Source organism: Mya arenaria, chromosome 15 (assembly GCF_026914265.1).
Source record: "Mya arenaria isolate MELC-2E11 chromosome 15, ASM2691426v1".
NCBI classification, from domain to species: domain Eukaryota; kingdom Metazoa; phylum Mollusca; class Bivalvia; order Myida; family Myidae; genus Mya; species Mya arenaria.
Genome location: NC_069136.1, coordinates 21,301,525 through 21,445,703, shown reverse-complemented (window position 1 = coordinate 21,445,703; position 144,179 = coordinate 21,301,525). Strand labels below are relative to the sequence as shown.

At 36.6% G+C, this 144,179-nt stretch overlaps 10 protein-coding genes and 1 long non-coding RNA gene across 11 annotated transcripts; 10 read left to right on the top strand and 1 right to left on the bottom strand.

Moving 5' to 3' along the window:
- Positions 1-1,720: 1,720 nt before the first annotated feature.
- On the top strand, positions 1,721-7,614 carry LOC128219192 (calcium-activated chloride channel regulator 4A-like). Its single transcript, XM_052927005.1, has 5 exons — positions 1,721-1,847; positions 3,996-4,142; positions 4,686-4,812; positions 5,481-5,598; positions 7,389-7,614. Exons 3-5 carry the CDS (start codon positions 4,701-4,703, stop codon positions 7,612-7,614), a joined length of 456 nt encoding a protein of 151 aa, XP_052782965.1. The 5' UTR covers positions 1,721-1,847; positions 3,996-4,142; positions 4,686-4,700.
- Positions 7,615-7,840: 226 nt separating this feature from the next.
- On the top strand, positions 7,841-9,010 carry LOC128219674 (uncharacterized). The gene is made up of 3 exons (XR_008258619.1): positions 7,841-7,957; positions 8,322-8,434; positions 8,895-9,010. It is a non-coding gene; the product is annotated as an uncharacterized LOC128219674 (long non-coding RNA).
- Positions 9,011-9,305: 295 nt separating this feature from the next.
- On the top strand, positions 9,306-16,551 carry LOC128219672 (uncharacterized). Its single transcript, XM_052927566.1, has 10 exons — positions 9,306-9,956; positions 10,543-10,635; positions 10,861-10,962; positions 11,277-11,384; positions 12,024-12,107; positions 12,636-12,729; positions 13,046-13,370; positions 13,681-14,203; positions 14,807-14,993; positions 15,396-16,551. Exons 1-10 carry the CDS (start codon positions 9,579-9,581, stop codon positions 16,115-16,117), a joined length of 2,616 nt encoding a protein of 871 aa, XP_052783526.1. The 5' UTR covers positions 9,306-9,578; the 3' UTR covers positions 16,118-16,551.
- Positions 16,552-17,487: 936 nt separating this feature from the next.
- LOC128219673 (P2X purinoceptor 7-like) lies at positions 17,488-18,915 on the bottom strand. The gene is made up of 3 exons (XM_052927569.1): positions 18,649-18,915; positions 18,049-18,279; positions 17,488-17,838 (listed from the first exon to the last, which is right to left on the bottom strand). The coding sequence occupies exons 1-3, from the start codon at positions 18,843-18,845 to the stop codon at positions 17,688-17,690; spliced, it is 579 nt and encodes a 192-aa protein (XP_052783529.1). The 5' UTR covers positions 18,846-18,915; the 3' UTR covers positions 17,488-17,687.
- A 1,266-nt stretch (positions 18,916-20,181) lies between these two features.
- On the top strand, positions 20,182-28,499 carry LOC128219671 (calcium-activated chloride channel regulator 4A-like). Its single transcript, XM_052927565.1, has 8 exons — positions 20,182-20,190; positions 21,180-21,389; positions 21,783-22,008; positions 22,265-22,408; positions 22,696-22,902; positions 23,433-23,681; positions 23,828-24,040; positions 27,914-28,499. Exons 2-8 carry the CDS (start codon positions 21,180-21,182, stop codon positions 28,024-28,026), a joined length of 1,362 nt encoding a protein of 453 aa, XP_052783525.1. The 5' UTR covers positions 20,182-20,190; the 3' UTR covers positions 28,027-28,499.
- Positions 28,500-33,956: 5,457 nt separating this feature from the next.
- Positions 33,957-42,286, top strand: LOC128219191 (calcium-activated chloride channel regulator 1-like). The gene is made up of 10 exons (XM_052927004.1): positions 33,957-34,094; positions 36,212-36,358; positions 36,838-36,964; positions 37,619-37,736; positions 39,515-39,686; positions 39,954-40,092; positions 40,476-40,588; positions 41,034-41,160; positions 41,558-41,667; positions 42,064-42,286. Exons 1-10 carry the CDS (start codon positions 33,957-33,959, stop codon positions 42,145-42,147), a joined length of 1,275 nt encoding a protein of 424 aa, XP_052782964.1. The 3' UTR covers positions 42,148-42,286.
- Positions 42,287-60,657: 18,371 nt separating this feature from the next.
- On the top strand, positions 60,658-64,733 carry LOC128219670 (calcium-activated chloride channel regulator 2-like). The gene is made up of 5 exons (XM_052927564.1): positions 60,658-60,828; positions 62,896-63,042; positions 63,418-63,544; positions 64,107-64,224; positions 64,449-64,733. Exons 1-5 carry the CDS (start codon positions 60,691-60,693, stop codon positions 64,474-64,476), a joined length of 558 nt encoding a protein of 185 aa, XP_052783524.1. The 5' UTR covers positions 60,658-60,690; the 3' UTR covers positions 64,477-64,733.
- Positions 64,540-75,720, top strand: LOC128219667 (calcium-activated chloride channel regulator 1-like). The gene is made up of 12 exons (XM_052927562.1): positions 64,540-64,552; positions 64,780-64,892; positions 65,703-65,829; positions 66,550-66,659; positions 67,050-67,349; positions 68,339-68,548; positions 68,942-69,167; positions 69,424-69,567; positions 69,855-70,061; positions 70,592-70,840; positions 70,987-71,199; positions 75,337-75,720. The coding sequence occupies exons 1-12, from the start codon at positions 64,540-64,542 to the stop codon at positions 75,447-75,449; spliced, it is 2,025 nt and encodes a 674-aa protein (XP_052783522.1). The 3' UTR covers positions 75,450-75,720.
- A 5,119-nt stretch (positions 75,721-80,839) lies between these two features.
- LOC128219664 (calcium-activated chloride channel regulator 1-like) lies at positions 80,840-98,132 on the top strand. The gene is made up of 17 exons (XM_052927558.1): positions 80,840-81,102; positions 83,248-83,394; positions 83,956-84,082; positions 84,765-84,882; positions 87,208-87,379; positions 87,651-87,789; positions 88,173-88,285; positions 88,736-88,862; positions 89,266-89,375; positions 89,774-90,073; positions 91,077-91,286; positions 91,687-91,912; positions 92,156-92,299; positions 92,578-92,784; positions 93,316-93,564; positions 93,711-93,923; positions 97,601-98,132. The coding sequence occupies exons 1-17, from the start codon at positions 80,965-80,967 to the stop codon at positions 97,711-97,713; spliced, it is 2,853 nt and encodes a 950-aa protein (XP_052783518.1). The 5' UTR covers positions 80,840-80,964; the 3' UTR covers positions 97,714-98,132.
- A 7,820-nt stretch (positions 98,133-105,952) lies between these two features.
- LOC128219666 (calcium-activated chloride channel regulator 1-like) lies at positions 105,953-134,538 on the top strand. Its single transcript, XM_052927561.1, has 16 exons — positions 105,953-105,981; positions 106,552-106,678; positions 107,361-107,478; positions 108,662-108,833; positions 109,105-109,243; positions 109,627-109,739; positions 110,199-110,325; positions 110,729-110,838; positions 111,236-111,535; positions 112,578-112,787; positions 127,796-128,021; positions 128,278-128,421; positions 128,713-128,919; positions 129,439-129,687; positions 129,823-130,035; positions 133,319-134,538. The coding sequence occupies exons 4-16, from the start codon at positions 108,810-108,812 to the stop codon at positions 133,429-133,431; spliced, it is 2,175 nt and encodes a 724-aa protein (XP_052783521.1). The 5' UTR covers positions 105,953-105,981; positions 106,552-106,678; positions 107,361-107,478; positions 108,662-108,809; the 3' UTR covers positions 133,432-134,538.
- Positions 134,539-137,640: 3,102 nt separating this feature from the next.
- LOC128219668 (uncharacterized) lies at positions 137,641-139,089 on the top strand. The gene has a single exon (XM_052927563.1). The coding sequence runs from the start codon at positions 137,855-137,857 to the stop codon at positions 138,677-138,679; it is 825 nt and encodes a 274-aa protein (XP_052783523.1). The 5' UTR covers positions 137,641-137,854; the 3' UTR covers positions 138,680-139,089.
- The last annotated feature ends 5,090 nt before the right edge of the window (positions 139,090-144,179 follow it).

Below are 144,179 nucleotides of genomic sequence, written 5' to 3'. Positions count from 1 at the left end.
GGGGTAATAATTAAAGCACGACCCCTAAATATCCAGTCAGTTGTATTGAATTTATTCTTGATTTTTAAGGATTTGCTGGGGAAAATATAATCTTGCATTTTATCATGTTTTCTTCGAGCCATTAACATTCAACACAACATTGATTATTCAGTTTCTGTTGACACATTCATTGAAGTAACACTTTCTGTTTTTAACATATAATAATACTAATATGATTTAAAAAAAAAACACGACTGGTATTTACACAATAAATTGATAAAATAAGTAATTTCCTAATAAACTTAAATCAGGTAAATGGCTAAATATATGTAATGAATACCGGTTCAGGAATAAACAACATGATTACACTCTGGAGTGAATACATTTTACAGTAGCCAAACAGATTGTTGTTGTTGATTTCCCCATTTATATTACACACTACCTTCCCAATTGTCTATATTGTCGTATGGAGAACGATAACTTCGAAGAAAAAGTCAGCTATTTTTGAGCGAATGCAGAGTATGACTTCTATATATTTCCATAAAATGCATAATCTTACCTCCATCTTAAGTCAATCAAAATTATGAGTGTTGGGGTGGGGTCTTTTTAAGAATGGTATAACATATGACCGAACACATTTTATAAGGTTGATTGTTTTTTGTCACGAAAAAAACCCCGAAACTATCTTTAACATGTTCATTTATTAAATGAATAATAACCAAACAACTTGCATGACTATAGAATATAATTACGATTAGTAATTTCCCCTGAATAATAGGGAAGGTAGATGGGAATTCATATTTTATGTTTAATGGAATAGTCATACTTAAACACGCCTCTTATTAATTAATTTAATCATCTGAAATTCGTATGTATGATTTCTTTTTCATAAACGTGACATTTTATGTAAAACTGGTTTATCGATCATAAACTATTCAAATTAAATTAAATTGCCATTTTAAAGGCGCATCATGTATATTAAACTTACCATACACATGCATCATTTAAGTGCAAGAGGTTATATCAACTTTCGTTACCGGGAAATCCGCCGCGGTGGCTGCTCTTCAAGGCGGCTCAAAGACCTCGCAAAGAAAGATAGGACCTATAGACGTTATATTACTCTTACCGATTTCAATATAGGCTATAACGGAATATGTTGCTACTCGGAAACGTTTTGAATCATTTTTTTTTCTGAATTCTAAAACCCCACTGCAGGATTTTCTAATTCACTATGCTTGGGTACTGAGAAATCATTTTCATTTGGTTTCTGATTGATATTCCAAACTTACTGTTGTTTTTTTGGAGCATGGACATAGCAATTTCACTCAGAGAGAATTTCATTCAAAAAAGTATTTTTCGTATTATTTTGGCTTTGAAAATATGAAATATACGTTTACTGGGCCCAATGGAGAACATTTCCCTGGCTGGGATCGGACGACATTAAATGCATGGCGGACACATATGCCACTAGACTTCATCCTTAAATAAGGAGTAATATAACACTCAAGTTAAAGTCAGATTAGAGCGCACCCACATTTCACCATCAAGAACATCTGAGTCAGATGTCTGTTTGACAAATAATCATGTATTGTTCGTATTTGCATTAAATACTGATCTTCCGGCATTAATAAGAAGCGAAGAGTATTTTGTGATATTATACCCATATTTTTTCCGCTCAAGGTAAATGTGACTGCCCTTTACAATCATTTTAGAAAGAATATCGCTTCATCATGCGCGTTTTGTTTGCTTTGGCTTTCTTCATAGGGGTTTGTTATGGTGTTACATTAAAAGACAATAGATATGAAGGGATATACGTCGCTGTTCATGATCTTGTGACCGAAGATCAAAGCTTAATCGACAGAATAAAGGTAATCTTGAGTTTATTATCACTAATTTACTAACATATCAAAATATTGTTTTCAAAAGGTGGAAGACGTACTTTGTATAAGATTATAAATTGATGTTTTTCTTAGTTCGTTGTATCAACGTACCATGGGACATAGATGCTAGATAGTTATGTTGTCTAGTATATTTCGTGTTTCTTTAATTTCTTTAAGTTCGGTCGTTCGTCCCCTTCAAATTAAATAATCATTTTGACACACACTCACTCCTTATTATGCAGTGGTGTTGCATGTGCAAGTGTGCATAATGCTTTAATCGTATTTTCAAACTAGATCCGGTTGATAATCGAACAAACAGTGTGGTTGTTTGAATGTTTTGGAATCCAATACACTAGCCAGCCTCACAGTATTAATTACTTAAAGTGACACTTTTATTCAAAATCAATACATACACATGTATAACAAACATAAATTTTGAATGACAAATCTTGAACAACTTACTAAATAATGCATTTATGGAAAATATTAATACTGATATCAAGATTGTAACAGTGTATTAAATAGCTGAAACCAAAATAAATAAATTAAATGATTGGTGAACGCTTAAATATTTAAAGTTATCTACTATAGTCTCATGAGGTAGAAATACCGTGTTTTCTGCACAATAACTTCGAATTCAACTCGGAATTCTTTATAAGAACCATTGCTTTCGACATGCATAAATGTTTTCTAGTACATGTATATTTAAACAATTGTATCTATTGGGCTAAATCTTTTTAGGAGTAATAGTGCATCTTTAAGTAAACTATGAACGTAACTTGTTAGGAAGTTAGGCTTGTTTAATTCTACATTTTGTTTTCCTGATTTTATTGGTGGCAAAAATCAATACGACAAGACTATGGAATGTTAAGAATGCATAATACATTGGGTACTTCTTACATTGAATTAAATATATCTATACAGATTAAAGACTATTCTACTAGTACTATTTGGACGTTAGTCAAACTTTTGAATGAAGTCTTAATATATTATAACACATTGGGTCACAGAAGGTAACATCTTTTAATAAAAATAATTGATGTGGTGCAATACTGATCTATTTATTATAAAAAATGGCATGGATTTTCTTTGTTAATCAATGCCTGTATACCAGTTCGTAAATGCGTTTTTATATTCGATGTTTGTAAACTTTAATCGGAAGTTGTTTTATTTGCATTTATTGTAACTCGTATGATTGTATACGTTTGTGTCTCGTGTTCATTGTCGTCTGGGCCTTGTGCCTTTTAACATAATTTGTTATTGAATTTTTCACTACTGGGCTTGTCCCTGTATTCTTTATTGTAATATTGGAAATTAATTTAAGTCACTTTTTTCACTATTCTAACTAATACTGTTATTCTAAAAACCACACGACAATGTTGATCGGATTGTCTGGAACATATTTACAAAAACACATAATCTTATTCTCTGAAGACATTCCGAAAAATGCAAAAGGAATTTCAAGAAATATCCGACATATACTTCCTTTGTAAAATGTGCTAAGCTCGCTATGTTACCAAAATAGCATAGCTCTAAATATGAATGTTCTTGTCCCATATACTGATGCTTTCATTTTCTCATGAGCGGAGTTCTTTGAATACAAAACTTATTAACTTGGAAACTGATTACAGGAATAAATATTGCATTGGATATTTGTTAAAATAAAGTTTCGACATCAAAACTACATAAAAATAAAATTTTGAAACCTTTAAATCTTTAAGTATTGGACTTTGTTAAGCTGTTTTGGTTTAAATTTAAACGAATCATTTACTTTTTTTGTAAACAACCCAACTTACTTTAAATAAGCTGTCGGATACATGTTCGTCACAAATGACACATTTCAATGAAATGTTAATAGATCTCATCCTGCACTGATAAAAAAGAATCAACACTTGACCTCATCCGTATCTATACAATGAGTACTGGGTCCAAGCATGCATTTGTAAACCTTACAGATGAATAAAACATGACATCACCTATTAAGGTCTGGCTTTTGATCACTAACAAACCTCTATACAGATCAAAACCGAACATTGAGCAAAACCATTATAAAGATATGTCCTCAATCAACCGTCGCATACTTTTTGCAATATTGCTCGTAGAGTCGTAAGTGGTCTAACATTTTCAATTTTCTAGGATATCTTTACTGCCGCATCACGATTGCTGTTTAGGGCTACGGAACAGCGCGTGTATTTTGGTGAAATCAACATCGTCGTTCCAAGATCCTGGACACCACAGAGAGACGCCCAGCCAGTCCAACAGTCCGAGCGCGGATACTTCAAGGTAACAACACACGGATAAGCACGTTTAGTAACAATGTCTTTCAGATCAGTTCCTTGTCATAAAAAGTAAAACGCATGAAGGATGCAGTTTTGTAGGTTTGTGTTATCATCAGCTGTTTAAAAAAGTGCAACACCAAAGTCCATATTACTAGTGTAAATATTCCATATCTGGTAATTTCTAAATCAGAACTGAAAAAATAAATGGTTACGGTATCTAGTTTTTGTGACAAACTGTTTTTTATGACAAAAACAACGGAAAGTCCATGGAATATAAAGTCAAGTTAAAAGAACAACAACGTGATGATGATGATGATGATGATGATGATGATGATGATGATCACGGCGACGATGATGATGATGATGATGATGATGATGAGACATTCACAGGTTTTTTTTCACGTTGTTTTTAAGATCATATTCCTGGTACAATGCATTTAATAATGGTAGTCCATATGATGAGACATGCAGATGACTACCTCGATGACTTTCGGCAAGACTTGTTTTACAATTCATCCGCATCGGTTTCAAATTAGTTTCATTGCAGGTAGAAGACGGACAAATGATAACCCCGAGGACATTTGGCAATGATATTTGTGGACAAGGAGGAACGTACACTTATCTCCCCTTGTCATTCGTCAAGAACACATCCAGGACTGATTTTGAAAAACACGGTAAGACACTACGAGGGGGCTGGATTGGAATGAAACTGAAATATTCCATGTGAATTTTAATTGCAATGAAAAATTCGTACACAATCATTTTAGCGCAAATACTCCTTCTCTGTCAACCAGGACGTGAAAAATGTCAACACGATTTTTTTCTTTTATTTTCGCCCTTCGCGTTGTCGCATTTTCAAAGGAGTTCAATTTTTGGAATTGTACCATCACTACTGATATCATTTAAAGCTGCATTGTGCATGAAACACCTTTTAAAAGGACGGATGGCATAGAAAATATGAAACAAGGAAAGGCGATAAAATAATAAAATTATTATTTGACACTATTGTGTGCCAAAACAGACTTTATAAGATTTTCTCAAAGTAGTAAATAAATAACAAAAGCGATAAGAAAGGTATTTCATTATATAATTGCTAGTGGAAAAACGAGACGAGTGCATATAAAAACATTAAAGAAAACATTGTCATTATTATATTACTAATGAAAGGAAAATTGTACGTACATGTTTTTTTAATGTTTGTGTCTTACCTTGGGTGAAATGATATGCATTATTCTTTACATCGGGAAAGTTGTTTTTCATGATTTTTGAAAGAGCGTCGGTTTTTATCCCGAAAGGTCTAATTGAATCTTTGGCTTAATCATGTTGAAACTACTTTTCACAGAGAACGTTCTCGTTCATGAATGGGCACAGCTACGGTGGGGCGTGTTTCCGGAATATGGTACCGATGCGGAAGCCAAAGGGCATTTCTACCAAGCTGGAGGGAAGTGGAAACCCACACGGTAAAAGGAGTAGTATATGAATCTTAACTGATTCTAATCGTAAGTCGATGAAATGTGAATGAAGTCATTGTGGGATTCAACTTTAGATGTATGTATTATGATTATCAATATTTATTTCCACTTCAGCTGCAGGCCGTGTCGAATTCTGTACTGAATGTAAGTCTTGCTCATGTTGTGATACTAAGTAATTTCCATTTCAGCTGCAGTGAGAACGTCCAAGGCCGAGTGGGGTTCTGTACTAACAGTAAGGCTAGCCCATAGTGTGATACTAACTAGTTTCCATTTCAGCTGCAGTGAGAACGTCCAAGGCCGAGTGGGATTCTGTACTAACAGTAAGGCTAGCCCATGGTGTGATACTAACTAGTTTCCATTTCAGCTGCAATGAGAACGTCCAAGGCCACGTGGGGTTCTTTACTAACAATAAGGCTAGCCCATTGTGTGATACTAACTAGTTTCTATTTCAGCTGCAGTGAGAACGTACAAGGCCGGTGGGGTTCTGTACTGGTTGTAAGTCTTGTCCATGGTGTGATACTACCTCGTTTCCATTTCAGCTGCAGTGCGAACGTCCAAGGCCGAGTGGGGTTCTGTACTAACAGTAAGGCTAGCCCATGGTGTGATACTAACTAGTTTCCATTTCTGCTGCAGTGAGAACGTCCAAGGCCACGTGGGGTTCTGTACTGACTTTAAAGGTAGCCCGTGGTGTGATAATACCTTGTGTTCATTTCAGCTGCAGTGAGAACATCCAAGGCCGAGTGGGGTTCTGTACTAACAATAAGGCTAGCCCGTGGTGTGATACTTACTAGTGTTTATTTCAGCTGCAGTGAGAACATCCAAGGCTGAGTCGTGTTCTGTACTAACAATAAGGCTAGTCCATGGTGTGATACTACCGTAAATGACTGGGTATAAGACGATAGGGGGTATTAGACGCAGGGAAAAAATATGTGAAAAATCCGAGAAAAAAACTTTTAATCTATGTTTTTGGTTAAAAGACGCATAGAAAAAATGTCAAAATCGTCCGGCATTTTCAGCCACCATGTTTGTTGACAGTGACAATTTTTTTTTACTTAGTGTTCATTTCAGCTGCAGTGAGAATATCCAAGGCCGAGTCGTGTTCTGTACTAACCATAAGGCTAGCGCATGGTGTGATACTAACTAGTGTTCATTTCAGCTGCAGTGAGAACATCCAAGGCCGAGTGGGGCTCTGTACTGAGAGTAAGGCTAGCCCATGGTGTGATACTAACTAGTTTCCATTTCAGCTGCAGTGAGAACGTCGAAGGCCACGCGGGGTTCTGTACTAACTGTAAGGCTAGCCCATGGTGTGATACTACCTCGTTTCCATTTCAGCTGCAGTGCGAACGTCCAAGGCCGAGTGGGGTTCAATACTGGCTGTAAGACTTGTCCATGGTGTGATACTGACTAGTTTCCATTTCAGCTGCAGTGCGAACGTCCAAGGCCGAGTGGGGTTCTATACTGCCTGTAAGTCTTGTCCATGGTGTGATACTAACTAGTTTCCATTTCAGCTGCAGTGCGAACGTCCAAGGCCGAGTGGAGTTCTGTACTGGCTGTAAGTCTTGTCCATGGTGTGATACTAACAACGTTCCAGTTTGTGTTTGCATCTACACTGACTGTAAGGCTTGCCCGTGGTGTGATATTAAACCCATTTACGCTTCACCTTTATCGAAAACTTTCAAGGCCGTTGGTTGTTCCTGACTGCAATCAAGATTATGGTGGAATACAAATGACATTCCAGTATCCTAGGGCGCATTGACACCAATTTATTTCCACTTCAGCTGCAGTGAGAACGTTCAAGGTCGTGTGGGGTTCGGTACTAATTGTAAGGCTAGTTCGTGGTGTGATACAAATGATTCAACACGACGTATCCACCCCGGTTGTCGATTCTGTCCTGATCTTACACAATCGGTAGCAGTGGCGTCCATTATGGACAACCAATTCGTGGACCTAGTATGTTATAGAGCTGTTCAGGAGTGTATTGTTGCATACAAATATTTTTGTTAAATATTGCTACCTGGCTTCATTATGCTTTTGTTGGATACTAAAGCAGTCTAGCTCATTGTTATAGTCACTTATAAATATGTACTATAAGCGGAATGTGAACAATGGGTCCAACATTTTATTTATATTTTTATGGTTTTGTAATAGTAAAGTGTTGTTTTGTAATATTGTAATTTGGGCTCGATGCCATTTACTTTCTAACCTGTTTCTGACCTGTTTTGTGACGACAGCGAAGGTACACCTGCAGCGAAAAGACACAACAGACTTGCAACAAACAAGCAGAACCTGTACTGAGACCATAAGAGCGTGTGGGCTGTCATGAGGGAACATTTTGATTTTACTGGAGGTATATCACAATTTACTGATTGAAAGTCACTTCGAGGGTAATTCATGCGATCTTGAATATCCTAGTCCAAATGGTAATTTTCATAAGCCCGTTATGGAGTTCTCTGTCGATTATACTTATTTTGTGTTTTAATTGTAAACAATGTAAGGTAAAAGTAAGGAAAGTAAGGTTGAGAAATAAAACAAACGATACATACAACGTCGTGTACAATAGGGCAAATGGTGTCGAGCTTGCAATATCAACTTGCATCAATGGAATTAACAATGTCGTTTCAAAGCAATGTGAATTTTGCATTATAAACTCCACATTTTCTTTGCAGAAAATACAAGAGTAGTGTTTAAATTGTTCTTCGTTTTAATTGTAGTCCACAGTGAACGTCTCCCCGAAGACACCGACACAACACCAGTATACACCATTTTATAAGAGGCAAAGAGCAGAAAGGTGTTTGTCCTGGATAAATCAGGCAGCATGGAATAGGTATGAGGTCTTTATTAAATTCCTGTTGTAAAACATATTTATTTTTTTGCACGAGTATATGGGTACAGAGGGGACGTTAGAAAGAGGGGTAGATTATAACATTGGGGTTTTGAATTTTTGACGGACCAGGTCAGACCGCAGTCAGAGCAACATATCTAGCTGGTTTAACCTGTTAAGATTTATATACACCAAACATTTCCCATACCAGTGATTTTGGCAAATCGCTCTACACCAGGAGCAGGTTAAAGATAACATAATATATTTTTATCAATATCCCCAGGGTGTGTCCTCTGTCCCGCCTGACGGGATAGAACAGTTTAAAAGGTGTATGCCACTTTTTAGTAGCACTACATTTTCTAACAACTGACTAACTAATAAGAATAAATCACTAAATGGCAGTCGATTTGAGACTCGCGCTGTATGTGGCCACTGCCAAAAATGGGTATATCTTTTGATACAGGACACACCAATGAGGATAGTACGCTTGCATGAAACTGGAAAATACATACTCGAGAATGAAGAGGAGATTTGTGCCGATAGCTACCTCGGAATCGTGTGGTTTAATGAAAGCGCATTAGTCAAGAAAGGTGAAGTGCATGTTTTCTGTTTCGTTGTTATGGTTTTGAACATGTACGATTTCACGCAATCTGATCATAATGAATCACCCTTATTTTTTATATGATGATCAACGTGAACACTTTTTGTAACGAGATATTCCGCAGATTGGATCATTATATCAAGTTTCCCAACCTTTGAACTGTTTTGCACTACAATTCTTTTGACCGGTGATGAAAGACTGTTGACAAAAGATCATATCGCAGATTTTCATATTTCCATTCAAAATTTAAAGGTACTATGCAGTGACTATGTCAACACCGTTGATTTGGCTTAAGATATGTCTATTTATAACGTCTGAACTGAAAATTCCGAACTTTTGCGAATATTTACGATGTAGTAGCCGACTAATCATATTCGCATATTGTACTTTTCCGATATTGTCCATCATCGGGAAAGTCCGGTTTCTCATTCGTAAATTTTCGTCGTGACGTCAGAGTCGTTACTCGTCTCCGCCATATTGTTTATTTACATTGAAAAGAACGACACGGATGTTAGTTTAAGTGTGGAATATTAATTAGTGTAAACAATGGGACGGTCTCGGTGTTGTGTTGGGGGATGTAGCAATGTGCCAGGAAATGGAATTAGTCTGCACACATTTCCCAAAGAAGAGAAACTCCGGAAACAATGGATTCGTTCAATTCAGATGACTGGGTCTGAGTGTTCAAGGGCCGGATGGCAAGGTCCCTCGAAAAACGGTTCCGCAAATGCACAGCTTGTGTGTTCTGAGCATTTTGAGTTGACAATGTTCACGATGACTACCAGAACTAAATGGAGTCTCGGTCTAGCCTATAGAACTGCTTTAATAGACGAAGCTATCCCCACATTATTTGGCGACAAAGTTAGGAAAAGCAACCTTGACCAAGTCCAAGCAAGACCGGTAGTGCGCAAACGAGAAGTGAGGAGGGTATGTTGCACATTTTAATATGTTAACAGGTTTATTTGACTTAATCAGTCAACATTTCAATTTAGCCCTTCAACTTGGATGGTTAGTATTTGTAAATAGACCTGAGCAGAACACTCTTTTTAAAATGTATACAAATTAGTGCATACTGAATGTATGTGCAAAACATGTATGTCAGGACTTATTTGTAATATTTTTTTTTATATAAATGAATCATGAATAGACATACATTCATGAAAAAGCAAGATCTGACTGTACGATATGAAAACGGGTTATACTGCTACCGTTTGATTTAATCTGTATCTTCCAGAGGCTCTGTAAATAAAGGATGATGAACGCATTGTGTTTATTTTGCTCATGTTTTTAGGCATATTATAAGATTAAAATAGTTGTAAAGTTGCAAGTATGGTTCATAATTTGTCTTTCATTTACTGGATTATATTGCGGATATATAAAAAAAACTTATGGTATAGAAGTATTAGTGAAAGAACCTTGAAGATGCTTTATAAATGTTTTGACTTTTAACATCTCAAGTTTGAGTAAAGGGTTATTGTATATATATACCTATAAAAAATCGCTTCCCCTTCAGATACTGAGTGACTACAACCAGAAAGGCCAAGTTGATAAATCAACTGCTGTAACGTATACAGATGCTGTTCCAGATTTATCTCCTGTTAATCTAGTATGTATTTATATTAGTATTCATTTGTAGGATGTTTAAAATTTCAATGGATTTTCTAGAGTTGTTTGGGATTTTTCCCTCTTAAATCATATACACCCACCATGAAATCAAATTGCAGTTTCATTTATGGAAATGAAGTGTACATGTGTGTAATTGTTTCCTTAAAAACTATTTGTATTGAGTATATATTATCAATACTAATGGGCACTTTGTTCCTTTCATTAGGGTGACATGACCGCCAACCCTCCATCCACTGAGTTTCCAGTTGACGCAGTTGAATTAGACATGGACATGGAGTTGGACAACAGTAAAAGAACTGTCATGCAGGTAATATTTATTCAAACACTTATGTGATGATCATTTAAAGGCACTTGTCTTTAAAAAGGAAGGATTATAGGGTCAATTACTGATATTTACAGTGGTCGAAATTAGCACAAGCCAGCAAGGCCTGCACTGTTAAAATGCTTTCTGGGCTTGCTCAAAGTCTGAGTTTTATACAGCAGAGCTTGTTCAAAGATGTAATGCCAAGCAGTGATATGTGAATTCGGGCTTGTGCATCCAAAAGCCTTATTTCGATGACTGTATTTAGTGTGCAATAAATATTTTGATATCATTTTCAACTATCAATGTTTTTTATGTAGAGCGCTGAAATACCACCTCCCGTTGACCAGTCTTCAACAGTAGCCTCAGCCCTTAACCTTCAACAAGACCTAGAAACTCACAGTACTGATGCTAAGATCCAGTCAAAGGTACATATAGAAAATCGTTGATTTGAAACAAAGACACCAATAAAAACAAACCTAATTATTATCAATTCGAGATGCTGATTGTAAAGGGACTATACACCAGATTGGTAAAGAATCTTAGCACAAAGTCAATAATTTGGTACAATGTTTTACCCTTAGATAACACAACTGTAAAAAAAAATGGACCATAATGCAAATAAAAAATCGAGGTAGAGACTGGTTTCGGACTGGTGTGGCCAAAATTGCAGTCCAGTGTCATATCCACTGTGCTACCAAGGCTTACCATGAACAATTGAATATCTGAGCTATATACTGAATTTGGTAATATCACGTGATAACATTGGCTAATCAATCATGCATAAGAATGAACTATGTGATGCATTGTACACATTGATACCATGTCTAAGTCAGTGTTCAACAAGTTTTCTTCTTTTTTTTGCTATTTCATCATACTGTGTATATCTCCATTAAAGAGAATGTCCTCATTGTTATGTTATGTTCCAGTGTATAGTAAAGCAGCTTTGGCAATTACTTTTTAAAGAAGTAAACACCTTTATTTGTAAGTTGTACATATTAAAGGTATTCATATATGTTCATGTGAACATTTATTGTGACTGTTGGCATTACTATGTATTATTTCAGAAATCTTGTGATGATTCCCTGAAAAGGAACATGGGTAAACTCAAACATACAGAGATGAGATCAATGAATACCAGCAATAAGAAGGTAATGAATAATTTGATTATTGTTATCATTTTCTTTCGGTTTTAGCTTATGAGTTTATATGGAGGGTGTTACACAATATATATGTTTTAGTAGCACCCCTACACTTTCATGAAGACCAGCTTGTGAACTACGATGTCTTTTTGTAATTGTTGAAAGCTAACAGATAATAAAATATTTCCTATACATATGTTTCGCTTGCATTTAAAACTTGTTATATGATTTCAAATACAAACAAATGTCTTGATCTTGTATTTTAAGCAATTTAGCCATATTTCTAAAAAAATATAATTAAGGTTTTCATAGTAGTTAGAAGGTGCCATTCTAACCAAGATTTTAGTGCCATGTGCCTTTTCCGCAGCACCCTGCCCTTTTAAAACTTGAAATTACCAGAAGCACAGCTGACATGAAGCCATGCTATGTTACAATTATAGAAGATAAAGTCCAAATAATGCATATTATTCCAGATAAGCTACAAAAACTATCTGACTAAGACAGTCTACAATTTTTAACATGTCTTGTATTTTTCAGGCCTCATGTGCATGTCCAAAGTGTTGTGTAACAACTGCTGTCCGGGGTACCCAAGTGAATCGCAGGCCACCGCCAATTAAGCGAAAAACTAAAGGTAATTCTACTTGTGTAATAAAATCCATATTATGCAGCTGTCAAATTGCTGGAGGTTGAAAATCTGACTGCTTAAAAGTTTCATTTCAAAGTGCAGAAAGGTTTGTTACATTGATCAAGCTTTTATTTCTAATTTGGGATCAAAAGCTGGTTGTGTTCCACAAGTATAATTTCTTCTTACCTGACATTATTTTGTAAGAATTTGTTAGGTTTTCCAGATCAAATTTCACTTTAGTGATGGCATATTATGCAATTATGAATAAAGCAATTGGACTCAACATATATATATTTACACATTTATCTATTCTTCAATTCAGGGACAGAGACTGTGATGGAACACCACATCACATACTCCACCTCAAGTACCCAGTACTGTGACAGTGACATTGCTGATGAAAAGAGCCTGACACCTGCCTGTTCTGAGGTCCCTCCTGCTCCACACCTTCTGGCTTTTCCATTACCAGCCCCAGTCCTCGCCTCAACTCCTGCACGGAAGAAGGGCAGGGTTGTTGTTGAATCAACACTCAACAAATCCTTCATGTCCACATCATCCTGGGGATATACTGATGATGAAGCCATAGATCCGGACTATGAAACAGAAGCCTCAGTGTACAGTGACTCAGAAGATGATAACCCAAGGCAGTAAGTTATGCCTTCATAAATAAACCTGTTAAGTCTTTGTCATATATAACTTCAGTATTAAAGCGCATCTTTATCATTATGCTATATCATTCCCACCAAAATATTAAGCCAATGTGAGTAGTCAAATATGTTGTAAATTATCCACATAGTGCTACTTGAATTGATTCAAATTACTTCCTTAATCACTGGTGCATTCAATTTTTTAGCATTTCTTGATTCCTCATTTGTCTGCAATTGACAATTTATAAAAGCATAATGTATGCTGTCAGAACTGAAGATTAATTGACATAAGAACATTCATCTTTTTCAGGGCAGATGTACATAAGCAGAGGAAGTTTCTTGTTTTTGAAGACAATCTTTTAGAACTGTTCAACAGATGTGAAATGTGCCATCTCCCTACCAAAGGCAAAGTCTGCAATGTCCAGGGATCAGCTATGGCCATCAAACAAGTTTGTGAATGTGGACACACCAGGCGATGGGAGTCACAGCCCAAAGTTAGAGGTGTTCCTGCTGGGAACATTCTTCTTAGTGCTGGCATTTTGTTCTCAGGATGTTCACCTTCGAAAGTGCTGCGAATTTTTGATTTTATTAATGTATTAAGTATTAGTCTTTCAACTTTCTTTAGTCATCAAAGAACTGTATTGTGGCCAGCAATTGAGAGAGTGTGGACAAAGTGTAATGACCAACTGATAAGTGTCCTTCTAGACCGCGAAGAAGAGCTTGTGGTTGCTGGAGATGGACGTTCTGACAGCCCGGGACACTCTGCAAAGTTTGGTGTATACTCCATGATTGATATGCACACCGGGAGAGTAGTAGCCATTGAACTTGTGCAGGTTTGTTAATATTAATAAACTTTTCAAGATATTCAGCCATTTTAAGTCAAGCAACATTGGCTATCAAATGAGTGGTTATTATTGCATCATGTGTCTCTCCAAATGTTTGAAGTTATCTGCTTGGGGACATTGCCATGTATTTTGGGTCTGAAGCAAGATATAACATGACATAATAGTTGATCATACGATGCCTTCTGTTGTGTGTAAGACCAATGCATGAATGCCAAAGGTTGATGTCAAACAGAATTGGGGATATTTTAGAATAACTAGTAATTTTGTTGACTTTTCAAGAGATGTATTCATTATTCTTGAGTAAGATTGACAAAATATTGCATATGATTTGGCAAGAACAAAAACATTCTGTAACTTGATAACATAATAGTGAAGGCTGGTGCACTAGTCCTAGTTTCTCAAATAAGATGATGGTAAATAAACATACAACTTATTACCTTTTTGCCTAGTTTACATGAGAATATATTGAATTAAAGTCCAGGGTGTTTATGTAAAAAATGTCTTCACTGGTTTAACAGTTACATTGTATGAATATTGATACCACGGTGATTTAGCAACATGATAATTAATTATTTCTGCTATCTTTTTCAGTCCAATGAAGTGAAGTCAAGCTACCATATGGAGTTGGAGGGCCTTAAGAGAGCAACTGACAGTTTACGCAGATGTGGCCTGTCCCTTGCAGAAATCATTACAGACAGGCATCTGCAAATACAAAAGTGGATTAGAGAGAATTTACCTGGGACTGTCCATTCCTTTGATGTGTGGCATATTGGAAAAGGTAACACATATTTTGTTCAGCTGTGGAAACATACATGTATTACCGTATCTAGGGTTAAATCATAATGATTGACCTAGATTGTCAGTCTATAAGTCTCATGAATGCTATAATAGCATGTTGGAAAGCCCACCTACTTCTGACAAGTGCTAAAGATGAGCAATTGTTATTGTTCATTATCAGACAAAGTGTGGTTAATTTCAACCAAATTTTGCTTAAACAGTCACAATGGGGAACCAAAGGATCTCATTTCAAAACATTGTTCATTTCATAAAGAAGACTTTATTCTTTAGTGATCATTTCAAAACCAACATGTGATAAAAAACTTAAACCCAACATTTGGCTTATGATACTTTCCAAAAGTTTCATTTAGTACATATTTCACATACTCTTACTATGTTTCAGCTGTGAAAAAGAAGCTCCTTGCACTGTCCAAGGAAAAAGACTGCAACATAGTCTGCAAGTGGATGAAGAGTATCACCAATCACCTTTATTGGTCAGCCGCATCATCCCAGGGAGAGGAGGGCTCCATGATTGCAGCAAAGTGGACATCAGTGGTCAACCATGTTCAAGACATTCACACTGGACATGGTGACCTCTACCAGCAGTGCACCCATGGTCCCCTTGAACCCCGAGAATGGTTAAAAAAGGGCTCAAAGGCAGCTGCCAAAATGGAAGACATTCTGCTAAACAAGAGACTGTGCAAGGACATCAAAAAGCTGTCCACAGGATTTCAAACGTCAACACTGGAATCATTTCACAGTGTAATCAATCACTTTGCACCAAAAATGACAGCATATTCCTTCCACGGACAAATGTGTCGCCAATACTTGGCGGCCCTACATTTCAATGAAAATGTGCAAAGAGGTAAAAAAATATCAAAAAATGGAAAGTTCAACCTGAAGATAGTATTTCCAAAATATAAGGATGACTTTTCAGTCAAGTTTGTGAATGATGAAATGACCTTTGGTTATGTAAAGGAACTTCTTGACATGTGTATAGAAATATGTGGTGAAAAAAACAAACTGTCAACCCCAGCCCCACCTCCCCTCACATCAGGGAAAAGAAAGCCAACCAAGGTTGAGGTAACAAGGTGTTTAGGAAAAAACAAAAGGTTGAAATATTAGTGTAGGGGAAATAAGAAAAAACATAGATTGTGACTGTTTGAATATATCCCAAGATTTGTCAACAATTTGGCATTTTCCTTTTTTAACACTACATGTATAACCTGTATCTTAATTGAATATCATTTCCTGTAATGGTGGTTGTTTCTGTATATATGCATGTATAATCTAATGAATCTTTGTGACAGTGGAATGTTTTTTTTGTATTATACTTTCACTAAAGTTTTGAATATTGTTACTTAAAAATAACTTTATAGTATCTGTGTAATATTAGCAATACCTTTTTTTTTCTTATCCAGCCTCTTGATCAGGTTTCAAAAGTTTAGATTGATTGTTTTCCTTTGTTAAGTGCATGTTTGCCATTCTAGTCCTTGTTTTCTGTTAATTCAATGCCAGAGAATTGTTGTACATATCATTTGGTGCTTTTAATGTTTGAAATAACAATCATCCTTAATATAAATTACAAACCTAAACCCATACCACATCTTATTTTTCTTTTAGTCCCCTACCTGTTTCATCGGACGGGGCTCAAGGTTTACCCTCAGTCCGCCCACAAAAATCTCAGTCAGGCAATAACTCAAAAAGTATTAAAGGTCAATGATCTTAGTAAGTGGAGAGGCAATATGCATGTTAGTTTAATTTTTTTGTCAGACAAAGTTATGGCCCTTGATTTTAAAACTATAGCCAATTTGAACCTGTGATAGGGAAAAAAAGAATCAAAGCCAAGTTAAATGAAACATATGTGGAAAGAGGGCAGTGTGTAGATAATACACATTTGTTTATTTTTTTCTTCAGGTAAATGTATGCCGAGTTATGGCCCTTGACTTGAAATATAAAAATATAGCTGTTGATGGAAAAATTATCGGTCCTTGGAATACTAAAAGAGTTCTCTAGCTAAGTTGATGAAACTTGGTATGTGGATAGATAGTAATATGAAGATTATGCACGTTAGTTTATTTTTTCATCAGAGCGAGTTATTGCCCTTGACATTAAAGATATAGCCAATATGTTCCTGTGATAATTCAAGAAGTATCAAAGCTAGTTCATGAAACTCAGTTTATGGATAGTGGGCAATATGTCAAATTAGACAAAGTGATCAGTCGATTTTACAGCTAAAACTGTTGCATTGCGATGGATAAAGTTTAATGTAGTTGCCATTATGTCCCTATCACATGGGCTGGGGCGACTCAAACAACTTTGAATTATTTGAAGGATATATGTTAAAGTGCTCTTCTTCAAATTACTTCCACTAGTAAATAATTTGTCAGACAGACCCTTTAATTGTTGTCATTACAAGCTTTACTCATTTAACTAAGGAGTGACCAAAACATGACAACATGGAACAAATGCTTCATGCATATATGATGGATATTGAATATTGGCATGGCCTTGCACTAAGGAATCATTTTCGTAGTTCAAACAAATGCAAAAGTAATCCAACCTGTCAAACATTTTATTTCAATTGATTCATCACAAAAAACACAAAACACTTGTGGTAAAATATTGGAATAGTAAAATTGAAATCTGACACATAAGTAGCAAACAATATGTCGCAAACATCTGTCATGACTGCCTATGAGTCCTGAAATCCCTCATACTGCTGTGATGGAAACTGCGCCCTAATCCTTTGAACTGCACATGATGGAAGTACAACACGCACCTCTCTTCCCAAATATCCCCAACACCATCTGACAAACTGGCGATATGCCACATATCTCTGTTGCCTGCAAAATAAGATGTCAAACCAATGTGAAATTATACAAGTAACTCCCAATTATAGGGGGTTAATTTTTATATGCGGTTATAATATTGATGATATTAAAACAAAATGAAGTTCTAAGAATATCATGTGATAGCATTCTAGTGACTGACAGAATGTAAATAAACTTTGAACCACATGCATTGATTATTTCTTTTATACAACTAAGACTTACTCATTATCTTCCTGTTGCGGCACTCCATACTGCTGTCTGTACTGGTAGTATGCAGTCTCTAGCACATAGCGGTCCAGGCAAACAGTGCCAAACCCGGGGTGGTCTGTTATACATTCAATGTCATGGCCTTCTTCATTGAACACATCCAGTTTGAAGTTTGTTTGTTCAACATCACGGCAGCATACCGATTCCCGCTCTGTATGCATAGCAATACAGCTATTGCATCTGCACCTAAAACAATTAAATCATCAAATAAACTACAAAATTACTATAATCAAGTTCTTTTGCTGGATATGGGAGTATAAATGATAATCTAGATTAGAAATTTGATGTACAAAATAATTTATAAACCAAGCAATAGTTATGAAAATATTATAGTACAGATAGTCACGTTCATGTATTTTCAGACATTTCAGTTTTGACAAATGTTGAATTACACGACATTCTTAATTGTCACATGAATTACAAAATATAAAAACAGTGACACTGAATGACTTAAAACCAAACTTGTATTCAAATTGAATTTGCATTTTAACATTTTTGGGTATCGATTCCGCATAGATAAAGAAGTTCAAATTAAGTTTAGTAACTTTAGGTTACCAGTTCGTGTTGCCAATTCGATTTCCATCATCTCCGTCGTGAAGATCTAGACGATTAATGTCGTCTTCAATTAAATCATCCCTATTTAATGGTTCAAACTGATATGGAACAATGTTATTTTCAGCGTCATACGAGCTAGTATCCGAAAAATCAATCGATTCATCTCCGTCAGTTGTGTAATTCTCGCTGTCAGACATTTTGGATTCACGACTGTGACGTCACAGTCTGATCATCGACTTCGCACTTTTCCGGAAATATTTCCGTCATTTTCCGTACAGGTATGAAATGTAGCGTAATATACCGTCCGGAAACAGGTAAAATGATCGTAAATTTTCGTAAGAAAATTACCAATCAAAATATGATGCCGAATAGAACCTATACCGAAAAGTTTAAAATAAGGCTGCATAGTACCTTTAATGTTTTATGGCTTAAACCGTTACTAACAGTTTAAGAAAAATGAAGAAAATATCATTTTTGGAGAGAAAACATCTGCGATCTGATCTTTCGTCATCAGTCTTTTATCACTGGTTTGCAGATAATTACGCAAAAAAACTGCTCGTTCCAAGACCAAAAAAATAAATAAGTTGTCAAAACGTTCAATATCAAAGAGCTGAACACATAAAAGCACAATTTGAATTGCCTACTGCCTACTCTTATTCCCACTAGGAATAAACACATACTATTTAAAATTGAATTGATTGCTGAAAATATTAAAAACAAATACCGCCATTATTCTACAGCTATGACTAAGGTCGACAGTGAAGCCACGAGGGCTGCTCTAGTAGATGCTCTTCCAACGATTCCCGCTGGCGGGACATGTATCGGATGTGGACTGAAGCTTGCTATAGATGTAAGAGTTCATTCTCTCAATGTTGATTTGTCTGTTAAATTATTAAAAGCATTCTTGCTTTTATATGAAAATAGAGGTTCTAAAAGAAATATTTTATCAGAACATTATTATTATATGTATAATTATGAAATAAGTTTGTCAGAAAGAGACCAAGGACGTGATGAATTACATAAGCAATATATATATGGTTTCTTTTAAGAATTGAAAAAGTGCTTGAGGTAAAAAAGGGTTTTCCTATTATTGGTTATACAATTATAAGATGGAGGTTCTATACTGAAAAGAAGGAAGTAATGTTAAGTGTAAAGAAAACTAATGTGACAACCTTAAGTTAGTTAAGGTGCTAATATAAACACAACATTACAGACCATCACTTACCCATAGTTTTTCTTCAGGAAATCATAAAGACCTTTCCCACGTCCTCAAAACATTCTGAGATTATTCTTATGTCTGATGGCGAAGAGACGACGAACAATTTAACAATAACAGAGCAAGCAAACAGAGCGAAAGATCTTGGTATACTCATACACACAGTTGCTATCTCAAACCAGTCTTCTGTACGACTCGCCGACGTTGCGAAAATTACTGGCGGGAAAAGTCTTTTTCTGGAGATTGGAGGAAATATTACGTTTGTTTCTGTCTTATCCAAAGCATTGTCGAACAGTATGATCGGGGGCTTATGTAAATCGGAGGAGGTATGATATCTGTTAAAAATTGGTAAATAGAGAAGTTGCGAAAACCACATACTAGTATTCTAGTATATGCGAATGACGAAATCCTGCTTCTGCTCGCTCTCTCATTCTTGGATACCTAACTTCTCTTTCGCCTATGTATAGTTGCCACCTTCGAAAGGGAATAGTGATGTAGGGGTGTGTATGTGTGTGGGAAAGTGCCTGTGGATTCCGAGAATTTTTGTCTAGAGCGTAACTTGAAAAGTTTAAGTTTTTATGGTGCAGCATGTTTTTAGTTATTACCTTTATTAATTTTCATACCTATTTTTGTTCGGGGCAGATCTTAAAATGCCCTTAAGGTATTAATTCAAATTTTATATACAGATAGAAGTGCAGTGCACAGGAACCATCATTCTGAATGCAGTTTTTAAAATGATCTTTGTTTATGTTCATAGTTATTTATTTTTGTCCGGAGCATAACGTGAAATCGTTGAGGAGTTTACCTCAAACTGCATTTACATATCAGAAAGATTTCATTAGGAGAAGTGCAATGCATTAGAACTAGCACTCTGGGTGCTGTATTCTTTTAGTAATTGTCCATTGTTAAAGTGGTATCCTTTGTGGTAGGGTGAAGGTGATACAGTTTATTGACGCTTTTTTGATACTACCATAAACAAATTTCCTCTTGTCTTTGTATGAGTCATTCTAAAAATGTGTATTGCATGCAGACATGGTTATCGCAGTAAAATAAAGTTAGTCCACATGTACACGCACCCGTACCTAAAGCCATTTTGAGCAACACTTATATTGTTGAAAAAATGATCTAAACGCTCGTTTTCTGTTTATACGAAAGGAATGAAGCACTTAACACTTATTTACAATTTAAGATTTAAACATCAATGTTATATACATATAAATTATGACAAATTCTACAATGTGACGCATACATTGCAAGGGGTACGGACTCGTGCTGCAATGGTTTGTTTTAGGTTTAAAATCATTGTGTCTTGTAGATGAGATCAGGGACGTTAAGGAATAGCAGCGTGTTGAATTTTAATTTCACTATCGATGGTGGGATGGGTTTAAACACAACAGTTGTCATATTTCCAAGCAACCCTGGCCTACACTTTGACTTTGAAATAAGAGGAGAGGAGGGCTTACTTGAGAAAAGTTTAAATATAAGTGAGACACCGATTATGGCACGGTTGACTGGAAAATTAACAGTAAGTTCAACTTTCTATAATGCGTTTATTGACTTTTTTTCCATACAAAGTAATATTATCGTTGTTCTTGTTTCAGGTGAGGACTATTTCATAAGTATTTACAATACCAAATGTGATGCATGTCAACTGTTTTTATTGTTTGAATTTCTGATAGCTTAAGTAACGGCATTAATTTCTAGGCTTTCGCTTAACTTCAGAGGTTTTGCTACTAATGATACGTACATGTTTACAATATTTTGAAAAGAAATAAGGTTAAGACTAAGTTCCATGACGAAACGTTAAGGAACAGGACGAGGCGAAAGTCTGCATTAAAGTTACACATAGTTTCAACGAAATAATATTGTTAATTCATCCCAAGAGCCGTCGTTATGTGTCTTTACCATATATTTTCAGAAAGGGACATATTTTGTTGTTGTTAAAACCAAGCCTGATACAGCTATAAATTGGGAGTACGATGTGAAATCTAAATCAAAGGATAACCATCAAGTTACCGTAACGACCCGTTTCTCCGACGACGTGGTTTATACGGACGTATTGAAGGGGAATGCTCCTGTTTTGAATGCAAACGTCGTCGCCACGTCTGGATCATGTTTTGTAATTTTACGGGACAATGGAAAAGGTTACAATTCTAAGCATTTTACCTGTTTAAAATGTACAAAATACGACTTCAACAATGTCCTTAAATGGCGCCAGGTCCTATGAATAAATTCTTTAACGTTGAAACAATAAATGCATCTGATAGCAATAGTAAGAGACTAATGACTTATGACCACTGCCTGTAGCACATGCTTAAGTGGTTTATTATTGTGAAGAATCTTTTATTCGTCCTAATGGTTCATTTGAACCACAAATGATATAGCTTCTAACTTATTTAGGTAAAGACATTACAGCAGGCGACGGAACTTATACAGGACAGTTTACATGTCCCAAAGAAGGCCGGAGTGAAACCCGCGTCACTGTGAAGGCAAATTCAATCATTATTGTGACTGGCATTGTCGGAGCCGCAACGTTAAACCCAGGTAATTACTCAACTCACTTATAAACAGGTTATACAAACGGCACATTGACTTGGTTGTACTTTGTGTTCCAATCGTAAAATGTCATATGTTGAATTGTAGTGTGAGTCTTTTACGTTCAAAAAGTATTGCTATGCGGACAGTTATGCCCTTTAATCTCAACATGAATAGGCCTCCTTTAATAGATTTTTCAGTTCCGACGCTATCCGAAATTGTGTTGTATTCATGTTATCCAATTGTAAATTAAACGTACTATGATTATGTTTCAACCAGTGAAACTTATTATTCAGACGCGTTTGAAGAAATCGTTATTGAGGAAAGGTTTGAAAGGTTTTCACTTGTTGAGGATGCCAATTTATCTCCAACAACAATAGGGGATACTACTTCCCCGGGAAAGATTACTGATCTCAGAATAGAAGATGTGGAAACGAATGGAAACACCCGACATTTTACAATACGCTGGACAGCAACAGGTGACGACAGATACACTGGCCAAGGTACCATGCTTGTATATTTTTGTAAGATAATCAAAACGCCCACGTTAAGAACGACCAATCTTGATCATTTTGTTGTTAAAATACTTAGTTAAACAAAATTTTATTTTGTGTGAATCGTGCATAGCATTTAGGATAGAAAATCAGACACAGAAACTGCAATACATGCATTAGATCATGACAAAACTAGTGTACCCAATACCTACACGGTATGTTTGTTAATGGTATGATATTTGGCATGCTCACCTTATTTACCCTAGTTACAACAGCAGGTAATATTAACATGTTCAATTATACTATAATGCTGTAACAATACGCACCATGGCCTTTTCCCCTCGTATTCCAAGTGGTAACATGAACGCATTTATAGGCTCTCATTGACATAACACATGAATAAGTGTTGCCACTGAATACTTTATTTGAGGTTAATTTAAATCATTTCTACTTAACATAATTTCTTTTAATTAATGAAAGTGTAAAACGAGTATTAAAATCACAATGAAGTTGGATAATTAGTTACCTTTTTATTTCAGCAACAACTTATCAATTCCGCTATGCAAACGACTTAGACAGTTTGTTAAATAATTTTGGAAATGCGCAAGCTCTGGACATTGGTCAACAAAACCTTTACCCTAGAGACTCAGGCGAAGACGAGACTGTCGATATTTCTATAACAGCTGAAAAAGAATTTAACGAGACAGCCTTTTTGGGCATTAGAGCTTTGGATGAGGTTGGAAATGAGGGACCTATGTCTAATATTGTGTCAATAGTAATAGCAAATGGTAAGTATGACGGTAAGATAAAGTACAATTATGTCGTAATTTATGTACGTAAGGAAGTTATAGAAACTGACCAAACCTGGCATCAGATGACATAAATGTTTCCAAAGCGCAATAGTTTTAGACAATCGCCTTTTTTCCTTTCACAGGATTTAACATTTCCTTCAACGGAAGAACAAATCATACGTACATTGCTCCTCCGCCTATCATAGATGATGATAAAACCATCGTGGGTTTAATTATTGGTGTTGTGATCGGAACAGCAGTGCCGGTTATCATCCTCATTGCAGCATGCGTCGTTATAAATCTAAGAAGGCATAAACTAAATAACCCACACTCCACCCGAGATCCACGAAAGGAAGGTTTGTGCACACATTTTTACAAGTATTTTTGCTTACGAACACGCTTTTGAGAGGCACAAGGTAAACAATGACCCTGTCGTGAGGCACAAGGTTAAATCATGCCCCGTTTGAAGGCACAAGTTTAACAAAGAGCCTGTTGTGAGGCAAAATGTTAACGAATACCCTGTTGAGAGATACAAGGTGAACGATGACCCTGTTGAGAGACACAAGGTTAAAGATGACCCTGTTGAGAGGCACAAGGTTAACAAAGACCCTGTTGAGAGGGACAAGGTTAACAAAGACCGTGTTGTGAGGCACAAGGTTAACGAATACCCTGTTGAGAGGCACAGGGTTAACAAAGACCCTGTTGTGAGGCACAATGTTAACTAAGACCCTGTTGAGAGGCACAAGGTTAACGATGACCCTGATGTGATGTACAAGGTTAACGATGACCCCGTTGTGAGGTACAAGGTTAACGAATACCCTGTTGATAGGCACAAGGTTAACGATGACTCTGTTGTTGAGGTACAAGGTTAACGAAGACCCTTTGAGAGGCATAAGGTTAACGAAGACCCTGTTGAGAGGCACAAGGTTAACGATGACCCTGATTTTGAGGTCCAAGGTTAACGAAGACCCTGTTGAGAGGTACAAGGTTAACGAATACCCTGTTGAGAGGCACAAGGTTAACGATGACCCTGTTTTTGAGGTACAAGGTTAACGAAGACCCTGTTGAGAGGCACAAGGTTAACGATGAACCTGTTGAGAGGCACAAGTTTAACGCAGATCATGTTGAGAGGCACAAGGTTAAAGATGACCCTGTTGTGAGGAATAAGGTTAACGCAGACCCTGTTGAGAGGCTCAAGGTTAACGATGACCCTGTTGTGAAGTACAAGGTTAACGATGACCCTGTGTAAAGGCACAATGATAACGAAGAACCTATTGTTTGGCACGAGGTCAATGATGACCCTGTTGAGAGTAACAATGTTAACGATGACCCTGTTGAGAGTCACCAGATTAACGAAGACCCTGTTGAGCGGCAGAAGGTTAACGAAGACCCTGTTGATAAACACAAGGTTAACGTTGACCCTGTTGTGAGGTTCAAGGTAAATCATGACCCTGTTGTAAGGCACAAGTTTAACGAAGACCATTTTGAGGGGCTCAAGGTTAACGAAGACCCTGTTGAGGGGCACAAGGTTAACGCAGACCCTGTTGAATGGTCCAAGGTTAAATAAGACCCTGTTGAGAATTCCAAGGTTAAAACAGACCCTGTAAAATGGCACAAGGTAAAATATGACCCTCTTGAGAGGCACAAGGTTAACAAATTAAACTTGAGATACCCAAGGTTAACAAAGACCCTGTTGTTAGGCACAAGGTTAACGAAGACCCTGTTGAGATGCACAGGATTAAAAAAGACTCTGTCGAAAAGCACAAGGTTAAAACATACAAGGTAAACGGTAACCCGGTTGAGATCCACAAGGTTAACAAAGTACTGTTGAGAGACACAAGGTTAACAAAGTGCTTTTGAGAGGCACAAGGTTAAAACAGACCCTGTTGAGAGGTACTAGATAAACGATGACTCTGTTGAGATGCACAAGGTTAACAAAGTTCTATTGAGAGACACACGGTTAACGATGACCCTGTTGAGAGGCACACGGTTAACGATGACCCTGTTGAGAGGCACACGGTTAACGATGACCCTGTTAAGAGGCACAAGGTTAACGATGACCCTGTTGAGATGCATACGGTTAACGATGACCCTGTTGAGATGCACACGGTTAACGATGACCCTGTTGACAGGCCCAAGATTAACACAGACCCAGTTAAGAGGCACAAGGTTAAAACAGACATTGTTAAGATGAACAAGGTAAACGATAACCCTGTTGAGATGAACAAGGTTAACAAAGTACTAATGAGAAGCTCAAGGTTAACACAGACCCAGTTGAGAGACACAAGGTTAAAACAGACCCTGTAAAGATGAACAAGGTAATCGATAACCCTGTTGAGATGAACAAGGTTAACCATGACCCTGTTGTGAGGCACAAGGTAAACGATGAACCTGTTGTGAGGCACAAGGTAAACGATGACCCTGTTATGATGCACAAGGTAAACGATGACCCTGTTGTGAGGCACAAGGTTAACGAAGACCCTGTTGAACAGCATTTGGTTAACCATGACCTTGTTAAGATGAACAAGGTAAACTATAACCCTGTTGAGATGAACAAGGTTAGCCATGACCCTGCTGTGAGGCACAAGGTAAACGATGACCCGGTTGTGATGCACAACGTTAACGAAGACCGTTTTGAGCGGCATAAGGTTAACCATGACCCTGTTAAGATGAACAAGGTAAACGATAACCTGGTTGATGCATAAATCTAACAAAGTATTGTTGAGAAAAAAGGTCAACAAAGTACTGTTGAGAGTCCCAAGGTTAAAACAGACCCTATTGTGAGGCACAAGGTTAACTAAACACTTTTGAGACGCACATGGTTAATACAGACCCTGTTTAGAGGTACAAGGTAAACGATGACCATGTTGTGAGGCACGATGTTAACAAAGACCGTGTTGAGATGTTAATTAAGACGTTAACAAAGACCCGGTTGTGATGCACTTGGTTAACAAAGACCCTGTTGTGAGGATAAGGTTAACAAAGTCCTTGTTGTGAGGCACAAGGTAAACAAAGTACACTTGAGAGACCCAAAGTTAACAAAGACCCTATTGTGAGGCACAAGGTTGACTAAAACCCTTTTGAGACGCACAAGGTTAACAAAGATCCTGTTAAGAGGTGCAAGGTAAACGATGACCCTGTTGTGAGGCACAATGTTAACAAAGACCGTGTTGAGATGTTAATTAAGACGTTAACAAAGACCCTGTTGTGATGCACTTTGTTAACAAAGAACCTGTTGTGAAGCACAAGGTTAACAAAGTCCCTGTTGTGAGGCACAAGGTTAACAAAGACCTTGTTGAGATGCACAATGTTAACAAAGATCCTGTTGAGAGGCACAATGTTAACAAAGACCGTGTTAAGATGTTAATTAAGATGTTAACAAAGACCCTGTCGTAATGCACTTAGTTAACGATGACATTGTTGTGAGGCACAATGTTAACAAAGACCGTGTTGAGATGTTAATTAAGATGTTAACAAAGACCCTGTCGTGATGCACTTAGTTAACGATGACCTTGTTGTGAGGCACAAGTTTTACAAAGACTCTGTGAGGCAAAATGTTAACCAAGACCCCGTTGAGATGTACACTGTTAACAAAGACCCTGTTGAGATGTATACTGTTAACAAAGACCCTGTTGTGAGGCAAAAGGTTAATAAAATACCGGTTGAGAGGCACAATGCTAACAAAGACCCTTTTTGCGATGCACGATCTTTAAAAGGCCCTGTCGAGATGCACAAGGTTAACAAAGACCCTATTGTGAGGCACAAGGTTAATATAATCCCGGTTGAGAAACACAAGGTTAACAAAGACCCTGTTGAGAGATACAAGGTTAACCAAGACACTGCTATAAATCACAAGGTTAACGAAAACCCGGTTGAGGGACACAAGGATAACAAAGTACTGTTGACAGGCACAAGGTAACCAAAGGCCCTGTTGAGAGGCACAAGGTAAACGATGACCCTGTTGATATGCACAAGGTTAATCCAGACCCTCTTGAGATTAATATTTATATTAAAGCACTTTGTTGCTAATGAATACCGACGTTTAATTGAATGTCGTGTATATCAACTTTCTTGCAATTAAATTGTACTAAGTAATATTGTGTTGAATTGGAATATTTTGTTCTGCAAAAATGCTAAATTGAATAGTTATACATCGATATATTGATTAGAATCGTGGCGCTATGCTTAATTGAAAGTTCGTTTTGTTATGTTACATGTACTGTTTTCAGAAACCGGCGACAATCCGTCATTCTCTGAAGGCAATCGAGCATATAACCATCAAACACAAACAGCATACGTCTACAAGGGATACGGAAGTCATGGTCAAATGGTCGTTTATTAACGTCTTTTGAATTGTCATAAACTTTAGTATTATCATTTTGGTTGTAAGATATGAAGCGTTATGAACAATCTGTAGAATCTGATTACGTTTCGATACTACGGATTTCTTTATTCTTTCTCATAATACAGAATAATATATGTTTATGTTTTATTGACATGTTTCTGATATTCGCATGTTTACATTACATACATATTGAAAAGTTAACATGTTTTAACCATAATATTTGATTGAAATAAAAGCATGTTGTGTGCTTACAAGAAAATTGAGTTTCGGATATTGTACACGCTCAAAATACAAGCGCGAGGACACACGAAATAGAATTTGAAACAAATGAACCTTATCTAACGTTGGAGTGGACCAATATTAAAGGATACAATGACAAAAAAATGCAAAAGCATATACGGAATGGGAAGAAAGATGGTTTTCACAACCACAATGAGCTGTTTTTTACTTTTGGATTAAAGTTAAACCAAACATGTTCGACCTTCCTTAGATCTTCCTCAATATTCTTCTGCATTAAAAACAATTAGTTGGTTATGTTCGTATGTCCAAGTTTCTAGAAACACACTGTCAATAATAGGATAATATATTGTGAAAACACAGCGGAAGTGGCTGCGGGTTGCAGAAAGAGAATCGCACATTCCTTGTACTAGTCAGAAATAAATGTCTGTTTTGTCTATATGCCTGTCTATCTTATTCAGCAGCAAAACAAAAATACTAGAATTCCGGAAATGAATATGTCGTCTGCTTGTAGCGCCCAAATTTAAGGAAAACGAATGATTAAACACTGAATAATCATATAAGAGTGAAGATCAAGTTAAGTGTTTTAAAATCTTCCGGGTAAATAATGTTTGTAATGTATGTAACACGGAAAGAAATTCTGATAATCATACCGCAGGTTAAACAGTTAGGGCTCTTTCGTTCTCTCTGGTGGGGACTTGCATGTGCTGAAAAGACATGAAACATAACATCTCAAGGAAATTATTAGCTGAAAACCTTGAATAACGACATGACGACTTGTGACAGATTTTTTTTACAAATCAAATGACTAGTACTTCAAAGAGCTGTTTCTTTGAAGATAAGAGTTTAAGACACCTACTTGATTCCGATTTACACTAATACTTGGAGGACACACGAAATGTTAGTTCGTTTCCCGAAAGTTTTACAATATGGTATCAATTAGAGAATAATATCAGTATTAAACACAGTTCTTTAGAATTATATGTCAGTAATGATAGCTTCATCAATATCAGATATTTTCAACACTAACCATTTGTGTTTTATTAAAATAAAATTCTCCATTTCCATATGAGAACTACCCCAGCGGCAATATTGGAAAATTTCTCATGAGGAAAATTTAATGCAGCATAAGTTATCAGTATAAGAAACTTGAACATGCCCAATGCCTCTTTTTGGAATATCAACTATTTACAAATGAATGCAAATTGATTACACTTAGCTGAACAGATTGAAAGAGGTACAAAACCGTGTCGGTGTACTGTTATTCAGTACTTACAATAAAAAATGGTGCCATATTATACGTGTTGAAATATATCACTCTTAGACTAGTTAAAGTAGTATCCGTGCTCCGTTTTACTAGCTGCATCAAGTAACATCAAGCATTATGGACATCACAGTCGGGATTCTGTTTAAAATATTTTGAAACACTCGAAGTCTGTAATACATAATCATTCATATTTTGGTCTGTGAATAAACGCACTGAAACTGAACTCTTGATCAGGCGCCAGAAGTATTTGTGTAATTTATACCCATATTTTAACGCTCAATGTAGAACTGATCCGACGATAGATAAGACGCGAAGAGTATTTGAGTAATAGTATACTCATATTTAAACGCTAAACGTAGAAGTGATCGTGTCGTACAATCGTTTTGGACAGAATATCGCTTCATCATGCGCATGTTGCTTGTTCTTGTTCCCTTCTTAGGGGTTTGTTATGGTGTTACATTAAAAGACAATAAATATGAAGGGATATACGTCGCTGTTCATGATGTTGTGACCGAAGATCTAAGTTTAATCGACAGAATAAAGGTAACCGTGCGTTTTTAAGCGCTAATCTATCAGTGTACTTAAAGAGACACTCTTACTACAGAATAAGGTTTTACACAATTTACACAATTGTTTTAACATATCAAAAATGTTGAATTAATGTCGAATACAATGGGTCTTATGAAGGATACCGAGTTTAATTTGAAAGAAAGGTGCAAAAAAGCAGTGTTTCTACCGTATGAGACAATAGTAGATCACAGTAAATCTTTTAGCACTCCCAAATTATCTAATATTTTTCCGTTTCCAGCTATTACATACATGATTACAATATTGTTATCAGTAATAAATATTTCATTAATGCATTATTTAGTAAGTAGTTAAAGGTTTATCACTCAAAATTTATGATTGTTATACATGTGTATATATTGATTTAGAATAAGAGTGTCACTTCAAGTTCGTTAAAATCAACATTCTGTTGCATTACTGACTGAGAGTCATGTTGTTTCGTATATTTTGTAATTCTAGCATCTTATTAGAATTGCCAGTTGTGCTAGGTATCGTATGAGGAGTCTTAAGCTACCTGTATTTTCATGATCCGTCGAACACATGATAATGTTTGCAAGTCAACACGAATATATGAAATATAAATATGTGGTCACACAACCACGGCGTTTCAGACTGCATTGTGGTTATTTTAAAGGCGAACAGTTCGAAGCTTACGGATATTGTAAACATTTAGAATCACATAAATACATTACGAATACCTTACGATTAAACAATTTAACAGAATAGAGAAACTAGTTTCTGTAGATATTCCAATAAAGTGTATGTTTGTTTAAAAGTTTTGGAAGTTCACAACAGTCAAACAGTATAAATTACTTAAGTAAACGTGGTACGCCATGATAGTAAGTTATGCTAGGTTATGAGTTTTATTCCACCTTTCGTTATATCTGATTTTAGTGACGGTGAAAATCAAGAGGACTATACCAGTTTGTGTATACCACGTGATAAATTGCGTTAAATGCTACGTCGGAAGGCAACATTTTGCTTTGAATGAAGACTTTAAACAAAGATAACGTATCCATTTCTTCATCGTTTTAAATAAAACATAGCGCAGTCTACGCCGCTTACGGAGCTCCGCCTTCGGTCATTTACCAGTGTTTGATTGACAGTTTAGTATCTTAAAACACTTCGACAAACCTTTTCACAATACGGCCGTCTGACGGACCACTGTCAAAACGTTTTTTCGGAAACAGGTTTGTCGAAGTGGTTGATGAAACTAATCACCTTATCAAACTCCGGTAATAAAACGAAGGCGGGGCTCTTTAAACGGCATAGACTGCCCCTTTGTTTTATTTAAAATTGTGTAGTAAAACAAAAGTAATCTTTGTTTTAAGTCTTCATTTTAAGCAGAATATTGTATTCCGATGTAGCATATATGACGTTATTTATCACGTGGTATACACACACTGTATATTATGGAATGTTAAGTACGAAACGAATATAAAATCAGTACTTTTAACCATGCATACACAACTTCTGAGACCATCGGGTCAAATCTTGATTCTTGCACTGACAAACGATATGCTGTTATTGCACTTACTTAGCACGAAGCTGATGCAACACCTTGTCACGCTGTGTATTAGTCTAAATTCTATATTTTACAACGATTTTGAAATTTATTACAACATTGTATTAATCTCTTTCGTTGGCAAATTCTCAAGTTTATTGGTACACTTAGCACAATAGATAAATGTGATATATGGTTATACAATAGTATACTAATAACTAAATAACTATGGTTGTAACTATCAGAGAGAAGAAATAATGTGGAAAAGTTGTTACACATTTATCAAAAGGAAAATACATGCGTCTATGATTATCTAACAGTTTTGTGGGTTTGAAATGCCGGATGGTTTTTTAAAACAATTAATTTTGATAGCTAAAAAGTTGCCTAGTTGACGAAAGAGTTTCGCCTTTGGCTACACCTCTAGCACACGGGAAAAAGTTTGACAGATTATTATCGAAAAAACAAGATTTGCTACCACTTTAAATTTTGTTTTATAATAGTTAACATTTTTCCATTTATGCTATAACACATTAATTTACTTAATTTGGCTCTTTGTTATGCGAGAGTGTGGTCTTGTTATGTGGGGGAAACCGAAGTTCCAGGAGGAAACCCATTTGTCATGGGTGCATGTTGCGGCTTAGGGGTAATAATTAAAGCACGACCACTAAATATCCAGTCAGTTGTATTGAATTTATTCTTGATTTTTAAGGATTTGCTGGGGAAAATATAATCTTGCATTTTATCATGTTTTCTTCGAGCCATTAACATTCAACACAACATTGATTATTCAGTTTCTGTTGACACATTCATTGAAGTAACACTTTCTGTTTTTAACATATAATAATACTAATATGATTTAAAAAAAACACGACTGGTATTTACACAATAAATTGATAAAATTAATTTCCTAATAAACTTAAATCAGGTAAATGGCTAAATATATGTAATGAATACCGGTTCAGGAATAAACAACATGATTACACTCTGGAGTGAATACATTTTACAGTAGCCAAACAGATTGTTGTTGTTGATTTCCCCATTTATATTACACACTACCTTCCCAATTGTCTATATTGTCGTATGGAGAACGATAACTTCGAAGAAAAAGTCAGCTATTTTTGAGCGAATGCAGAGTATGACTTCTATATATTTTCATAAAATGCATAATCTTACCTCCATCTTAAGTCAATCAAAATTATGAGTGTTGGGGTGGGGTCTTTTTAAGAATGGTATAACATATGACCAAACACATTTTATAAGGTTGATTGTTTTTTGTCACGAAAAAAACCCCGAAACTATCTTTAACATGTTCATTTATTAAATGAATAATAACCAAACAACTTGCATGACTATAGAATATAATTACGATTAGTAATTTCCCCTGAATAATAGGGAAGGTAGATGGGAATTCATATTTTATGTTTAATGGAATAGTCATACTTAAACACGCCTCTTATTAATTAATTTAATCATCTGAAATTCGTATGTATGATTTCTTTTTCATAAACGTGACATTTTATGTAAAACTGGTTTATCGATCATAAACTATTCAAATTAAATTAAATTGCCATTTTAAAGGCGCATCATGTATATTAAACTTACCATACACATGCATCATTTAAGTGCAAGAGGTTATATCAACTTTCGTTGCCGGGAAATCCGCCGCGGTGGCTGCTCTTCAAGGCGGCTCAAAGACCTCGCAAAGAAAGATAGGACCTATAGACGTTATATTACTCTTACCGAATTCAATATAGGCTATAACGGAATATGTTGCTACTCGGAAACGTTTTGAATCATTTTTTTTTCTGAATTAATTCTAAAACCCCACTGCAGGTTTTTCTAATTCACTATGCTTGGGTACTGAGAAATCATTTTCATTTGGTTTCTGATTGATATTCCAAACTTACTGTTGTTTTTTTGGAGCATGGACATAGCAATTTCACTCAGAGAGAATTTCATTCAAAAAAGTATTTTTCGTATTATTTTGGCTTTGAAAATATGAAATATACGTTTACTGGGCCCAATGGAGAACATTTCCCTGGCTGGGATCGGACCTACGACATTAAATGCATGGCGGACACATATGCCACTAGACTTCATCCTTAGATAAGGAGTAATATAACACTCAAGTTAAAGTCAGATTAGAGCGCACCCACATTTCACCATCAAGAACATCTGAGTCAGATGTCTGTTTGACAAATAATCATGTATTGTTCGTATTTGCATTAAACACTGATCTTCCGGCATTAATAAGAAGCGAAGAGTATTTTGTGATATTATACCCATATTTTTTCCGCTCAAGGTAAATGTGACTGCCCTTTACAATCATTTTAGAAAGAATATCGCTTCATCATGCGCGTTTTGTTTGCTTTGGCTTTCTTCATAGGGGTTTGTTATGGTGTTACATTAAAAGACAATAGATATGAAGGGATATACGTCGCTGTTCATGATCTTGTGACCGAAGATCAAAGCTTAATCGACAGAATAAAGGTAATCTTGAGTTAATTATCACTAATTTACTAACATATCAAAATATTGTTTTCAAAAGGTGGAAGACGTACTTTGTATAAGATTATAAATTGATGTTTTTCTTAGTTCGTTGTATCAACGTACCATGGGACATAGATGCTAGATAGTTATGTTGTCTAGTATATTTCGTGTTTCTTTAATTTCTTTAAGTTCGGTCGTTCGTCCCCTTCAAATTAAATAATCATTTTGACACACACTCACTCCTTATTATGCAGTGGTGTTGCATGTGCAAGTGTGCATAATGCTTTAATCGTATTTTCAAACTAGATCCGGTTGATAATCGAACAAACAGTGTGGTTGTTTGAATGTTTTGGAATCCAATACACTAGCCAGCCTCACAGTATTAATTACTTAAAGTGACACTTTTATTCAAAATCAATACATACACATGTATAACAAACATAAATTTTGAATGACAAATCTTGAACAACTTACGAAATAATGCATTTATGGAAAATATTAATACTGATATCAAGATTGTAACAGTGTATTAAATAGCTGAAACCAAAATAAATAAATTAAATGATTGGTGAACGCTTAGATATTTAAAGTGATCTACTATAGTCTCATGAGGTAGAAATACCGTGTTTTCTGCACAATTACTTCGAAATCAACTCGGAATTCTTTATAAGAACCATTGCTTTCGACATGCATAAATGTTTTCTAGTACATGTATATTTAAACAATTGTATCTATTGGGCTAAATCTTTTTAGGAGTAATAGTGCATCTTTAAGTAAACTATGAACGTAACTTGTTAGGAAGTTAGGCTTGTTTAATTGTACATTTTGTTTTCCTGATTTTATTGGTGGCAAAAATCAATACGACAAGACTATGGAATGCATAATACATTGGATACTTCTGACATTGAATCGAATATATCTATACAGATTTAAGATTATTCTACTAGTAATATTTGGACGTTAGTCAAGCTTTTGAATGAAGTCTTAATATATTATAACACATTGGGTCACAGAAGGTAACATCTTTTAATAAAAATAATTGATGTGTTGCAATACTGATCTTTTTATTATAAAAATGGCATGGATATTCTTTGTTAATCAATGCCTGTTTACCAGTTCGTAAATGCGTTTTTATATTCGATGTTTGTAAACTTTAATCGGATGTTGTTTTTTTGCATTTATTGTAACTCGTATGATTGTATACGTTTGTGTCTCGTGTTCATTGTCGTCTGGGCCTTGTGCCTTTTAACAGGATTTGTGATTAGATTCCTGACTACTGGGCTTGTCCCTGTATTCTTCATTGTTCTATTCGAAGTTAATTTAAGTCACTTTTTACTATTCTAACTAATACTGTTATTCAAAAAGCCACACGACAATGTTGATCGGATTGTCTGAAACATATTTAGAAAAACATATAATCTTATTGTCTGAAGACATGCCGAAAAATGCAAATGGAATTTCAAGAAATATCCGACATATACTTCCTTTGTAAAATGTGCTCAGCTCGCTATGTCACCAAAATAGCATAGCTCTTACTATGAATTTCCTTGTCCATATACTGATGCTTTCATTTTCTCATGAGCGGAGTTCTTTGAATACAAAACTTATTAACTTGAAAACTGGTTACAGGAATAAATATTGCATTGGATATTTGTTAAAATAAAGTTTCGACATCAAAACTACATAAAAATAAAATTTGGAAACCTTTAAATCTTTAAGTATTGGACTTTGTTAAGCTGTTTGGGTTTAAATTTAAACGAATCATTGACTTTTTTTGTAAACAACCCAACTTACTTTAAATGAGCTGTCGGATACATGTTCGTCACAAATAACACATTTCAATGAAATGTTAATAGTTCTCATCCCGCACTGATAAAAAAGAATCAACACTTGACCTCTGGGTCCAAGCATACATTTGTAAAGCTTACAGGTGAATAAAACATGACATCACCTGTTAAGGTCTGGCTTTTGATCACTAACAAACCTCTATACAGATCAAAAACGAACATTGAGCAAAACCATTATTATAGAGATATGTCCTCAATCAACTTCCGTCGCATACTTTTTGCAATATTGCTCGTAGAGTCATAAGTGGTTTAACATTTTCAATTTTCTAGGATATCTTTACTGCCGCATCACGATTGCTGTTTAGGGCTACGGAACAGCGCGTGTATTTTGGTGAAATCAACATCGTCGTTCCAAGATCCTGGACACCACAGAGAGACGCCCAGCCAGTCCAACAATCCGAGCGCGGATACTTCAAGGTAACAGCACACGGATAAGCACGTTTAATGTCAATGCCTTTCAGATCAGTTCCTTGTCATGAAAAAGTAAATCGCATGAAGGATGCAGTTTTGTAGGTTTGTGTTATCATCAGCTGTTTAAAAAAGTGCAACACCAAAGTCCATATACAAGTGTAAATGTTCCATATCTGATAATTTCTTAATCAGAACTGAACAAAAAATGGTTACGGTTACTAGTTTTTGTGACAAACTGTTTTATGACAAAAACAACGGAAAGTCTATGAAGTCAAGTTGCTAAAAGAACAACAACATGGTGATGATGATGATGATGATGATGATGATGATGATGATGATGATGATGATGATGATGATGCATTCACGGGTGTCGTTGTTTTTAAGATCATATTCCTGATGAGACATGCAGATGACTACCTCGATGACTTTCGGCAAGACTTATTTTACAATTCATCCGCATCGGTTTCAAATTAGTTTCCTTGCAGATAGAAGACGGACAACTGATAACCCCGAGGACATTTGGCAATGATATTTGTGGACAAGGAGGAACGTACACTTATCTCCCCTTGTCATTCGTCAAGAACACATCCAGGACTGATTTTGGAAAACATGGTAAGACACTACGAGGGGGCTGGATTGGAATGAAACTGAAATGTTCGATGTGAATTTTAATTGCAATGAAAAATTCGTACACAAACATTTTAGCGCAAATACTCCTTCTCTGTCAACCAGGACGTGAAAAAGGGTCAACACGATTTTTTTCTTGCATTTTCGCCCTTCGCGTTGTCGCATTTTCAAAGGAGTCACTACTGATATCATTCAAAACTGCATTGTGCATGAAACACCTTTTAAAATGTGCAACGGACGGATGGCATAGAAAATATGAAACAAAGAAAGACGATAAAATAACAAAATTATTATTTGACACTATTTTCTGCCAAAACAGAATTTATTAGATTTTCTGAAAGCAGTAATTAAATAACAAAGCGATTAGGAAGGTATTTCATTATACAATTGCTAGTGGAAAAACGAGACGAGTGCACAAAAAACAATAAAGAAAACATTATCATTATTATATTACTAATGGAAGGAAAATTGTACGTACATGTTTTTTTGAATGTTTGTGTCTTACCTTGGGTGATATGATATGCATTATTCTTTACATCGGGAAAGTTGTTTTTCATGATTTTTGAAAGAGCGTCGGTTTTTATCCCGAAAGGTCTAATTGAATCTTTGGCTTAATCATGTTGAAACTACTTTTCACAGAGAACGTTCTCGTTCATGAATGGGCACAGCTTCGGTGGGGCGTGTTTTCTGAATACGGTACCGATGAGGAAGCCAAAGGGCATTTCTACCAAGCTGGAGGGAAGTGGAAACCCACAAGGTAAAAGGAGTAGTATTTGACTCTTAACTGAATCTAATCGTAAGTCGATGAAATGTGAATGAAGTCATTGTGGGATGGCATATGATTCAACTTTAGATGTATGTATTATAATTATCAATACTTATTTCCACTTGTGGCCGTGTGGAATTCTGTACTGAATATAAGTCTTGCTCATGTTGTGATACTAAGTAATTTCCATTTCAGCTGCAGTGAGAACATCAAAGGCCACGTGGGGTTCTGTACTAACAGTAAGGCTAGCCCATGGTGTGATACTAACTAGTTTCCATTTCAGCTGCAGTGAGAACGTCCAAGGCCGAGTGGGGTTCTGTACTAACAGAAAGGCTAGCCCATGGTGGGATACTAACTAGTTTCCATTTCAGCTGCAGTGAGAACGTCCAAGGCCGGGTGGGGTTCTGTAGTGACAGTAAGGCTAGCCCATGGTGTGATACTAATTAGTTTCCATTTCAGCTACAGTGAGAACGTCCAAGGCCGAGTGGGGTTCTGTACTAACAGTAAGGCTAGCCCATGGTGTGATACTAACTAGTTTCCATTTCAGCTGCAACGAGAACGTCCAAGGCCGAGTGGGGTTCTGTACTAACAATAAGGCAAGCCAATTGTGTGATACTAATTAGTTTCCATTTTTGCTGCAGTGCGAACGTCCAGATTCACGTGGGGTTCTGTACTAACAGTAAGGCTAGCCCATGGTGTGATACTATCTAGTTTCTATTTCAGCTGCAGTGAGAACGTCCAAGGCCGAGTGGGGTTCTGTACTGACTTTAAAGGTAGCCCGTGGTGTGATACTACCTAGTGTTCCTTTCAGCTGCAGTGAGAATATCCAATGCCGTGTGGTGTTTTGTACTAACAAAAAGGCTAGCCCATGGTGTGATACTAACTAGTTTCTATTTCAGCTGCAGTGCGAACGTGCAAGGCCGAGTGGGGTTCTGTACTGACAGTAAGGCTAGCCCATGGTGTGATACTAACAAGTTTACATTTCAGCTGTAGTGAGAACATCAAAGGCCACGTGGGGTTCTGTACTAACAGTAAGGCTAGCCCATAGTGTGATACTAACTAGTTTCCATTTCAGCTGAAATGAGAACGTCCAAGGCCACGTGGGGTTCTGTACTAACAGTAAGGCTAGCCCATGGTGTGATACTAACTAGTTTCCATTTCAACTGCAGTGAGAACGTCCAAGGCCACTGACTTTAAAGGTAGCCCGTGGTGTCACACTACCTAATGTTACTTTCAGCTGCAGTGAGAATATCCAAGGTCGTGTGGTGTTCTGTACTAAAAAAGGCTAGCCCATGGTGTGATACTAACTAGTGTTCATTTCAGCTGTAGTGAGAACATCCAAGGCCGAGTCTTGTTCTGTACTAACAATAAGGCTAGCCCATGGTGTGATACTAACAAGTGTTCATTTCAGCTGCAGAGAGAACATCAAAGGCCGAGTGGGGTTCTGTACTAACAATAAGGCTAGCCCATGGTGTGATACTAACTAGTTTCCATTTCAGCTGCATTGCGAACGTCCAAGGCCGAGTGAGTTTCTGTACTGGCTGTAAGTCTTGTCCATGGTGTGATACTAACAACGTTCCAGTTTGTGTTTGCATATACACTGTCTGTAAGGCTTGCCCGTGGTGTGATATTAAACCCATTTATGCTTCACCTTAATTGAAAACTTTCAAGGCCGTTGGTTGGTCCTGACTGCAATCAAGCTTATGGTGGGATACAAATGACATACCAGTATCCTAGGGCGCATTGACACTAATTTATTTCCGCTTCAGCTGCAGTGAGAACGTTCAAGGTCGTGTGGGGTTCGGTTCTAATTGTAAGGCTAGTTCGTGGTGTGATACAAATGATTCAACACGACGTATCCACCCCGGTTGTCAATTCTGTCCTGATCTTACACAATCGGTAGCAGGGGCGTCCATTATGGACAACCAATTCGTGGACCAAGTATGTTATAGAGCTGTTCAGGAGTGTATGGTTGCATATTTTGTTAAATATGGCTACCTGGCTTCATTATGTTTTTATTACTAAAACAGTCTAGCTTATTGTTATAGTCACTTATCAATATGTACTATAAGCGGAATGTGAACAATGGGTCCAACATTTTATGTGATATAAAGCGTTTAAACGCGGTTTAACGCGGTTTGGTAATAGTAAACTGCTGTTGTTTTAATATTGTAATTTGGGCTCGATGGCATTTATTTTCTATTTCAGCTGGACCTGTTTTGTGACGACAGCGAAGATACACCTGCAGCGAAAAGACTCAACAGACTTGCAACAAACAAGCAGAACCTGTACTGTGACCACAAGAGCGTGTGGGCTGTCATGAGGGAACATTCTGATTTTACTGGAGGTATATCACAATTTACTGATTGAAGTTCATTTCGAGGGTCATTCATGCGATCTTGAATGACCTAGTCTAAATGGTAATTTCCATGAAGCACATTAGGGATTTCTCTGTCGATTATACTTATTTTGAGTTTTAATTGTAAACAATGTTAGGTGAAAGTAAGGAAAGTAAGGTTTGTTTCGGCGTTAAACATTGAGAAATAAAACAAACGATACATACAACGTCGTGTACAATTGGCAAATGGTGTCGAGCTTGCAATATGAAATTGCATCAATCGAATTAACAATGTCGTTTCAAAGCAATGTGAATTTCGCATTATAAACTCCACATTTTCTTTGCAGGAAATACAAGGTTAATGTTTAAATTGTTCTTCGTTTTAATTGTAGTCCACAGTGAACGTCTCCCCATAGACACCGACACTACGCCAGTATTCACCATTTTACAAGAGACAAAGAGCAGAAAGGTGTTTGTCCTGGATAAATCTGGCAGCATGGAATTGGTATGAGGTCTATATTAGATTCCTGTTGTTAAACATAATTCATTACATGTTTTTGCAGGAGTTTATGGGTACAAAGGGGACGTTAGAAAGAGGGCTAGATTATAACATTGGGTTTTGAATTTCCGACAGACCAAGTCAGACCGCAGTCACAGCAACATATCTAGCTGGTTTAACTGGTTAAGATATATATATACCAAACATTTCCCATACCAGTGAATTTGGCAAATCTCTATACACCAGGTGTAAGATAACATAATATATTTTTATCCTCAGGTTGTGTCCTTTGCCCCGCCTGATGGTATAAACAGTTTAAAAAGTGTATGCCCCCTTTTTAGTAACACTAAATTTTCTAAATAACTAATAAGAATAAAACACTAAATGACAGTCGATTTGAGACTCGCGCTGTATGTGGCCACTGCCAAAAATGGGTATATCTTTTCATAAGGACACACCAATGAGGATAGTACGCTTGCATGAAACTGGAAAATACATAATCGAGAGTGAAGAGGGGATTTGTGCCGATAGTTACCTCGGAATCGTGTGGTTCGATTCAAGCGCATCTGTCAAGAAAGGTGAAGTGCATCTTTTAGGTTTCGTTGTTATAGTTTTGAACTATGTTGTACGATTTCACCCAATCTGATCATAATGAATCAGCCTTATTTTATCATATGAAGATCAACGTGAAAACATTTTGTAACGAGATATTCCGCAGATTAAATTGGATCATTATAACAAAGTTCCCAACCATGAATCTGTTTTGCACTGGAATGAGTGCATTGACTTTATGTACACTTTATGGAAACGACATCAACCAACAACTGTCTACTTAAATAACTGAACATAAAAAAACACAATTTGCATTGCCAACAGACTACGTTTATTCTTTAACAACCAGGCTTAAACACATAGTATTTAAAATCGAATTTATTGCTGAAAAAAATAAAAACAAATACCGCCCTTATTCTACAGCTATTACTAAGGTCGATAGTGAAGCCACGAGGGCTGCTCTAGTAGATGCTCTTCCAGCGATTCCCAATGGCGGGACATGTATCGGATGTGGACTGAAGCTTGCTATAGATGTAAGAGTTCAATCTCTCAATGTTGATTTGTCTATTAAATTATTAAAAGCATTCTTGCTTTTGTAAGACAATGGAGGTTCTATAAGAAAGATTTTATCCGAACATTATTATTATATGTACAATTATTAAATAAGTTTGTCAGAAAGAGACCAAAAACGTTATGAATTACATAATAAGATATATATATATATGTTTTTGAAAAATTGAAAAAGTGCTTAAAATAAAAATAGGGTTTTCCTTTTATTGGTTATACAATAGTAAGATGCAGTTTCTATTCTAAAAAGAAGGAAGTAATGTTAAGTGTAAAGAAAAACTAATATGGCAACCGAAAGTTAGTTAAGGTGCTAATATAAACACAAAATTACAGACCACAACTTACATATAGTTTTTCTTCAGGAAATCATAAAAACCTTCCCACGTCCTCAAAACATTCTGAGATTATTCTTATGTCTGCTGGCGAAGAGAGGACGAACAATTTAACAATAACAGAGCAAGCAACCAGAGCGAAAGATCTTGGTATACTCATACACACAGTCGCTATCTCAAACCAGTCTTCTGTACGACTCGCCGACGTTTCGAAAATTACTGGTGGAAAAAGTCTTTTTCTGGAGATTGGAGGAACTATTACGTTTGTTTCTGTCTTATCCAAAGCATTGTCGAACAGTATAACCGGGGGCGGATGTAAATCAGAGGAGGTATGATTTTTAAAAAAAAAAGTAGTACTAGTATTCTAGAATACGTGAATGACGTAATCCTATGTCTGCTCGCTCTTTCATACTTGGATACATAACTTTTCTTTGCCTTTGTATAGTAGCCACCTTCGAAAGGGAATAGAAATGTAGGCGCGTGTATATGTGGGGGAAAGTGCCTGTGTGCGTCCGGGCATTTCTGTCCAGAGCATAATATGAAAAGTTCACAAGTACTTCAAACTTCAAATACAAATAGATATCATTGGAAATTATAGCAGTGCACAAGAACCATACCTCATGGTGCAGAATGTTTTTATGCTTATTTTTGTTCGGGGCATATCTTAAAATGCCCTTAAGGTATTAATTCAAATTTTATATACAGATAGAAGTGCAGTGCACAGGAACCATTATTCTGAATGCAGTATATTGAATCGATTGATCTTTGTTTTTTTACTAGTTATTTATTTTTGTCCGGAGCATAACGTGAAGCCGTTGCGGTGTTTACTTCAAACTGCCTATACATATCAGATAGATCTCATGTTTACTTCAAACTGCCTATACATATCAGATAGATCTCATTAAGAGAAGTGCAATGCATTAGAACTAGCACTCAGGGTGCAGTATTCATTTAGTAATTGTCCATTGTTAAAGTGGTATCCTTTGTCGTAAGGCGAAGGTGATACTGTTTATGGACGATTTTTGATACTACCATAAACAAATTTCCTCTGGTCTTTGTATGAGCCATTCTTAAAATGTGTTTTGCATGCAGACACGGTTAACGCAACACAATAAAGTTAGTCCACATGTACACGCATACGTACTAATACCCATTTGGAGCAACACTTATATTGTTGCACAAGTGATCTAAACGCTCATTTGCTGTTTAAACGCAAGGAATTAGCATTGAATACTTATTTACAATTTAAGATTTAAACATCCATTTTACATACATTTTGATTATAAGAAATTCTATAATGTGACGCATACATTGCATGGGGTACGAACTTGTGCTGCAAATGGTTTGTTTTAGATTTAAAATCATTGTGTCTTGTAGATGAGATCAGGGACGTTAAAGAACAGCAGCGTGTTGAATTTTAATTTCACTATCGATGATGGGCTGGGTTTAAACACAACAGTTGTCATATTTCCAAGCAACCCTGGTCTAAACTTTGACTTTGAACTAAGAAGAGAGGAGGGCTTTCTTGAGAAAAGTTTAAATATAAGTGAGACACCGATTATGGCACGGTTGACTGGAAATTTAAAAGTAAGTTCAACTTTCTATAATGCATTTATTGACTTACTTTTCATACAAAATAATATTATCTTTGTTCTTGTTTCAGCAGAGGACTATTTCGTAAGTATTTACAATACCAAATGTGATGCATGTCAACTGTTTTTATTGTTTGAATTCTAATAGCTTAAGTAACGTCTTTAAGTTCTAGGCTTTCGCTTAACTTCAGAGGTTTTGCTATAAATGACACGTACATGTTTACAATATTTCGAAAAGAAATAATGTTAAGACCAAGTTCCGTTGCGAAACGTTAAGGAACAGGACGAGGCGAAAGTCTGCATTAAACTTACACATAGTTTCAACGAAATAATATTGTTAAATCATCCCAAGGAGCCGTCGTTATGTGTCTTTACTATATATTTTCAGAAAGGGACATATTTTGTTGTTGTTAAAACAAAGCCTGATATAGCTATAAATTGGGAGTACGATGTGAAATCTAAATCAAAGGATAACCATCAAGTTACCGTAACGACTCGTTTCTCCGACGACGTGGTTTATACGGACGTATTGAAGGGGAATGCTCCTGTTTTGAATGCAAACGTCGTCGCCACGTCTGGATCATGTTTTGTAATTTTACGTGACAATGGAATAGGTTACAATTCTAAGCATTTTACCTGTTTAAAATGTACAAAATGCGACTTCAACAATGTCCTTAAATGGGTCCAGTACCTATCAATCAATTCTTTAACGTTAAAACACCAAATTCATCTGATAGCAATAGTAAGAGACTAATGCCTTATGACCACTGCCTGTAACACAAGCCTAAGTGGTTTATTATTGTGAAGAATATTTTATTCGTCCCAATGATTCATTTGAAGCTCATATTACATACCTACTAACTTATTTAGGTAAAGACATTACAGCAGGCGACGGAACTTATACAGGACAGTTAACATGTCCCAAAGAAGGCCGGAGTGAAACCCGCGTCACTGTGAAGGCAAATTCAATCATTATTGTGACTGGCATTGTCGGAGCCGCAACATTAAACCCAGGTAATTACTCAACTCACTTATAAACAGGTTATACAAACGGCACATTGACTTGGTTGTACTTTGTGTTCCAATCGTAAAATGTCATATGTTGAATTGTAGTGTGAGTATTTTACGTTCAAATAGTATTGCTATGCGGGCGGACAGTTATGCCCTTTAATCTCAACATGGATAGGCCTCCTTTAATAGATTTTTCAGTTCCGACGCTATCCGTAATCGTGTTGTATTCATGTTATCAAATTGTAAATTAAACGTACTATGATTATGTTTCAACTAGTGAAATTTATTATTCAGAGGCTTTTGAAGAAATTGTCATTGAGGAAAGTTTTGAAAGGTTTTCACTTGTTGAGGATGCAAATTTATCTCCAACAACAATAGGGGATACTACTTCCCCGGGAAAGATTACTGATCTCAGAATAGAAGATGTGGAAACGAATGGAAACACCCGACATTTTACAATACGCTGGACAGCAACAGGTGACGACAGTTACAATGGCCAAGGTACCATGCTTGTATATCTTTGTAAGCTAATCAAAACGTCCACGCTAAAAACGACCAATCTTGATCATTTTGTTGATAAAATATTCAGTTAAACAAAATGCCATTTTGTATGAATCGTACATAACATTTTGAATAGAAAATCACCCACAAAAGCCGCAATATATGCATAAGATCATGTGACAAAACTCGTGTATTCGATACCTACACGGTATGTTTGTAAAATGTATGGTATTTGGCATGCTCACCCTATTTACCCTAGTAACAACAGCAGGAACCCTTAAAATGTTCAAATATACTATAATGCTATATAATAATGGCCCTTTTCCCTCATGTTCCAAGTGGTAACATGGACACATTTATAGGCTCACATTGACATAACACATGAAGAAGTGTTGTCCACTGAATACTTTATTTGAGGTTAATCATTTTCTACTTAACATAATTTCTTTGAATTTAAGAAAGTGTAAAACGAGTATTAAAATGACAATGAAGTTTGATAAGTAGTAACCTTTTTATTTCAGCAACAACTTATCAACTTCGCTACGCAAACGACTTAGACAGTTTGTTAAATAATTTTGGAAATGCGCAAGCTCTGGAAATAGGTCAACATAACCTTTATCCGAGAGACTCAGGCGAAGACGAGGCTGTCGATATTTCTGTAACAGCTGAAAAAGAATTTAACGAGACAGCCTTTTTGGGCATTAGGGCTTTGGATGAGGTTGGAAATGGGGGAGCTATGTCTAATATTGTGTCAATAGTGATAGCAAATGGTAAGTATGACGGTAAGATAAAGTACAATTAAGTCGTAATATATGTACGGAAGATATAGTAACTGACATAACCTGGCATCAGATGACATAAATGTTTTCAAAGCGCAATAGACAACCGCCTTTTTCCTTTCACAGGATTTAACATTTCCTTCAATGGAAGAACAAATCATACGTACAGTCCTCCTCCTCCTATCAAAGATGATGATAAAACCAACATGGGTTTAATTATTGGTGTTGTGATCGGAACAGCAGTGCCGGTTATTATCCTCATTGCAGCATGCGTCGTTATAAATCTAAGAAGGCATAAACTGAATAACTCACACTCCACCCGAGATCCACGAAAGGAAGGTATGTACACACATTTTTACAAGTATTTTTTGCTAACGAACACGCTGATGAGAGGCACAAGGCAAACGATTATTCTGTTGTGAGGCACAAGGTTAAAACATACTTTGTTTAAAGGCAGCAGGTTAACAAAGAGCTTGTTGAGATGTTGAGAGGCACACGGTTAACGATGACCCTTTTGTAAGGCACAAGGTTAACGAAGAACCTGTTGTTAGTCAAAAAGTAGACGATGACCCTGTCGTGAGACACAAGGTTAAAGTATAACACGTTTAAAGGCACAAGGTTAATAAAGAGCCTGTTGTGAGGCACAAGGTTAACGATAAACCTGTTGAGAGGCAAACGGATAACGAAGAACCTTTTGTTAGGCACAGGGTCAATGATGACCCTGTTGAGAGTCACAATGTTAACGATGACCCTGTTGAGAGTCACAAGATTAACGAAGATGTGAGGTACAAGTTAAACACAGACCCTGTTGTGAGGTACAAGGTTAACACAGACCCTGTTGAGAGGTACAAGATTAAAAGAGACCCTGTTGAGAGGTACAAGATTAACGAAGACCCTGTTGTGAGGTACAAGATTAAAGGAGACCCTGTTGTGAGGTACAATGTTAACACAGACCCTGTTGTGAGGTACAAGGTTAACAAAGACCCTGTTGAGAGGTACAAGATTAAAGGAGACCCTGTTGAGAGGTACAAGATTAACGAAGACCCAGTTGAGAGGTACAAGATTAAAGGAGACCCTGTTGTGAGGTACAAAGTTAACAAAGACACTGTTGAGAGGTACAATATTAAAGGAGACACTGTTGAGTGGTACAAGGTTAACACAAACCCTGTTGTGAGGTACAAGATTAAAGGAGACCCTGTTGAGAGGTACAAGGTCAACACAGACCCTCTTGTGAGGTGCAAGGTTAACACAGACCCTATTGATAGATACACGGTAAACACAGACCCTGTTGTGAGGTAAAATGTTAAAACAGACCCTATTGATAGATACAAGGTTAACACAGACCCTATTGATAGATACAAGGTTAAAACAGACCCTGTTGAGAGGTACAATAATAACACAGACCCTATTGATAGATACACGGTTAACACAGCCCTTGTTGAGAGGTACAATGTTAACACAGACACTGTTGAGAGGTACAATGTTAACACAGATCCTGTTGAGAGGTACAATGTTAACACAGACCCTGTTGAGAGGTACAATGTTAACCCAGACCCTGTTAAGAGTTACAAGGTTAACGCTGATCCTGTTGAGAGGTACAATGTTAACAAAGACCATGTTGACAGGTACAATTTTAACAAAGACCCTATTGATAGATACAAGGTTAACATAGACCCTGTTGTGAGGTACAAGGTTAACACAGACCCTATTGATAGATACAAGGTTAACACAGACACTATTGATAGACACAAGGTTAACACCGACCCTGTTGAGAGGTACAAGGTTAACAGAGACCCAATTGATAGATACAAGGTTTACGCAGACCCTGTTGAGAGGTACAATGTTAACAAAGACCATGTTGAGAGGTACAATGTTAACACAGACCCTGTTGAGAGGTACAATGTAAACACAGACCATGTTGAGAGGTATAATGTTAACACAGATCCTGTTGAGAGGTACAATGTTAACAAAGACCATGTTGACAGGTACAATTTTAACACAGACCCTGTTGAGAGGTACAATGTTACCACATACCCTGTTGAGATGTACAATGTTAACACAGAACCTGTTGAGAGGTAAAATGTTAACACAGACCCTATTGAGAGGTACAATGTTAGCACAGATCCTGTAGGGATGTACAATGTTAACACAGACCCCGTTGAGAGTTACAATGTTAACACAAACCCTGTTGAGAGGTACAATGTTAACACAGACCCTGTTGAGAGGTACAAGGTTAACACAGATCATGTTGTAAGGTAAAATTTTAATAAATACCATGCTTAGGGGTACAATGTTAAAAAAGACCCTGTTGAGTGGTGCGATATTACAAAAGACCCTGTTGAGAGGTACAATGTTAAAAAAGACCCTATTGAGAGGTACAAATTCAACAAAGACCCTGTTGAGATGCACAATGTTAACACAGACCCTGTTGAGAGGTACAATGTTAACACAGACCATGTTGAGAGGTACAATGTTAACACATACCATGTTGAGAGGTACAATGTTAACACAGACCCTGTTGAGAGGTACAATGTTAACACAGACCCTATTGATATATACACGGTTAACACAGACCCTGTTGTGAGGTACAATGTTAACATAGACCCTGTTGATAGATTCACGGTTAAGACAGACCATGTTGAGAGGTACAATGTTAACACATACCCTATTGATAGATACACGGTTAACACAGACCCTGTTGAGAGTTAAAATGTTGACACAGACCCTGTTGTGAGGCACAAGGTTAACAAAGACCCTATTGTGAGGTACAATGTTAACACAGACCCTGTTTTGAGGAATAAGGTTAACACAGACCCTATTGATAGATACAAGGCTAACACAGACCCTATTGATAGATACAAGGTTAACACAGACCCTGTTGAGAGGTACAATGTTAACACAGACCCTATTGATAGATACACGGTTAACACTCACCTTGTTGAGAGGTACAATGTTAACACAGACCCTGTTGAGAGGTACAATGTTAACACAGACCCTGTTGAGAGGAACAAGGTTAACACAGATCCTTTTGTGAGGTACAAATTTAACAAAGACCCTGTTGAGATGCATGATGCTAAGACATACCCTATTGATAGATACACGGTTAACACAGACCCTGTTGTGAGGTACAATGTCAACATAGACCCTGTTGATAGATACACGGTTAACACAGACCATGTTGAGAGGTACAATGTTAACACAGACCCTATTGATAGATACACGGTTAACACAGACCCTATTGATAGATATGCGGTTAACACAGACCTTGTTAAGAGGTACAATGTTGACACAGACCCTGTTGTGAGGCAATAGGTTAACAAAGACCCTGTTGTGAGGTACAATGTTAACAAAGACCCTGTTGAGATGCACAAGGTTAATGCATACCCTCTTGAGATTAATATTAAAGCATTTTGTTGCTAATGAATATCGACGTTTAATTGAAATATTCGAATATATCAACTTTCTTGCAATTATATTGTACAAAGTAATATTGTGTGAAGTTTTAATCTTTCGTTCTGCAACACATTTAAATTAAATAGTTATACATCAATATATAGATTAGAATCGTGGCGCTTTGTGTAATTTAATGTTCGTTTTGTTATGTTACATGTACTGATTTCAGAAACCGGCGACAATCCGGCATTCTCTGAAGGCAATCGAGCATATAACCATCAAACACAAACTGCATACGTCTACAAGGGATACCGAAGTCATGGTCAAATGGTGGTTTATTAACGTCATTTGAATTGTAATAAACTTTAGTATTTTCATTTTGGTTGTATGATATGAAGCGTTATAATCACTCTGTAGAATCTGATTACGTTTTGTAGATATTACGGACTTCATTTTTCTTCTTCATTATACAGATTAGTATATGTTTATGTTTTATTGACATGTTTTTGATATTCGCATGTTTACATTACTTGAAAAGTTACCATGTTTTAACCATAATATTTTGTTCGAAATAAAAGCATTTGCTTGCTTACATGGAAATTGGGTTTTCGGATATTGTACACGCTCAAAATACAAACGCGAGGATAAACGATATCGAATTTGAAACAAATGAACCCTAACTAACGATGGGGTGGACATATATTAAAGAAAACACTGACAAAATCATGCAAAAGCGTTTACGGAGTGGGAAGAAAGATGGTTTTTACAACCGCAATGAGCTGTTTTTCCTTTGTGAATAAAGTTAAACAGAAAGTAATGCTGTCTTGTATCTTTCGAATTTCTTTAACTTTTAATAGAATTGCCGTTTGTTCTAGGTACCGTATGTGAACACTTGGGCTGCCTGTATTTTATCCGTCGAGACCATGACAATGCATTGAAGATCTAAAATTATATGTGAAGTATGATAAAGTGGTCACATCACCACCATAAAATTCTTTTGCGTAAAATTCTGCATTGTGTTTAAGAATTTTTACGAATATTGTAAACGTTTTTAATCACACGAATACATTACGAATAAACAGAAGAGTGGAACTAATTCTGGTAGTTATACAAATAATATGTATGTTTGTTTAAATGTTTTGGAGCTCACATCAGTCAAACAGTATAAATTAGTTAAGTAAACGTGGTACGCCATGATAGTAAGTTATGCTTTGTTATAAGTTTTAATCCACATTTCGTTATATCTGATTTTAGTGATGTTGAAAATCAATATGACTATACTATCAATGTTAAAGATGCACTCCTACTCCCAAATAAGATTGACCACAATTAATACATTTGTTTTAATATACAACAAAGGATGAATAAATATTGAAAACAATGATTTTTATGATGGACATCGAGATAAAATTGAAAGAAAGATGCAGAAAACTCGTTATTTCTATCTTATGAAACAATAGTAGATCACAGTTAATCTTTCAGCATTTTGCCGCAAAAAGCCGCATATTGATACAATATTTTGCTGATATTTGCCGAGTTTGGTCGATATTGAGCGAGTTCTGGTATATATTGTCTTCAATTGTCTGGTATTGGTACCGCAATTGTCTGTATCTTGTCAAATACGTAACAGATTAATAAAGCATTTGTCATAGGGTGTGACTTTTATATTTCAATAAAAGTGTTACAAATATATTTATTCGTATTTTGTTAAAATACCCTAATTCTCATTTATTACTCCGCCCCGTAAATTATCAGGTTTGGTAACTTTTACATATAGTGTAGTGCAGTTTGTTTAATATCGAGTTATAGTATATATTAACCTAAAACTAATACGTCAGTGTTTTAAATTAACCAATCAACTTATTACTACTTTCACTTTTAAGTCAATAAATCTTCACGTACAAAGCCATTTTTATACGGTGCTTTTCTATCCAATTTATGCAGCTACTTATTTAGAATACTGCAGGAGGATGACGATGACGTCGATGGTATAGGTACTATTAAAACGATTGGCACGAATTCACGTTTGTTCTGTTCCCCATCTACCGCCCAGTAGAGGTCAGAGGTAGCCCGGCAACAGTGGCGCCCAAGGAAAAGATCGTTTACATCGACGCATATGGTATACAGCACGTGCAACTGGTAGTGATTGTCTATGCAAGAACGACCCATCTTCTGATGTGACCAGTGACAGAAGTAGTAAGTGAACTAGTGTAACCCGAGTTATAAAAGAGTGGTTAGAAATGAGTGGTCAGTGAAAAGTGGTTAGAGAAGAGTGGTTTGAGAAAAGTGGTTAGAGTGAATAAGGGGCCCCACCAATATTTGCTTTACTAGTTAACATAAATACGTATTTATCCCACATTGTAAGCGCTTGGATTCTTCATCAACCATTGAGGACCGTTGAGGAAACTACACCAAAGTGACATTTATAGTGGATATATTAACTTAGCTATATACATAAAATTCAATATTGCATTGATTTATGTTGTGTGATTTATGTTTCATTTTGTGTATGTATTGATTATGCATGTGATTTAGAGATACTTCTAATATATACTGTATATTTTTTTGAGATAGTTCCATTACTAGTTTTTTTTATTTTTCAATAATCATCAATATATAGGTCAAATTTAGGTCAGCACTTTAACACCTGTTCAACTGTCAAATAATCAGTGACCCTTATACTAACATAACAAGGTGACATACAGTAGAGGTATACAATAGGATTATCAGTTTAGCGTAGTCATGTAGATTTAAATCAATACCTGGGGAAGCTTTTGATTTTTTTTACCTGCACATTTGGTCCTTATGATTGAAACATTTGATGTTAAACACAAAACCCGTGTGTCAGTCTGCTAGAACACGATAAAGGAATATAGCAATTAAGAAATCCGAGTTTGTTTTCAATAATTTAGGAGTGATCAACCTAACTTATTGAGAACGACATTTGCGCGAACGATATAAACGCGTGTTTTTCCGAGTACGTTATACGCAACGTATACCGCTTACCGTTCTCGTACAAAACCGTTATTTTGGGAGTGTTAGTTGTATACCGCACGTGAAATTGGTATACTGATGACATTATCGGATTTGTCCCCGATGAATCGATGACTCTTGTTATATTGGTTATTTTGTCCCTAATGTGACAACTGTCTCAGTAGCTCAGTGGTGTAAGTGTCAGGAGTTAAATTTGTAGTGACCAGGCTGTCCGAGTTCAATTCCAGGTTTCGTCAGAATAATTTTCAAAAGGAAATTATAAGTGTCTATGCATATAAGTTAGTGATGTGACTGTTAAAATGGTCTGATAATTGTAAATCGATATTGAGCAAGAAAAAATAAAATAAAAATAAACTCAATTCAGGAATATTAAATAAAGAATTTAATAATTGAATTTGTGACGGTACACTTGAATAAAATTGATGTAAAATAAATGTCAAGCCATTTATAAGGTTGAGCAGAGTCAAGGGAAGTTATCGGTACCATATATGTTTGAGGTTACATGACACCATAATTTACTACTTAAGTTGAATAGATGTGGTGTTGTTTGAGTCTTATGATATAATTGATGACATGTTATATGCATAACATTGTATGTTTGAATAAGATTGTGTTCTTATGTTGTGAACTGTTTTGCCATTAATTTAATTTTGTGGTTTGCTATATCATTGTGTTTATGTGAATCTCATGTATTTGTGAAGTGGTTATGTTTAGTGAAATGTGATTTGTGTATGGAATGAATTAATTCGTTATATTGTTAAGAGAAGTGCCAAGTAAACTGTGTATCGACATAAAATAAAGTGACTTTAATACAGTGCTGAGTAAGATTAGAGATGGCTCATTACATGTCTGATAGAGAGCTTAGAAAGATGAAGAGGGAAATTCAAAAGGAGGAAAAAGAAATAAAAGAAAGAGAAAGAAAGGAAGTAAGAGAAAATGAGAGACTTGAATTAGTCAGATTAAGAGATGAGAAAATTAAGCTGCAACAGTTGCAAAAGCTGAAGGAAAAAGAAAGAGTTGAGAGTGTAAAGGGGAAAAGAAAACAGTTAGAACAACAGTTGAAGAAGCTGTCATTTATTGATAAGGATTCTGATATTGAACATTCGGATGAAGAAACTATGTCAGATGAATTTGAAAGTAAATATGTACATACAGAAGGACTGAAAGTGAAAAAGAATTTTAGTGAAGACGAATTAGATTACATTGAGTATGGTGAAGTTGATATTGATCACTTAAGCTCGATCAAAGATCAAGAACAGGGTCAGTTAGAGAAAGAGAAAACAGGAAAGGATACATTTGAAAAGGAAATGAGTTGGTTGCAAAAGAGGTACGATACACTAATGGAACAAAAGTCTGTGATTTCTGAGGACAGAAAGTCTAAGAAGGGGGAGAGTAAGATGATGTTAAAGAAAGACATATCAAAGATGAAAGATGAACCAATTAGTGATACATCAGAATCGGAGAGTGAAGAAGAAAGGACTTTAAGAGAAATGGTTGAGAAAATGAAACAAGAGGAGAGGAGATTAGATGATAATATAAAGAAGAGAGAGAGAGGTTAAGACTTTCAGTAATTAAAAAGCAAGAACGAGAAAAGAAAGATAAAGCTAAACAAGAGCGAGTAAAGAAACTCAAAGCTGAGAAAGATAAACTTGAAACAAGTCTGTTTGAACGAGAGAGTAGGCTAAGCTCAATAGAAGATGACATTCAGAGTATAGCATGTACGCATGTAAAAGATAGACAGCGTAAACCTAAAGAACATGAGGAGAAACTTATCATGAAACCCTCTGTTCCCAAGTTTAGTGAAGAGCAATTTACAGAATGGAAAAATGAAATTGAGAGCATGATTGAGTCAAGAATATATCATAAAGATCTATTGAAACAAGCAGTGAGAAATGCAATTACCGGACGAGCAAGGAAAGTTCTAGCTACACTAACACATACAGCAACAATACGAGATATTTTAGACAAACTTGAAAGTAATTTTGGATATGTAAAATCGGAAGAAAGTTTGATTGAAGAGTTTTATACAGCAGTACAGGGAAAAGAAGAAGATGTTGCAAGTTGGGGTACACGATTAGAAAGTATTTTTCGAAGAGCTGTAGAAAAAGGACAAATAGATGAAGATAGAAAAGAGAGCATATTATAGACAAGATTTTGGAGACATTTGAGAAATACTGAACTAAGAAATGCAACCAGAATATATTATGAGACGAACATATCATTTGAAGAATTTAAGAGGAAGGTTAGAAGAGAGGAACAAGAACTTGAAACACTTAAGCAGAATGAAACTAAAGTCAATGTTCAGCAAACGAATGACCAAGGCAACCCCATGAAAGAGATGTTTGAAAGAATGAGCAGATTGGAAGCAAAGATTAATGAACTATCGAAAAAGAACTCCGATGCAGAGCCAAGTCGCCATTTTGAATCATATGGAGGACGAGGACGATATCCAACTCGAAGAAATAACTATAGAGGATCAGGAGGAAGAGGTAGGAGCTTTGCACCATCAAGAGGACGATATCAAAACCAAGGCGATTACCAACAACAAAACAACGCAAATACACACCCTGCAGGACATTTAAACGGGCAACTGCTCTGATCGCAGGGGCTGATGAGAGTGGCAAAGCAAACCAACGCCCCAAAATAGTAGCCAATTTACTCGAAAGAATTGTTGGGAATGCAAACGTGTCAAACATTAAATTTGACGGGATCGAAACAAAAGCATTGATTGACAGTGGTTCCCAAATTAGCACAATAACAGAACAGTATTACAATAGTATTGAAGGTAGACCTGAACTTAAACCAATGGACAATTTTGAATTAAACCTGAGGAGTGCAAATGGTACGTCAATTCCATACACCGGATATATTGAAGCTACCATTGAAACCGATTTTTCTACAAACCCTATAATTACCTTACTATTAGTGGTTCCACTTGCCGACTATCATGGAGAAGTCCCAATTCTACTTGGAACGAATGTCATAAGGGAAATGAAAGAAGGTGAAATTACAAACTTATCGGATCCTTGGAAAGCAGCATTTTTATCTATATCAGCAGATATGGGTAGAGTAACAGCAACCAGAAATATAACTCTACATCCTAGGGAATCTAGAACAGTTACCGGTTTTCTGCGTAAGTCAAGAAATTTTGAAAGTGCTGTAACTGAACAATTAGATGACAATGGCCATAGCGCTATAGTATGTCCAAGAGTTGTTGAATGCCAGAAGAAAGGTGTCAATGCACGTATACCAGTGAGACTCTGCAACATAACAGCAAGACCTATAAAAATAAGAGCAAAATCAGAATTATGCCAGCTGAAGGAAGTTACTGTGTTACACCAAGAAGATCCTTCGAAACCCATGTCAGCAGCAATATCAGCATCACCTGAAAAAGAAAATAAAACAATAAGTGATCAAGAAGCAAAAACAAAGTATGGAGTTGAGTTAGATGAATCTGAATTGAACGAAATGCAAAAGAACAAGGTTTATAAGCTATTTGAAAAATGGGATTGTATCTTTCCGAAAAGTAAACTAGATCTTGGTCATACTTCAGAAATTAAACACAGCATAACCCTCAGCAACAATGAACCATTTAAAGATCCCGTTCGTAGAATACCACCTGCGGTTTACAATGAAGTGAAAGAGCATTTAAAAGAAATGGTGGAAATAGGCGCAATTAGGGAATCAAAAAGTCCATGGTCTTCAAATGTAGTTATTGTTAGGAAAAAAGACGGAAAGATCAGATTCTGCATAGATTTTAGGAAATTAAACCAAAGAACTAAAAGAGATAGTTATGCCATCCCAAGGATTGAAGATACATTGCAATTGTTGTCAGGATCCAAATACTTCAGTAAACTTGATTTAAAATCTGGATATTGGCAGGTTGAGTTAGCTGAAGAGGACAAGGAAAAGACAGCGTTTCAAGTTGCAGGATTAGGCTTTTATGAATGCAATCGTATGCCATTCGGTTTGAGCAATGCACCAGCAACATTTCAACGTCTGCTCGAGAGATGCATGGGTGATTTGAATCTGAAAGACTGCCTAATATATCTGGACGACATAATCAATTACTCGCAAGACATTGATTCACACCTTGAAAAATTGGACTCTGTTTTCTCTCGACTATCAAGTTACAATCTAAAACTACAACCTTCCAAATGTGAATTTTTCAAAATCAAGACAACTTACCTTGGACATGTTATATCTCGCGATGAAATTGAAACAGACCCGAAAAAATCAGAAGCTGTAAGAAAGTGGCCTGTACCAAAGACGGTCAAAGAGGTCAGACAATTTCTTGGATTTGTCGGCTATTACAGGCGATTTGTAGAAGGGTTCGCGAATATCGCTCGTCCATTGAACAACTTGCTGATCGGACATCCGACGAAAAACGCAAAGAAAACATCAAAAGCAAGAAAGAAAGCACCGTTTGTTTGGGAACAGGCTCAGCAGGATGCGTTTGATGAATTAAAGACAAGGCTTGTCAATCCACCAATTCTGGCTTACGCCGATTACTCGAAGCCATTCAAACTGCACACTGATGCCTCCATCAAAGGTCTCGGCGCAGTCCTCTACCAACATCAAGATGGAAAAGACCGTGTAATAGCGTATGCAAGCCGATCCCTGAAACTAGGTGAGAAGAATTACCCGGCACATAAACTGGAATTTCTTGCGCTTAAATGGGCTGTTACGGAGAAATTTCACGACTACCTATACGGCACTGAATTGAAGGTTATCACCGACAATAACCCTCTGACGTACGTGACTACAACGGCAAAGCTCGACGCAACCGGTCAACGTTGGATAGCTGCATTAGCGAACTACAACTTTACTCCACGTTACCGAGCTGGACGTCACAACGCAGATGCCGACGGTTTGAGTCGTGTTCAGATTGAAGTTGACACCATCGCAGCAGTTACCATTTCTACAACTTCATCACCAGAACAGACACCTTTCTGTCTTAGTACTGTGAATCCGGACAGCTTACCGGAAGTTGGTGATGTTGAAGACAATATACCTGAAGAAGAACTTGAAGCTTACTCATTGAGTACAAAAGATTGGAGGAAGGCTCAGATGAACGACGCTACCCTTTCAGTTGTCCACGAGTATATTCAGCGTGGTACTAGACCTCTTGCTCAGCAAAAGTCTGAAAACGTATCTACAGCTGTGATTAAGTACTCACGAGATTGGGATAACCTTATTCTGAAGGACGGTGTCTTGTATCGTCAAGGCAAGTACTTAGATGTGAAGTACGATCAGCTTGTGTTATCCTCTGCATTACGGGATATTGTGTTCAAGGCACTGCATGACGACTTAGGGCACCAGGGAAGAGACAGGACCACATCACTATTTAGACAGCGGTTCTATTGGCCTTGAATGGACACCTACATCAGAGAGAAGGTCAGCTGCTGTCCTCGGTGCATTTGCCGGAAAACGCCAATTCAGTCAGCGTCACTGGTTAACATTTCTTCGTCAGCGCCGATGGAGTTAGTGTGTATTGACTTCCTTGGTCTGGAAAAGTGTAAAGGTGGTTATGAGAACATCCTTGTCGTAACCGACCACTTTACAAGGTATGCTCAGGCGTTTCCAACAACCAACCAGACAGCTAAGACCACTGCGCGTATACTCTGGGAGAAGTTTTTCGTTCACTATGGATTTCCTGAGCGAATTCATAGCGACCAAGGTCCAAACTTTGTGTCCGATCTCATTGCCGAGTTATGTCGCATAGCAGGAATAGATCAATCAAAGACCACACCATATCATGCCATGGGTAATGGTATGGTTGAACGATACAATCAAACGCTTATCCAGATGTTAGGGACACTTGATGAAGAGAAAAAGTCCGACTGGAAGTCGTACGTTGCACCCTTTTGCCATGCATACAACGTGACGATACACGGCAGTACCGGATTTTCGCCATATTTCCTCATGTTTGGCCGCCAACCAAGGCTTGCATTGGATGCTCTTCTTGGACTGCACCCTGACGATATAAGTGCAAAGTACCAGAAGGAATATTCAAGGAAGCTCCAGGAAAGACTGCAACATGCATACAAGAAGGCGAGGGAAACTGCGATGTCTTCTGCTGCAAAACAAAAGAATCAGTACGATCTGAAAGCACATGCATCGAAACCTCAGCCTGGCGATCTGGTGCTCGTCAGGAACGTCACCCAGAGAGGCAAGAGGAAGATTGCTGATCGTTGGGAGGAACAACTATATGTAATACTCTCCAAGCCAAATGAAGACATACCTGTGTTTGATGTCAGGCGAGATGTACCGCACGCAAAGAAGATTCGTCGTCTTCATCGCAACTTATTGCTTCCGTTGCGCTTTTCACGGGACATAGCAACTTTGCAAGATGTGTTCGAAGAAACGTCTCTGGAACCACCGCGGTACGTTATACCACAACGTCGACCTGGTTTCAACGACGACATGCTGTCCGACGATGACTTACCTGTTGTTCGACGTTCACTGCGAGTACGACGCCCACCAAGAAGATTAAACATCTGCAGATGATGATGATGATGATGATGATGATGATGATGATGATGATGATGATGATGATGATGACGATTATTGATGATGATGATGATGATGATGATGATGATGATGATGATGATGATGATGATGATGTATGTTCATGAATGCTGATGTATGGTCTTGTGTTTGTAAGATGATAAGATGGATATTAAGTTTGTTTGAATATTGTAATCATTATCCTGATTAAACTTTAGTGTGTTTTCACTATATAAAATCGGGTTTGATTTTGTTATAATTACTCCGTTCATTTATGACTTTTCTATATTTGTCATATGTCTGGACGACATTTTTTAACAGGGGGGAATGTGTCATAGGGTGTGACTTTTATATTTCAATAAAAGTGTTACAAATATATTTATTCGTATTTTGTTAAAATACCCTAATTCTCATTTATTACTCCGCCCCGTAAATTATCAGGTTTGGTAACTTTTACATATAGTGTAGTGTAGTTTGTTTAATATCGAGTTATAGTATATATTAACCTAAAACTAATACGTCAGTGTTTTAAATTAACCAATCAACTTATTACTACTTTCACTTTTAAGTCAATAAATCTTCACGTACAACGCCATTTTTATACGGTGCTTTTCTATCCAATTTATGCAGCTACTTATTTAGAATACTGCAGGAGGATGACGATGACGTCGATGGTATAGGTACTATTAAAACGATTGGCACGAATTCACGTTTGTTCTGTTCCCCATCTACCGCCCAGTAGAGGTCAGAGGTAGCCCGGCAACACATTATATCAATCTCTCTAGTTGTAACATTTCAATATGTTATAAATACCGGATCAGGATTTAACATCATGTCTACACCATGGAGTGAATATCTTTTTACAGTAGCCAAGCAAAGTTTTGTTGACAATTTCCTTATTAAGGTTACACACTCCCATTACAACTTTCTATATATTTAAATGGAAAAGGACATCTTCGACTAAAAAGTCAGCTATTTCTGCGCGAATGCAGACTATGACAATTATATATCTTCATAAAAGGCAATATCTTACCTCAATCTTAAACCAAACAAAGGTATGATTAGTTTGAGGTTATCTCAACTTTCGTTGGCAGGAAATCCGCCCAGGTCGCTGCTCATCAAGGCGGCTCAAAGACCTCGCATAAATGAAAGGACTTACAGACATTATATTACTTTTACCAAAATGCATAAGGAATATGTTCTTACGTGGATACATTTGAATAAAAAAATATGAATTACTTCTACGAGAAGAACCCTACTGGATTTAGTGTAATTCAAAAAGCTTGGATACAGAGGAATAATTTTCTTACTGTTTATTATTTGGATCATGGTCAGAACAATTTCACTCAGAGGGATTTCATTGAAATGCTTTTATTTCGTGTTGTTTTGGCTTTGAAAATATAGGGTAAAATGTTACAAACCGTTGCATTAAGCTTCACCCTGACACCATCATTTAAAAACAAACGTCAAACGTCTCGGGTGTTAATGTGTTTGTCCTTTGACTGGTACTTTTGCAACCGTGCAACTTAACTTCATTTACACTTACACATATAAAACATAAACGGTTGAACTCAGTGAGGGGGACAGCTATGTTACTGCACAGTCTGATTCTTATGTGTTGTAATATACCATTCAATATAACACTCAAGTTAAAGTCACATAAGTACGCACCCAATTTTAATATCAGTATCAAGAACATCCGATTAAGGTATCTATTTGAAATATAATCATGTATTGTTCGTATTGGCATTGAACTCTGATCTTCCGGCATTGATAAGAAGCGAAGAGTATTTGTGTAATATTATACCCATATTATTCCGCTCGAGGCAAATGTGATCGTGCTGTACAATCATTTTTGGACAGAATATCGCTTCATCATGCGCGTTTTGCTAGCTCTGTCTTTCTTTATAGGAATCTGTTATGGTGTCACATTAAAAGACAATAAATATGAAGGGATATACGTTGTTGTTCATAATCTTGTGGCCGAAGATCAAGACTTAATCGACCGAATAAAGGTAATCTTAAGTTAATTATCACTAATCTACTACATATCAAAATATTGTTTTCAAAGGCTGAAATACGTATTTTGTATTACATTATAAATTGATGTTTTACTTAGTTCGTTGTATCAACATACCATGGGACATAGATGCTAGAGTTATGTTGTCTAGTATAATTCGTGTTTCTTTAATTTTATAAGTTCGGCCGTTCGTTCTAGGTACTGCAAAGTCTAAGGCCAACTGCATTTGTTGTCAAAAACATGTCAAAGCATTGCAAATCTATCTGAGTATGTGGAATATAAATATGTAGTCATATCTCACAAATAATGCATAACATTTAAGTTCATATTTCTGGTTCGGTGGAAGTATTTAATTATCCTTCAGGATCCTTCATAAGAACCTTTCGACATTTATTAGACCTTTCTGGTATATCTAAACAATTGTATCTATTGTGCTAAATCTTTTTAGGAGTAATAGTGCATCTTTAAGTAAACAATGGACGTAAATTGTTAGTAAGTTAGGCTTGTTTAATTCTACATTTTGTTTTCCTGATTTTATCGGTGGCCAAAATCAATAAGACTATGGAATGTTAGGAATATATAGTACATTGAATACGTCTTAAATTGAATCAAATATATCTATACAGGTTTAAGATTAAATCTGCCAGTTAAAACATTGGACGTCAGTCAAGCATTTGAAAGAAGTCTTAATATAATATAATACATTGGGTCAAAGAAGGTTACATCTTTTAATAAAAATGACTGATATGTTGCAATACTGATCTTTTAATAAATAAAATGGCATGAATATTCTTTGTTGATCAATGCCTGTATACCAGTTCGTAAATGCGTTTTTATATTCGATGTTTGTAAACTTTAATCGGATGTTGCTATATTTGCATTTATTGTAACTCGTATGATTGTATACGTTTCTGTTTCGTGTTCATTGTCGTCATGGCCTTGTGCCTTTTAATAGGATTTGTTATTGAATCTTTGACTACTGGACTTGTCCCTGTATTCTTCATTGTTCTATTGGAAGTTAATTTAAGTCATTTTATTTTCACCATTCTAACTAATACTATGTTATTCTAAAAACAACAAGACAATGTTGATCGGATTGTCTGGACCATATTGACACAAACACATGATCTTATTGTCGAAAGACTTTCCGAAAAATATGCAAAAGGAATTTTAAGAATTTTTCCGAGATATTTTTCCTTCTTTGAAATGTGCTCAGCTCATTTTTTCACCAAAATAGGACCGTTCTTACTATGAATGTCCTTGTCCCATATACTTATACTTTCATTTTCTCATGAGCGGAGTTCTTTGAATACAAAACTTATTAACTTGAAAACTGATTACAGGAATAAATATTGCATTGGATATTTGGTAAAATAAAGTTTCGACATCAAAACTTCAGGAAAATGTAACTTTGAAACGTTTTAGTAATTATTCATAGGACTTTGTTTAGCTGTTTTGGTTTAAATTTAAACAAATCATTGTCTTTATTTTGAAAGATTTTTGTTTCTTTAAATGAGCCGTTGGATACATGTTGGTCACAAAATCACCTTTCATTGAAATGCTATTTTTTATGTAGAGTTCTCATTATGCAATGATAAAAATGTTAAACTCATCCGTATCTATAAAAAATACTGCGTCCAAGTGTGTATTTTGTAAACCTTACAGATGTTAACGGCACGTAAATTTGATGAATAAAACATGACATCAACTGTTAAGGTCTGGATTTTGTTCTTTAACACACCTATTCAGATCAAGAACGGACAATTTATAATAATAAATTATGATAAACTCGTCGGAGTATGCAGTAACTAAAACTGCACCATACACGATCGTTTATGATTGTTTCTTCCCATATATATCTCTATATATAGTAGTAGTGCTATGTACCCAATCAACTTCCGTCGCATACTTTGAACAACACTCATTGCTGCTTCACTCGAAGTTAACATCAACTGTTAAGGTCTGGATTTTGATCTTTAACACACCTATACAGATCAAGAACGGACAATTTATAATAATAAAATATGATAAACTCGTCGTGGTAACATTTTCAATTTTCGAGGAAATCTTCACTGCCGCATCTCGATTGCTGTTCATGGCTACCGAACACCGCGTGTATTTTGGTGAAATCAACATCGTCGTTCCAAGATCCTGGACACCACAGGGAGACGCCCAGCCAGTCCAACAGTCCGAACGTGGATATTTCAAGGTAACAACACACGGATAAGCCCGTTTTATATCCATGTCTTTCGAATCAGTTCCTTGTCATGAAAATGCAAAACACGTGAAAAATGCAGTTTTGTAGGTTTGTGTTATCATCAGCTGATTATAAAAAGTGCAATACCAAAGTCCATATTAGTAATGCAAATGTTCCATATCTAAAAATTTCTAAATCAGTATTGAAAAAATGGTAACGGGTACAAGTATTTGTGACAAACTGTGTTCAAATGACACATGCTCAACAGAAAAGACATGGACTATAAAGTCAAGTTGCTACAAGAAGAACTTGATGATGATGATGATGATGATGATGATGATGATGATGATGATGATGATGATGATGATGATGATAGTTTCCTTGCAGATAGAAGACGGACAACTGATTACCCCGAGGACATTTGGCAATGATGTTTGTGGACAAGGAGGAACGTTCACTTATCTTCCCTTGTCATTCGTCAAAAACACATCCAGGACTGACTTTGGCAAACACGGTAAGACACAAAGATGGGACTGGATTCGGATGTTCCATGTGAATTTTAATCGCAACGAAAAATTCGTACACAATCATTTGAGCGCAATTACTCCTTCATTGTCAACCAGGACGTGAAAAAAATGTCAATACGATTTTTTTTCTTGCATTTTTGCCTATCGCGTTGTCGCATTTTCAAAGAAATTCAATTTTTGGAATTGTACCATCAATACTGATATCATTCAAAGCTGCATTGTGCATGAAACACCTTTTAAAATATTTGTGCAACCGACGGATGGCATAACAAATATAAAAAACGAAAGATAATGCAAAGGCAATCAAATAACAAAGTTATTATTTGATACTATTGTCTTCCAAAACAGACTTTGTAAGATTGCAGACGAGACGAGTGCACATGAAAACAATAAAGAAAACATTGGTATCATTATTTTACTAATGGAAGGAAATTTATACGTACATGTATATTGAATGTTTGTGTCTTGATGTTTATAGGAGCGTCTGTTTTTATTCCGTAAGGTCCAATTGAATATTTGGCGTCATCATGTTAAAACGGCTTTTCACAGAGAACGTTCTCGTTCACGAGTGGGCACAGCTACGGTGGGGCGTGTTTCCGGAATACGGTACCGATGAGGAAGCCAAAGGTCATTTCTACCAGGCTGGAGGGAAGTGGAAGTCTACAAGGTAACAGGAGTAGTATATGATACTTTACTGTATATAATCGTAAGTCGATGAAATGTAAATGAAGACATTGTGGGATGGCATATGATTTAACTTTTGGTGTATGTATTATGATTATCAATGCTTATTTACTTAGTTTTTTATTTCAACTTCAGCTACAGGCCATGTAGAATTCTCAACTGACTAAGTCTTGCTCATGTTGTGATACGAAATAATTTCCATTGCAGTGAAAACGTCCAAGGCAGAGTTCAATGAAGCTCGGCAGGGTTTTTGGATTTCTCTGTTGACTATACTTATTTGGAGTTTTCATTGTAAACAATGTACGGTAAAAGTACGGAATGTAAGGTTGTTTCGGCGTTAACATTAAGTAATAAAACAATTGACATATACAACGTCGTGTACAATTGGGCAAATGAAGTCAAGCTTGCAATATCAAATTTCATCAATGATATTAACAATGTCGTTTCAAAGCATTTGGGATTTTGCTTTATGAAATCCACTTTTTCTTTACAGAAAATACTAGGGTAATGTTTAAATTGTTTTTCGTTTTAAATGTAGTCAACAGTGAAAGTCTCCTCGAGGACACCGACACTTCACCAAAATTCACCATTTTACAAGAGGCAAAGAGCAGAAAGGTGTTTGTCCTGGATACATCTGGCAGTATGAATTTGGTATGAGGTCTATATTAGATTCCCGTGACACTCTTATTCCAAATCAATACAAACACATGTATAAGAAACATCAATTTTGACTGATAAACCGTGAACTACTTACTAAATAAGGCATTTATGGAAAATATTAATTACCTATAACCAGGTTGTAACTGTGTATTTAAAATCCGAAAGGGCAAAAATATTAAATGATTGGTAAATGCTAAAAGATTTACTGTGGTCTTCTATAGTCTCATAAGGTAGAAATACTGTGTTTTATGCTTATTTCTTTGAATTAAACTTGTTATCCTTCTTTATTTTATATTTATTCATCCTTTTTGGACTATTAACACAATATTATTAAATGTGGTAAAACATTTTTGGGAGTAAGAGTGCATCTTTAACATAATATATTAAATATTTTGCACTAGTATATGGGTACAAAGGCGGCGTTAGAAAAAGGGGTAGATAATAACATTGGGGTTTTGAATTTTCGATAGACCAGGTCAGACGGAAGTCACAGCAACATATATGGCTGGTTTAACTAGTTAGAATTTATATACACCAAACATTTCCCATACCAGTGATTTTGGCAAATCTCTCTACACCAGGAGCAGGTTTAAGATCACTTAAGATATTATTATCAATTTCCTCAGGGTGTGTCCTCTTCCTCGCCCTTTAAGATAAAACAGTTTAAAATGTGTATGTCGCCTTCTAAGTAGCACTCAGTTTTCTAAAAAAACTAATATAAATAAAACGCTCAATGACAGTCGATTTGAGACTCGCGCTGTTTCCAGTGGCCACTGTTACAACAGGTATATCTTCATACAGGGCACACCAAAGAGGATAGTACGCTTGCATGAGACTGGTAAATACATAATCGAGAATGAAGAGGAGATTTGTTCCGATAGCTACCTTGGAATAGTGTGGTTTAGTTACAGTGCATCCGTCAAGAAAGGTGAAGTGTGTATTTTCTGTTTCGTTGTTATGGTTTTTGAACATGTTGTACAATTTCACGCGATCTGATAATTATAAATGAGTCTTGTTTTATCACATGAGGATCAACATGAAAACATTCGTAATGAGATATTCCGCAGAATAACTTTGTACCATTATATCAAATTTCCCAGCTATGAATCTGTTTTGAGTGCTTTGACTTTGTGAACACTTTTTAGAACATTCAGAACTTCTCGGCCATTTTTTTCCAAAGCAACCTCGAATGTAAGCCGGTATTTTAGTAGAAGTAGCTCGTGAATTTTCGAATTATACCGTTAATTAAACTCAATGTTTTAGGTTGTCTTTATTGGTCTAAGTTTAAATTGATTTCCAGTGAATTTTAGTTTTGCAAACATTAAGATTTCCAATAGTTTTAAGTCATTAAGTTAAATTAAATTACTATTACGACCTAATTGCAGCGCGCTTACACATACCAATTTTTGTAAATCGTTCATATACATCCAAGGTTGTTTTCGATTAAAATGGCCATTGAGCTCCGAATGTTTTAAGAAAGGACATCAAACAACAACTGTCTGCCTTAATAACTGAATAAAAAACAACACAATTTGCATTATAATCTGCTTACTTTTCTTCTTTAACAACAACTAGGCATATTCACATAAAATATAAAATCGAATTTGTTGCTATAAATTTTAAAACAAATACCGCCCTTATTCTACAGCTATTACTAAGGTCGACAGTGTAGCCACGAGGGCTGCTCTAGTTGATGCTCTACCAACGTTTTCCGGTGGCGGCACTTGTATCGGATGTGGACTGAAGCTTGCTATAGATGTAAAAACTCTTTCTCTCAATGTTGATTTGTCTGGTAAATTATTAAAGGATTCTTGCTTTTATAAGAAAATGGAGGTTCTATAAGAAATATTTTAACAGAACATTATTATTATATGTATAGTTATGAAATAAGTTTGTCAGAAAGAGACCAAGGACGTGATGAATTACATAAGCAATACATATATGGTTTCTTTTAAGAATTGAAAAGTGCTTGAGGTAAAAAAGGGTTTTCCTATTATTGGTTATACAATAATAAGATGGAGGTTCTATACTAAAAAGAAGGAAGTAATGTTAAGTGTAAAGAAAACTAATGTGACAACCTTAAGTTAGTTAAGGTACTAATATAAACACAACATTACAGACCATCACTTACCCATAGTTTTCCTTCAGGAAATCATAAAGACCTTTCCCACGTCCTCAAAACATTCTGAGATTATTCTTATGTCTGATGGCGAAGAGACGACGAACAAATCAACAATAACAGAGCAAACAACCAGAGCGAAAGACCTTGGTATTCTCATACACACAGTCGCAATCTCAGACCAGTCTTCTGTACGACTCGCCGACGTTGCGAAAATTACTGGCGGGAAAAGTCTTTTTCTGGAGATTGGAGGAAATATTACGTTTCTTTCTGTCTTATCCAAAGCATTGTCGAACAGTATGACCGGGGGCGGATGTAAATCGGAGGAGGTATGATATCTTTTAAAAATTGGTAAATAGAGAAGTTGCGAAAACCACATACTAGTATTCTAGTATATGCGAATGACGAAATCCTGCTTCTGCTCGCTCTTTCATACTTGGATACCTAACTTCTCTTTCGCCTATGTATAGTAGCCACCTTCGAAAGGGAATAGTGATGTAGGCGTGTGTATGTGTGTGGGAAAGTGCCTGTGGCTTCCGAGAATTTTTGTCTAGAGCGTAACTTGAAAAGTTTAAGTACTCATGGTGCAGCATGTTTTTAGTTATTACCTTTATTAATTTTCATACCTATTTTTGTTCGGGTCAGATCTTAAAATGCCCTTAAGGTATTAATTCAAATTTTATATACAGATAGAAGTGCAGTGCACAGGAACCATCATTCTGAATGCAGTTTTTAAAATGATCTTTGTTTATGTTCATAGTTATTTATTTTTGTCCGGAGCATAACGTGAAATCGTTGAGGAGTTTACCTCAAACTGCATATACATATCAGAAAGATTTCATTAGGAGAAGTGCAATGCATTAGAACTAGCACTCTGGGTGCTGTATTCTTTTAGTAATTGTCCATTGTTAAAGTGGTATCCTTTGTGGTAAGGCGAAGGTGATACAGTTTATTGACGCTTTTTTGATACTACCATAAACAAATTTCCTCTTGTCTTTGTATGAGTCATTCTAAAAATGTGTATTGCATGCAGACATGGTTATCGCAGTAAAATAAAGTTAGTCCACATGTACACGCATCCGTACCTAAAGCCATTTGGAGCAACACTTATATTGTTGAAAAAATGATCTAAACGCTCGTTTTCTGTTTATACGAAAGGAATGAAGCACTTAACACTTATTTACAATTTAAGATTTAAACATCAATGTTATATACATATAAATTATGACAAATTCTACAATGTGACGCATACATTGCAAGGGGTACGGACTCATGCTGCAATGGTTTGTTTTAGGTTTAAAATCATTGTGTCTTGTAGATGAGATCAGGGACGTTAAGGAATAGCAGCGTGTTGAATTTTAATTTCACTATCGATGGTGGGATGGGTTTAAACACAACAGTTGTCATATTTCCAAGCAACCCTGGCCTACACTTTGACTTTGAAATAAGAGGAGAGGAGGGCTTACTTGAGAAAAGTTTAAATATAAGTGAGACACCGATTATGGCACGGTTGACTGGAAAATTAACAGTAAGTTCAACTTTCTATAATGCGTTTATTGACTTACTTTCCATACAAAGTAATATTATCGTTGTTCTTGTTTCAGGTGAGGACTATTTCATAGGTATTTACAATACCAAATGTGATGCATGTCAACTGTTTTTATTGTTTGAATTTCTGATAGCTTACGTAACGGCATTAATTTCTAGGCTTTCGCTTAACTTCAGAGGTTTTGCTATAAATGATACGTACATGTTTACAATATTTTGAAAAGAAATAAGGTTAAGACCAAGTTCCGTTGCGAAACGTTAAGGAACAGGACGAGGCGAAAGTCTGCATTAAAGTTACACATAGTTTCAACGAAATAATATTGTTAATTCATCCCAAGAGCCGTCGTTATGTGTCTTTACCATATATTTTCAGAAAGGGACATATTTTGTTGTTGTTAAAACCAAGCCTGATACAGCTATAAATTGGGAGTACGATGTGAAATCTAAATCAAAGGATAACCACCAAGTTACCGTAACGACCCGTTTCTCCGACGACGTGGTTTATACGGACGTTTTGAAGGGGAATGCTCCTGTTTTGAATGCAAACGTCGTCGCCACGTCTGGATCATGTTTTGTAATTTTACGGGACAATGGAAAAGGTTACAATTCTAAGCATTTTACCTGTTTAAAATGTACAAAATGCGACTTCAACAATGTCCTTAAATGGCGCCAGGTCCTATGAATAAATTCTTTAACGTTGAAACACAAAATGCATCTGATAGCAATAGTAAGAGACTAATGACTTATGACCACTGCCTGTAGCACATGCTTAAGTGGTTTATTATTGTGAAGAATCTTTTATTCGTCCTAATGGTTCATTTGAACCACAAATGATATAGCTTCTAACTTATTTAGGTAAAGACATTACAGCAGGCGACGGAACTTATACAGGACAGTTTACATGTCCCAAAGAAGGCCGGAGTGAAACCCGCGTCACTGTGAAGGCAAATTCAATCATTATTGTGACTGGCATTGTCGGAGCCGCAACGTTAAACCCAGGTAATTACTCAACTCACTTATAAACAGGTTATACAAACGGCACATTGACTTGGTTGTACTTTGTGTTCCAATCGTAAAATGTCATATGATGAATTGTAGTGTGAGTCTTTTACGTTCAAATAGTATTGCTATGCGGACAGTTATGCCCTTTAATCTCAACATGAATAGGCCTCCTTTAATAGATTTTTCAGTTCCGACGCTATCCGTAATTGTGTTGTATTCATGTTATCCAATTGTAAATTAAACGTACTATGATAATGTTTCAACCAGTGAAACTTATTATTCAGACGCGTTTGAAGAAATCGTTATTGAGGAAAGGTTTGAAAGGTTTTCACTTGTTGAGGATGCAAATTTATCTCCAACAACAATAGGGGATACTACTTCACCGGGAAAGATTACTGATCTCAGAATAGAAGATGTGGAAACGAATGGAAACACCCGACATTTTACAATACGCTGGACAGCAACAGGTGACGACAGATACACTGGCCAAGGTACCATGCTTGTATATTTTTGTAAGATAATCAAAACGCCCACGTTAAGAACGACCAATCTTGATCATTTTGTTGTTAAAATACTTAGTTAAACAAAATTTTATTTTGTGTGAATCGTGCATAGCATTTAGGATAGAATTTCAGACACAGAAACTGCAATACATGCATTAGGTCATGACAAAACTAGTGTACCCAATACCTACACGGTATGTTTGTTAATGGTATGATATTTGGCATGCTCACCTTATTTACCCTAGTTACAACAGCAGGTAATATTAACATGTTCAATTATACTATAATGCTGTAACAATACGCACCATGGCCTTTTCCCCTCGTATTCCAAGTGGTAACATGAACGCATTTATAGGCTCTCATTGACATAACACATGAATAAGTGTTGCCACTGAATACTTTATTTGAGGTTAATTTAAATCATTTCTACTTAACATAATTTCTTTTAATTAAAGAAAGTGTAAAACGAGTATTAAAATCACAATGAAGTTGGATAATTAGTTACCTTTTTATTTCAGCAACAACTTATCAATTCCGCTATGCAAACGACTTAGACAGTTTGTTAAATAATTTTGGAAATGCGCAAGCTCTGGACATTGGTCAACATAACCTTTACCCTAGAGACTCAGGCGAAGACGAGGCTGTCGATATTTCTGTAACAGCTGAAAAAGAATTTAACGAGACAGCCTTTTTGGGCATTAGAGCTTTGGATGAGGTTGGAAATGAGGGAGCTATGTCTAATATTGTGTCAATAGTAATAGCAAATGGTAAGTATGACGGTAAGATAAAGTACAATTATGTCGTAATTTATGTACGTAAGGAAGTTATAGAAACTGACCAAACCTGGCATCAGAAGACATAAATGTTTCCAAAGCGCAATAGTTTTAGACAATCGCCTTTTTTCCTTTCACAGGATTTAACATTTCCTTCAACGGAAGAACAAATCATACGTACATTGCTCCTCCGCCTATCATAGATGATGATAAAACCATCGTGGGTTTAATTATTGGTGTTGTGATCGGAACAGCAGTGCCGGTTATCATCCTCATTGCAGCATGCGTCGTTATAAATCTAAGAAGGCATAAACTAAATAACTCGCACTCCACCCGAGATCCACGAAAGGAAGGTTTGTGCACACATTTTTACAAGTATTTTTTTGCTTACGAACACGCTTTTGAGAGGCGCAAGGTAAACAATGACGCTGTCGTGAGGCACAAGGTTAAAACATACCCCGTTTAAAGGCACAAGGTTAACAAAGAGCCTGTTGTGAGGCAAAATGTTAACGAATACCCTGTTGAGAGATACAAGGTTAACGATGACCCTGTTGAGAGACACAAGGTTAACGATGACCCTGATGTGATGCACAAGGTTAACGATGACCCCGTTGTGAGGTACAAGGTTAACGAATACCCTGTTGATAGGCACAAGGTTAACGATGACTCTGTTGTTGAGGTACAAGGTTAACGAAGACCCTTTGAGAGGCATAAGGTTAACGAAGACCCTGTTGTGAGGTGCAAGGTTAACGATGACCCCGTTGTGAGGTACAAGGTTAACAAAGACCCTGTTGAGAGGGACAAGGTTAACAAAGACCGTGTTGTGAGGCACAAGGTTAACGAATACCCTGTTGAGAGGCACAGGGTTAACAAAGACCCTGTTGTGAGGCACAAGATTAACAAAGACCCTGATGTGATGCACAAGGTTAACGATGACCCCGTTGTGAGGTACAAGGTTAACGAATACCCTGTTGATAGGCACAAGGTTAACGATGACTCTGTTGTTGAGGTACAAGGTTAACGAAGACCCTTTGAGAGGCATAAGGTTAACGAAGACCCTGTTGTGAGGTGCAAGGTTAACGATGACCCCGTTGTGAGGTACAAGGTTAACGAATACCCTGTTGAGAGGCACAAGGTTAACGATGACCCTGTTTTTGAGGTCCAAGGTTAACGAAGACCCTGTTGAGAGGTACAAGATTAACGAATACCCTGTTGAAAGGCACAAGGTTAACGAGGACCCTGTTTTTGAGGTACAAGGTTAACGAAGACCCTGTTGAGAGGCACAAGGTTAACGATGAACCTGTTGAGAGGCACAAGTTTAACGCAGATCATGTTGAGAGGCACAAGGTTAAAGATGACCCTGTTGTGAGGAACAAGGTTAACGCAGACCCTGTTGAGAGGCCCAAGGTTAACGATGACCCTGTTGTGAAGTACAAGGTTAACGATGACCCTGTGTAAAGGCACAATGATAACGAAGAACCTATTGTTTGGCACGAGGTCAATGATGACCCTGTTGAGAGTAACAATGTTAACGATGACCCTGTTGACAGTCATCAGATTAACGAAGACCCTGTTGAGCGGCAGAAGGTTAACGAAGACCCTGTTGATAAACACAAGGTTAACGATGACCCTGTTGTGAGGTACAAGGTTAACCATGACCCTGTTGTAAGGCACAAGTTTAACGAAGACCCTTTTGAGGGGTTCAAGGTTAACGAAGACCCTGTTGAGGGGAACAAGGTTAACGCAGACCCTGTTGAATGGTCCAAGGTTAAATAAGACCCTGTTGAGAATTCCAAGGTTAAAACAGACCCTGTAAAATGGCACAAGGTAAAATATGACCCTATTAAGATGCACAAGGTTAACAAATTAAACTTGAGATACCCAAGGTTAACAAAGACCCTGTTGTTAGGCACAAGGTTAACGAAGACCCTGTTGAGATGCACAGGATTAAAAAAGACTCTGTCGAAAAGCACAAGGTTAAAACATACAAGGTAAACGATAACCCGGTTGAGATCCACAAGGTTAACAAAGTACTGTTGAGAGACACAAGGTTAACAAAGTGCTTTTGAGAGGCACAAGGTTAAAACAGACCCTGTTGAGGGGTACTAGATAAACGATGACTCTGTTGAGATGCACAAGGTTAACAAAGTACTATTGAGAGACACAAGGAGAACTGTTGAGAGGCACACGGTTAACGATGACCCTGTTGAGAGGCACACGGTTAACGATGACCCTGTTGAGAGGCACACGATTAACGATGACCCTGTTGAGAGGCACAAGGTTAACGATGACCCTGTTGAGATGCACACGGTTAGTAATGACCCTGTTGAGATGCACACGGTTAACGATGACCCTGTTGACAGGCCCAAGGTTAACACAGACCCAGTTGAGAGGCACAAGGTTAAAACAGACATTGTTAAGATGAACAAGGTAAACGATAACCCTGTTGAGATGAACAAGGTTAACAAAGTACTAATGAGAAGCTCAAGGTTAACACAGACCCAGTTGAGAGACACAAGGTTAAAACAGACCCTGTAAAGATGAACAAGGTAATCGATAACCCTGTTGAGATGAACAAGGTTAACCATGACCCTGTTGTGAGGCACAAGGTAAACGATGAACCTGTTGTGAGGCACAAGGTAAACGATGACCCTGTTATAAGGCACAAGGTAAACGATGACCCTGTTGTGAGGCACAAGGTTAACGAAGACCCTGTTGAACAGCATAAGGTTAACCATGACCTTGTTAAGATGAACAAGGTAAACTATAACCCTGTTGAGATGAACAAGGTTAGCCATGACCCTGTTGTGAGGCACAAGGTAAACGATGACCCTGTTGTGAGGCACAAGGTAAACGATGACCCTGTTGTGAGGCACAACGTTAACGAAGACCCTTTTGAGCGGCATAAGGTTAACCATGACCCTGTTAAGATGAACAAGGTAAACGATAACCCTGTTAAGATGAACAAGGTAAACGATAACCCGGTTGAGATGCACAAATCTAACAAAGTTTTGTTGAGAAAAAAAGGTTAACAAAGTACTGTTGAGAGGCCCAAGGTTAACACAGACCCTATTGTGAGGCACAAGGTTAACTAAACCCTTTTGAGACGCACATGGTTAACACAGACCCTGTTAAGAGGTGCAAGTTAACGATGACCATGTTGTGAGGCACGATGTTAACAAAGACCGTGTTGAGATGTTAATTAAGACGTTAACAAAGACCCTGTTGTGATGCACTTGGTTAACAAAGACCCTGTTGTGAGGAAAAGGTTAACAAAGTCCCTGTTGTGAGGCACAAGGTAAACAAAGTACACTTGAGAGGCCCAAAGTTAACAAAGACCCTATTGTGAGGCACAAGGTTAACTAAAACCCTTTTGAGACGCACAAGGTTAACAAAGAACCTGTTAAGAGGTGCAAGGTAAACGATGACCCTGTTGTGAGGCACAATGTTAACAAAGACCGTGTTGAGATGTTAATTAAGACGTTAACAAAGACCCTATTGTGATGCACTTTGTTAACAAAGAACCTGTTGTGAGGCACAAGGTTAACAAAGTCCCTGTTGTGAGGCACAAGGTTAACAAAGACCCTGTTGAGATGCACAATGTTAACAAAGATCCTGTTGAGAAGCACAATGTTAACAAAGACCTTGTTAAGATGTTAATTAAGATGTTAACAAAGACCCTGTCGTGATGCACTTGGTTAACGATGACCCTGTTGTGAGGCACAAGATTAACAAAGACCCTGTTGTGAGGCACAAGGTTAACAAAGTCCCTGTTGTGAGGCACAAGGTTAACCAAGACCTTGTTGTGAGGCACAATGTTAACCAAGACCCCGTTGAGATGTACACTGTTAACAAAGACCCTGTTGAGATGCACACTGTTAACAAAGACCCTGTTGTGAGGCACAAGATTAATAAAATCCCGGTTTTGAGGCATTATGCTAACAAAGACCCTTTTTGCGATGCACGATCTTAAAAAGGCCCTGTCGAGATTCACAAGGTTAACAAAGACCCTATTGTGAGGCACAGGGTTAATATAATCCCGGTTGAGAGACACAAGGTTAACAAAGACCCTGTTGAGAGATACAAGGTTAACCAAGACACTGTTGTAAATCACAAGGTTAACGAAAACCCGGTTAAGGGACACAAGGATAACAAAGTACTGTTGACAGGCACAAGGTAACCAAAGGCCCTGTTGAGAGGCACAAGGTAAACAATGACCCTGTTGATATGCACAAGGTTAATCCAGACCCTCTTGAGATTAATATTTATATTAAAGGAATATGTTGCTAATGAATACCGACGTTTAATTGAATGTCGTGTATATCAACTTTCTTGCAATTAAATTGTACTAAGTAATATTGTGTTGAATTGGAATATTTTGTTCTGCAATAATGCTAAATTGAATAGTTATACATCGATATATTGATTATAATCGTGGCGCTATGTTTAATTGAAAGTTCGTTTTGTTATGTTACATGTACTGTTTTCAGAAACCGGCGACAATCCGGCATTCTCTGAAGGCAATCGAGCATATAACCATCAAACACAAACAGCATACGTCTACAAGGGATACAGAAGTCATGGTCAAATGGTCGTTTATTAACGTCTTTTGAATTGTCATAAACTTTAGTATTATCATTTTGGTTGTAAGATATGAAGCGTTATGAACAATCTGTAGAATCTGATTACGTTTCGATATTACGGATTTCTTTATTCTTTCTCATAATACAGATTAATATATGTTTATGTTTTATTGACATGTTTCTGATATTCGCATGTTTACATTACATACATGTTGAAAAGTTAACATGTTTTAACCATACTATTTGATTGAAATAAAAGCATGTTGTTTGCTTACAAGAAAATTGAGTTTCGGATATTGTACACGCTCAAAATACAAGCGCGAGGACACACGAAATCGAATTTGAAACAAATGAACCCTATCTAACGTTGGAGTGGGCCAATATTAAAGGAAACACTGACAAAAACATGCAAAAGCATATACGGAATGGGAAGAAAGATGGTTTTCACAACCACAATGAGCTGTTTTTTTTTACTTTTGGATTAAAGTTAAACCAAACATATTCGACCTTCCTGAGATCTTCCTCAATATTCTTCTGCATTAAAAACAATTAGTTGGTTATGTTCGTATGTCCAAGTTTCTAGAAATACACTGTCAATAATGGGATAATATATTGTGAAAACACAGCGGAAGTGGCTGCGGGTTGCAGAAAGAGAATCGCACATTCCTTGTACTAGTCAGAAATAAATGTCTGTTTTGTCTATATGCCTGTCTATCTTATTCAGCAGCAATACAAAAATACAAGAATTCCAGAAATGAATATGTCGTCTTTTTGTAGCGCCCACATTTAAGGAAAACGAATGATTAAACACTGAATAATCATATAAGAGTGAAGATCAAGTTAAGTGTTTTAAAATCTTCCGGGTAAATAATGTTTGTAATGTATGTAACACGGAAAGAAATTCTGATAATCATACCGCAGGTTAAACAGTTAGGGCTCTTTCGTTCTCTCTGGTGGGGACTTGCATGTGCTGAAAAGACATGAAACATAACATCTCAAGGAAATTATTAGCTGAAAACCTTGAATAACGACATGACGACTTGTGACAGATTTTATTTACAAATCAAATGGCTAGTACTTCAAACAGCTGATTTTTTGAAGATAAGAGTTTAAGACACCTACTTGATTCCGATTTACACTAATACTTGGAGGACACACGAAATGTTAGTTCGTTTCCCGAAGGTTTTACAATATGGTATCAATAAGAGAATAATATCAGTATTAAACACAGTTCTTTAGAATTATATGTCAGTAATGATAGCTTCATCAATATCAGATATTTTCAACACTAACCATTTGTGTTTTATTAATATAAACTTCTCCATTTCCATATGAGAACTACCCCAGCGGCAATATTGGAAAATTTCTCATGAGGAAAATTTAATGCAGCATAAGTTATCCGTATAAGAAACTTGAACATGCCCAATGCGTCTTTTTGGAATACCAACTTTTTACAAATGAATGCAAATTGATTACACTTAGCTGAACAGATTGAAAGAGGTACAAAACCGTGTCGGTGTACTGTTATTCAGTACTTACAATAAAAAATGGTGCCATATTATACGTGTTGAAATATATCACTCTTAGACTAGTATAAGTAGTATCCGTGCTCCGTTTTACTAGCTGCATCAAGTAACATCAAGCATTATGGACATCACAGTCGGGATTCTGTTTAAAATATTTTGAAACACTCGAAGTCTGTAATACATAATCATTCATATTTTGGTCTGTGAATAAACGCACTGAAACTGAACTCTTGATCAGGCGCGAGAAGTATTCGTGTAATTTATACCCATATTTTAACGCTCAATATAGAAGTGATCCGACGATAGATAAGACGCGAAGAGTATTTGTGTAATTTTTATACCCATAATTAAACGCTAAACGTAGAAGTGGTGGTGTCATACAATCGTTATGGACAGAATATCGCTTCATCATGCGCATGTTGCTTGTTCTTGTTCCCTTCTTAGGGGTTTGTTATGGTGTTACATTAAAAGACAATAAATATGAAGGGATATACGTCGCTGTTCATGATCTTGTGACCGAAGATCAAGGCTTAATCGACAGAATAAAGGTAACCGTGCGTTTCGGAGCGCTAATCTATCAGTGTAATTCAAAAATACTCTTACTCCAGAATAAGGTTTTCCACAATTTACACAATTGTTTTAACATATCAAAAATGTTGAATTAATGTCGAATACAATGGGTCTTATGAAGGATACCGAGTTTAATTTGAAAGAAAGGTGCAAAAAAGCGGTGTTTCTAACGTATGAGGCAATAGTAGATCACAGTAAATCTTTTAGCACTCCCAAATTATCTAATATTTTTCCGTTTCCAGCTCTTACATACATGATTACAATATTGTTATCAGTAATAAATATTTCCATAAATGCATTATTTAGTAAGTAGTTAAAGGTTTATCACTCAAAATTTATGATTGTTATACATGTGTATGTATTGATTTAGAATAAGAGTGTCACTTCAAGTTCGTTTTATCAACATTCTGTTGCATTACTGACTGAGAGTCATGTTGTTTCGTATGTTTTGTAATTCTATCATCTTATTGGAATTGCCAGTTGTGCTAGGTATCGTATGAGGAGTCTTAAGCTACCTGTATTTTCATGATCCGTCGAACACATGATAATGTTTGCAAGTCAACACGAATATATGAAATATAAATATGTGGTCACACCACCACGGAAATTTTTTGTGGCGTTTCAGACTGCATTGTGGTTATTTTAAAGGCGAACAGTTCGAAGCTTACGGATATTGTAAACATTTAGAATCACATAAATACATTACGAATACCTTACGATTAAACAATTTAACAGAATAGAGAAACTAGTTTCGGTTGATATTCAAATAAAGTGTATGTTTGTTTAAAAGTTTTGGAAGCTCACAACAGTCAAACAGTATAAATTACTTAAGTAAACGTGGTACGCCATGATAGTAAGTTATGCTAGGATATGAGTTTTAATCTACCTTTCGTTATATCTGATTTTAGTGACGGTGAAAATCAAGAGGACTATACCAGTTTGTGTATACCACGTGATAAATTGCGTCAAATGCTACGTCGGAAGGCAACATTTTGCTTTGAATGAAGACTTTAAACAAAGATAACGTTACCATTTCTTCATCGTTTTAAATAAAACATAGCGCAGTCTACGCCGCTTACGGAGCTCCGCCTTCGGTCATTTACCAGTGTTTGATTGACAGTTTAGTATCTTAAAACACTTCGACAAACCTTTTCACAATACGGCCGTCTGACGGACCACTGTCAACACGTTTTTTCGGAAACAGGTTTTTCGAAGTGGTTGATGAAACTAATCACCTTATCAAACTCCGGTAATAAAACGAAGGCGGGGCTCTTTAAACGGCATAGACTGCCCCTTTGTTTTATTTAAAATTGTGTAGTAAAACAAAAGTAATCTTTGTTTTAAGTCTTCGTTTTAAGCAGAATATTGTATTCCGACGTAGCATATATGACGTTATTTATCACGTGGTATACACACACTGTATATTATGGAATGTTAAGTACGAAACGAATATAAAATCAGTACTTTTAACCATGCATACACAACTTTTGAGACCATCGGGTCAAATCTTGATTCTTGCACTGACAAACGATATGCTGTTATTGCACTTACTTAGCACGAAGCTGATGCGACACCTTGTCATGCTGTGTATTAGTCTAAACTCTATATATTACAACGATTTTGAAATTTATTACAACATTGTATTAATCTCTTTCGTTGGCAAGTTCTCAAGTTTATTGGTACACTTAGCACAATAGATAAATGTGATATATGGTTATACAATAGTATACTAATAACTAAATAACTATGGTTGTAACTATCAGAGAGAAGAAATAATGTGGAAAAGTTGTTACACATTTATCAAAAGGAAAATACATGCGTCTATGATTATCTAACAGTTTTGTGGGTTTGAAATGCCGGGTGGGTTTTTAAATCAATTCATTTTGATAGCTAAAAAGTTGCCTAGTTGACGAAAGATTTTCGCCTTTGGGTACACCTCTAGTACACGGGAAAAAGTTTGACAGATTATCATCGGAAATACAAGATTTGCTTCCACTTTACATTTTTTTATAATAATTAACATTTTGCCATATATGCTATAACACATTAATTTACTTAATTTGGCCCTTTTTTGCGAGAGTGTGGTCTTGTGATGTGGGGGATACCGAAAATCCCGGAGGAAACCCATTTGTCATGGCTGCGTGTTGCGGCTTAGGGGTAATAATTCAAGCACGACCCCTAAATATCCAGTCAGTTGTATTGTTGTATTGAATTTATTCTTGATTTTTAAGGATCTGCTTGGGAAAATATAATCTTGCATTTTATCATGTTTTCTTCCATTAACATTCAACACAACATTGATTATTCAGTTTCTGTTGACACATTCATTAAAGTAACACTTTCTTTTTTTAACATATACTAATACTAATATGATTTAAAAAAAACACGATTGGTATTGACACAATAACTTGATAAAATAAGTAATTTCCTAATAAACTTAAATCAGGTAAATGGCTAAATAAATGTAATGATTACCGGTTCAGGAATAAACAACAGGATTACACTCTGGAGTGAATACATTTTACAGTAGCCAAACAGAGTGTTGTTGTTGATTTCCCCATTTATATTACACACTACCTTTCCAATTGTCTATATTGTCCTATAGAGAACGACAATTTCGAAGAAAAAGTCAGCTATTTTTGAGCGAATGCAGAGTATGACTTCTATATATTTTCATAAAATGCATAATCTTACCTCCATCTTAAGTCAATCAAAGTTATGAGTGTGGGGGTGGAGGGAGTCTTTTAAAGAATAGTATAACATATGACCAAACACATTTTTTAAGGTTAATTGTTTTTGTCCCGAAAAAAACCCGAAACTATCTTTAACATGTTCATTTATTAAATGAATAATAACCAAACAACTTGCACGACTATAGAGTATAATTACGATTAGTAATTTCCCCTGAGTAGGGAAGGGGATGGGAATTCATATTTTATGTTAAATGGAATAGTCACACTTAAACACGCCTCTTATTAATTAATTTAATCATCTGAAATTCGTATGTATGATTTCTTTTTCATAAACGTGACATTTTATGTAAAACTGGTTTATCGATCATAAAATATTCAAATTAAATTAAATTGCCATTTTAAAGCCGTATCATGGATATTCAACTTACCATACATATGCATCATTTAAGTGCAAGAAGTTATCTCAACTTTCGTTTCCAGGAAATCCGTCACTAGACTTCATCCTTAAATAAGGAGTAATATATCACTCAAGTTAGTCAGATTAGAGCGCACGCACATTTCACCATCATGCACATCTGAGTCAGATGTCTGGTTGACAAATAATCATGAGTTGTTCGTATATGCATTTAACACTGATCTTTCGGCATTGATAAGAAGCGAAGAGTATTTTGTAATATTATATTTTTTCCGCTCGAGGTAAATGCGATCGTGCTTTACAACCATTTTAGAAAGAATATCGCTTCATCATGCGCGTTTTATTTGCTTTGGCTTTCTTCATAGGGATTTGTTATGGTGTTACATTAAAAGACAATAGATATGAAGGGATATACGTCGCTGTTCATGATCTTGTGACCGAAGATCAAAGCTTAATCGACAGAATAAAGGTAATCTTGAGTTAATTATCACTTATTTACTAACATATCAAAATATTGTTTTCAAAAGGTGGAAGACGTACTTTGTATTAGATTATTAGATTATCACTAGGAATTCGTCAAATAAAAACACAACCCTGGCGTTTAATTAATGAAATTGCAATTGGCTTAATTACGATGTAAGTGAATGCAGTTCTTTATTTGTAAGGCGAAATATTTCCCTTCAAATTAAATAATCATTTTGACACACACTCACTCCTTATTATGCAGTGATGTTGCATGTGCAAGTGTGCATAATGCTTTAATCGTATTTTCAAACTAGATCCGGTTGATAATCGAACAAACAGTGTGGTTGTTTGAATGTTTTGAAATCCAATACACTAGCCAGCCTCACAGTATTAATTACTTAAAGTGACACTTTTATTCAAAATCAATAAACACATGTATAACAAACGTAAATTTTGAATGAGAAATCTTGAACAACTTACTAAATAATGTATTTATGGAAAATATTAATACTGATATCAAGATTGTAACAGTGTATTAAATAGCTGAAACCAAAATAAATAAATTAAATGAATTGGTGAACGCTTAAATATTTAAAGTTATCTACTATAGTCTCATGAGGTAGAAATACCGTGTTTTCTGCACAATAACTTCGAATTCAACTCGGAATTCTTTATAAGAACCATTGCTTTCGACATGTATAAATGTTTTCTAGTACATGTATATTTAAACAATTGTATCTAAATCTTATTAGGAGTAATAGTGCATCTTTAAGTAAACTATGAACGTAACTTGTTAGTAAGTTAGGCTTGTTTAATTCTACATTTTGTTTTCCTGATTTTATTGGTGGCAAAAATCAATACGACAAGACTATGGAATGTTAAGAATGCATAATACATTGGGTACTTCTGATATTGAATCGAATATATCTATACAGATTTAAGACTATTCTACTAGTAATATTTAAACGTTAGTCAAGCTTTTGAATGAAGTCTTAATATAATATAACACATTGGGTCACAGAAGGTAACATCTTTTAATAAAAATAATTGATGTGTTGCAATACTGATCTATTTATTATAAAAATGACATGGATATTCTTTGTTAATCAATGCCTGTATACCAGTTCGTAAATGCGTTTTTATATTCGATGTTTGTAAACATTAATCGGAAGTTGTTTTTTTGCATTTATTGTAACTCGTATGATTGTATACGTTTGTGTCTCGTGTTCATTGTCGTCTGGGCCTTGTGCTTTTTAACAGGATTTGTTATTGAATTTTTGACTACTGGGCTTGTCCCTGTATTCTTTATTGTAATATTGGAAGTTAATTTAAGTCACTTTTTTCACTATTCTAACTAATACTGTTATTCAAAAAGCCACACGACAATGTTGATCGGATTGTCAGGAACATATTTACAAAAACACATAATCTTATTGTCTGAAGACATTCCGAAAAATGCAAAAGGAATTTCAAGAAATATCCGACATATACTTCCTTTGTAAAATGTGCTCAGCTCGCTATTTCACCAAAATAGCATAGCTCTTACTATGAATTTCCTTTTCCCATATACTGATGCTTTCATTTTCTCATGAGCGGAGTTCTTTGAATACAAAACTTATTAACTTGAAAACTGATTACAGGAATAAATATTGCATTGGATATTTGTTAAAATAAAGTTTCGACATCAAAACTTCATAAAAATAAAATTTTGAAACCTTTTAATCTTTAAGTATTGGACTTTGTTAAGCTGTTTTGGTTTAAATTTAAACGAATCATTTACTTTTTTTGTAAACAACCCAACTTACTTTAAATGAGCTGTCGGATACATGTTCGTCACAAATGACACATTTCAATGAAATGTTAATAGTTCTCATCCTGCACTGATAAAAAAAGAATCAACACTTGACCTCATCCGTATCTATACAATGAATACTGGGTCCAAGCATGCATTTGTAAACTTTACAGATGAATAAAACATGACATCACCTGTTAAGGTCTGGCTTTTGATCACTAACAAACCTCTATACAGATCAAAAACGAACATTGAGCAAAACCATTATAGAGATATGTCCTCAATCAACTTCCGTCGCATACTTTTTGCAATATTGCTCGTAGAGTCGTAAGTGGTCTAACATTTTCAATTTTCTAGGATATCTTTACTGCCGCATCACGATTGCTGTTTAGGGCTACCGAACACCGCGTGTATTTTGGTGAAATCAACATCGTCGTTCCAAGATCCTGGACACCACAGAGAGACGCCCAGCCAGTCCAACAGTCCGAGCGCGGATACTTCAAGGTAACAACACACGGATAAGCACGTTTAATATCAATGTCTTTCAGATCAGTTCCTTGTCATAAAAAGTAAAACGCATGAAGGATGCAGTTTTGTAGGTTTGTGTTATCATCAGCTGTTTAAAAAAGTGCAACAACAAAGTCCATAATACTAGTGTAAATGTTCCATATCTGATAATTTCTAAATCAGAACTGAAAAAAATGGTTACGGTATCTAGTTTTTGTGACAAACTGTTTTTATGACAAAACAACGGAAAGTCCATGGAATATGAAGTCAAGTTGCTAAAAGAACAACAACGTTGATGATGATGATGATGATGATGATGATGAGGATGATGATGATGATGATGATGATAATGATGAGATGATGATGATGATGATGATGATGATGATGATGATGATGAGACATTCACGGGTGTCGTTGTTTTTAAGATCATATTCCTGGTACAATGCATTTAATAATGGTAGTCCATATGATGAGACATGCAGATGACTACCTCGATGACTTTCGGCAAGACTTGTTTTACAATTCATCCGCATCGGTTTCAAATTAGCTTCATTGCAGATAGAAGACGGACAACTGATAACCCCGAGGACATTTGGCTATGATATTTGTGGACAAGGAGGAACGTACACTTATCTCCCCTTGTCATTCGTCAAGAACACATCCAGGACTGATTTTGGAAAACACGGTAAGACACTACGAGGGGGCTGGATTGGAATGAAACTGAAATGTTCCATGTGAATTTTAATTGCAATGAAAAATTCGTACACAATCATTTTAGCGCAAATACTCCTTCTCTGTCAAACAGGACGTGAAAAAATGTCAACACGATTTTTTTCTTTCATTTTCACCCTTCGCGTTGTCGCATTTTCAAAGGAGTTCAATTTTTGGAATTCTACCATCACTACTGATATCATTCAAAGCTGCATTGTGCATGAAACACCTTTTAAAATGTGCAACGGACGGATGGCATAGAAAATATGAAACAAGGAAAGGCGATAAAATAACAAAATTATTATTTGACACTATTGTGTGCCAAAACAGACTTTATAAGATTTTCTCAAAGCAGTAAATAAATAACAAATGTATTAGTATAAGAAAGGTATTTCATTATGCAATTGCTGGTGGAAAAACGAGACGAATGCACATAAAAACAATAAAGAAAACATTGTCATTATTATATTACTAATGGAAGGAAAATTGTACGTACATGTTTTTTGAATGTTTGTGTCTTACCTTGGGTGATATGATATGCATTATTCTTTACATCGGGAAAGTTGTTTTTCATGATTTTTAAAAGAGCGTCGGTTTTTATCACGAAAGGTCTAATTGAATCTTTGGCTTAATCATGTTGAAACTACTTTTCATAGAGAACGTTCTCGTTCACGAATGGGCACAGCTACGGTGGGGCGTGTTTCCTGAATACGGTACCGATGAGGAAGCCAAAGGGCATTTCTACCAAGCTGGAGGGAAGTGGAAACCCACACGGTAACAGGAGTAGTATATGACTCTTAACTGAATCTAATCGTAAGTCGATGAAATGTGAATGAAGTCATTGTGGGATGGCACATGATTCAACTTTAGATGTATGTATTATGATAATCAATACTTATTTCCACTTCAGCTGCAGGCCGTGTCGAATTCTGTACTGAATGCAAGTCTTGCTCATCTTGTGATACTAAGTAATTTCCATTTCAGCTGCAGTGAGAACGTCCAAAGCCGAGTGGGGTTCTGTACTAACAGTAAGGCTAGCCCATGGTGTGATACTAACAAGTTTCCATTTCAGCTGCAATGAGAACATCCAAGGCCACGTGGGGATCTGTACTAACAATAAGGCTAGCCCATTGTGTGATACTAACTAGTTTCTATTTCAGCTGCAGTGCGAACGTACAAGGCCGGTGGGGTTCTGTACTGGCTGTAAGTCTTGTCCATGGTGTGATACCACCTAGTTTCCATTACAGCTGCAGTGAGAACATCCAAGGCCACGTGGGGTTCTGTACTAACAGTAAGGCTAGCCCATGGTGTGATACTAACTAGTTTCCATTTCAGCTGCAATGAGAACGTCCAAAGCAAAGTGGGGTTCTGTACTAACAATAATGCTAGCCCATTGTGTGATACTAACTAGTTTCTAATGCAGCTGCAGTGCGAACGTACAAGGCCGGTGGGGTTTTGTACTGGCTGTAAGTCTTGTCCATGGTGTGATACTACCTAGTTTCCATTACAGCTGCAGTGCGAACTTCCAAGACCACGTGGGGTTTTGTACTAACAGTAAGGCTACCCATGGTGTGATACTAAGTAATTTCCATTTCAGCTGCAGTGCGAACGTCCAAGGCCACGTGGGGTTCTGTACTGACTTTAAAGGTAGCCCGTGGTGTGATAATACCTAGTGTTCATTTCAGCTGCAGTGAGAACATCCAAGGCCGAGTTGGGTTTTGTACTAACAATAAGGCTAGCCCGTGGTGTGATACTAACTAGTGTTCATTTCAGCTGCAGTGAGAACATCCAAGGCCGAGTCGTGTTCTGTACTAACAATAAGGCTAGCCCATGGTATGATTCTAACTAGTGTTCATTTCAGCTGCAGTGAGAACATCCAAGGCCGAGTGGGGTTCTGTACTGACAGTAAGGCTAGCCCATGGTGTGATTCTAACTAGTTTCCATTTCAGCTGCAGTGCGAACGTCCAAGGCCGAGTGGGGTTCTGTACTGGCTGTAAGTCTTGTCCATGGTGTGATACTAACTAGTATTCATTTCAGCTGCAGTGAGAACATCCAAGGCCGAGTGGGGATCTGAACTAACAGTAAGGCTAGCCCATGGTGTGATACTAACTAGTTTCCATTTCAGCTGCAATGAGAACGTCCAAGGCCGAGTGGGGTTCTGTACTAACAATAAGGTTAGCCCATTTTGTGATACTAACTAGTTTCCATTTCAGCTGCAGTGCGAACGTCCAAGGCCGAGTGGGGTTCTGTACTGGCTGTAAGTCTTATCCATGGTGTTATACTACCTAGTTTCTATTTCAGCTGCAGTGAGAACGTCCAAGGCCACGCGGGGTTCTGTACTGACTTTAAAGGTAGTTCGTGGTGTGATACTAACTAGTGTTCATTTCAGCCGTAGTGAGATTATCCAAGGCCGTGTGGTGCTCTGTACTAACAATAAGGCTAGTCCATGGTGTGATACTAACTAGTGTTCATTTCAGCTGCAGTGAGAACATCAAAGGCCGAGTGGGTTTCTGTACTGACAGTAAGGCTAGCCCATGGTGTGATACTAACTAGTTTCCATTTCAGCTGCAGTGAGAACGTCGAAGGCCACGTGGGGTTCTGTACTAACAGTAAGGCTAGCCCATGGTGTGATACTAACTAGTTTTCATTTCAGCTGCAGTGCGAACGTCCAAGGCCGAGTGGGGTTCTATACTGGCTGTACGTCTTGTCCATGGTGTGATACTAACTAGTTTCCATTTCAGCTGCAGTGCGAACGTCCAAGGCCGAGTGGGTTTCTATACTGGCTGTAAGTCTTGTCCATGGTGTGATACTAACTAGTTTCCATTTCAGCTGCAGTGCGAACGTCCAAGGCCGAGTGGGGTTCTGTACTGGCTGTAAGTCTTGTCCATGGTGTGGTACTAACAACGTTCCAGTTTGTGTTTGCATTTACACTGACTGTAAGGCTTGCCCGTGGTGTGATATTAAACCCATTTACGCTTCACCTTCATTGAAAAATTTCAAGGCCGTTGGTTGGTCCTGACTGCAATCAAGCTTATGGTGGAACACAAATGACATACCAGTATCCTAGGGCGCATTGACACCAATTTATTTCCACTTCAGCTGCAGTGAGAACGTTCAAGGTCGTGTGGGGTTCGGTACTAATTGTAAGGCTAGTTCGTGGTGTGATACAAATGATTCAACACGACGTATCCACCCCGGTTGTCGATTCTGTCCTGATCTTACACAATCGGTAGCAGGGGCGTCCATTATGGACAACCAATTCGTGGACCAAGTATGTTATAGAGCTGTTTAGGAGTGTATGGTTGCATACACATATTTTTGTTAAATATGGGTACCTGGCTTCATTATGTTTTTGTTGGATACTAAAACAGTCTAGCTCATTGTTATAGTCACTTATCAATATGTACTATAAGCGGAATGTGAACAATGGGTCGAACATTTTATGTGATATAAAGCGTTTAAACGCGGTTTAACGCGGTTTTGTAATAGCAAAGTGTTGTTGTTTTAATATTGGGCTCGATGGCATTTACTTTCTATTTCAGCTGGACCTGTTTTGTGACGACAGCGAAGGTACACCTGCAGCGAAAAGACACAACAGACTTGCAACAAACAAGCAGAACCTGTACTGTGACCACAAGAGCGTGTGGGCTGTCATGAGGGAACATTCTGATTTTACTGGAGGTATATCACAATTTACTGATTGAAGGTCATTTCGAGGGTCATTCATGCGATCTTGAATGACCTAGTCTAAATAATAATTTCCATGAAGCACATTAGGGATTTCTCTGTCGATTATACTTATTTTGAGTTTTGACTGTATACAATGTAAGGTGAAAGTAAGGAAAGTAAGGTTTGTTTCGGCGTTTAACATTGAGAAATAAAACAAACGATACATACAACGTCGTGAACAATTGGCAAATGGTATCGAGCTTGCAATATGAAATAGCATCAATCGAATAAACAATGTCGTTTCAAAGCAATGTGAATTTTGCATTATAAACTCCACATTTTCTTTGCAGAAAATACAAGGGTAATGTTTAAAATGCTATTCGTTTTAATTGTAGTCCACAGTGAACGTCTCCCCATACACACCGACACTACACCAGTATTCACCGTTTCACAAGAAACAAAGAGCAGAAAGGTGTTTGTCCTGGATAAATCTGGCAGTATGGAATTGGTATGAGGTCTATATTAGATTCCCGTTGTTAAACATAATTCATTACATGTTTTTGCACGAGTTTATTGGTACAAAGGGGACGTTAGAAAGAGGGTTAGATTATAACATTGGGGTTTTGAATTTTCGACAGATCAGGTCAGACCGCAGTCACAGTTACATATCTAGCTGATTAAGATTTATATACACCAAACATTTCCCATACCAGTGATTTTGGCAAATCTCTATACACCAGGAGCAGGTTTAAGATAACATAAGATATTTTTATCAATATCCTCAGGGTGTGTCCTTTGCCCAGCCTGATGGGATAAACAGTTTAAAAAATGTATGCCCCCTTTTTTAGTAGCACTAATTTTCTAAATAACTAATAAGAATAAAACACTAAATGACAGTCGATTTGAGACTCGTGCTGTATGTGGCCATTGCCAAAAATGGGTATATCTTTTCATACAGGACACACCAATGAGGATAGTACGCTTGCATGAAACTGGAAAATACATAATAGAAAGTGAAGAGGAGATTTGTGCCGATAGCTACCTCGGAATCGTGTGGTTTGATTCAAGCGCATCTGTCAAGAAAGGTGAAGTGCATCTTTTAGGTTTCGTTGTTATGGTTTTGAACATGTTGTACGATTTCACCCAATCTGATCATAATGAATCAGCCTTATTTTTTTCATATGAAGATCAATGTGAAAACATTTTGTAACGAGATATTCCGCAGATTAAATTGGATCATTATATCAAATTTCCCAACCATGAATCTGTTTTGCACTGGAATGAGTGCATTGACTTTACGTACACTTAATAGAAACGACATCAATCAACAACTGTCTACTTTAATATCTGAACACATAAAAAACACAATTTGTATTGCCAACAGCCTATGTTTATTCTTTAACAACCAGGCATAAACACATAAAATTTAAAATCGAATTTATTGCTGAAATTTTTTAAAATAAAACAAATACCGCCCTCATTCTACAGCTATTACTAAGGTCGATAGTGAAGCCACGAGGGCTGTTCTAGTTGATGCTCTTCCAACGATTCCCGATGGCGGTACATGTATCGGATGTGGACTGAAGCTTGCTATAGATGTAAGAGTTCAATCTCTCAATGTTGATTTGTCTATTAAATTATTAAAAGCATTCTTGCTTTTGTAAGAGAATGGAGGTTCTATAAGAAAGATTTTATCAGAACATTACTATTATATGTATAATTATTAAATAAGTTTGTCAGAAAGAGACCAAAAACGTTAGGAATTACATAATAAGCAATATATATAAATTGTTTTTTTAAGAATTGAAAAAGTGCTTAAAATAAAAATAGGGTTTTGCTTTTATTGGTTATACAGTTGTAAGATGCAGTTTCTATTCTAAAAAGAAGGAAGTAATGTTAAGTGTAAAGAAAAACTAATATGGCAACCGAAAGTTAGTTAAGGTGCTAATATAAACACAAAATTACAGACCACAACTTACATATAGTTTTTCTTCAGGAAATCATAAAAACCTTTCCCACGTCCTCAAAACATTCTGAGATTATTCTTATGTCTGATGGCGAAGAGGGGACGAACAATTTAACAATAACAGAGCAAGCAACCAGAGCGAAAGATCTTGGTATACTCATACACACAGTCGCTATCTCAAACCAGTCTTCTGTACGACTCGCCGACGTTTCGAAAATTACTGGTGGGAAAAGTCTTTTTCTGGAGATTGGAGGAACTATTACGTTTGTTTCTGTCTTATCCAAAGCATTGTCGAACAGTATAACCGGGGGCGGATGTAAATCAGAGGAGGTATGATTTAAAAAAAAAAAAGTAAATAGAGAAATTGCGAAAACACGACGTAATCCTATGTCTGCTCGCTCTTTCATACTTGGATACATAACTTTTCTTTGCCTTTGTATAGTAGCCACCTTCGAAAGGGAATAGAAATGTAGGCGCGTGTATATGTGGGGGAAAGTGCCTGTGTGCGTCCGGGCAATTCTGTCCAGAGCATAATATGAAAAGTTCACAAGTACTTCAAACTTCAAATACAAATAGATATCATTGGAAATTATAGCAGTGCACAAGAACCATACCCCATGGTGCAGAATGTTTTTATGCTTATTTTTGTTCGGGGCATATCTTAAAATGCCCTTAAGGTATTAATTCAAATTTTATATACAGATAGAAGTGCAGTGCACAGGAACCATTATTCTGAATGCAGTATATTGAATCGATTGATCTTTGTTTTTTTACTAGTTATTTATTTTTGTCTGGAGCATAACGTGAAGCCGTTGAGGTGTTTACTTCAAACTGCCAATACATATCAGATAGATCTCATTAAGAGAAGTGCAATGCATTAGAACTAGCACTCAGGGTGCAGTATTCATTTAGTAATTGTCCATTGTTAAAGTGGTATCCTTTGTCGTAAGGCGAAGGTGATACGGTTTATGGACGATTTTTGATACTACCATAAACAAATATCCTCTGGTCTTTGTATGAGCCATTCTTAAAATGTGTTTTGCATGCAGACACGGTTAACGCAACACAATAAAGTTAGTCCGCATGTACACGCATACGTACTAATACCCATTTGGAGCAACACTTATATTGTTGCACAAGTGATCTAAACGCTCATTTGCTGTTTAAACGCAAGGAATTAGCATTGAATACTTATTTACAATTTAAGATTTAAACATCCATTTTACATACATTTTGATTATAAGAAATTCTATAATGTGACGCATACATTGCATGGGGTACGAACTTGTGCTGCAATGGTTTGTTTTAGATTTAAAATCATTGTGTCTTGTAGATGAGATCAGGGACGTTAAAGAACAGCAGCGTGTTGAATTTTTATTTCACTATCGATGATGGGCTGGGTTTAAACACAACAGTTGTCATATTTCCAAGCAACCCTGGCCTAAACTTTGACTTTGAACTAAGAAGAGAGGAGGGCTTTCTTGAGAAAAGTTTAAATATAAGTGAGACACCGATAATGGCACGGTTGACTGGAAAATTAAAAGTAAGTTCAACTTTCTATAATGCATTTATTGACTTACTTTTCATACAAAGTAATATTATCTTTGTTCTTGTTTCAGGTGAGGACTATTTCATAAGTATTTACAATACCAAATGTGATGCATGTCAACTGTTTTTATTGTTTGAATTTCTAATAGCTTAAGTAACGGCTTTAAGTTCTAGGCTTTCGCTTAACTTTAAAGGTTTTGTTTTAAATGATACGTACATGTTTACAATATTTCGAAAAGAAATAAAGTTAAGACCAAGTTCCGTTGCGAAACGTTAAAGAACAGAACGAGGCGAAAGCGAAAGTCTGCATTAAACTTACACATAATTTCAACGAAATAATATTGTTAAATCATCCCAAGGAGCCGTCGTTATGTGTCTGTATTATATATTTTCAGAAAGGGACATATTTTGTTGTTGTTAAAACAAAGCCTGATACAGCTATAAATTGGGAGTACGATGTGAAATCTAAATCAAAGGATAACCATCAAGTTACCGTAACGACTCGTTTCTCCGACGACGTGGTTTATACGGACGTATTGAAGGGGAATGCTCCTGTTTTGAATGCAAACGTCGTCGCCACGTCTGGAAAATGTTTTGTAATCTTACGGGACAATGGAATAGGTTACAATTCTAAGCCTTTTACCTGTTTAAAATGTACAAAATGCGACGTCAAAAGTCCAGTACCTATCAATCAATTCTTTAACGTTAAAACAGAAAATTCATCTGATAGCAATAGTAAGAGACTGATGCCTTATGACCACTGCCTGTAACACATGCCAAGGGTGGTTTATTATTGTGAAGAATATTTTATTCGTCCCAATAATTCATTTGAAGCTCAAATTATATACCCACTAACTTATTTAGGTAAAGACATTACAGCAGGTGACGGAACTTATACAGGACAGTTAACATGTCCCAAAGAAGGCCGGAGTGAAACCCGCGTCACTGTGAAGGCAAATTCAATCATTATTGTGACTGGCATTGTCGGAGCCGCAACATTAAACCCAGGTAATTACTCAACTCACTTATAAACAGGTTATACAAACGGCACATTGACTTAGTGGCACTTTGTGTTCCAATCCTAAAATGTCATATGTTGCATTGTAGTGTGAGTCGTCTACGTTCAAATAGTATTGCAGTTATGCCCTTTTATCTCAACATGAATAGGCCTCCTTTAATAGATTTTTCAGTTCCGACGCTATCCGTAATTGTGTTGTATTCATGTTATCCAATTGTAAATTAAACGTACTATGATTATGTTTCAACCAGTGAAATTTATTATTCAGACGCGTTTGAAGAAATCGTTATTGAGGAAAGTTTTGAAAGGTTTTCACTTGTTGAGGATGCAAATTTGTCTCCAACAACAATAGGGGATACTACTTCCCCGGGAAAGATTACTGATCTCAGAATAGAAGATGTGGAAACGAATGGAAACACCCGACATTTCACAATACGCTGGACAGCAACAGGTGACGACAGATACACTGGCCAAGGTACCATGCTTGTATATTTTTGTAAGATAATCAAAACGCCCACGTTAAGAACGACCAATCTTGATCATTTTGATGTTAAAATACTTAGTTAAACAAAAGTTTATTTTGTGTGAATCGTGCATAGCATTTAGGATAGAAAATCAGACACAGAAACTGCAATACATGCATTAGATCATGACAAAACTAGTGTACCCAATACCTACACGGTATGTTTGTTAATGGTATGATATTTGGCATGCTCATCTTATTTACCCTAGTTACAACAGCAGGTAATATTAACATGTTCAATTATACTATAATGCTGTAACAATACGCACCATGGCCTTTTCCCCTCGTATTCCAAGTGGTAACATGAACGCATTTATAGGCTCTCATTGACATAACACATGAAGAAGTGTTGCCCACTGAATACTTTATTTGAGGTTAATTTAAATCATTTCTACCTAACATAATTTCTTTTAATTAAAGAAAGTGTAAAACGAGTATTAAATTCACAATGAAGTTGGATAATTAGTTACCTTTTTATTTCAGCAACAACTTATCAATTCCGCTATGCAAACGACTTAGACAGTTTGTTAAATAATTTTGGAAATGCGCAAGCTCTGGACATTGGTCAACATAACCTTTACCCTAGAGACTCAGGCGAAGACGAGGCTGTCGATATTTCTGTAACAGCTGAAAAAGAATTTAATGAGACAGCCTTTTTGGGCATTAGAGCTTTGGATGAGGTTGGAAATGAGGGAGCTATGTCTAATATTGTGTCAATAGTAATAGCAAATGGTAAGTATGACGGTAAGATAAAGTACAATTATGTCGTAATTTATGTACGTAAGGAAGTTATAGAAACTGACCAAACCTGGCATCAGATGACATAAATGTTTCCAAAGCGCAATAGTTTTAGACAATCGCCTTTTTTCCTTTCACAGGATTTAACATTTCCTTCAACGGAAGAACAAATCATACGTACATTGCTCCTCCGCCTATCATAGATGATGATAAAACCATCGTGGGTTTAATTATTGCCGTTGTGATCGGAACAGCAGTGCCGGTTATCATCCTCATTGCAGCATGCGTCGTTATAAATCTAAGAAGGCATAAACTAAATAACCCACACTCCACCCGAGATCCACGAAAGGAAGGTTTGTGCACACATTTTTACAAGTATTTTTGGTTATGAACACGCTTTTGAGAGGCACAAGGTGAACAATGACCCTGTCGTGAGGCACAAGGTTAAATCATGCCCCGTTTGAAGGCACAAGTTTAACAAAGAGCCTGTTGTGAGGCAAAATGTTAACGAATACCCTGTTGAGAGATACAAGGTGAACGATGACCCTGTTGAGAGACACAAGGTTAAAGATGACCCTGTTGAGAGGCACAAGGTTAACAAAGACCCTGTTGAGAGGGACAAGGTTAACAAAGACCGTGTTGTGAGGCACAAGGTTAACGAATACCCTGTTGAGAGGCCCAGGGTTAACAAAGACCCTGTTGTGAGGCACAAGATTAACAAAGACCCTGTTGTGAGGCACAAGGTTAACGATGACCCTGATGTGATGTACAAGGTTAACGATGACCCCGTTGTGAGGTACAAGGTTAACGAATACCCTGTTGATAGGCACAAGGTTAACGATGACTCTGTTGTTGAGGTACAAGGTTAACGAAGACCCTTTGAGAGGCATAAGGTTAACGAAGACCCTGTTGAGAGGCACAAGGTTAACGATGACCCTGATTTTGAGGTCCAAGGTTAACGAAGACCCTGTTGAGAGGTACAAGGTTAACGAATACCCTGTTGAGAGGCACAAGGTTAACGATGACCCTGTTTTTGAGGTACAAGTTTAACGAAGACCCTGTCGAGAGGCACAAGGTTAACGATGAACCTGTTGAGAGGCACAAGTTTAACGCAGATCATGTTGAGAGGCACAAGGTTAAAGATGACCCTGTTGTGAGGAATAAGGTTAACGCAGACCCTGTTGAGAGGCTCAAGGTTAACGATGACCCTGTTGTGAAGTACAAGGTTAACGATGACCCTGTGTAAAGGCACAATGATAACGAAGAACCTATTGTTTGGCACGAGGTCAATGATGACCCTGTTGAGAGAAACAATGTTAACGATGACCCTGTTGAGAGTCACCAGATTAACGAAGACCCTGTTGAGCGGCAGAAGGTTAACGAAGACCCTGTTGATAAACACAAGGTTAACGTTGACCCTTTTGTGAGGTACAAGGTAAACCATGACCCTGTTGTAAGGCACAAGTTTAACGAAGACCCTTTTGAGGGGCTCAAGGTTAACGAAGACCCTGTTGAGGGGCACAAGGTTAACGCAGACCCTGTTGAATGGTCCAAGGTTAAATAAGACCCTGTTGAGAATTCCAAGGTTAAAACAGACCTTGTAAAATGGCACAAGGTAAAATATGACCCTCTTGAGAGGCACAAGGTTAACAAATTAAACTTGAGATACCCAAGGTTAACAAAGACCCTTTTGTTAGGCACAAGGTTAACGAAGACCCTGTTGAGATGCACAGGATTAAAAAAGACTCTGTCGAAAAGCACAAGGTTAAAACATACAAGGTAAACGATAACCCGGTTGAGATCCACAAGGTTAACAATGTACTGTTGAGAGACACAAGGTTAACAAAGTGCTTTTGAGAGGTTAAAACAGACCCTGTTGAGAGGTACTAGATAAACGATGACTCTGTTGAGATGCACAATGTTAACAAAGTACTATTGAGAGACACACGGTTAACGATGACCCTGTTGAGAGGCACACGGTTAACGATGACCCTGTTGAGAGGCACACGGTTAACGATGACCCTGTTAAGAGGCACAAGGTTAACGATGACCCTGTTGAGATGCATTCGGTTAACGATGACCCTGTTGAGATGCACACGGTTAACGATGACCCTGTTGACAGGCTCAAGGTTAACACAGACCCAGTTAAGAGGCACAAGGTTAAAACAGACATTGTTAAGATGAACAAGGTAAACGATAACCCTGTTGAGATGAACAAGGTTAACAAAGTACTAATGAGAAGCTCAAGGTTAACACAGACCCAGTTGAGAGACACAAGGTTAAAACAGACCCTGTAAAGATGAACAAGGTAATCGATAACCCTGTTGAGATGAACAAGGTTAACCATGACCCTGTTGTGAGGCACAAGGTAAACGATGAACCTGTTGTGAGGCACAAGGTAAACGATGACCCTGTTATGATGCACAAGGTAAACGATGACCCTGTTGTGAGGCACAAGGTTAACGAAGACCCTGTTGAACAGCATTTGGTTAACCATGACCTTGTTAAGATGAACAAGGTAAACTATAACCCTGTTGAGATGAACAAGGTTAGCCATGACCCTGCTGTGAGGCACAAGGTAAACGATGACCCTGTTGTGATGCACAACGTTAACGAAGACCGTTTTGAGCGGCATAAGGTTAACCATGACCCTGTTAAGATGAACAAGGTAAACGATAACCCTGTTAAGATGAACAAGGTAAACGATAACCTGGTTGAGATGCATAAATCTAACAAAGTATTGTTGAGAAAAAGGTTAACAAAGTACTGTTGAGAGGCCCAAGGTTAACACAGACCCTATTGTGAGGCACAAGGTTAACTAAACACTTTTGAGACGCACAAGGTTAACACAGACCCTGTTAAGAGGTACAAGGTAAACGATGACCATGTTGTGAGGCACGATGTTAACAAAGACCGTGTTGAGATGTTAATTAAGACGTTAACAAAGACCCTGTTGTGATGCACTTGGTTAACAAAGACCCTGTTGTGAGGAAAAGGTTAACAAAGTCCTTGTTGTGAGGCACAAGGTAAACAAAGTACACTTGAGAGACCCAAAGTTAACAAAGACCCTATTGTGAGGCACAAGGTTGACTAAAACCTTTTTGAGACGCACAAGGTTAACAAAGATCCTGTTAAGAGGTGCAAGGTAAACGATGACCCTGTTGTGAGGCACAATGTTAACAAAGACCGTGTTGAGATGTTAATTAAGACGTTAACAAAGACCCTGTTGTGATGCACTTTGTTAACAAAGAACCTGTTGTGAAGCACAAGGTTAACAAAGTCCCTGTTGTGAGGCACAAGGTTAACGATGACCTTGTTGTGAGGCACAAGTTTTACAAAGACTCTGTGAGGCAAAATGTTAACCAAGACCCCGTTGAGATGTACACTGTTAACAAAGACCCTGTTGAGATGTATACTGTTAACAAAGACCCTGTTGTGAGGCAAAAGGTTAATAAAATCCCGGTTGAGAGGCACAATGCTAACAAAGACCCTTTTTGCGATGCACGATCTTAAAAAGGCCCTGTCGAGATGCACAAGGTTAACAAAGACCCTATTGTGAGGCACAAGGTTAATATAATCCCGGTTGAGAGACACAAAGTTAACAAAGAGCCTGTTGAGAGATACAAGGTTAACCAAGACACTGTTATAAATCACAAGGTTAACGAAAACCCGGTTGAGGGACACAAGGATAACAAAGTACTGTTGACAGGCACAAGGTAACCAAAGGCCCTGTTGAGAGGCACAAGGTAAACGATGACCCTGTTGATATGCACAAGGTTAATCCAGACCCTCTTGAGATTAATATTTATATTAAAGCACTTTGTTGCTAATGAATACCGACGTTTAATTGAATGTCGTGGATATCAACTTTCTTGCAATTAAATTGTACTAAGTAATATTGTGTTGAATTGGAATATTTTGTTCTGCAAAAATGCTAAATTGAATAGTTATACATCGATATATTGATTAGAATCGTGGTGCAATGCTTAATTGAAAGTTCGTTTTGTTATGTTACATGTACTGTTTTCAGAAACCGGCGACAATCCGTCATTCTCTGAAGGCAATCGAGCATATAACCATCAAACACAAACAGCATACGTCTACAAGGGATACGGATGTCATGGTCAAATGGTCGTTTATTAACGTCTTTTGAATTGTCATAAACTTTAGTATTATCATTTTGGTTGTAAGATATGAAGCGTTATGAACAATCTGTAGAATCTGATTACGTTTCGATACTACGGATTTCTTTATTCTTTCTCATAATACAGATTAATATATGTTTATGTTTTATTGACATGTTTCTGATATTCGCATGTTTACATTACATACATGTTGAAAAGTTAACATGTTTTAACCATAATATTTGATTGAAATAAAAGCATGTTGTGTGCTTACAAGAAAATTGAGTTTCGGATATTGTACACGCTCAAAATACAAGCGCGAGGACACACGAAATCGAATTTGAAACAAATGAACCTTATCTAACGTTGGAGTGGACCAATATTAAAGGATACAATGACAAAAAAATGCAAAAGCATATACGGAATGGGAAGAAAGATGGTTTTCACAACCACAATGAGCTGTTTTTTACTTTTGGTTTAAAGTTAAACCAAACATGTTCGACCTTCCTTAGATCTTCCTCAATATTCTTCTGCATTAAAAACAATTAGTTGGTTATGTTCGTATGTCCAAGTTTCTAGAAACACACTGTCAATAATAGGATAATATATTGTGAAAACACAGCGGAAGTGGCTGCGGGTTGCAGAAAGAGAATCGCACATTCCTTGTACTAGTCAGAAATAAATGTCTGTTTTGTCTATATGCCTGTCTATCTTATTCAGCAGCAATACAAAAATACAAGAATTCCGGAAATGAATATGTCGTCTGCTTGTAGCGCCCAAATTTAAGGAAAACGAATGATTAAACACTGAATAATCATATAAGAGTGAAGATCAAGTTAAGTGTTTTTTTTTTAAATCTTCCGGGTAAATAATGTTTGTAATGTATGTAACACGGAAAGAAATTCTGATAATCATACCGCAGGTTAAACAGTTAGGGCTCTTTCGTTCTCTCTGGTGGGGACTTGCATGTGCTGAAAAGACATGAAACATAACATCTCAAGGAAATTATTAGCTGAAAACCTTGAATAACGACATGACGACTTGTGACAGATTTTATTTACAAATCAAATGACTAGTACTTCAAAGAGCTGTTTCTTTGAAGATAAGAGTTTAAGACACCTACTTGATTCCGATTTACACTAATACTTGGAGGACACACGAAATGTTTGTTCGTTTCCCGAAGGTTTTACAATATGGTATCAATTAGAGAATAATATCAGTATTAAACACAGTTCTTTAGAATTATATGTCAGTGATGATAGTTTCATCAATATCAGATATTTTCAATACTAACCATTTGTGTTTTATTAAAAAAAACCTCTCCATTTCCATATGAGAACTACCGCAGCGGTAATATTGGAAAATTTCTCATGAGGAAAATTTAACGCATCATAAGTTATCCGTATAAGAAACTTGAACATGCCAATGCGTCTTTTTGGAATACCAACTATTCACGAATGAATGCAAATTAGCTGAACAGATTGAAAGAGGTACAAAACCGTGTCGGTGCACTGTTATTCAGTACTTACAATAAAAAATGGTGTCATATTTTACGTGTTGAAATATATCACTCTTAGACTAGTTAAAGTAGTATCCGTGCTCCGTTTTACTAGCTGCATCAAGTAACATCAAGCATTATGGACATCACAGTCGAGATTCTGTTTAAAATATTTTAAAATACTCGAAGTCTGTAATACATTATCATTCATATTTTGGTCTGTGAATAAAAACACTGAAATTGAACTCTTGATCAGGTGCGAGAAGTATTTGTGTAATTTATACCCATATTTTAATGATAGATAAGACGCGAAGAGTATTTGTGCAATTTTTATACTCATATTTAAACGCTAAACGTTAAAGTGATCGTGTCGTACAATCGTTATGGACAGAATATCGCTTCATCATGCGCATGTTGCTTGTTCTTGTTCCCTTCTTAGGGGTTTGTTATGGTGTTACATTAAAAGACATTAAATATGAAGGGATATTCGTCGCTGTTCATGATCTTGTGACCGAAGATCTAAGTTTAATCGACAGAATAAAGGTAACCGTGCGTTTTTAAGCGCTAATCTATCAGTGTACTTAAAGAGACACTCTTACTACAGAATAAGGTTTTCCACAATTTACACAATTGTTTTAACATATCAAAAATGTTGAATTAATGTCGAATACAATGGGTTTTATGAAGGATACCGGGTTTAATTTGAAAGAAAGGTGCAAAAAAGCGGTGTTTCTACCGTATGAGACAATAGTAGATCACAGTAAATCTTTTAGCACTCCCAAATTATCTAATATTTTTGTGTTTCCAGCTATTACATACATGATTACAATCTTGTCATCAGTAATAAATATTTCCATAAATGCATTATTTAGTAATTAGTTAAAGGTTTATCACTAAACATTTATGTTTGTTATACATATGTATGTATTGATTTTGAATAAGAGTGTCACTTCAAGTTCGTTTTATCAACATTCTGTTGGATTACTGACTGAGAGTCATGTTGTTTCGTATGTTTTGTAATTCTATCATCTTATTAGAATTGCCAGTTGTGCTAGGTATCGTATGAGGAGTCTTAAGCTACCTGTAATTTCATGATCCATCGAACACATGACAATGTTTGCAAGTCAACACGAATATATGAAATATAAATATGTGGTCACACAACCACGGCGTTTCAGTCTGCATTGTGGTTATTTTAAAGGCGAACTGTTCGAAGCTTACGGATATTGTAAACATTTAGAATCACATAAATACATTACGAATACCTTACGATTAAACAATTTAACAGAATAGAGAAACTAGTTTCTGTAGATATTCAAATAAAGTGTATGTTTGTTTAAAACAGTCAAACAGTATAAATTACTTAAGTAAACGTGGTACGCCATGATAGTAAGTTATACTAGGTTATGAGTTTTATTCCACCTTTCGTTATATCTGATTTTAGTGACGGTGAAAATCAAGAGGACTATACCAGTTTGTGTATACCACGTGATAAATTGCGTTAAATGCTACGTCGGAAGGCAACATTTTGCTTTGAATGAAGACTTTAAACAAAGATAACGTTTCCATTTCTTCATCGTTTTAAATAAAACATAGCGCAGTCTACGCCGCTTACGGAGCTCCGCCTTCGGTCATTTACCAGTGTTTGATTGACAGTTTAGTATCTTAAAACACTTCGACAAACCTTTTCACAATACGTCCGTCTGACGGACCACTGTCAAAACGTTTTTTCGGAAACAGGTTTGTCGAAGTGGTTGATGAAACTAATCACCTTATCAAACTCCGGTAATAAAACGAAGGCGGGGCTCTTTAAACGGCATAGACTGCCCCTTTGTTTTATTTAAAATTGTGTAGTAAAACAAAAGTAATCTTTGTTTTAAGTCTTCATTTTAAGCAGAATATTGTATTCCGATGTAGCATATATGACGTTATTTATCACGTGGTATACACACACTGTATATTATGGAATGTTAAGTACGAAACGAATATAAAATCAGTACTTTTAACCATGCATACATAACTTCTGAGACCATCGGGTCAAATCTTGATTCTTGCACTGACAAACGATATGCTGTTATTGCACTTACTTAGCACGAAGCTGATGCAACACCTTGTCACGCTGTGTATTAGTCTAAATTCTATATTTTACAACGATTTTGAAATTTATTACAACATTGTATTAATCTCTTTCGTTGGCAAATTCTCAAGTTTATTGGTACACTTAGCACAATAGATAAATGTGATATATGGTTATACAATAGTATACTAATAACTAAATAACTATGGTTGTAACTATCAGAGAGAAGAAATAATGTGGAAAAGTTGTTACACATTTATCAAAAGGAAAATACATGCGTCTATGATTATCTAACAGTTTTGTGGGTTTGAAATGCCGGGTGGTTTTTTAAAACAATTAATTTTGATAGCTAAAAAGTTGCCTAGTTGACGAAAGAGTATTGCCTTTGGGTACACCTCTAGCACACGGGAAAAAGTTTGACAGATTATTATCGGAAAAACAAGATTTGCTACCACTTTACATTTTGTTTTATAATAGTTAACATTTTTCCATTTATGCTATAACACATTAATTTACTTAATTTGGCTCTTTGTTATGCGAGAGTGTGGTCTTGTGATGTGGGGGAAACCGAAGTTCCAGGAGGAAACCCATTTGTCATGGGTGCATGTTGCGGCTTAGGGGTAATAATTAAAGCACGACCCCTAAATATCCAGTCAGTTGTATTGAATTTATTCTTGATTTTTAAGGATTTGCTGGGGAAAATATAATCTTGCATTTTATCATGTTTTCTTCGAGCCATTAACATTCAACACAACATTGATTATTCAGTTTCTGTTGACACATTCATTGAAGTAACACTTTCTGTTTTTAACATATAATAATACTAATATGATTTAAAAAAAACACGACTGGTATTTACACAATAAATTGTTAAAATAAGTAATTTCCTAATAAACTTAAATCAGGTAAATGGCTAAATATATGTAATGAATACCGGTTCAGGAATAAACAACATGATTACACTCTGGAGTGAATACATTTTACAGTAGCCAAACAGATTGTTGTTGTTGATTTCCCCATTTATATTACACACTACCTTCCCAATTGTCTATATTGTCGTATGGAGAACGATAACTTCGAAGAAAAAGTCAGCTATTTTTGAGCGAATGCAGAGTATGACTTCTATATATTTTCATAAAATGCATAATCTTACCTCCATCTTAAGTCAATCAAAATTATGAGTGTTGGGGTGGGGTCTTTTTAAGAATGGTATAACATATGACCAAACACATTTTATAAGGTTGATTGTTTTTTGTCACGAAAAAAAACCCCGAAACTATCTTTAACATGCTCATTTATTAAACGAATAATAACCAAACAACTTGCATGACTATAGAGTATAATTACGATTAGTAATTTTCCCTGAATAATAGGGAAGGTAGATGGGAATTCATATTTGATGTTTAATGGAATAGTCATACTTAAACACGCCTCTTATTAATTAATTTAATCATCTGAAATTCGTATGTATGATTTCTTTTTCATAAACGTGACATTTTATGTAAAACTGGTTTATCGATAATAAACTATTCAAATTAAATTAAATTGCCATTTTAAAGGCGCATCATGTCAATTAAACTTACCATACACATGCATCATTTAAGTGCAAGAGGTTATATCAACTTTCGTTGCCAGGAAATCCGCCGCGGTGGCTGCTCTTCAAGGCGGCTCAAAGACCTCGCAAAGAAAGATAGGACCTATAGACGTTATATTACTCTTACCGAATTCAATATAGGCTATAACGGAATATGTTGCTACTCGGAAACGTTTTGAATCATTTTTTTCTGAATTAATTCTAAAACCCCACTGCAGGTTTTTCTAATTCACTATGCTTGGGTACTGAGAAATCATTTTCATTTGGTTTCTGATTGATATTCCAAACTTACTGTTGTTTTTTTGGAGCATGGACATAGCAATTTCACTCAGAGAGAATTTCATTCAAAAAAGTATTTTTCGTATTATTTTGGCTTTGAAAATATGAAATATACGTTTTACTGGGCCCAATGGAGAACATTTCCCTGGCTGGGATCGGACCTACGACATTAAATGCATGGCGGACACATATGCCACTAGACTTCATCCTTAAATAAGGAGTAATATTACACTCAAGTTAAAGTCAGATTAGAGCGCACCCACATTTCACCATAAGAACATCTGAGTCAGATGTCTGTTTGACAAATAATCATGTATTGTTCGTATTTGCATTAAACACTGATCTTCCGGCATTAATAAGAAGCGAAGAGTATTTTGTAATATTATACCCATATTTTTTCCGCTCAAGGTAAATGTGACTGCCCTTTACAATCATTTTAGAAAGAATATCGCTTCATCATGCGCGTTTTGTTTGCTTTGGCTTTCTTCATAGGGGTTTGTTATGGTGTTACATTAAAAGACAATAGATATGAAGGGATATACGTCGCTGTTCATGATCTTGTGACCGAAGATCAAAGCTTAATCGACAGAATAAAGGTAATCTTGAGTTAATTATCACTAATTTACTAACATTATAAATTGATGTTTTTTCTTAGTTCGTTGTATCAACGTACCATGGGACATAGATGCTAGATAGTTATGTTGTCTAGTATATTTCGTGTTTCTTTAATTTCTTTAAGTTCGGCCGTTCGTCCCCTTCAAATTAAATGATCATTTTGACACACACTCACTCCTTATTATGCAGTGGTGTTGCATGTGCAAGTGTGCATAATGCTTTAATCGTATTTTCAAACTAGATCCGGTTGATAATCGAACAAACAGTGTGGTTGTTTGAATGTTTTGGAATCCAATACACTAGCCAGCCTCACAGTATTAATTACTTAAAGTGACACTTTTATTCAAAATCAATACATACACATGTATAACAAACATAAATTTTGAATGACAAATCTTGAACAACTTACTAAATAATGCATTTATGGAAAATATTAATACTGATATCAAGATTGTAACAGTGTATTAAATAGCTGAAACCAAAATAAATAAATTAAATGATTGGTGAACGCTTAAATATTTAAAGTTATCTACTATAGTCTCATGAGGTAGAAATACCGTGTTTTCTGCACAATAACTTCGAATTCAACACGGAATTCTTTATAAGAACCATTGCTTTCGACATGTATAAATGTTTTCTAGTACATGTATATTTAAACAATTGTATCTATTGTGCTAAATTTTATTAGGAGTAATAGTGCATCTTTAAGTAAACTATGAACGTAACTTGTTAGTAAGTTAGGCTTGTTTAATTCTACATTTTGTTTTCCTGATTTTATTGGTGGCAAAAATCAATACGACAAGACTATGGAATGTTAAGAATGCATAATACATTGGGTACTTCTGATATTGAATCGAATATATCTATACAGATTTAAGACTATTCTACTAGTAATATTTAAACGTTAGTCAAGCTTTTGAATGAAGTCTTAATATAATATAACACATTGGGTCACAGAAGGTAACATCTTTTAATAAAAATAATTGATGTGTTGCAATACTGATCTATTTATTATAAAAATGACATGGATATTCTTTGTTAATCAATGCCTGTATACCAGTTCGTAAATGCGTTTTTATATTCGATGTTTGTAAACTTTAATCGGAAGTTGTTTTTTTTGCATTTATTGTAACTCGTATGCTTGTATACGTTTGTGTCTCGTGTCCATTGTCGTCTGGGCCTTGTGCTTTTTAACAGGATTTGTTATTGAATTTTTGACTACTGGGCTTGTCCCTGTATTCTTTATTGTAATATTGGAAGTTAATTTAAGTCACTTTTTTCACTATTCTAACTAATACTGTTATTCAAAAAGCCACACGACAATGTAGATCGGATTGTCAGGAACATATTTACAAAAACACATAATCTTATTGTCTGAAGACATTCCGAAAAATGCAAAAGGAATTTCAAGAAATATCCGACATATACTTCCTTTGTAAAATGTGCTCAGCTCGCTATTTCACCAAAATAGCATAGCTCTTACTATGAATTTCCTTTTCCCATATACTGATGCTTTCATTTTCTCATGAGCGGAGTTCTTTGAATACAAAACTTATTAACTTGAAAACTGATTACAGGAATAAATATTGCATTGGATATTTGTTAAAATAAAGTTTCGACATCAAAACTTCATAAAAATAAAATTTTGAAACCTTTTAATCTTTAAGTATTGGACTTTGTTAAGCTGTTTTGGTTTAAATTTAAACGAATCATTTACTTTTTTTGTAAACAACCCAACTTACTTTAAATGAGCTGTCGGATACATGTTCGTCACAAATGACACATTTCAATGAAATGTTAATAGTTCTCATCCTGCACTGATAAAAAAGAATCAACACTTGACCTCATCCGTATCTATACAATGAATACTGGGTCCAAGCATGCATTTGTAAACCTTACAGATGAATAAAACATGACATCACCTGTTAAGGTCTGGCTTTTGATCACTAACAAACCTCTATACAGATCAAAAACGAACATTGAGCAAAACCATTATAGAGATATGTCCTCAATCAACTTCCGTCGCATACTTTTTGCAATATTGCTCGTAGAGTCGTAAGTGGTCTAACATTTTCAATTTTCTAGGATATCTTTACTGCCGCATCACGATTGCTGTTTAGGGCTACGGAACAGCGCGTGTATTTTGGTGAAATAAACATCGTCGTTCCAAGATCCTGGACACCACAGAGAGACAGTCCAACAGTCCGAGCGCGGATACTTCAAGGTAACAACACACGGATAAGCACGTTTAATATCAATGTCTTTCAGATCAGTTCCTTGTCATAAAAAGTAAAACGCATGAAGGATGCAGTTTTGTAGGTTTGTGTTATCATCAGCTGTTTAAAAAAGTGCAACAACAAAGTCCATAATACTAGTGTAAATGTTCCATATCTGATAATTTCTAAATCAGAACTGAAAAAAATGGTTACGGTATCTAGTTTTTGTGACAAACTGTTTTTATGACAAAACAACGGAAAGTCCATGGAATATGAAGTCAAGTTGCTAAAAGAACAACAACGTTGATGATGATGATGATGATGATGATGATGATGATGATGATGATGATGATGAGGATGATGAGATGATGATGATGATGATGATGATGATGATGATGATGATGATGATGATGATGAGACATTCACGGGTGTCGTTGTTTTTAAGATCATATTCCTGGTACAATGCATTTAATAATGGTAGTCCATATGATGAGACATGCAGATGACTACCTCGATGACTTTCGGCAAGACTTGTTTTACAATTCATCCGCATCGGTTTCAAATTAGCTTCATTGCAGATAGAAGACGGACAACTGATAACCCCGAGGACATTTGGCAATGATATTTGTGGACAAGGAGGAACGTACACTTATCTCCCCTTGTCATTCGTCAAGAACACATCCAGGACTGATTTTGGAAAACACGGTAAGACACTACGAGGGGGCTGGATTGGAATGAAACTGAAATGTTCCATGTGAATTTTAATTGCAATGAAAAATTCGTACACAATCATTTTAGCGCAAATACTCCTTCTCTGTCAAACAGGACGTGAAAAAATGTCAACACGATTTTTTTCTTTCATTTTCACCCTTCGCGTTGTCGCATTTTCAAAGGAGTTCAATTTTTGGAATTGTACCATCACTACTGATATCATTCAAAGCTGCATTGTGCATGAAACACCTTTTAAAATGTGCAACGGACGGATGGCATAGAAAATATGAAACAAGGAAAGGCGATAAAATAACAAAATTATTATTTGACACTATTGTGTGCCAAAACAGACTTTATAAGATTTTCTCAAAGCAGTAAATAAATAACAAATGTATTAGTATAAGAAAGGTATTTCATTATGCAATTGCTGATGGAAAAACGAGACGAATGCACATAAAAACAATAAAGAAAACATTGTCATTATTATATTACTAATGGAAGGAAAATTGTACGTACATGTTTTTTGAATGTTTGTGTCTTACCTTGGGTGATATGATATGCATTATTCTTTACATCGGGAAAGTTGTTTTTCATGATTTTTAAAAGAGCGTCGGTTTTTATCACGAAAGGTCTAATTGAATCTTTGGCTTAATCATGTTGAAACTACTTTTCATAGAGAACGTTCTCGTTCACGAATGGGCACAGCTACGGTGGGGCGTGTTTCCGGAATATGGTACCGATGAGGAAGCCAAAGGGCATTTCTACCAAGCTGGAGGGAAGTGGAAACCCACACGGTAACAGGAGTAGTATATGACTCTTAACTGAATCTAATCGTAAGTCGATGAAATGTGAATGAAGTCATTGTGGGATGGCACATGATTCAACTTTAGATGTATGTATTATGATAATCAATACTTATTTCCACTTCAGCTGCAGGCCGTGTCGAATTCTGTACTGAATGCAAGTCTTGCTCATCTTGTGATGCTAAGTAATTTCCATTTCAGCTGCAGTGAGAACGTCCAAAGCCGAGTGGGGTTCTGAACTAACAGTAAGGCTAGCCCATGGTGTGATACTAACAAGTTTCCATTTCAGCTGCAATGAGAACATCCAAGGCCACGTGGGGTTCTGTACTAACAATAAGGCTAGCCCATTGTGTGATACTAACTAGTTTCTATTTCAGCTGCAGTGCGAACGTACAAGGCCGGTGGGGTTCTGTACAGGCTGTAAGTCTTGTCCATGGTGTGATACCACCTAGTTTCCATTACAGCTGCAGTGAGAACATCCAAGGCCGAGTGGGGTTCTGTACTAACAGTAAGGCTAGCCCATGGTGTGATACTAACTAGTTTCCATTTCAGCTGCAATGAGAACGTCCAAAGCCACTTGGGGTTCTGTACTGACAGTAAGGCTAGCCCATGGTGTGATACTAACTAGTTTCTAATGCAGCTGCAGTGAGAACGTCGAAGGCCACGTGGGGTTCTATACTAACAGTAAGGCTAGCCCATGGTGTGATACTAACTAGTTTTCATTTCAGCTGCAGTGCGAACGTCCAAGGCCGAGTGGGGTTCTATACTGGCTGTACGTCTTGTCCATGGTGTGATACTAACTAGTTTCCATTTCAGCTGCAGTGCGAACGTCCAAGGCCGAGTGGGTTTCTATACTGGCTGTAAGTCTTGTCCATGGTGTGATACTAACTAGTTTCCATTTCAGCTGCAGTGCGAACGTCCAAGGCCGAGTGGGGTTCTGTACCGGCTGTAAGTCTTGTCCATGGTGTGGTACTAACAACGTTCCAGTTTGTGTTTGCATTTACACTGACTGTAAGGCTTGCCCGTGGTGTGATATTAAACCCATTTACGCTTCACCTTCATTGAAAAATTTCAAGGCCGTTGGTTGGTCCTGACTGCAATCAAGCTTATGGTGGAACACAAATGACATACCAGTATCCTAGGGCGCATTGACACCAATTTATTTCCACTTCAGCTGCAGTGAGAACGTTCAAGGTCGTGTGGGGTTCGGTACTAATTGTAAGGCTAGTTCGTGGTGTGATACAAATGATTCAACACGACGTATCCACCCCGGTTGTCGATTCTGTCCTGATCTTACACAATCGGTAGCAGGGGCGTCCATTATGGACAACCAATTCGTGGACCAAGTATGTTATAGAGCTGTTTAGGAGTGTATGGTTGCATACACATATTTTTGTTAAATATGGGTACCTGGCTTCATTATGTTTTTGTTGGATACTAAAACAGTCTAGCTCATTGTTATAGTCACTTATCAATATGTACTATAAGCGGAATGTGAACAATGGGTCCAACATTTTATGTGATATAAAGCGTTTACACGCGGTTTAACGCGGTTTTGTAATAGCAAAGTGTTGTTGTTTTAATATTGGGCTCGATGGCATTTACTTTCTATTTCAGCTGGACCTGTTTTGTGACGACAGCGAAGGTACACCTGCAGCGAAAAGACACAACAGACTTGCAACAAACAAGCAGAACCTGTACTGTGACCACAAGAGCGTGTGGGCTGTCATGAGGGAACATTCTGATTTTACTGGAGGTATATCACAATTTACTGATTGAAGGTCATTTCGAGGGTCATTCATGCGATCTTGAATGACCTAGTCTAAATAATAATTTCCATGAAGCACATTAGGGATTTCTCTGTCGATTATACTTATTTTGAGTTTTGACTGTATACAATGTAAGGTGAAAGTAAGGAAAGTAAGGTTTGTTTCGGCGTTTAACATTGAGAAATAAAACAAACGATACATACAACGTCGTGAACAATTGGCAAATGGTATCGAGCTTGCAATATGAAATAGCATCAATCGAATAAACAATGTCGTTTCAAAGCAATGTGAATTTTGCATTATAAACTCCACATTTTCTTTGCACAAAATACAAGGGTAATGTTTAAAATGCTATTCGTTTTAATTGTAGTCCACAGTGAACGTCTCCCCATACACACCGACACTACACCAGTATTCACCGTTTCACAAGAAACAAAGAGCAGAAAGGTGTTTGTCCTGGATAAATCTGGCAGTATGGAATTGGTATCAGGTCTATATTAGATTCCCGTTGTTAAACATAATTCATTACATGTTTTTGCACGAGTTTATTGGTACAAAGGGGACGTTAGAAAGAGGGTTAGATTATAACATTGGGGTTTTGAATTTTCGACAGACCAGGTCAGACCGCAGTCACAGTTACATATCTAGCTGGTTTAACTGATTAAGATTTATATACACCAAACATTTCCCATACCAGTGATTTTGGCAAATCGCTATACACCAGGAGCAGGTTTAAGATAACATAAGATATTTTTATCAATATCCTCAGGGTGTGTCCTTTGCCCAGCCTGATGGGATAAACAGTTTAAAAAATGTATGCCCCCTTTTTTAGTAGCACTAATTTTCTAAATAACTAATAAGAATAAAACACTAAATGACAGTCGATTTGAGACTCGTGCTGTATGTGGCCATTGCCAAAAATGGGTATATCTTTTCATACAGGACACACCAATGAGGATAGTACGCTTGCATGAAACTGGAAAATACATAATAGAAAGTGAAGAGGAGATTTGTGCCGATAGCTACCTCGGAATCGTGTGGTTTGATTCAAGCGCATCTGTCAAGAAAGGTGAAGTGCATCTTTTAGGTTTCGTTGTTATGGTTTTGAACATGTTGTACGATTTCACCCAATCTGATCATAATGAATCAGCCTTATTTTTTTCATATGAAGATCAATGTGAAAACATTTTGTAACGAGATATTCCGCAGATTAAATTGGATCATTATATCAAATTTCCCAACCATGAATCTGTTTTGCACTGGAATGAGTGCATTGACTTTACGTACACTTAATAGAAACGACATCAACCAACAACTGTCTACTTTAATAACTGAACACATAAAAAACACAATTTGTATTGCCAACAGCCTATGTTTATTCTTTAACAACCAGGCATAAACACATAAAATTTAAAATCGAATTTATTGCTGAAAAAAATTAAAATAAAACAAATACCGCCCTCATTCTACAGCTATTACTAAGGTCGATAGTGAAGCCACGAGGGCTGTTCTAGTTGATGCTCTTCCAACGATTCCCGATGGCGGTACATGTATCGGATGTGGACTGAAGCTTGCTATAGATGTAAGAGTTCAATCTCTCAATGTTGATTTGTCTATTAAATTATTAAAAGCATTCTTGCTTTTGTAAGAGAATGGAGGTTCTATAAGAAAGATTTTATCAGAACATTACTATTATATGTATAATTATTAAATAAGTTTGTCAGAAAGAGACCAAAAACGTTATGAATTACATAATAAGCAATATATATAAATTGTTTTTTAAGAATTAAAAAAGTGCTTAAAATAAAAATAGGGTTTTCCTATTATTGGTTATACAATAGTAAGATGCAGTTTCTATTCTAAAAAGAAGGAAGTAATGTTAAGTGTAAAGAAAAACTAATATGGCAACCGAAAGTTAGTTAAGGTGCTAATATAAACACAAAATTACACACCACAACTTACATATAGTTTTTCTTCAGGAAATCATAAAAACCTTTCCCACGTCCTCAAAACATTCTGAGATTATTCTTATGTCTGATGGCGAAGAGGGGACGAACAATTTAACAATAACAGAGCAAGCAACCAGAGCGAAAGATCTTGGTATACTCATACACACAGTCGCTATCTCAAACCAGTCTTCTGTACGACTCGCCGACGTTTCGAAAATTACTGGTGGGAAAAGTCTTTTTCCGGAGATTGGAGGAACTATTACGTTTGTTTCTGTCTTATCCAAAGCATTGTCGAACAGTATAACCGGGGGCGGATGTAAATCAGAGGAGGTATGATTTAAAAAAAAAAAGTAAATAGAGAAATTGCGAAAACACGACGTAATCCTATGTCTGCTCGCTCTTTCATACTTGGATACATAACTTTTCTTTGCCTTTGTATAGTAGCCACCTTCGAAAGGGAATAGAAATGTAGGCGCGTGTATATGTGGGGGAAAGTGCCTGTGTGCGTCCGGGCAATTCTGTCCAGAGCATAATATGAAAAGTTCACAAGTACTTCAAACTTCAAATACAAATAGATATCATTGGAAATTATAGCAGTGCACAAGAACCATACCTCATGGTGCATAATGTTTTTATGCTTATTTTTGTTCGGTGCATATCTTAAAATGCCCTTAAGGTATTAATTCAAATTTTATATACAGATAGAAGTGCAATGCACAGGAACCATTATTCTGAATGCAGTATATTGAATCGATTGATCTTTGTTTTTTTACTAGTTATTTATTTTTGTCTGGAGCATAACGTGAAGCCGTTGAGGTGTTTACTTCAAACTGCCTATACATATCAGATAGATCTCATGTTTACTTCAAACTGCCAATACATATCAGATAGATCTCATTAAGAGAAGTGCAATGCATTAGAACTAGCACTCAGGGTGCAGTATTCATTTAGTAATTGTCCATTGTTAAAGTGGTATCCTTTGTCGTAAGGCGAAGGTGATACTGTTTATGGACGATTTTTGATACTACCATAAACAAATATCCTCTGGTCTTTGTATGAGCCATTCTTAAAATGTGTTTTGCATGCAGACACGGTTAACGCAACACAATAAAGTTAGTCCGCATGTACACGCATACGTACTAATACCCATTTGGAGCAACACTTATATTGTTGCACAAGTGATCTAAACGCTCATTTGCTGTTTAAACGCAAGGAATTAGCATTGAATACTTATTTACAATTTAAGATTTAAACATCCATTTTACATCCATTTTGATTATAAGAAATTCTATAATGTGACGCATACATTGCATGAGGTACGAACTTGTGCTGCAATGGTTTGTTTTAGATTTAAAATCATTGTGTCTTGTAGATGAGATCAGGGACGTTAAAGAACAGCAGCGTGTTGAATTTTTATTTCACTATCGATGATGGGCTGGGTTTAAACACAACAGTTGTCATATTTCCAAGCAACCCTGGCCTAAACTTTGACTTTGAACTAAGAAGAGAGGAGGGCTTTCTTGAGAAAAGTTTAAATATAAGTGAGACACCGATAATGGCACGGTTGACTGGAAAATTAACAGTTAGTTAAACTTTCTATAATGCATTTATTGACTTACTTTTCATACAAAGTAATATTATCTTTGTTCTTGTTTCAGGTGAGGACTATTTCATAAGTATTTACAATACCAAATGTGATGCATGTCAACTGCTTTTATTGTTTGAATTTCTAATAGCTTAAGTAACGGCTTTAAGTTCTAGGCTTTCGCTTAACTTCAAAGGTTTTGTTTTAAATGATACGTACATGTTTACAATATTTCGAAAAGAAATACGGTTAAAACCAAGTTCCGTTGCGAAACGTTAAAGAACAGGACGAGGCGAAAGCGAAAGTCTGCATTAAAGTTACACATAGTTTCAACGAAATAATATTGTTAAATCATCCCAAGGAGCCGTCGTTATGTGTCTATATTATATATTTTCAGAAAGGGACATATTTTGTTGTTGTTAAAACAAAGCCTGATACAGCTATAAATTGGGAGTACGATGTGAAATCTAAATCAAAGGATAACCATCAAGTTACCGTAACGACTCGTTTCTCCGACGACGTGGTTTATACGGACGTATTGAAGGGGAATGCTCCTGTTTTGAATGCAAACGTCGTCGCCACGTCTGGATCATGTTTTGTAATCTTACGGGACAATGGAATAGGTTACAATTCTAAGCCTTTTACCTGTTTAAAATGTACAAAATGCGACGTCAAAAGTCCAGTACCTATCAATCAATTCTTTAACGTTAAAACAGAAAATTCATCTGATAGCAATAGTAAGAGACTGATACCTTATGACCACTGCCTGTAACACATGCCAAGGGTGGTTTATTATTGTGAAGAATATTTTATTCGTCCCAATAATTCATTTGAAGCTCAAATTATATACCTACTAACTTATTTAGGTAAAGACATTACAGCAGGTGACGGAACTTATACAGGACAGTTAACATGTCCCAAAGAAGGCCGGAGTGAAACCCGCGTCACTGTGAAGGCAAATTCAATCATTATTGTGACTGGCATTGTCGGAGCCGCAACATTAAACCCAGGTAATTACTCAACTCACTTATAAACAGGTTATACAAACGGCACATTGACTTAGTGGCACTTTGTGTTCCAATCGTAAAATGTCATATGTTGCATTGTAGTGTGAGTCGTCTACGTTCAAATAGTATTGCAGTTATGCCCTTTTATCTCAACATGAATAGGCCTCCTTTAATAGATTTTTCAGTTCCAACGCAATCCGTAATTGTGTTGTATTCATGTTATCAAATTGTAAATTAAACGTACTATGATTATGTTTCAACTAGTGAAATTTATTACACAGACGCGTTTAAAGAAATCGTTATTGAGGAAAGTTTTGAAAGGTTTTCACTTGTTGAGGATGCAAATCTATCTCCAACAACAATAGGGGATACTACTTCCCCGGGAAAGATTACTGATCTCAGAATAGAAGATGTGGAAACGAATGGAAACACCCGACATTTTACAATACGCTGGACAGCAACGGGTGACGACAGATACACTGGCCAAGGTACCATGCTTGTATATTTTGTAAGCTAATCAAAACGCCCACGTTAAGAACGACCAATCTTGATCATTTTGTTGTTAAAATACTTAGTTAAACAAAATTTTATTTTGTGTGAATCGTACATAACATTTAGGATAGAAAATCAGACACATAAACTGCAATACATGCATTAGATCATGACAAAACTAGTGTACCCAATACTTACACGGTATGTTTGTTAATTGTATGATATTTGGCATGCTCACCTTATTTACCCTAGTTACAACAGCAGGTAATATTATGTTCAATTATACTATAATGCTGTAACAATACGCACCATGGCCTTTTCCCCTCGTATTCCAAGTGGTAACATAAACGCATTTATAGGCTCTCATTGACATAACACATGAAGAAGTGTTGTGCACTGATTACTTTATTTGAGGTTAATTTAAATCATTTCTACTTAACATAATTTCTTTTAATTTAAGAATGTGTAAAACGAGTATTAAAATCACAATGAAGTTGGATAATTAGTTACCTTTTTATTTCAGCAACAACTTATCAACTTCGCTATGCAAACGACTTAGACAGTTTGTTAAATAATTTTGGAAATGCGCAAGCTCTGGACATTGGTCAACATAACCTTTATCCGAGAGACTCAGGCGAAGACGAGGCTGTCGATATTTCTGTAACAGCTGAAAAAGAATTTAACGAGACAGCCTTTTTGGGCATTAGAGCTTTGGATGAGGTTGGAAATGAGGGAGCTATGTCTAATATTGTGTCAATAGTTATAGCAAATGGTAAGTATGACGGTAAGATAAAGTACAATTAAGTAGTAATATATGTACGGAAGATATGGAAACTGACATAATCTGGCATCAGAAGACATAAATGTTTTCCAAGCGCAATAGACAACCGCTTTTTTCCTTTCACAGGATTTAACATTTCCTTCAATGGAAGAACAAATCATACGTACATTGCTCCTCCGCCTATCATAGATGATGATAAAACCATCGTGGGTTTAATTTTTGGTGTTGTGATCGGAACAGCAGTGCCGGTTATTATCCTCATTGCAGCATGCGTCGTTATAAATCTAAGAAGGCATACACTGAATAACTCACACTCCACCCGAGATCCACGAAAGGAAGGTTTGTGCACACATTTTTACAAGTATTTTTTGCTTACGAACACGCTGATGAGAGGCACAAGGTATACAATGACCCTGTCGTGAGGCACAAGGTTAAAACAGACCCTGTTTAAAGGCAATAGGTTAACAAAGAGCCTGTTAAGATATTGAGAGGCACAAGGTTAACGATGACCCTGTTGTGAGGCCCAAGTTTAACGAAGAACTTGTTGTTAGGCACAAGGTAAACGATGACCCTGTCGTGAGGCACAAGGTTAAAACATAACCCGTTTAAAAACACAAGGTTAACAAAGAGCCTGTTGTGAGACACAAGGTTAACGATAAACCTGTTGTGAGGCACAAGGTTAACGATAAACCTGTTGTTAGGCACAAGGTTAACGATGACCCTGTTGAGAGTAACAAGATTAACGAAGACCCTGTTGAGAGGCACAAGGTTAACACAGACCTTATTAATAGACACAAGGTTAACACAGACCATGTTGTGAGATACAAGGTTAACACAGACCCTACTGATAGATACAAGGTTAACACAGATCCTGTTGTGAGGTACAAGGTTAACACAGACCCTATTGATAGATACAAGGTTAACACAGACCCTGTTGTGAGGTACAAGTTTAACACACACCATGTTGTGAAGTACAAGTTTAATACAGACAATGTTGTGAGGTACAATGTTAACACGGACCCTGTTGTGAGGTACAAGGTTAACCCAGACCATGTTGTGAGGTACAAGGTAAACACAGACCCTGTTGTGAGGTACAAGGTTAACACAGACCATGTTGTGAGGTATAAGGTTAACACAGACCGTGTTGTGAGGTACAAGGTTAACACAGACCGTGTTGTGAGGTACAAGGTTAACACAGACCATGTTATGAGGTACAAGGTTAACACAGACCCTATTGATAGATACAAGGTTAACACAGACCCTTTTGTGAGGTACAAGGTTAACAAAGACCCTGGTGTGAGGTAAAAGGTTAACACTGACCCTGTTGTGAGGCACAATTTAAACACAGACCTTGTTGTGAGGTACAAGGTAAACACAGACCCTGTTGTGAGGTACAAGGTTAACACAAACCCTATTGATATATACAAGGTTAACACAGACCCTGTTGTGAGGCACAAGGTTAATACAGACCCAATTGCTAGATACAAGGTTAACACAGACCCTGTCGTGAGGCACAAGGTTTAAACATAATCCGTTTAAAGGCACAAGGTTAACAAAGGGCCTGCTGTGAGGCGCAAGGATAACGATGACCCTGCTCAGAAGCACACGGATAACGAAGAACCTGTTGTTAGACACAAGGTCAATGATGACCCTTTTGAGAGTCACAAGGTTAACAATAACCCTGTTGAGAGTCACAAGATTAACGAAGACCCTGTTGTGATGCACAAGGTCAATGTATACCTCGTTGAGAGCACAAGGATAACAAAGACCCTGTTGTGATGCAGAAGGTAAGCAAAGACCCTGTTGTGAGGCACAAAAATAACAAAGACCCCGTTGAGAGGTACAATGTTAACAAGGTTCCTGTTGAGAGATACAATGTTAACAAAGTCCCTGTTGAGAGGTACAATGTTAACAAAGTCCCTGTTGAGAGACACAAGGTTAACAAAGACCCCGTTGAGGGGCACAAGGTAAACGAAGACCGTGTTAAGAGGCACACGGTTAACGCAGGTTAACACAGACCCTGTTGTGAGGCAGAAGTTAAACACAGACCCTGTTGTGAGGTACAAGGTAAACACAGACCCTGTCGTGAGGCACAAGGTTTAAACATAATCCGTTTAAAGGGACAAGGTTAACAAAGAGCCTGCTGTGAGGCGCAAGGTTAACGATGACCCTGTTGAGAGGCACACGGATAACGAAGAACCTGTTGTTAGACACAAGGTCACTGATGACCCTTTTGAGAGTCACAAGGTTAACAATAACCCTGTTGAGAGTCACAAGATTAACGAAGACCCTGTTGTGATGCACAAGGTCAATGCATACCTCGTTGAGTACACAAGGATAACAAAGACCCTGTTGTGATGCAGAAGGTAAGCAAAGACCCTGTTGTGAGCTACAATGTTAACAAGGTCCCTGTTGAGAGGTACAATGTTAACAAAGTCCCTGTTGAGAGGTACAATGTTAACAATGTCCCTGTTGAGAGACACAAGGTTAACAAAGACCCCGTTGAGGGGCACAAGTTAAACGAAGACCTTGTTAAGAGGCACACGGTTAACGCATGTTAACAAAGACCCTGTAGTGAGGCAGAGGATAAGCAGAGACCCTGTTGTGAGGCAGAAGATAAGCAGAGACCCTGTTGTGAGGCACAAGGTTTACAAAGACCCTGTTGTAAGGCACAAAGTTAACAAAGACACTGTTGAGATGCACAGGGTTAATGCATACCCTCTTGGGATTAATATTAAAGCACTTTGTTGCTAATGAATATCGACGTTTAATTGAAATGTCGTGTATATCAACTTTCTTGCAATTATATTGTACAATGTAATATTGTGTGGAGTTTGAATATTTCGTTCTGCAATAAATTTAAATTAAATAGTTATACATCAATATATTGATTAGAATCGTGGCGCTTTGTTTGTGTAATTGAATGTTCGTTGTGTTATGTTACATGTACTGTTTTCAGAAACCGGCGACAATCCGGCATTCTCTGAAGGCAATCGAGCATATAACCATCAAACACAAACAGCATACGTCTACAAGGGATACAGAAGTCATGGTCAAATGGTGGTTTATTAACGTCATTTGAATTGTAATAAACTTTAGCGTTGTCATTTTCGTTGTAAGATATGAAGAGTTATAGACACTCTGTAGAATCTGATTACGTTTTTTAGATATTACGGACTTCTTTTTTCTTCTTTATTATACAGATTATTATATGTTTATGTTTTGTTGGCATGTTTTTGATATTCGTATGTTTACATTACTTAAATCTTGAAAAGTTAACATGTTTTAACCATAATATTTTGTTCGAAATAAAAGCATTTTTATTTGCTTACATGAAAATTGGGTTTTCGGATATTGTACACGCTCAAAATACAAGCGCGAGGATGAACGAAATCGAATTTGAAACAAATGAACCCTAACTAACGATGGGTGGACCAATATTAAAGAATATACTGACAAAATCATGCAAAAGCATATACGGAGTGGGAAGAAAGATGGCTTTTACAACCGCAACGAGCTGTTTTTACTTTGTGAATAAAGTTAAACCAACAAGTGTTCGACCTTCCTGAGATCTTCATCAATATTCTTCTGCATTAAAAACAAATAGGCGATTTTGTTCATATGTCCAAGTTTCTAGAAATACACTGTCAATAATAGGATGATATATTGTGAAAACACAGTGGAAGTGGTTGCGGGTTGCAGAAACAGAATCGCACATTCCTTGTACTAGTCAGAAATAAACCATTACCATGTTGTGTCTATATGCCTGTCTGTCTTATTCAGCAGCAATACAAAAATACAAGAATTCCGGAAATGAATATGTCGTCTGCTTGAAGCGCCTACAATTTAGAGAAATAAATTATTAAACACTGAATAATCATATAAGAGTGCAGATCAAATTAAGTGTTTTAAAATCTTCCGGGTAATGACTGTAATGTATGTAATACGGAAAGAAATTTTGATAATCATACCGCAGGTGAACAGGGCTCTTTCGTTCTCTCTGGCGGGGACTTGCATGTGCTAAAAAACATGAAACATGTCAAGGAAAATAAGTAACTGAAAACCGTGAATAAAATTGTGCATTATATAACGACTCCTGTCAGATCCTATTTACAGATCAATGGTAGTTCTTCAAAAAGCTGTTTCTTTGAAGTTAAGCATTTTAGACACATACAATTCCGATTTACACTTGGAGGACACACGAAATGTTACTTTGTTTCTTGAAAGTGTTACAATATGGTATCAATTAAAAAATCATATCAATATTAAACACAGGTCTTTAGAATTATACGTCAGTAATAGCTTCATCAATATCAGGTATTTTAAACACAAACTATTTGCGTTTTAATAAAATAAAATTCTCCATTTCGATATGAGAACTACCCCACCGGCAAAGTTGGTAAATTTCCCATGGTCAAACATTGCATCTTTTTGGAATACCAACCATTTAAAAATAAATGCGAATTGGTAACACCCACCTGAACAGATTGGGAGAAGTACAAAACCGCGTCGTTGCACTATTATTCAATACTTACAATAAAAATGGTGTCATAGTTTGCGTGGTGAAATATATCACTCTTAGACATTAAGTAGTATCCGTGCTCAGTTTTACTGGTTGCATCAAGTTACATCAAGTATTATGGACATCACAGTCGGGATTCTGTTTAAAATATATTTTTAAATACTCGAAGTATGTAATACATAATCATTCATATTTTGGTCTTTGAATAAAGCACTGATCTTGAACGCTTGATCAGACGCGAGAGGTATTTGTGTAATTTATTCCCATATTTTAACGTTCCATGTAGAAGTGTTCCGACGATAGATAAGACGGGAAGAGTATTTGAGCAACAGAATACCCATATTTTAATGGTAAACGAATATTGTAAACATTTGTAAACATATCACATGAATACATTACGAATAAACAGATGAGTGGAAATAGTTCTGGTAGATATTAAAATAATATGTATGTTTGTTTAAATGTTTTGGAAGCTCACAACAGTCAAACAGTATAACTTAGTTAAGTAAACGTGGTACGCCATGATAGTAAGTTATGCTAGGTTATAAGTTTTAATCTAACTTTTTATGTTAGGCTTGTTTAATTCTACATTTTGTTTTCCTGATTTTATCGGTGGTCAAAATCAATATGACAAGGCTATGGAATGTTAAGAATATATAGTACATTGAATACGTCTTAAATTGAATCAAATATATCTATACAGGTTTAAGATTAAATCTGCCAGTTAAAACATTGGACGTCAGTCAAGCATTTGAATGAAGTCTTAATATAATATAATACATTGGGTCAAAGAGGGTTACATCTTTTAATAAAAATGACTGATATGTTGCAATACTGATCTTTTAATTAATAAAATGGCATGAATATTCTTTGTTAATCAATGCCTGTATACCAGTTCGTAAATGCGTTTTTATATTCGATGTTTGTAAACTTTAATCGGATGTTGTTATATTTGCATTTATTGTAACTCGTATGATTGTATTCGTTTGTGTCTCGTGTTCATTGTCGTCTGGGCCTTGTGCCTTTAAACAGGATTTGTTATTGAATTTTTGACTACTGGGCTTGTCCCTGTATTCTTTATTGTACCATTGGAAGTTAATTTAAGTCATTTTATTTTCACCATTCTAACTAATACTATGTTATTCTAAAAACAACAAGACAATGTTGATTGGATTGTCTGGAACATATTGACACAAACACATAATCTTATTGTCGAAAAACTTCCCGAAAAATATGCAAAAGGAATTTTAAGAATTATCCGACATATTTTTCCTTTTTTGAAATATGCTAAGCTCATTTTTTCACCAAAATAGCACCGTTCTTACTATGAATGTCCTTGTCCCATATACTTATACTTTCATTTTCTCATGAGCGGAGTTCTTTGAATACAAAACTTGAAAACTGATTACAGGAATAAATATTGCATTGGATATTTGTTAAAATAAAGTTTCGACATCAAAACTTCAGGAAAATGAAACTTTGAAACATTTTAATAATTACCGATAGGGCTTTGTTTAGCTGTTTTGGTTTAAATTTAAACAAACCATTGTCTTTATTTTGAAAGATTTTTGTTTCTTTAAATGAGCTGTTGTATACATGTTGGTCACAAAATCACCTTTCATTGAAATGCTATTTTTTATGTAGGGTTCTCATTATGCAATGATAAAAATGTTAAACTCATCCATATCTATAAAAAATACTGCGTCCAAGTGTGTATTTTGTAAACCTTACAGATGTTAACGGCACGTAAATTTGATGAATAAAACATGACATCAACTGTTAAGGTCTGGATTTTGATCTTTAACACACCTACAGATCAAGAACGGACAATTTATAACAATAAAATATGATAAATTCTTCGGAGTATGCAGTAACTAAAACTGCACCATACACGATCGTTTATGATTGTTTCTTCCCATATATCTCTCTATATATACTAGTAGTGCTATGTACCCAATCAACTTCCGTCGCATACTTTGAACAACACTCATTGCTGCCTCACTCGAAGTTTCATAAGGTAGATGTCTAACATTTTTAATTTTCTAGGAAATCTTCACTGCCGCATCAAGATTGCTGCGTGTATTTTGGTGAAATCAACATCGTTGTTCCAAGATCCTGGACACCACAGGGAGACGCCCAGCCAGTCCAACAGTCCGAACGCGGATACTTCAAGGTAACAACACACGGATAAGCCCGTTTTATATCCATGTCTTTCGAATCAGTTCCTTGTCATGAAAATGCAAAACACGTGACAAATGCAGTTATATAGGTTTGTGTTCTTATCAGATGTTTATAAAAGGTGCACTACCAAAGTCAACATTGTAATGTACATGTTACATATCTAACAATGTCTAAATCAGTATTGACAAAATGGTTACGGTTTCTGGTATTTGTGACAAACTGTGTTCTTATGACACATATACAACGGAAAAGACATGGACTGTAAAAGCAAGTTGCTAAAAGAACAACAACATGATGATGATGATGATGATGATGATGATGATGATGATGATGCTGTTGCTGACATTCATGGGTGTCGTTGTTATTAAGATCACATTCCTGGTACAAATCATGCCTTTGAATTTAATGATGATATATCATCCATATGATGAGACATGCAGATGACTACCTCGATGACTTTCGGTGATATCAATTACTCATTTGTATCATGAGGAAAAGACTAAGGTGAATCAATGATTATCATCTTGGTTTTCATTACATCCGCATCGGTTTTTAATTACTTTCCTTGTAGATTGAAGACGGACAACTGATCACCACGAGGATATTTGGCAATGATCTATGTGGGCAAGGAGGAACGTACACTTATCTCCCCTTGTCATTCGTCAAGAACACATCCAGGACTGACTTTGGAAAACACGGTAAGACACATTGATGGGGATTGGGTATGGAGATGGAACTGAAATGTTCCAAGTGAATTTTAATTTCAATGAAAAATTCGTACACAATCATTTCAGCAAAATAACTCCTTCTCTGTCAACCAGGACGTGAAAAGCGTCAACACGATTTTTTCCTGCATTTTCGCCCTTCGCATTGTCGCATTTTCAAAGGAATTCAATTTTGTGAATTGTACCATCAATACTGATATCATTTAAAGCTGCATTTTGCATTTTAAAATGTTGGTGCAATGGACGGATGGCATTGAAAATATGAAACAATGAAAGATAATGCAAAGCGATAAAATAACAAAATTATTATTTGACACTATTGTCTGCCAAAACAGACTTTGTAAGATTTTCTCAAACCTGTAAATAAATAACAAAAGCGATAAGGAAGGTATTTCATTTTACAATTGCCAGTGGAAAAACGAAACGAGTGCACATAAAACAATAAAGAAAACATGATCATCATTATATTACTCATGGAAGGAAAATTGTACGTACATGTATATTGGATGTTTGTGTATTACCTTGGGTGATATGATATGCGTTATTCTTAACACCGGGAATGTTGTTTTTCATTTTTAAAAGAGGTTCTGTTTTTATCCCAAAAGGTCCTATTAAATCTTTGGCTTAATCATGTTGAAACTACTTTTCACAGAGAACGTTCTCGTTCACGAATGGGCACAGCTTCGGTGGGGCGTGTTTCCTGAATACGGTACCGATGAGGAAGCCAAAGGTCATTTCTACCAAGCTGGAGGGAAATGGAAACCCACAAGGTAACAGGAGTATTATATGACACTAAACTGAATTTAATCGTAAGTCGATGAAAACTGAATGAAGTCATTGTGGGATGGCATTTGATTTAACTTTAGGTGTGCGTATGTATTATAATGAACAATGCTTATTTACTTAGGTTATAATTTCCACTTCAGCTACATGCCGTGTGGAATTATGTACTTTAAGTCTTGCTCATGTTGTGATACTAACTAGTTTCCATTTCAGCTGCAGTGAGAACGTCCAAGGCCGAGTGGGGTTCTTTACTGATTTTAAAGGTAGCCCGTGGTGTGATACTATCTAGTTTCCTTTTCAGCTGCGGTGGGAACGTCCAAGGCCGAGTGGGGTTTTGTACTGACTTTAAGTCTTGTCCGCGGTATGATACTAACCAGTTTCCATTTCAGCTGCAGTGGGAACGTCCAAGACCGAGTGGGGTTCTGTACTGACTGTCTTGTCCATGGTTTGTTACCAACAGCGTTCCAGTTCGTGGTGGGATATAAAATTATTTACGCTTCACCTTCATTGAAAATTTTCGAGGCCGTTGTTCGGTCCTGACTGCAATGAAGCTTATGGTGATATACATATGACAAATCAGTATGCTAGGGCGCATTGACACTAATTTATTTCCACTTCAGCTGCAGTGAGAACGTTCAAGGTCGTGTGGGGATCGGTACTAATTGTAAGGCTAGTTCGTGGTGTGATACAAATGATTCAACACGACGTATCCACCCCGGCTGTCGATTCTGTCCTGATCTTACACAATCGGTAACAGGGGCGTCTATTATGGACAACCAATTCGTGGACCTAGTATGTTATAGAGCTGTTCAGGAGTGTTTGTTTGCATGCAAATATGTTTGTTAAATATGGCTACCTGGCTTTATTATGCTTTTGTTGGATACTAGAAAGTCTAGCTAATTGTTATAGTCACTTATAAATATGTACTATAAGCGGAATGTGAACGATGGGTCCAACATTTTATTTATATTTTTATGGTTTTGTAATAGTAAAGTGTTGTTTTTGTAATATTGTAATTTGGGCTCGATGGCATTTACTTTCTATTTCAGCTGGACCTGTTTTGTGACGACAGCGAAGGAACACCTGCAGCGAAAAGACACAACAGACTTGCAACAAACAAGCAGAACCTGTACTGTGACCACAAGAGTGTGTGGGCTGTCATGAGGGAACATTCTGATTTTACTGGAGGTATATCACAATTTACTGATTGAAAGTCACTTCGAGGGTCATTCATGCGATCTTGAATATACTAGTCCAAATGGTAATTTTCATAAGCACGTTATGGAGTTCTCTGTCGATTATACATATTTTGAGTTTTAATTGTAAACAATGTAAGGGGAAAGTATGGAAAGTAAGGTTGAGAAATAAAAAAACAAATTATACATACAACGTCGTGTACAATAGGGCAAATGGTGTCGAGCTTGCAATATCAACTTGCATCAATGGAATTAACAATGTCGTTTCAAAGCAATGTGAATTTTGCATTATAAAATCCACATTTTCTTTGCAGAAAATACAAGAGTAGTGTTTAAATTGTTCTTCGTTTTAATTGTAGTCCACAGTGAACGTCTCCCCGAAGGCACCGACACAACACCAGTATACACCATTTTACAAGAGGCAAAGAGCAGAAAGGTGTTTGTCCTGGATAAATCAGGCAGCTTGGAATGGGTATGAGGTATTTATTAAATTCCTTTGTAAAACATAATTTATTTAATGTTTTTGCACGAGTAAATGGGTACAAAGGGGACGTTAGAAAGAGGAGTAGACTATAACATTGGGGTTTTGAATTTTCGACAGACCAGGTCTGACCGCAGTCAGAGCAACATATCTAGCTGGTTTAACTTGTTAAGATTTATATACACCAAACATTTCCCATACCAGTGATTTTGGCAAATCGCTCTACACCAGGAGCAGGTTAAAGATAACATAATATATTTTTATCAATATCCCCAGGGTGTGTCCTCTGTCCCGCCTGACGGGATAAAACAGTTTAAAAGGTGTATGCCACTTTTTAGTAGCACTACATTTTCTAACAACTGACTAACTAATAAGAATAAATCACTAAATGGCAGTCGATTTGAGACTCGCGCTGTATGTGGCCACTGTCAAAAATGGGTATATCTTTTGATACAGGACACACCAATGAGGATAGTACGCTTGCATGAAACTGGAAAATACATACTCGAGAATGAAGAGGAGATTTGTGCCGATAGCTACCTCGGAATCGTGTGGTTTAATGAAAGCGCATTAGTCAAGAAAGGTGAAGTGCATGTTTTCTGTTTCGTTGTTATGGTTTTGAACATGTTGTACGATTTCACGCAATCTGATCATAATGGATCACTCTTTTTTTCATATGATGATCAACGTGGACACTTTTTGTAATGAGATATTTCGCAGATTGGATCATTATATCAAGTTTCCCAACCTTTGAACTGTTTTTCACTACAATTCTTTTGACCAGTGATGATAGACTGTTGACAAAAGATCATATTGCAGATTTTCATATTTCCATTCCAAATTTAATGTTTTATGGCTTAAACCGTTACTAACAGTTTAAGAAAAATGCAGGAAATATCATTTTTGGAGAGAAAATATGAACATCTGAGATCTTCTTTTTTTGTCATCAGTCTTTTATCACTGGTTTGCAGATAATTACGCAAAAAACTGCTCGTTCCAAGACAAAACATAAATAAGTTGTCAAAACGTTCAATATTAAAGAGCTGAACACGTAAAAGCACAATTTGCATTGCCTACTGCCTACTTTTATTCCCACTAGGCATAAACACATACTATATAAAATCGAATTGATTGCTGAAAAAAATGAAAACAAATACCGCCATAATTCTACAACTATTACTAAGGTCGACAGTGAAGCCACGAGGGCTGCTCTAGTAGATGCTCTTCCAACGATTCCCGCTGGCGGGACATGTATCGGATGTGGACTGAAGCTTGCTATAGATGTAAGAGTTCATTATCTCAATGTTGATTTGTCTGTTAAATTATTAAAAGCATTCTTGCTTCTATATCAAAATGGAGGTTCTTTAAGAAAGATTTTATCAGAACATTATTATTATATGTATAATTATGAAATAAGTTTGTCAGAAAGATACCAAGGACGTGATAAATAACATCAGCAATATATATATGGTTTCTTTTAAGAATTGAAAAAGTGCTTGAGGTAAAAATGGGTTTTCCTATTATTGGTTATACAATTATAAGATGGAGGTTCTATACTAAAAAGAAGGAAGTAATGTTAAGTGTAAAGAAAACTAATGTGATAACCTTAAGTTAGTTAAGGTGCTAATATAAACACAACATTACAGACCACCACTTACCCACAGTTTTTCTTCAGGAAATCATAAAGACCTTTCCCACGTCCTCAAAACATTCTGAGATTATTCTTATGTCTGATGGCGAAGAGACGACGAACAATTTAACAATAACAGAGCAAGCAACCAGAGCGAAAGATCTTGGTATACTCATACACACAGTCGCTATCTCAAACCAGTCTTCTGTAAGACTCGCCGACGTTGCGAAAACTACTGGCGGGAAAAGTCTTTTTCTGGAGAGTGGAGGATATATTATGTTTGTTTCTGTCTTATCCAAAGCATTGTCGAACAGTATGACCGGGGGCGGATGTAAATCGGAGGAGGTATGATATCTTTTAAAAATTGGTAAATAGAGAAGTTGCGAAACCACATACTAGTATATGCGAATGACGTAATCCTACTTCTGCTCGCTCTTTCATACTTGGATACCTAACTTCTCTTTCACCTATGTATAGTAGCCACCTTCGAAAGGGAATAGTGATGTAGGCGTGTGTATGTGTGTGGGAAAGTGCCTGTGGCGTCCGATAATTTTTGTCCAGAGCGTAACATGAAAAGTTTAAGAACTAGATGATATGATATGATATGTAGATGAGATCAGGGACGTTAAGGAACAGCAGCGTGTTGAATTTTAATTTCACTATCGATGGTGGGATGGGTTAAACACAACAGTTGTCATATTTCCAAGCAATCCTGGCCTAAATTTTGACTTTATAATAAGAGGAGGGGAGGGCTTTTTGTGAAAAGTTTAAATATATGTGAGACACCGATAATGGCACGGTTGACTGGAAAATTAACAGTAAGTTCAACTTTCTATAATGCGTTTATTGACTTACTTTCCATACAAAGTAATATTATCGTTGTTCTTGTTTCAGGTGAGGACTATTTCATAAGTATTTACAATACCAAATGTGATGCATGTCAACTGTTTTTATTATTTGAATTTCTGATAGCTTAAGTAACGGCATTAATTTCTAGGCTTTCGCTTCAGAGGTTTTTCTACTAATGATACGTACATGTTTACAATATTTTGAAAAGAAATAAGGTTAAGACTAAGTTCCATGGCGAAACGTTAAGGAACAGGACGAGGCGAAAGTCTGCATTAAACTTACACATAGTTTCAACGAAATAATATTGTTAAATCATCCCAAGGAGCCGTCGTTATGTGTCTTTACTATATATTTTCAGAAAGGGACATATTTTGTTGTTGTTAAAACAAAGCCTGATATAGCTATAAATTGGGAGTACGATGTGAAATCTAAATCAAAGGATAACCATCAAGTTACCGTAACGACTCGTTTCTCCGACGACGTGGTTTATACGGACGTATTGAAGGGGAATGCTCCTGTTTTGAATGCAAACGTCGTCGCCACGTCTGGATCATGTTTTGTAATTTTACGGGACAATGGAATAGGTTACAATTCTAAGCATTTTACCTGTTTAAAATGTACAAAATGCGACTTCAACAATGTCCTTAAATGGGTCCAGTACCTATCAATCAATTCTTTAACGTTAAAACACCAAATTCATCTGATAGCAATAGTAAGAGACTAATGCCTTATGACCACTGCCTGTAACACAAGCCTAAGTGGTTTATTATTGTGAAGAATATTTTATTCGTCCCAATGATTCATTTGAAGCTCATATTACATACCTACTAACTTATTTAGGTAAAGACATTACAGCAGGCGACGGAACTTATACAGGACAGTTAACATGTCCCAAAGAAGGCCGGAGTGAAACCCGCGTCACTGTGAAGGCAAATTCAATCATTATTGTGACTGGCATTGTCGGAGCCGCAACATTAAACCCAGGTAATTACTCAACTCACTTATAAACAGGTTATACAAACGGCACATTGACTTGGTTGTACTTTGTGTTCCAATCGTAAAATGTCATATGTTGAATTGTAGTGTGAGTATTTTACGTTCAAATAGTATTGCTATGCGGACGGACAGTTATGCCCTTTAATCTCAACATGGATAGGCCTCCTTTAATAGATTTTTCAGTTCCGACGCTATCCGTAATCGTGTTGTATTCATGTTATCAAATTGTAAATTAAACGTACTATGATTATGTTTCAACTAGTGAACTTTATTATTCAGAGGCTTTTGAAGAAATTGTCATTGAGGAAAGTTTTGAAAGGTTTTCACTTGTTGAGGATGCAAATTTATCTCCAACAACAATAGGGGATACTACTTCCCCGGGAAAGATTACTGATCTCAGAATAGAAGATGTGGAAACGAATGGAAACACCCGACATTTTACAATACGCTGGACAGCAACAGGTGACGACAGTTACAATGGCCAAGGTACCATGCTTGTATATCTTTGTAAGCTAATCAAAACGTCCACGCTAAAAACGACCAATCTTGATCATTTTGTTGATAAAATATTCAGTTAAACAAAATGCCATTTTGTATGAATCGTACATAACATTTTGAATAGAAAATCACCCACAAAAGCCGCAATATATGCATAAGATCATGACAAAACTCGTGTATTCGATACCTACACGGTATGTTTGTAAAATGTATGGTATTTGGCATGCTCACCCTATTTACCCTAGTTACAACAGCAGGAACCCTTAAAATGTTCAAATATACTATAATGCTATATAATAATGGCCCTTTTCCCTCATGTTCCAAGTGGTAACATGAACACATTTATAGGCTCACATTGACATAACACATGAAGAAGTGTTGTCCACTGAATACTTTATTTGAGGTTAATCATTTTCTACTTAACATAATTTCTTTGAATTTAAAAAAGTGTAAAACGAGTATTAAAATGACAATGAAGTTTGATAAGTAGTAACCTTTTTATTTCAGCAACAACTTATCAACTTCGCTACGCAAACGACTTAGACAGTTTGTTAAATAATTTTGGAAATGCGCAAGCTCTGGACATTGGTCAACATAACCTTTATCCGAGAGACTCAGGCGAAGACGAGGCTGTCGATATTTCTGTAACAGCTGAAAAAGAATTTAACGAGACAGCCTTTTTGGGCATTAGGGCTTTGGATGAGGTTGGAAATGGGGGAGCTATGTCTAATATTGTGTCAATAGTGATAGCAAATGGTAAGTATGACGGTAAGATAAAGTACAATTAAGTCGTAATATATGTACGGAAGATATAGTAACTGACATAACCTGGCATCAGATGACATAAATGTTTTCAAAGCGCAATAGACAACCGCCTTTTTCCTTTCACAGGATTTAACATTTCCTTCAATGGAAGAACAAATCATACGTACAGTCCTCCTCCTCCTATCAAAGATGATGATAAAACCAACATGGGTTTAATTATTGGTGTTGTGATCGGAACAGCAGTGCCGGTTATTATCCTCATTGCAGCATGCGTCGTTATAAATCTAAGAAGGCATAAACTGAATAACTCACACTCCACCCGAGATCCACGAAAGGAAGGTATGTACACACATTTTTACAAGTATTTTTTGCTAACGAACACGCTGATGAGAGGCACAAGGCAAACGATTATTCTGTTGTGAGGCACAAGGTTAAAACATACTTTGTTTAAAGGCAGCAGGTTAACAAAGAGCTTGTTGAGATGTTGAGAGGCACACGGTTAACGATGACCCTTTTGTAAGGCACAAGGTTAACGAAGAACCTGTTGTTAGTCAAAAAGTAGACGATGACCCTGTCGTGAGGCACAAGGTTAAAGTATAACACGTTTAAAGGCACAAGGTTAATAAAGAGCCTGTTGTGAGGCACAAGGTTAACGATAAACCTGTTGAGAGGCAAACGGATAACGAAGAACCTTTTGTTAGGCACAGGGTCAATGATGACCCTGTTGAGAGTCACAATGTTAACGATGACCCTGTTGAGAGTCACAAGATTAACGAAGATGTGAGGTACAAGTTAAACACAGACCCTGTTGTGAGGTACAAGGTTAACACAGACCCTGTTGAGAGGTACAAGATTAAAAGAGACCCTGTTGAGAGGTACAAGATTAACGAAGACCCTGTTGTGAGGTACAAGATTAAAGGAGACCCTGTTGTGAGGTACAATGTTAACACAGACCCTGTTGTGAGGTACAAGGTTAACAAAGACCCTGTTGAGAGGTACAAGATTAAAGGAGACCCTGTTGAGAGGTACAAGATTAACGAAGACCCAGTTGAGAGGTACAAGATTAAAGGAGACCCTGTTGTGAGGTACAAAGTTAACAAAGACACTGTTGAGAGGTACAATATTAAAGAAGACACTGTTGAGTGGTACAAGGTTAACACAAACCCTGTTGTGAGGTACAAGATTAAAGGAGACCCTGTTGAGAGGTACAAGGTCAACACAGACCCTCTTGTGAGGTGCAAGGTTAACACAGACCCTATCGATAGATACACGGTAAACACAGACCCTGTTGTGAGGTAAAATGTTAAAACAGACCCTATTGATAGATACAAGGTTAACACAGACCCTATTGATAGATACAAGGTTAAAACAGACCCTGTTGAGAGGTACAATGTTAACACAGACCCTATTGATAGATACACGGTTAACACAGCCCTTGTTGAGAGGTACAATGTTAACACAGACACTGTTGAGAGGTACAATGTTATCACAGACCCTGTTGAGAGGTACAATGTTAACACAGACCCTGTTGAGAGGTACAAGGTTAACCCAGACCCTGTTAAGAGTTACAAGGTTAACGCTGATCCTGTTGAGAGGTACAATGTTAACAAAGACCATGTTGACAGGTACAATTTTAACAAAGACCCTATTGATAGATACAAGGTTAACATAGACCCTGTTGTGAGGTACAAGGTTAACACAGACCCTATTGATAGATACAAGGTTAACACAGACACTATTGATAGACACAAGGTTAACACAGACCCTGTTGAGAGGTACAAGGTTAACAGAGACCCAATTGATAGATACAAGGTTCACGCAGACCCTGTTGAGAGGTACAATGTTAACAAAGACCATGTTGAGAGGTACAATGTTAACACAGACCCTGTTGAGAGGTACAATGTAAACACAGACCATGTTGAGAGGTATAATGTTAACACAGATCCTGTTGAGAGGTACAATGTTAACACAGACCATGTTGACAGGTACAATTTTAACACAGACCCTGTTGAGAGGTACAATGTTACCACATACCCTGTTGAGATGTACAATGTTAACACAGAACCTGTTGAGAGGTAAAATGTTAACACAGACCCTATTGAGAGGTACAATGTTAGCACAGATCCTGTAGGGATGTACAATGTTAACACAGACCCCGTTGAGAGTTACAATGTTAACACAAACCCTGTTGAGAGGTACAATGTTAACACAGACCCTGTTGAGAGGTACAAGGTTAACACAGATCATGTTGTAAGGTAAAATTTTAATAAATACCATGCTTAGGGGTACAATGTTAAAAAAGACCCTGTTGAGTGGTGCGATATTACAAAAGACCCTGTTGAGAGGTACAATGTTAAAAAAGACCCTATTGAGAGGTACAAATTCAACAAAGACCCTGTTGAGATGCACAATGTTAACACAGACCCTGTTGAGAGGTACAATGTTAACACAGACCATGTTGAGAGGTACAATGTTAACACATACCATGTTGAGAGGTACAATGTTAACACAGACCCTGTTGAGAGGTACAATGTTAACACAGACCCTATTGATAGATACACGGTTAACACAGACCCTGTTGTGAGGTACAATGTTAACATAGACCCTGTTGATAGATTCACGGTTAAGACAGACCATGTTGAGAGGTACAATGTTAACACAGACCCTATTGATAGATACACGGTTAACACAGACCCTGTTGAGAGTTACAATGTTGACACAGACCCTGTTGTGAGGCACAAGGTTAACAAAGACCCTATTGTGAGGTACAATGTTAACACAGACCCTGTTTTGAGGAATAAGGTTAACACAGACCCTATTGATAGATACAAGGCTAACACAGACCCTATTGATAGATACAAGGTTAACACAGACCCTGTTGAGAGGTACAATGTTAACACAGACCCTATTGATAGATACACGGTTAACACTCACCTTGTTGAGAGGTACAATGTTAACACAGACCCTGTTGAGAGGTACAATGTTAACACAGACCCTGTTGAGAGGAACAAGGTTAACACAGATCCTTTTGTGAGGTACAAATTTAACAAAGACCCTGTTGAGATGCATGATGTTAAGACATACCCTATTGATAGATACACGGTTAACACAGACCCTGTTGTGAGGTACAATGTCAACATAGACCCTGTTGATAGATACACGGTTAACACAGACCATGTTGAGAGGTACAATGTTAACACAGACCCTATTGATAGATACACGGTTAACACAGACCCTATTGATAGATACGCGGTTAACACAGACCTTGTTGAGAGGTACAAGGTTAACACAGACCCTGTTGTGAGGCAATAGGTTAACAAAGACCCTGTTGTGAGGTACAATGTTAACAAAGACCCTGTTGAGATGCACAAGGTTAATGCATACCCTCTTGAGATTAATATTAAAGCATTTTGTTGCTAATAAATATCGACGTTTAATTGAAATATTCGAATATATCAACTTTCTTGCAATTATATTGTACAAAGTAATATTGTGTGAAGTTTTAATATTTCGTTCTGCAACACATCTAAATTAAATAGTTATACATCAATATATAGATTAGAATCGTGGCGCTTTGTGTAATTTAATGTTCGTTTTGTTATGTTACATGTACTGATTTCAGAAACCGGCGACAATCCGGCATTCTCTGAAGGCAATCGAGCATATAACCATCAAACACAAACTGCATACGTCTACAAGGGATACCGAAGTCATGGTCAAATGGTGGTTTATTAACGTCATTTGAATTGTAATAAACTTTAGTATTGTCATTTTGGTTGTATGATATGAAGCGTTATAATCACTCTGTAGAATCTGATTACGTTTTGTAGATATTACGGACTTCATTTTTCTTCTTCATTATACAGATTAGTATATGTTTATGTTTTATTGACATGTTTTTGATATTCGCATGTTTACATTACTTGAAAAGTTACCATGTTTTAACCATAATATTTTGTTCGAAATAAAAGCATTTGCTTGCTTACATGGAAATTGGGTTTTCGGATATTGTACACGCTCAAAATACAAACGCGAGGATAAACGATATCGAATTTGAAACAAATGAACCCTAACTAACGATGGGGTGGACATATATTAAAGAAAACACTGACAAAATCATGCAAAAGCGTTTACGGAGTGGGAAGAAAGATGGTTTTTACAACCGCAATGAGCTGTTTTTCCTTTGTGAATAAAGTTAAACAGAAAGTAATGCTGTCTTGTATCTTTCGAATTTCTTTAACTTTTAATAGAATTGCCGTTTGTTCTAGGTACCGTATGTGAACACTTGGGCTGCCTGTATTTTATCCGTCGAGACCATGACAATGCATTGAAGATCTAAAATTATATGTGAAGTATGATAAAGTGGTCACATCACCACCATAAAATTGTTTTGCGTAAAATTCTGCATTGTGTTTAAGAATTTTTACGAATATTGTAAACGTTTTTAATCACACGAATACATTACGAATAAACAGAAGAGTGGAACTAATTCTGGTAGTTATACAAATAATATGTATGTTTGTTTAAATGTTTTGGAGCTCACATCAGTCAAACAGTATAAATTAGTTAAGTAAACGTGGTACGCCATGATAGTAAGTTATGCTTTGTTATAAGTTTTAATCCACATTTCGTTATATCTGATTTTAGTGATGTTGAAAATCAATATGACTATACTATCAATGTTAAAGATGCACTCCTACTCCCAAATAAGATTGACCACAATTAATACATTTGTTTTAATATACAACAAAGGATGAATAAATATTGAAAACAATGATTTTTATGATGGACATCGAGATAAAATTGAAAGAAAGATGCAGAAAACTCGTTATTTCTATCTTATGAAACAATAGTAGATCACAGTTAATCTTTCAGCATTTTGCAAAAAGCCGCATATTGATACAATATTTTGCTGATATTTGCCGAGTTTGGTCGATATTGAGCGAGTTCTGGTATATATTGTCTTCAATTGTCTGGTATTGGTACCGCAATTGTCTGTATCTTGTCAAATACGTAACAGATTAATAAAGCATTTGTCATAGGGTGTGACTTTTATATTTCAATAAAAGTGTTACAAATATATTTATTCGTATTTTGTTAAAATACCCTAATTCTCATTTATTACTCCGCCCCGTAAATTATCAGGTTTGGTAACTTTTACATATAGTGTAGTGTAGTTTGTTTAATATCGAGTTATAGTATATATTAACCTAAAACTAATACGTCAGTGTTTTAAATTAACCAATCAACTTATTACTACTTTCACTTTTAAGTCAATAAATCTTCACGTACAACGCCATTTTTATACGGTGCTTTTCTATCCAATTTATGCAACTACTTATTTAGAATACTGCAGGAGGATGACGATAACGTCGATGGTATAGGTACTATTAAAACGATTGGCACGAATTCACGTTTGTTCTGTTCCCCATCTACCGCCCAGTAGAGGTCAGAGGTAGCCCGGCAACAGTGGCGCCCAAGGAAAAGATCGTTTACATCGACGCATATGGTATACAGCACGTGCAACTGGTAGTGATTGTCTATGCAAGAACGACCCATCTTCTGATGTGACCAGTGACAGAAGTAGTAAGTGAACTAGTGTAACCCGAGTTATAAAAGAGTGGTTAGAAATGAGTGGTCAGTGAAAAGTGGTTAGAGAAGAGTGGTTTGAGAAAAGTGGTTAGAGTGAATAAGGGGCCCCACCAATATTTGCTTTACTAGTTAACATAAATACGTATTTATCCCACATTGTAAGCGCTTGGATTCTTCATCAACCATTGAGGACCGTTGAGGAAACTACACCAAAGTGACATTTATAGTGGATATATTAACTTAGCTATATACATAAAATTCAATATTGCATTGATTTATGTTGTGTGATTTATGTTTCATTTTGTGTATGTATTGATTATGCATGTGATTTAGAGATACTTCTAATATATACTGTATATTGTTTTGAGATAGTTCCATTACTAGTTTTTTTTATTTTTCAATAATCATCAATATATAGGTCAAATTTAGGTCAGCACTTTAACACCTGTTCAACTGTCAAATAATCAGTGACCCTTATACTAACATAACAAGGTGACATACAGTAGAGGTATACAATAGGATTATCAGTTTAGCGTAGTCATGTAGATTTAAATCAATACCTGGGGAAGCTTTTGATTTTTTTTACCTGCACATTTGGTCCTTATGATTGAAACATTTGATGTTAAACACAAAACCCGTGTGTCAGTCTGCTAGAACACGATAAAGGAATATAGCAATTAAGAAATCCGAGTTTGTTTTCAATAATTTAGGAGTGATCAACCTAACTTATTGAGAACGACATTTGCGCGAACGATATAAACGCGTGTTTTTCCGAGTACGTTATACGCAACGTATACCGCTTACCGTTCTCGTACAAAACCGTTATTTTGGGAGTGTTAGTTGTATACCGCACGTGAAATTGGTATACTGATGACATTATCGGATTTGTCCCCGATGAATCGATGACTCTTGTTATACTGGTTATTTTGTCCCTAATGTGACAACTGTCTCAGTAGCTCAGTGGTGTAAGTGTCAGGAGTTAAATTTGTAGTGACCAGGCTGTCCGAGTTCAATTCCAGGTTTCGTCAGAATAATTTTCAAAAGGAAATTATAAGTGTCTATGCATATAAGTTAGTGATGTGACTGTTAAAATGGTCTGATAATTGTAAATCGATATTGAGCAAGAAAAAATAAAATAAAAATAAATTCAATTCAGGAATATTAAATAAAGAATTTAATAATTGAATTTGTGACGGTACACTTGAATAAAATTGATGTAAAATAAATGTCAAGCCATTTATAAGGTTGAGCAGAGTCAAGGGAAGTTATCGGTACCATATATGTTTGAGGTTACATGACACCGTAATTTACTACTTAAGTTGAATAGATGTGGTGTTGTTTGAGTCTTATGATATAATTGATGACATGTTATATGCATAACATTGTATGTTTGAATAAGATTGTGTTCTTATGTTGTGAACTGTTTTGCCATTAATTTAATTTTGTGGTTTGCTATATCATTGTGTTTATGTGAATCTCATGTATTTGTGAAGTGGTTATGTTTAGTGAAATGTGATTTGTGTATGGAATGAATTAATTCGTTATATTGTTAAGAGAAGTGCCAAGTAAACTGTGTATCGACATAAAATAAAGTGACTTTAATACAGTGCTGAGTAAGATTAGAGATGGCTCATTACATGTCTGATAGAGAGCTTAGAAAGATGAAGAGGGAAATTCAAAAGGAGGAAAAAGAAATAAAAGAAAGAGAAAGAAAGGAAGTAAGAGAAAATGAGAGACTTGAATTAGTCAGATTAAGAGATGAGAAAATTAAGCTGCAACAGTTGCAAAAGCTGAAGGAAAAAGAAAGAGTTGAGAGTGTAAAGGGGAAAAGAAAACAGTTAGAACAACAGTTGAAGAAGCTGTCATTTATTGATAAGGATTCTGATATTGAACATTCGGATGAAGAAACTATGTCAGATGAATTTGAAAGTAAATATGTACATACAGAAGGACTGAAAGTGAAAAAGAATTTTAGTGAAGACGAATTAGATTACATTGAGTATGGTGAAGTTGATATTGATCACTTAAGCTCGATCAAAGATCAAGAACAGGGTCAGTTAGAGAAAGAGAAAACAGGAAAGGATACATTTGAAAAGGAAATGAGTTGGTTGCAAAAGAGGTACGATACACTAATGGAACAAAAGTCTGTGATTTCTGAGGACAGAAAGTCTAAGAAGGGGGAGAGTAAGATGATGTTAAAGAAAGACATATCAAAGATGAAAGATGAACCAATTAGTGATACATCAGAATCGGAGAGTGAAGAAGAAAGGACTTTAAGAGAAATGGTTGAGAAAATGAAACAAGAGGAGAGGAGATTAGATGATAATATAAAGAAGAGAGAGAGAGGTTAAGACTTTCAGTAATTAAAAAGCAAGAACGAGAAAAGAAAGATAAAGCTAAACAAGAGCGAGTAAAGAAACTCAAAGCTGAGAAAGATAAACTTGAAACAAGTCTGTTTGAACGAGAGAGTAGGCTAAGCTCAATAGAAGATGACATTCAGAGTATAGCATGTACGCATGTAAAAGATAGACAGCGTAAACCTAAAGAACATGAGGAGAAACTTATCATGAAACCCTCTGTTCCCAAGTTTAGTGAAGAGCAATTTACAGAATGGAAAAATGAAATTGAGAGCATGATTGAGTCAAGAATATATCATAAAGATCTATTGAAACAAGCAGTGAGAAATGCAATTACCGGACGAGCAAGGAAAGTTCTAGCTACACTAACACATACAGCAACAATACGAGATATTTTAGACAAACTTGAAAGTAATTTTGGATATGTAAAATCGGAAGAAAGTTTGATTGAAGAGTTTTATACAGCAGTACAGGGAAGAGAAGAAGATGTTGCAAGTTGGGGTACACGATTAGAAAGTATTTTTCGAAGAGCTGTAGAAAAAGGACAAATAGATGAAGATAGAAAAGAGAGCATATTGAAGACAAGATTTTGGAGACATTTGAGAAATACTGAACTAAGAAATGCAACCAGAATATATTATGAGACGAACATATCATTTGAAGAATTTAAGAGGAAGGTTAGAAGAGAGGAACAAGAACTTGAAACACTTAAGCAGAATGAAACTAAAGTCAATGTTCAGCAAACGAATGACCAAGGCAACCTCATGAAAGAGATGTTTGAAAGAATGAGCAGATTGGAAGCAAAGATTAATGAACTATCGAAAAAGAACTCCGATGCAGAGCCAAGTCGCCATTTTGAATCATATGGAGGACGAGGACGATATCCAACTCGAAGAAATAACTATAGAGGATCAGGAGGAAGAGGTAGGAGCTTTGCACCATCAAGAGGACGATATCAAAACCAAGGCGATTACCAACAACAAAACAACGCAAATACACACCCTGCAGGACATTTAAACGGGCAACTGCTCTGATCACAGGGGCTGATGAGAGTGGCAAAGCAAACCAACGCCCCAAAATAGTAGCCAATTTACTCGAAAGAATTGTTGGGAATGCAAACGTGTCAAACATTAAATTTGACGGGATCGAAACAAAAGCATTGATTGACAGTGGTTCCCAAATTAGCACAATAACAGAACAGTATTACAATAGTATTGAAGGTAGACCTGAACTTAAACCAATGGACAATTTTGAATTAAACCTGAGGAGTGCAAATGGTACGTCAATTCCATACACCGGATATATTGAAGCTACCATTGAAACCGATTTTTCTACAAACCCTATACTTACCTTACTATTAGTGGTTCCACTTGCCGACTATCATGGAGAAGTCCCAATTCTACTTGGAACGAATGTCATAAGGGAAATGAAAGAAGGTGAAATTACAAACTTATCGGATCCTTGGAAAGCAGCATTTTTATCTATATCAGCAGATATGGGTAGAGTAACAGCAACCAGAAATATAACTCTACATCCTAGGGAATCTAGAACAGTTACCGGTTTTCTGCGTAAGTCAAGAAATTTTGAAAGTGCTGTAACTGAACAATTAGATGACAATGGCCATAGCGCTATAGTATGTCCAAGAGTTGTTGAATGCCAGAAGAAAGGTGTCAATGCACGTATACCAGTGAGACTCTGCAACATAACAGCAAGACCTATAAAAATAAGAGCAAAATCAGAATTATGCCAGCTGAAGGAAGTTACTGTGTTACACCAAGAAGATCCTTCGAAACCCATGTCAGCAGCAATATCAGCATCACCTGAAAAAGAAAATAAAACAATAAGTGATCAAGAAGCAAAAACAAAGTATGGAGTTGAGTTAGATGAATCTGAATTGAACGAAATGCAAAAGAACAAGGTTTATAAGCTATTTGAAAAATGGGATTGTATCTTTCCGAAAAGTAAACTAGATCTTGGTCATACTTCAGAAATTAAACACAGCATAACCCTCAGCAACAATGAACCATTTAAAGATCCCGTTCGTAGAATACCACCTGCGGTTTACAATGAAGTGAAAGAGCATTTAAAAGAAATGGTGGAAATAGGCGCAATTAGGGAATCAAAAAGTCCATGGTCTTCAAATGTAGTTATTGTTAGGAAAAAAGACGGAAAGATCAGATTCTGCATAGATTTTAGGAAATTAAACCAAAGAACTAAAAGAGATAGTTATGCCATCCCAAGGATTGAAGATACATTGCAATTGTTGTCAGGATCCAAATACTTCAGTAAACTTGATTTAAAATCTGGATATTGGCAGGTTGAGTTAGCTGAAGAGGACAAGGAAAAGACAGCGTTTCAAGTTGCAGGATTAGGCTTTTATGAATGCAATCGTATGCCATTCGGTTTGTGCAATGCACCAGCAACATTTCAACGTCTGCTCGAGAGATGCATGGGTGATTTGAATCTGAAAGACTGCCTAATATATCTGGACGACATAATCAATTACTCGCAAGACATTGATTCACACCTTGAAAAATTGGACTCTGTTTTCTCTCGACTATCAAGTTACAATCTAAAACTACAACCTTCCAAATGTGAATTTTTCAAAATCAAGACAACTTACCTTGGACATGTTATATCTCGCGATGGAATTGAAACAGACCCGAAAAAATCAGAAGCTGTAAGAAAGTGGCCTGTACCAAAGACGGTCAAAGAGGTCAGACAATTTCTTGGATTTGTCGGCTATTACAGGCGATTTGTAGAAGGGTTCGCGAATATCGCTCGTCCATTGAACAACTTGCTGATCGGACATCCGACGAAAAACGCAAAGAAAACATCAACAGCAAGAAAGAAAGCACCGTTTGTTTGGGAACAGGCTCAGCAGGATGCGTTTGATGAATTAAAGACAAGGCTTGTCAATCCACCAATTCTGGCTTACGCCGATTACTCGAAGCCATTCAAACTGCACACTGATGCCTCCATCAAAGGTCTCGGCGCAGTCCTCTACCAACATCAAGATGGAAAAGACCGTGTAATAGCGTATGCAAGCCGATCCCTGAAACTAGGTGAGAAGAATTACCCGGCACATAAACTGGAATTTCTTGCGCTTAAATGGGCTGTTACGGAGAAATTTCACGACTACCTATACGGCACTGAATTCGAGGTTATCACCGACAATAACCCTCTGACGTACGTGACTACAACGGCAAAGCTCGACGCAACCGGTCAACGTTGGATAGCTGCATTAGCGAACTACAACTTTACTCCACGTTACCGAGCTGGACGTCACAACGCAGATGCCGACGGTTTGAGTCGTGTTCAGATTGAAGTTGACACCATCGCAGCAGTTACCATTTCTACAACTTCATCACCAGAACAGACACCTTTCTGTCTTAGTACTGTGAATCCGGACAGCTTACCGGAAGTTGGTGATGTTGAAGACAATATACCTGAAGAAGAACTTGAAGCTTACTCATTGAGTACAAAAGATTGGAGGAAGGCTCAGATGAACGACGCTACCCTTTCAGTTGTCCACGAGTATATTCAGCGTGGTACTAGACCTCTTGCTCAGCAAAAGTCTGAAAACGTATCTACAGCTGTGATTAAGTACTCACGAGATTGGGATAACCTTATTCTGAAGGACGGTGTCTTGTATCGTCAAGGCAAGTACTTAGATGTGAAGTACGATCAGCTTGTGTTACCCTCTGCATTACGGGATATTGTGTTCAAGGCACTGCATGACGACTTAGGGCACCAGGGAAGAGACAGGACCACATCACTATTTAGACAGCGGTTCTATTGGCCTTGAATGGACACCTACATCAGAGAGAAGGTCAGCTGCTGTCCTCGGTGCATTTGCCGGAAAACGCCAATTCAGTCAGCGTCACTGGTTAACATTTCTTCGTCAGCGCCGATGGAGTTAGTGTGTATTGACTTCCTTGGTCTGGAAAAGTGTAAAGGTGGTTATGAGAACATCCTTGTCGTAACCGACCACTTTACAAGGTATGCTCAGGCGTTTCCAACAACCAACCAGACAGCTAAGACCACTGCGCGTATACTCTGGGAGAAGTTTTTCGTTCACTATGGATTTCCTGAGCGAATTCATAGCGACCAAGGTCCAAACTTTGTGTCCGATCTCATTGCCGAGTTATGTCGCATAGCAGGAATAGATCAATCAAAGACCACACCATATCATGCCATGGGTAATGGTATGGTTGAACGATACAATCAAACGCTTATCCAGATGTTAGGGACACTTGATGAAGAGAAAAAGTCCGACTGGAAGTCGTACGTTGCACCCTTTTGCCATGCATACAACGTGACGATACACGGCAGTACCGGATTTTCGCCATATTTCCTCATGTTTGGCCGCCAACCAAGGCTTGCATTGGATGCTCTTCTTGGACTGCACCCTGAAGATATAAGTGCAAAGTACCAGAAGGAATATTCAAGGAAGCTCCAGGAAAGACTGCAACATGCATACAAGAAGGCGAGGGAAACTGCGATGTCTTCTGCTGCAAAACAAAAGAATCAGTACGATCTGAAAGCACATGCATCGAAACCTCAGCCTGGCGATCTGGTGCTCGTCAGGAACGTCACCCAGAGAGGCAAGAGAAAGATTGCTGATCGTTGGGAGGAACAACTATATGTAATACTCTCCAAGCCAAATGAAGACATACCTGTGTTTGATGTCAGGCGAGATGTACCGCACGCAAAGAAGATTCGTCGTCTTCATCGCAACTTATTGCTTCCGTTGCGCTTTTCACGGGACATAGCAACTTTGCAAGATGTGTTCGAAGAAACGTCTCTGGAACCACCGCGGTACGTTATACCACAACGTCGACCTGGTTTCAACGACGACATGCTGTCCGACGATGACTTACCTGTTGTTCGACGTTCACAGCGAGTACGACGCCCACCAAGAAGATTAAACATCTGCAGATGATGATGATGATGATGATGATGATGATGATGATGATGATGATGATGATGATGATGATGATGATGACGATTATTGATGATGATGATGATGATGATGATGATGATGATGATGATGATGATGTATGTTCATGAATGCTGATGTATGGTCTTGTGTTTGTAAGATGATAAGATGGATATTAAGTTTGTTTGAATATTGTAATCATTATCCTGATTAAACTTTAGTGTGTTTTCACTATATAAAATCGGGTTTGATTTTGTTATAATTACTCCGTTCATTTATGACTTTTCTATATTTGTCATATGTCTGGACGACATTTTTTAACAGGGGGGAATGTGTCATAGGGTGTGACTTTTATATTTCAATAAAAGTGTTACAAATATATTTATTCGTATTTTGTTAAAATACCCTAATTCTCATTTATTACTCCGCCCCGTAAATTATCAGGTTTGGTAACTTTTACATATAGTGTAGTGTAGTTTGTTTAATATCGAGTTATAGTATATATTAACCTAAAACTAATACGTCAGTGTTTTAAATTAACCAATCAACTTATTACTACTTTCACTTTTAAGTCAATAAATCTTCACGTACAACGCCATTTTTATACGGTGCTTTTCTATCCAATTTATGCAGCTACTTATTTAGAATTCTGCAGGAGGATGACGATGACGTCGATGGTATAGGTACTATTAAAATGATTGGCACGAATTCACGTTTGTTCTGTTCCCCATCTACCGCCCAGTAGAGGTCAGAGGTAGCCCGGCAACACATTATATCAATCTCTCTAGTTGTAACATTTCAATATGTTATAAATACCGGATCAGGATTTAACATCATGTCTACACCATGGAGTGAATATCTTTTTACAGTAGCCAAGCAAAGTGTTGTTGACAATTTCCTTATTAAGGTTACACACTCCCATTACAACTTTCTATATATTTAAATGGAAAAGGACATCTTCGACTAAAAAGTCAGCTATTTCTGCGCGAATGCAGACTATGACAATTATATATCTTCATAAAAGGCAATATCTTACCTCAATCTTAAACCAAACAAAGGTATGATTAGTTTGAGGGAGTGGCTAAGTTCGGAATGGTATAACATATGACCAAACATATTTTAAGCTTGTTTGTTTTTGTCCCAGAAATAACGAAACTTTTCTTAACATGTCCATTTATTAAACGACTGACAAGCAATACTTTTTCATAAATTTGTATACTTACGATTTTTAATTTCCCCTGAATAATAGGAAAGGGATGTGGGAAATCATATTTAATGTTTGATGGAAAACTCATGCTTCATCACGCCTCTTACTAATTGATTTTATCATCGGAAAAACCTATACATGTATGATTCCTTTTTATGAACGTGACATTTTATGTAAAACTTGTTTATCGTGCATAAACTAATAAAATTAAAAATGAAATTGCCAAATTAAAGCCGCATCAAGGGTGATCGACATACCATAAACCTGCATCATTTTAGTGCAAGAGGTTATCTCAACTTTCGTTGGCAGGAAATCCGCCCAGGTCGCTGCTCTTCAAGGCGGCTCAAAGACCTCGCATAAATGAAAGGACTTACAGACATTATAT

Excerpts from the sequence above, each read along its gene's own strand:
- LOC128219671 (XM_052927565.1), top strand. The coding sequence starts at position 21,180 with ATGAGATCAGGGACGTTAAGGAATAGCAGCGTGTTGAATTTTAATTTC. Across the intron at positions 22,903-23,432 it reads CGACAGATACACTGGCCAAG|CAACAACTTATCAATTCCGC; the intron begins GTACCATGCTTG and ends TTTTTATTTCAG. Across the intron at positions 23,682-23,827 it reads GTCAATAGTAATAGCAAATG|GATTTAACATTTCCTTCAAC; the intron begins GTAAGTATGACG and ends TTCCTTTCACAG.
- LOC128219668 (XM_052927563.1), top strand. The coding sequence starts at position 137,855 with ATGAAACCCTCTGTTCCCAAGTTTAGTGAAGAGCAATTTACAGAATGG.
- LOC128219670 (XM_052927564.1), top strand. The coding sequence starts at position 60,691 with ATGCGCGTTTTGCTAGCTCTGTCTTTCTTTATAGGAATCTGTTATGGT. Across the intron at positions 63,545-64,106 it reads GACTGACTTTGGCAAACACG|AGAACGTTCTCGTTCACGAG; the intron begins GTAAGACACAAA and ends GGCTTTTCACAG. Across the intron at positions 64,225-64,448 it reads GGGAAGTGGAAGTCTACAAG|TGAAAACGTCCAAGGCAGAG; the intron begins GTAACAGGAGTA and ends TTTCCATTGCAG.
- LOC128219191 (XM_052927004.1), top strand. The coding sequence starts at position 33,957 with ATGCGCGTTTTGTTTGCTTTGGCTTTCTTCATAGGGGTTTGTTATGGT. Across the intron at positions 37,737-39,514 it reads GGGAAGTGGAAACCCACAAG|CTGCAGTGAGAACGTTCAAG; the intron begins GTAAAAGGAGTA and ends TTTCCGCTTCAG. Across the intron at positions 40,589-41,033 it reads AATCTGGCAGCATGGAATTG|GACACACCAATGAGGATAGT; the intron begins GTATGAGGTCTA and ends TCTTTTCATAAG.
- LOC128219664 (XM_052927558.1), top strand. The coding sequence starts at position 80,965 with ATGCGCGTTTTATTTGCTTTGGCTTTCTTCATAGGGATTTGTTATGGT. Across the intron at positions 88,863-89,265 it reads AAGCGCATCTGTCAAGAAAG|CTATTACTAAGGTCGATAGT; the intron begins GTGAAGTGCATC and ends CTCATTCTACAG. Across the intron at positions 89,376-89,773 it reads GACTGAAGCTTGCTATAGAT|GAAATCATAAAAACCTTTCC; the intron begins GTAAGAGTTCAA and ends GTTTTTCTTCAG.
- LOC128219666 (XM_052927561.1), top strand. The coding sequence starts at position 108,810 with ATGGACAACCAATTCGTGGACCAA. Across the intron at positions 110,839-111,235 it reads GACTGAAGCTTGCTATAGAT|GAAATCATAAAAACCTTTCC; the intron begins GTAAGAGTTCAA and ends GTTTTTCTTCAG. Across the intron at positions 112,788-127,795 it reads GGTTGACTGGAAAATTAACA|AAAGGGACATATTTTGTTGT; the intron begins GTTAGTTAAACT and ends ATATATTTTCAG.
- LOC128219192 (XM_052927005.1), top strand. The coding sequence starts at position 4,701 with ATGATAACCCCGAGGACATTTGGCAATGATATTTGTGGACAAGGAGGA. Across the intron at positions 4,813-5,480 it reads GACTGATTTTGAAAAACACG|AGAACGTTCTCGTTCATGAA; the intron begins GTAAGACACTAC and ends TACTTTTCACAG. Across the intron at positions 5,599-7,388 it reads GGGAAGTGGAAACCCACACG|CTGCAGTGAGAACGTTCAAG; the intron begins GTAAAAGGAGTA and ends TTTCCACTTCAG.
- LOC128219672 (XM_052927566.1), top strand. The coding sequence starts at position 9,579 with ATGGGACGGTCTCGGTGTTGTGTTGGGGGATGTAGCAATGTGCCAGGA. Across the intron at positions 9,957-10,542 it reads GCAAACGAGAAGTGAGGAGG|ATACTGAGTGACTACAACCA; the intron begins GTATGTTGCACA and ends CTTCCCCTTCAG. Across the intron at positions 12,108-12,635 it reads TGAATACCAGCAATAAGAAG|GCCTCATGTGCATGTCCAAA; the intron begins GTAATGAATAAT and ends TGTATTTTTCAG.
- LOC128219667 (XM_052927562.1), top strand. Across the intron at positions 64,893-65,702 it reads CATCTGGCAGTATGAATTTG|GGCACACCAAAGAGGATAGT; the intron begins GTATGAGGTCTA and ends ATCTTCATACAG. Across the intron at positions 70,841-70,986 it reads GTCAATAGTAATAGCAAATG|GATTTAACATTTCCTTCAAC; the intron begins GTAAGTATGACG and ends TTCCTTTCACAG.
- LOC128219673 (XM_052927569.1), bottom strand. The coding sequence starts at position 18,845 with ATGTCTGACAGCGAGAATTACACAACTGACGGAGATGAATCGATTGAT. Across the intron at positions 18,280-18,648 it reads CGAATTGGCAACACGAACTG|GTGCAGATGCAATAGCTGTA; the intron begins GTAACCTAAAGT and ends TAATTGTTTTAG. Across the intron at positions 17,839-18,048 it reads CCGCAACAGGAAGATAATGA|GCAACAGAGATATGTGGCAT; the intron begins GTAAGTCTTAGT and ends CTTATTTTGCAG.